Genomic DNA, 111,247 nt, shown 5'->3' with positions numbered 1-111,247 from the left:
AGACAAAACAGCACAGCAAGCAGGACACCCAATGATAGGCCCCCAATGGACCCTATTAAAGGGGTACTCTGCTGGAAAAAAAATTATTTAAAATCAACTGGTGCCAGAAAGTTAAACAGATTTGTAAATTATAAAAGAAAGATTTATAACCAATCCTTCAAGGATTTTACCCTGAAAAAGGTACACAATGAAAATCAAATCAATATTATAGGAATGCTTCAATTAATTGTTTTTATTAAACATTTATAAAACAGTATAATAAAAATTATATAATCCTGGCACATATATATAATAAAAAGGAGAAAATCCACTGGGCCCTAGTGGTATTGATTACCATAAAACTTTTAGACTCTGGCAGCCATATAGTATATGATAGAAATTGCTAAATATTCCAGACTGGAAAGAAATGTAACAGTTAACATAAGGCTGGGCGGTATGACCAAATGTGGGTATCACGGTATTTTTTTTAAACTTTTGGCGGTTCCACGGTATATAACGTTATTTCCTAGCCACCCCCCCCCCCATATTATCAGCCCACATCCCCATCGGGGTAAATACTCACATATCACCCGCATGCGCTGCCCTCCTCGTCCTGTTTGTTGCGTCCCCCAGCGCTGGCACTCTATACTGTGCGGTATCCCTATGTCCGGGCTGCAAAAGGTAATCAAAATAAACTTTGACGCACCTACGTCAGCCTTACGCTGGGGACGGGAACATAGGTCAGCCTATCACCAGCTGCAGTGATGTTCCGCCTTTGCCGGCGATAGGCTGAGCGCACTAAGAAGCCGGCTTCTTACATGACAGTGGGCTCAGCCTATCACTGGCCGAGGAGGAACATCGCTGCAGCCGGTGATAGGCTGACGGCTGGCCGACGTTCACGTCCCCAGGAAACAAGTGAGGCCGGTACCGGACCAACGGGAGGTGAGTTAAAGTTTATTTTGTTTATTTTTTGCAGCCCGGGCATAGGGATAACGCACAGTATAGAGCAGTGGTCTCCAACCTGCGGACCTCCAGATGTTGCAAAACTACAACTCCCAGCATGCCCGGACAGCCAACGGCTGTGGTATGGGTTAAAATTCATATCGTGCAGCACAAAAATGTCGGTATTCGGTTTGAACCGGTATACCGCCCAGCCCTAATTTAGCGCAAATTTGTGTTAAAGGGGTACTCTACTGCCCCAGTGTTCGGAACACTTTGTTCCAAACGCTTGGAGCAGGCAGCAGGGGTCATGACGTCACAGCCACGCCCCTTGTTAAGTCACATCCCCTCAATGCAAGTCTATGGGAGGGGGCGTGGCGGTCGCCACGCCCCCTCCCATAGACTTGCATTGAGGGGGCGTGACATTATGTCACAAGGGGCGTGGTCATGACGTCACGACTCCCTCCACCCGCACCCTTTGAATAGGGGATAAGATGTCTGGGAGCGGAGTACCCCTTTAAAGTAAGAATGGCCACATCTGTAGTTGTTGGTGTGAATGCAGACAAGCAGCGATATCTGGCTACAACTCAACATCGGTAACATTCCTGCCAATGGAAAAGAAATCACATTTTGTTTTTAGCTTTATCACTTCCCAAATTAAAATGAAATATTTGCACATTACCATATAATAAAGCCTCCAAGTGAACAACTTTACTAATGATTAATATGTGTAATACCGCGCCATTTCGACATCTGTTATCAGTGTTTCTCTAGCAAAGTTAGCATATTGCAGCTTAATGTGGTGCAATGTAACCAGTTATGTGACATCTACTGGGCCCTGCCCCCCCCCCCCCCCCCCCCCCCCTCCTCCCACTTTAAATGTGACTTGAGCACTAGAGTATTCAATCTGATTATATAATATCTGGGCATTCTGTAATAAAATGACTTCATAGACATTCTGTAATACATTCTATAATACATTCTGTCACATCCACACGTATCATTTTATTATAGTCGTCCAGGGGGCTGATGGGGCCCTATAATCCCTAGTCCTGTCTTCTTCCCTGCTCTGTTGGCACTCCTGGTACTACAGGTGGCATTGTGTCTAAGCAATATCATTACATTTACTTTCAATTAAAAACAGTGGAGAGTCCCCCATCCACTTAGCTTTAGGCAAAAATAAGCTATAGTGTTTGTGCATCCGATTTGGTGGAAGAATATCAAAGCCGCCTGATGCCGTATCCCGTTAAAGGGGTACTCCGCTGGAAAAAATTTTTTTTTTTAAATCAGCTGGTGCCAGAAAGTTAAACGGATTCGTAAATTAATGCTTGCAGAAAGAAACAGCGTTGGGCGCTGCCAGCCGTACAGCCTAGAAATCGCTCTTGGTGAAACAGGTATGTACATATGTCGCTGCTGGTGGGGTGCTCAGCCGGGACAGAGGCAAACATCAGACGTGCAGGAGAATTGTAGAAAATAAGCGGCACTCACCAAGTCCAAGCTAGCGACAACTTCTTGATTTCTTAAAGTGCAGTTAGGACATACAGGTGTACTGGTTCCAGCCGTATCGTGCTTCCGCACTTCGTCAGACCATTTGATTTGTATATTACCTCTATTAAAAAAATCTTAACCCTTCCAGGACTTATCAGCTGCTCTATGCTCCACAGGATGTTATTTTCTTCTTGAATTTCCTTTCTGTCTGACCACAGTGCTCTCTGCTGACACCTCTGTCCATTTTAAGAACTGTCCAGAGTAGGAGCAAATCCCCATAGCAAACCTCTCCTGCTCTGGACAGTTCCTAAAATAGACAGAAGTGTAAGCAGAGAGCACTGTGGTCAGACAGAAAGGAAATTCAAAAAGAAAAGAACTTCCTCTGGAAAATACAGCAGCTGATAAGTACTGGAAGGATTAAGATTTTTTAATAGAAGTAATTTACAAATCCATTAAACTTTCTGACACCAGTTGATTTAAAAAAATAAAATAATAATAATAATAATGTTTTCCAGTGGAGTACCCCTTTTAATCCAATGGGCCGAGAGAGGCCACGTCATAGAAGGGGAGCGGGAGCATCCTTAAGGTGTTAAAGGAGGTGAGTGCTGCAGAATCTGTGTGCACTATATAAATGAAGAGTTATTAAAGCGGTACTCCGGTGGAAAACAATTTTTTTTTTAAGTGTCAGAAAGTTTAACAGATTTATAAATTACTTATATATAAAAATCTTAATCCTTCCAGTAGTTAGCTGCTGTACGCTCCACAGGAAGTTGTCTTACCACAGTGCTCTCTGCTGACACCCCATAGGAAACCTCTCCTGCTCTGGACAGTTTGTGACATTGACAGAGGCGTCAGCAGAGAGCACTGTGGTCAGACTGGAAAGAACTACATAACTTCCTCTGTAGCATACAGCAGCTGATAAGTACTGGAAGGATTAAGGTTTTTTTTAATAGAAGTAATTTACAAATCTGGCACCAGTTGATTTAACAAAAAAAACAAAAATAATTCCACCGAAGTACCCCTTTAAGAAAACTACCTAGAATAGGTGGCAAGCTTTCTTCCTTCTGGAGTTCTTCCCAGTGGGGTCTTGCACGTCCAGATGCCACCCAAGGAAATCCGAACATTTGCTGCTCCTGGTACTTAAAATATTTGCACATAAGAAATTATGTCAAGGCTTAGCTACATGCGTCCACTTTTATTAGAAAATATAACACTTGCTATACATACATTTTATTTTACTATTTCTTTGGAGTTTTTATAAAAAATGCTAAACATTTAAAATCTTATGGTCATTTAAAAAAAACATTTTTGTTTAACTTTTAATTTTTTAATTTTAATTTTTTTTTTATATGAAGTGGAAAAGTTGTAGAAAAGGACAGAGGAGCACTAACTACACCAAAACCTTCTGCCACATAAAAGTGCCTCCTTTTTATGATAAAAAAAAAAAACATTTTTATCATGAATTTCCTTTATATGCCTTTAGAAAATCACTGGAGGAAGGTGTCAAGAGAATATTGAGGTCTTTGGCCTAGCAAGCAACTAGATTCCAGTTGTTACTATTTAAAGGGGTACTCTACCCCCAGACATCTTATAACCTAGCCAAAAGGATAGGGGATAAGATGTCTGATCGCCGGGGTCCTGCTGCTAGGGACCCCCGCGATCTTACTGCTGCACCCGGCGTTCGTTTAGAGCGTCGCGTGTAGCGCCGGAGGCTCATGACGTCACAGTCACGCCTCGCTCGTGACATCACGGCCATGCCCCCTCAATGCAAGTCTATGGGAGGGGGCGTCACGCCCCCCTCCCATAGACTTGCATTGAGGGGCCGTGACGTCAGGAGCCTCCGTCCCGTATCGCCAGTCATCCGGCACGGATCACAGTTTGCTCCATGCACCGGATATCTGGGGTGCCGCAACCAAGACTCCCGCCGCTGGGATAGGGGATAAACATGTTTAGGGGTGGAGTACCCCTTTAAGTGCAGACTAGTGCAGCATCAAACTAGTAGGTTAATGGCAACAATAAAACTTCTCTGCCCAGTGCCCAAAGGCAAAAAGATGAACAGCAGGTGTAAAAGCAGCTAAAACACAACTGTAGGATCACACCTGCCGTATTTTGCTGCGTATTTTCTGCAGCTGACTTTGCTACTCATTGACTTCAATGGGTAGAAAAATACGCAGCAGCAAAGGGCATGTGTGACCCTACCTGTATAGTATAATCACCCTGAAAGAATACCATATGGAATCTTGTAAGTGAATGTATACATTTTTATGGCTTTTTGTATTTCCATAAGTGCGCACCACATCTTCAGTCCCCAGCACTCCTTTATCTTCTCATTGGTCCGGTGTTGAATTTGCAGTTTAAGGTCACTTACTGTCGTTCTTATTCACAGAGCGAATACAGAAGATCAATCTCAGCTGTATAGTCTTCAAAATCAGGGCTAGGGGGGAAAAAAAAGGAGACGGATATTTAATATACGCTATTCATTGGTGTAGTGTTAAAGTATTCCGTAACACTGTACAGAGATAGTCATCACTAACATCAGGCCCTATTACCATTGTAGCCTCCAGTGTAAATTCGAAATTAAAAAGGCGTACTCCGGTGCTCCAGCGTTCTTAACATTTTGTCCAGAATGCTCCGAGCTGGAGGCCGTGATTGTGACATAATGGCCACGCCCCTCATGATGTCACGCCACTACTCCCCCTCCATTCATGTCTATGGGAGGGGGCGTGTCGGTCGACACGCCCCCTCCCATAGCCATGAATGGAGGGTGTGTGGCATGACGTCACGAGGGGCGTGGCTGTGAGTTCACGACCAATGACGCAGGTGCTGTGGGAGATCGCGGGATAGAGGATAAGATGTCTAGCAGCGGAGTACCCCTTTAACCCAGTGATGAGGAAGGTGGTGGTATAAGTCCACACCTGCACATAAACAAAAAGGGATATACAAACTCCATGGCGATGACGCCCTTGGTCAGAATGTAACCCAGGACCCCAACGCTGCAAGTCAACAGTAAACTCTTTAAAGGGTTTCTCCGCTACCCAGTGTCCGGAACATTGAGTTCCGAACACTATATGCAAGCTTCCGTGTACACGTCCGCCCCCAACAGGTGAGGTCACGTCCCACAAGTCGTCGCGTCCCCTTCTCATAGACTTTCATTGAGGGGGCAGGCTGTGACGTCACGAGGAGGCGGCCGTGAACACGGAAGTCCGCATACAGCGTTCAGAACTCAATGTTCCAGATGCTGGGAAGCGGAATAACCCTTTAAATGCCATACAAAAAATCCTGTAAAATGCCAAGGATGTGTTGGAATGTGGCTCTGTGATGAAAATATAAGTGGGCTGTGTGATATCCCTGACATGATACTGTGATTTGTCCTCTGATTCACACGGTGCCCCTGCGCTCTGACATCTGTGCAGACTTCCCGTCTTCTCCCACACAATAAAATCCACAGGGGACTGCACACGACACCATCCCATCTATTACTACAGAAAACAATGTTTATCTTCATGTAACTGCCTGTAAGTCCCCACACACCTTCATGGTGCTCTCCGGAAACAATAGCCCTTCAGGCATTTCTGCTGCCAGCCAGCACCTTGCTGGGTCACTGGGAAAGTTTTCTTGCTTGGCTTTTTAAATCCCCAGTCATGTTCTGAGGGTTCTTAAAAGGGGCATAAACATTGGCTTGAAGGAAAAGCTACCTACAAAAGGTGGCACCAGAGAGCAGCTTTGCATATCAGTCTTTCTTATCTTTGTGTAAAGCACCCTCTAAATCAGTGTTTCCCAAACAGGGTGCTAAATGGACAGAGATGTCTGCAGAGAGCACTGTGCTCGTGATGTCAGCAGAGAGCTCTGTGTTCCAAAAAGAAAATAATTTCCTCTGTAGTATTCAGCAGCTAATAAGTCCTGGAAGGATTAAGATTTTTTAATAGAAGTACAGTGATCCCTCAACTTACAATGGCCTCAACATACAATAGTTTCAACATACAATGGTCTTTTCTGGACCATTGCAACTTGAAACCAGACTCAACATACAATGTACAGACAGTCCAGATCTGTGAAACGTGTCAATGGCCGGAAGAACTGACTAATCAGAATCGGCATTTTACTGGTAAAACCCCTGTATTACTGAAGTGTATGCACTGACTGGTGTCTGGTAGCGCCCCCTACAGTACAGGGAGGTATTACATGTACACTTTACCTGTACCAGGGTTAGCTGCTCCTTTGGACACCAGGTGAGGGCGACTTCATTTTACTTTTTTAGGACATTGCATGTACTGTACAGGACCCCAAAGAAGCTCCTGTCCTCTACATAGACCAGTGTTTCCCAAGCAGGGTGCCCCCAGCGGTTGCAAAACTACAACTCCCAGCATGCCCAGACAGCCAAAGGCTGTCCGGGCATGCTGGGAGTTGTAGTTTTGCAACCGCTGGAGGCTCCCTGCTTGGGAAACACTGACATAGACAGTGATTACAGCTTCCAGCAGATCTTTCTTACTTTTCTATATAAGGACTTGCTTTATCTATATTAGCAATCTACTTTTTTTTTTTTCTTTAATCCTCACTTTTTCCTATTTCTGGATGACATTTTGGTGCCTTTAGAACCAATTACCAGGTTTCCACAGAGTTCTGGTCTCAACATACAATGGTTTCAACATACAATGGTTGTCCCAGCACCAATTAATATTGTAACTTGAGGGACCACTGTAATTTACAAATCTGCAGAGAAATAGTTTAAACAGTAGCCAACCCCTCAAAGTTAGCATCAGTTACCTGATACAAAGATGTAAAATGATAATAATAAAAAACTGGATCGTGCTTCAATTATAATATGAAAATGTAAATTTATTACACAATTTAAAATATATATTTTTTATCAGTATATCCTCAAAGCACAGGGCCCTTGTGCCGAGGGAATTAAAATATAAAAATAAGATAAAATAACAATATCAACAATCACCGATAACTTGCATAGAAAAATGTGACAATTTGATGTCACTTTTGATGGTCCGGCCTCCGGTAATCCGGAAAATGAGCTCAAGTCCTATAAATGATGTAGATCCCAAGGTAATATAGGTAGGTAAGATATATTATAATTACCAGTCTGCAATAAAACCTGATATTGGGTCACCTGGAGTTATATTGTGAGGTCCGCACTTTTGAGATGGTACCAGACGCTGGCATGCGTCTTAGCGGCGGTCCGCCTGCCACAGACCAGTTGAAAAGATAGCCGCTTTCAGAAGTTGTTCGCTGTAGGTGGTAACTCAGCAGAATGACGGGTGCGGGCCTCTGGAAAACTCAGTTGTAGGTGACGTCACAGGCGCTTGGCAGCGCTGCCTGGGAGATGGTCTCGGGAGCAATATGCTGGTTGGCAGAACTGGATCGGAGGTCACCGGTGGATAGTCAGGTATCGGTGGTATAAAATAAACCTAGACGCGTTTCAGGGCTCTCATATGTTTTAAACACGGCCCTTTCCTCAGTAGGCTTGTATATCTTATCCAGTTCTGCCAACCAGCATATTGCTCCCGAGACCATCTCCCAGGCAGCGCTGCCAAGCGCCTGTGACGTCACCTACAACTGAGTTTTCCAGAGGCCCGCACCAGTCATTCTGCTGAGTTACCACGTACAGCGAACAACTTCTGAAAGCGGCTATCTTTTCAACTGGTCTGTGGCAGGCGGACCGCCGCTAAGACGCATGCCAGCGTCTGGTACCATCTCAAAAGTGCGGACCTCACAACATAACTCCAGGTGACCCAATATCAGGTTTTATTGCAGACTGGTAATTATAATACATCTTACCTACCTATATTACTTTGGAATCTACATCATTTATAGGACTTGAGCTCATTTTCCGGATTACCGGAGGCCGGACCATCAAAAGTTACATTAAATTGTCACATTTTTCTATGCAAGCTATCGGTGATTGTTGATATTGTTATTTTATCTTATTTTTATATTTTAATTCCCTCGGCACAAGGGCCCTGTGCTTTGAGGATCTACTCATAAAAAATATATATTTTTAATTGTGTAATAAATTTACATTTTCATATTATAATTGAAGCACGATCCAGTTTTTATTATTATCATTTCTCATCTTTGTATCAGGTAACTGATGCTAACTTTGAGGGGTTGGCTACTGTTTAAACTATTTCTCTGCTACTTTCTAACACCAGGTGTAGGTGTACAGCCCCCTTACCTCGGTTAGCTAATTGTGAGCTGCACATTCCCAATTTCTTTTTTACCTGATTTACAAATCTGTTTAACTTTCAAAAAAGTTTTCCACTTTAATTAAAGCATGTCAAACAGACCAAGTACAACACATGTATAGAGTACAAAGACAAGTATAAAGTAGAAATAAATGCAAATGTTTGACAGAAAAAAGCCACAAGTAGCATAAAAGAGATAACCAGAGCCATCCACCAGCTGCACTTACCCCAACGTACGTTTCGCGTGATTGCGTGGCCGACCCACACAGTGTTCAGAACTAAAGGTTCCAAACGCTGGCCAGTGGAGTACCCCTTTAAGAACCACCAGTATAAACACCCTGTCGCACAGGGAAAAATTATAAGGAGAATTCACAGACTAAAGAGACACTATGCCTTGGCGAACCCCAGGGACCATTCGGAGTTTCTCAGAACCAAGTTTGAGAAACCACAGCTACATAAAAGCTGATTTTCAATAGTTACACTCATGTAAAAAAAAAAAGAAACAAGCAACTGAGAAAAAGCATTATGTAGCAGCAGCCTACAAGCAAGTTATCTTCAGAGGCGTTCTTATTGTTTACTGCACAGGCAGTGAAGGGGTTAACCGCTAGCATTTCATCGCCATAACAACCTGATACTTAACATGTTGTGCTTTTAATTATTATTAGAATCATCCCGCTCATTTGCATGCGCCCCCTCCCCTGATATCTCTGCTAATGACTATACAGCATCATCTCAGACTGGATTTACTTGTAAGGAGATTAGTAGTTCAGCTTCCTGCTGGGACCGAAGATCAAACCTGGAGCTGAAATTACAGGCTGTGGATCTATATATATATATACCCGCACCAGTCCACTTCTTCACCCAGGTTCAGGCTTCATGTTTAGAAAGGTCTCTTCTACATGAAACGCTAATGAAGGAGGCAGCCGCGTGTCAGATGACGGAAGTGGTTTATTAGACAGATGACACGATGTGGATTTTGTAGGATCTCATCTATAAACGCTTTTGTTGGAGAGATTAGATTCTTCCAGTAATCGGGTTTAAAGGAAATTTGTCATCAGTAACACCCACACTAACCTTTTACACAGGCTTGTAGTGCGGGTGACACTGACCAAAGCGATACTTGCCACATCTCGATCTGTCTCTGCGTTCTGCCGTTAGGGTAGGGTTACACATAGCACATCAGCCACGTATTTGACGTTGCGGATGCGCGGATGACCGTCCCTAGAGTGAGCCCCCTGCTGTGCCTGTCTGTGTGTCCTGAATGCATGTGCAGTTTACTCGCAGACATCGCGGTCGCTTACCCTGCTCCTGAGCTAGGCCCAGAGCGGCCACCATGTCAGAGTAAACTGTGCATGCGCGGGGCTTGCAGATCCCTGTGTGTTTGCTCATAGCAGCGGATTGCTGCAAGAGAAGAAACGTACAACACACTGGTACAGCAGGGGGCTCACTCTAGGGATGGTAATCGGCGCATCCACAGCGTGAAATACCCTGCGGATGCGTTACGCGTGACCCTACCCTTATTACAATTTTTTTGCTGAGCTACACTTGCTTCCTAAGGCATGATAACGTCACTGCTGCTGGGTTGGGGCTCCGCCTGACTCATCAATATTCATATTCCCCCCTCCCTGCTCGCTCTCTATGACACAGCAATGCATGCACCGATGTCCGGTGCCGCTGTGTCAGAGAGGGAGAGCGAGCAGGGAGGGGCGGGAATATGAATATTGATGAGCTGGGCGGAGCGACAACCCAGCAGCAGTGATGTCACCGTGTCTGGCGCCGTTTTGTCAGAGGCAGCGAGCAGGGGGGGGGGGGAAATAAATATTGAATAAGCTGGGCAAAGTGCAGACCTGGCAGTGGTGACAGATTGGGACGAAGTGAGTATCGTTTGGATTGGTGTCAGCTGCACAACAAGCCTGTATAACAGGTTAAAGCGGGTGATATTGATGACAAACTTTCTTTAAAAGAAATAATGAAAACCGTTCACTATTAAAAGGCAGGATAAAATTATAAATAAAAAAAATGGACAGACTGGGTTAACAAACGTAACAAAGCAATACTCACCTCACCAAACCCCCACTACAGCCATTTTGTCAACACCACAATTTCTACCAATCTCTACTTGATGACCCTCATCTTGACACACAGGAAGTGCCCACTCAGGCAATTACTGGCCATAGTGGAGACCCGCTTCTGCCTGTGATTGGCTAAGCTGGTAGTCAAAATGGCAGTGGCAGGGGATTTTTTTTTTCTCTTGGAAACCCAATATGCCCCCCTTCTTAATCCTTCTGGACAATCCCTTTAAGATTTCTGAAAGTGTAGCTCTAAAATCTCACATACTATGCAGATTCCACCAAAAATGTCAAACAAAATTCCTCAGCATGTAGCGCTATTTTCTCTAGGAAATTCAGGACACTTACAAAGAGACGTATCCAGCCTGGTGTGGAATGAAATGGTAGATTTATTGCAGTCTAGATAAAATCACACAGCTTTCCCCCCCCCCCCCCCAAACATATTTCCGGCATAACAGAACACCCTTAATCAGGGGGGATTATCATGATTAAGGGCGTGCAGTGATGCTGGAAACATGTTGGGGGAAGCTGTCTTTAAGTAAACCAGTGTGATTTTATCTAGACTGCAAAAAAGCTACCATTTCACACCTGACTGGAAACATCTCTTTGCACTATTGGTGAGCCAGGGCCAGAATCTGTCTGTGCGGAGGTGGGAAGTTGGAGCTTAGGCCTTGTTCACACAACAGAATTTCCAAGCGTAATCTTGCAGAAAGATTCCGCTCTGAAATTCTGTTGCAGTGGAGCTTCATTGTTTATAATGGGATTCTGATGCACCAAGCACACCACGAAGATATCACATTTCTGAGCAGTCCTCCTATTTGTGTAATACTAGCCCATGTTTTCCAGGCGGACATGCCGCAAAACAAATTTTGTTTGTTAAAATAAAGGACACAATGACGGGAACCCAACAGACCCTATTAAAGCCAATAGAGCCCACTGGGCTGTTAGTGTCTGCCACATGGAGGATCTCGCACTGCTGTTCTACATGTTCATTCTTTTACCACCATCAATTTGGAGGATAGGAGGTTCCCCGACCTCCATTCTAAAATCCAAGAGATCCAAAAAGAAGAGCGAACCAGTTCCACGTAACCCACATTCCACTCAATCAAAAGAACCAAAGAGTATGTTGTGTACTTTGTGTTAAAGGAAAACAATGGACTCCATCATCCAGGTGGATTTATGCTATGATCTTATCGTTTATAGTGTGTATATATAGACTGCTCCCAGTGCCAAGAACTGTGTGTCTTCTGGCTGCAGCTTAAGTGCTGGTGGAGGAAAACACATTGCATAATAATTTCAAGAAGGAATAACAATAAACAATCATATTAAAAGAGTAACACCGCTGAAGAAGTTCTATGGGATTTATACAATCCAACTGTTTCAGGAATAGAAGTAAAAATGCTGAATGAAGATCTCAGGAACTAAGGGATATACAGTGATCCCTCAACTTACAATGGCCTCAACATACAATAGTTTCAGCATACAATTGTCTTTTCTGGACCATTGTAACTGGAAACTATACACAACATACAATGTACAGACAGTCCAGATCTGTGAAATGTGTCAATGGCTGAAAGATCCGACCAATCAGAATGGGCATTCACTGGTAACACCTCTGTATTACTGAAGTGTATGCACTGACTGGTGTCTGGTAGCGCCCCCTACAGTACAGGGAGGTATTACATGTTTTGTACTACTCTTTACCTGTATTACTGAAGTGTATGCACTGACTGATGTCTGGTAGCACCCCCTACAGTACAGGGATGTATTACATGTTCTGTACTACTCTTTACCTGTATTACTGAAGTGTATGCACTGACTGGCTGTCTGGTAGCGCCCCCTACAGTACAGGGAGGTATTACATGTTCTGTACTACTCTTTACCTGTATTACTGAAGTGCATGCACTGACTGGCAGTCTGGTAGCTCCCCCTACAGTACAGGGAGGTATAACATGTTCTGTACTGTTCTTTACCTGTACCAGGGTTAGCTGCTCCTTTGGACACCAGGTGAGGGCGACTCCATGTTACTTTTTTAGGACACTGTGTGTACTGTACAGGACCCTGAAGAAGCTCCTGTCCTCTACATAGACAGTGATTACAGCTCCCAGCAGATCTTTCTTACTTTTATATATAAGCACTTGCTTTATCTATATTAGTTATCTACTTATTTTTCTATAATCCTCACTTTTTCCTATTTTTGGATGACATTTTGGGGACTCCAAAACCAATTACCAGGTTTCCATAGAGTTTTGGTCTCAACATACAATGGTCTTAACATACAATGGTCCTCCTGGAATCTATTCATATTGTAACTTGAGGGATCACTGTATGTGACCATATGAAAAGTCTATAAACATAACAAACATAACTTGTCCACGTGTGCAGCAGGGCCCCAGACATGTGTAACCGCACAAATCTGCCTCCATATAACTTGGTGTCTGAATCTCAGCCTAGAGATTGCATTGAGACAGACAGTAAGGCTATATATTTTTTTTAGAAGGTTTATCTTATTCCATTACTTAAGCAGATCAAAACAATGTGTAAGTGAAAGAGTAAGTGGGATATTCTAGTCAGATGGCACAAACCTGGCCGGCGTCTCAAGGATCATGGGAATGTCATTGAACCGTGGCTCATTCATCACCATTCTGAATCCTTCTACTCCAATGTGTCCTCTGCCAATATTTTCATGACGGTCTAGATGACAGCCCACAGCACCTGGGATTTTATACAAAGTGTATAGAAGAAGAGATCAGAATTTTTGCAATATTTGTAAATTTTTGTAATAATAATTTACGAATGCAATGTAACTTGTATTTCTCTACCCGCACCCTTTGAAAAAAAAATTGGTGGATTATCAGGAGGATTTGCTACGAATTTCTGATGAGTGGATGTCCAACCATTGACACTCCTATCATTCCCTAAAACCAAGAGGCAATAACTCTAGAACAGGCTAGAGCAACTGATGTAACACGCCAGGGTACCAGGAAGAAGGTCAGGCCCGGGCCTGCTACCTGACACTGCCGCTTAGCCTATAACCAGCCGAGGAGGGACACTGCTGCGGTTGGCGATTAGCTGAGAGCAGTGTCACATGTTGGGCCCCATAACCAGGGCTGGATAATCCCTTTAATCCCTTAAGGACAAAGTCAGATTCATTTTTGCTTTTCGTTTTTTCCTCCTCGCCTTCTTAAATTCATAACTCTTATTTTTCTATTCACAGACCCATACGAGGGCTTGTTTTTTGTGTGACCAATTTTATTATGTAATGACACCTTTCATTCTACCATAAAAAAGTACAGCTCAACCAAAAAACATTATTTTGTGGAGAAAAAAAAAGTGCAATTTGGCAACTTTTGGTGTTTTTTTTTTTTTTTTACATAGTGCGGTACAAATGACATGGTTTCTTTATTATGTGGGTCAGTTTAATTAACACGGTTGTGGATCGTTATAACGATGTCCACCACCAGTAATGAAAAACCTTTCCAGCAAACCAAGTATCAGAAAATAAAGAGAAGTGATTAAAAAGTATCTTTTAACATAATAACTAAAATCCACCATTATCATGTGAAAATACCATATATACTCGAGTATTAGCCGTTCCGAATATAAGCTGAGGCCCCTAATTTCACCCCAGAAACCCTATTGACTCGAGTATACCCCCCCGGTCATCATCCCGACTCCTACTATCATTATCCAGACCCCCCCCCCCCCCTCATCCCTCCTGTCATCATACAGACCCCCCTCATCCCCCCATCATACAGATCCCCCTTGCCCCCCATATCATTATCCAGATCCCCCTCATACCCCCCGTCATCATCCAGACCCCCCTCTCTTGTTATCTACTCACCTCCCCAGTTGCAGCTCTGTCGGTCCTTCCCTAGCAGCCAGCCAATGTCGCTGCAGGGACCGTCCTTCTTATAGTGGGTAGGGTGAGCCGGTTCGGGCCATCCATCTTGATCGAGAGGCCCTCTTCTCCGCTGCGGGCTGGCCCCGGACTAGTGACGCTGCATTGACGCCACTGCGTAGGGACGCCCCTGACGTCTGCTGCGCACAGACGTCCCTGCACGGCGGCGTCAATGCAGCGTCACTAGTCCAGGGCCGGCCCGGAGCGGAGAAGAGGGCCTCTCGGTGAGGATGGACGGCCCAGACTGGCTCACCCTCCCCACTTGAAGTCACCCATCCCCTCGCACCCCCACCAGTATGCCTGCGATTTTATTTTTTTCCATCACTCGAGTATAAGCCGAGGGGGACGTTTTCGGCACGAAAAATGGTGCTGAAAAACTCGGCTTATACTCGAGTATATATACACGGTACCCATTTTCTCCCTGCCAAAATATATTAAATGTTTTTATCAGTCGGGGTCTGAGTGCTCTGACCCTGACTAATCACCATGATAGACTAGGAGAAGTGCTTAGCACATTCCCTCCCGACTCTATGTCATGTGACCTGGACAGTCTGGCAATGACAGGTCTCAGTCACAGATCGGGGGAGAGGAGCACACTGCCGCATGCCTTGACACTTGACATGTCAAAAGTATTTTATTTTTTATTTTTTTTATAGGTACACTTTAAATGGGCACTGTCAGAATCAATAACTATTTATATGTTTTACATTTTGGCAAAACATTAACTTTTCTAAAATACTTCATAAAAGATTGTATCTCATTTTTTATAGAAGTCATGGCTTATAAAAAACACCACTAGGGGTCCCCATACCATCCAGAACATAACCCTGTCCTGCTGCAGAACCATCTTTGTCCTAGCTGAAGCACAGGCTGGGACAAAGTCCAGGAAGTGAAGGCGTGACTAGCACTCCTCTGTGCTCACTCCTGTCCTATCAGACTGCCCAATGAAAACAGAGAGGAGTGGGTTACAGAGCAGTGATTGGCTGAAGAGGTGAGGGCCGGCTTAGTTCTTGCCTCGGACATGCCTCTTCGTGAGCAGTGGATGTCAGAATGAGTGAGCAGCAGAACAGAGGGATTTCTGAGAAGCTAGAGGGATTTTTCAAGAAAATTAAGTATTGCTCACAGAAAAAGATTGCAGTATCACATGTTTTGCTATACACATGTTTATCCCTTTGTGTTTATTGGAACAAAACCAAAAAAGGGAGGGAAAAAAGCAAATTGGCCATAATGTCACACCAAACTCCAAAAACGGGCTGAACAGAATTATTGGCACCCTTAACTTAATATTTGGTTGCCCACCATTTGGAAAAAATAACTGAAATCAGTTGCTTCCTATAACCATCAATAAGCTTCTTACACCTCTCAGCCGGAATGTTAGACCACTCTTCCTTTGCAAACTGCTCCAGGTCTCTCTTATTGGAAGGCGCCTTTTCCCAACAGCAATTTTAAGATCTCTCCACAGGTGTTCAATGGGATTTAGATCTGGACTCATTGCTGCCACTTCAGAACTCTCCAGTGCTTTGTTGCCATCCATTTCTGGGTGCTTTTTGACGTATGTTTGGGGTCATTGTCCTGCTGGAAGACCCAAGATCTCGGACACAAACCCAGCTTTCTGACACTGGGCTGTACAGTGCGACCCAAAATCCGTTGGTTATCCTCAGATTTCATGATGCCTTGCACACATTCAAGGCACCCAGTGCCAGAGGCAGCAAAACAACCCCAAAACATCATTGACCCTCCACCATATTTCACTGTAGGTACTGTGTTCTTTTCTTTGTAGGCCTCATTCCATTTTCGGTAAACAGTAGAATGATGTGCTTTACCAAAAAGCTCTATCTTGGTCTCATATCTCTAAAAGACATTTTCAAAGAAGGATTTTGGCTTACTCAAGTTCATTTTGGCAAAATGTAGTCTTGCTTTTTTATGTCTCTGTGTCAGCAGTGGGGTCCTCCTGGGTCTCCTGCCATAGCGTTTTAATTTAAATGTTGACGGATAGTTTGCGCTGACACTGATGCTCCCTGAGCCTGCAGGACAACTTGAATATCTTTGGAACTTGTTTGGGGCTGCTTATCCACCATGCGGACTATCCTGTGTTGACACCTTTCATAAATTTTTCTCTTCCGTCCACGTCCAGGGAGATTAGCTACAGTGCCATGGGTTGCAAACTTCTTGATAATGTTGCACACTGTGGACAAAGGCAAATCTAGATCTCTGGAGATGGACTTGTAACCTTGAGATTGTTGATATTTTTCCACAATTTTGGTTCTAAAGTCCTCAGACAGTTCTCTTCTCCTCTTTCTGTTGTCCATGCTTAGTGTGGCACACACAGACACCCGATGCAAAGACTAAGTGAACTTCTCTCCTTTTTATCTGCTTTCAGGTGTGATTTTTATATTGCCCCCACCTGTTACTTGCCCCCGGTGAGTTTAAAGGAGCATCATATGCTTGAAGCAATCTTATTTTTCCACAATTTTGAAAGGGTGCCAATAATTTTGTCCAGACCATTTTTGGAGTTTGGTGTGACATTATGTCCAATTTACTTTTTCCTCCCTTTTTTGGTTTAGTTCCAATAAACAAAAAGATGAATAAACATGTGTATAGCAAAACATGTGTTACTGCAATCCTTTTCTGTGAGAAATACTTCATTTTCTAGAAAAATTTCAGGGGTGCCAACATTTACGGCCATGACTGTATATATAAGCACAATTTGACAAGTCATATGACAAGTACACCTTAAATAAAAGGCCTGAACTTCTCTGCACTTATCAGATGCTGGATTTCTTTCCACCGTCTACATAATTTTGGAGTTTTTAGATGACCACAGCTTTTTTTCCCCTTTTGCTTTTTTTTCTGGCGGTTTTTACTTTTTCTACATTTTTTTGTGTGAAAACAGTATGCTTTTCAGTGATCATGGACTCTAACATTTATTAACATGAACTCACTTTAAGCGTGCGTTCCCACCTGGCGTATGCAAAGCGTATTTCACGCAGCGCAAAATTTGCGGCAGCGACGTGAAATACGCTGCGTATTCCTCGCTCACTATATACACAGGGCTTTTCGGTGGCTGTCCTATGCGTGTAGTGAGTTTTGGAGGCGGAGCCGCGCTTCACAGTCACGCTGACACACGGCGCCGCCTCCAAGGATATGTTTACACTACAGAGTGTGAACGGAATCGCCGCTCGCTGAATTCAGCGAGTGGAGATTTAGGGTACGTTCACACGCTCAGATTTTCAGCGTATTTTACGTTGCAGATCCGCTGGTGAACGCCCGCTCTATGCTGGCTTTACATGTGCCTGCTCGTAGCGGCAATACGCCGCTACCAGCAGGCACACTGCGATGTGCGAGTCCCAGTATACTCGCACATCGCGGGAGCTCTCTGCCTAGCTCAGAGCAGGGAGAGCGGCCACGATGTGCGAGTACACCGCGCACATCGCTGCAATGTGTCTGCCCGTAGTGGCGTATTACCGCTACCAGCAGGCACATGTAAAGCCAGCACAGAGCTGGGCCTTCACGCGTGTGAACGTACCCTCAGACTGGCAGCCGGCGGCGGCGGTAGGACCGCGTGACTGTGCAGTGCTCACGGACTTCCGCGCAAAGAATGAACATGTTCTTTCTTTGTGCGGAACAATTTCAGCGGCGGAACTGTCCGCCGCTGAAATTCCGCAGTGTGAACGGGTCTCACGGAAGACCCATTCACACTGATGGTAATGTTCACTGTGCGGACTTTTGCTCGCGGAATTCCGCGGGGATTCCAGAGTGTGAACATACCCTTAAAAGGGGTATTTTTTATATATCAACTGGCTCCGGAAAGTTAAACAGATTTGTAAATTACTTCTATTTAAAAATCTTAATCCTTCCAATAGTTATTAGCTTCTGAAGTTGAGTTGCTGTTTTCTGTCTAACTGCTTTCTGATGACTCACGTCCCAGGAGCTGTGCAGCTCCTATGGGGATATTTTCCCATCATGCACAGCTCCCGGGACGTGACATCATCATTGAGCAGTTAGACAGAAAACTTCAGAAGCTAATAACTATTGGAAGGATTAAGATTTTTTAATAGAAGTAATTTACAAATCTGTTTAACTTTCCGGAGCCAGTTGATAGATAAAAAAAAGTTTTTGCCTGGAATACCCCTTTAAACTCACTACACACATAGGGCTGCCGCCGAAAAGCCCTGTGTGTATAGTGAGCGAGGAATACGCAGCGTATTTCCCGCTGCTGCCACATATTTTCCGCAGCGTGCAATACGCCACGCATACGTCAGGTGGGAACGCACCCAAAAAACTCTTTAAGACTCAAGATACAGCTGCTTTTCTATTTGCAAATCAATAGATAAACACGCGTATCCTGAAACTGTATTGGAACAGGATTTGAACAATAGCCGATCCTTAAGTAAACCTGTTCCGTAGTTAAGTAAAAGGATTTCATCTACCTGCCCGGTCACAGCAACCTACAGGACTGTGCTAAAGTTTTAGACAGGTGTCGAAAAATGCTGCAAAGTAAGTCGCCTCCTATTAGGGCTCTAAAAACTTTTATATAAAATCTATCTTCAGGGTAGAGAAGAGCAAGGGGTTCTGGTGATGATATGGACCCCACAGAGCCCAGATCTTAACATCATCTAGTATGTCTGGGATTAAAGGGGTATTCCAGAAAAAAAAACTTTTTCTTATCTCAACTGGCTCCAGAAAGATAAACAGATTTGTAAATTACTTCTATTAAAAAATCTTAATCCTTTCAATAATTATCAGCTGCTAAAGTTGAGTTGTTGTTGTTCTCTGTCTGGCAACAGTGCTCTCTGCTGACATCTCTGCTTGTCTCAGGAACTGCACAGAGTAGAAGAGGTTTGCTATGGGGATTTGCTTCTAAACTGGGCGGTTCCCGAGACACATGTCATCAGAGAGCACTTAGAAAAGAACAACTTAACTTCATTGGCTCATAAGTACTGAAAGGATTAAGATTTTTTCAACAGAAGTAATTTACAAATCTTTCTGGAGCCAGCTGATATATATATAAAAAAAAGTTTTTTCCTAGATAACCCCTTTAAATGGAGGATTTGAGCAAAACTGCGGGGGGAGATTTAGCAAAACCTGTCCAGAGGTAAAGTTGTCCAGTTGCCCATAGCAACCAATCAGATCACTTCTTTCCTTATTCAGAGGCCTTTTCAAAAGTGAAAGAAGCGATCTGATTGGTTGCTATGGGCAACTCAGCAACTTTACCTCTGTATAGGTTTTGATAAATCTCCCCCTACATCCACAGAACATGTGTAGTTAGTTCTCCAAAATGTCTGGAAAGAACCTTCTTGCAGAGTTCCTTTAAAAACTGTGTGCAAATACCTAGACCAGTGTCTTCCAACCAGGGTGCCTGCAGCTGTAGCAAAACTACAACTCCCAGCATGCCCGGACAGCCGTTGGCTGTCCGGGCATGCTGGGAGTTGTAGTTTTGCAACAACTGGAGACCCCCTGGTTGGGAGACACTGACCTAGAAGAGTTGATTCTGTCACTCCAAATATTAATTTGATAGTAGATTTCTATTCTACACTATTAAAAAACCTAAATTCCCCGATCTCGGACCACGCCAATATTCGTGATCAGAGTGACATCATCATAAGATGCTAAGATAACTAACTAACACAGCTCTATGGGAAAGGCGTTTGGCAAACTTCAGCTCTCCCATAGAGATACCGTATATGGAGGGGGCATGGCGCGCCACTTCGGAAGAGAGCCAAGGCTTTTTATACAGGAGATCACGGGGGCCCCAGCTCTCGCCACCCACCCCCCGCGCAATCTAAAACTTATCTCATAACTGGTGGTTTTTGTCTATGATACTTATTTAAACTTGGAGAGGACTGCGCAAAAGTTTTAGGCAGGTGTGAGAAAAAAGCCGCAAAGTATGAATGTTTTTTTTTTTTTTTTTTTAAATAGAAATGTTTATAGGTTTTTAATAGAAAAAAATAAAAAATCACCCAGACAATTCCTCCTGATCTACTAAATAATAAATCTAAAATGTAGCCTTTATTTACCGTATTTGTCGGGGTATACCACGCACCAGCCTATAACGCGCACCCTCATTTTACCAAGGATAATTGGGTAAAAAAAAAAGTTTTTTACCCAAATATCCTTGGTAAAATGAGAGTGCGTGTGTGTGTGCAAGCGTATACCCCGATACACCCCCAGGAAAGGCAGGGGGAGAGAGGTCGTCGTTGCCGGCTTCTCTCCCCCTGCCTTTCCTGGGGTCTAGAGCCCTGCTGTCGCCGCTTCTCTCCCGCTGGCTATCGGTGCCGCTGCCCGTTCTCTCCCCCTGGCTATCAGTGCCGCTGCCCCATTGCCGGCGCCGATAGCCAGGGGGACAGAAGTGGACAGAATCCCCTGCGTCGTTGCTATGCGCTGCGAGACTCAATGACGTCACTCGTCATTGCGCCGTGCAGTGCATAGCAACGACGCAGGGGATGCACACCGGAGTCCTGAAGCAGCGCGGACCCGACCCCGGCAACAGGTAATTATACAACCGGGGATGGGGGAGGCAACGGGGCAGCGGTGCCGGCAATAGGTGCCGCTGCCCCTTCTCTCCCCCTGTCTGTCGGCGCTGCTGCCCCATTGCCGGCGCCGCTTCTCTCCCCCTGGCTATCGGCGCCGGCAATGGGGCAGCGGCACTGATAGCCAGTAGGAGAGAACAGGCAGCGGCACCGGGGCTCCAAATTGACAAAAAAACTAAATAAATCGTGCTCAAAAGTGTGTTAAAAAACGACACGCAATACTGGTGAATTTGGAGCCCCGGGGTATACATCCACTATACTATTCTAGGTCTTACTGCCTTTGCATTTATTATTTTTCTCCCTCACTTAGTGAGAATAGGGAACGGCACCGTGGTTGGGGCCACCCTGTTAAGGAGGTGGGTTCCTCAAAAGGCAGGGACAGAGGAGTGGGTAATCTTAGCGGCTAGTGGGCACTTCTCCCATTTCTAGCATTTAATATCAGCACTCTATTGTGCCACAACCTCAGTGCTATACATCATATTCTAACATTTGGTTGTTCCCCACAGTCATTTTGCTATCTACCATAAAATACTCTGTCCATCCCTGAAATTCTGCAATTATTGGATTCTCCCTCACCTTGGTTGAGGCCACCCTGTTTTAGATTTATTATTTAGTGCATCAGGAGGAAATGTCTCCAATTTTTTTTTTCTATTAAAAAAACCTATAAATATTTCTATTTAAAAAAAAATAATTCATATTTTGTGGCTTTTTTCTCACACCTGCCTAAAACTTTTGCGCAGTCCTCTCCAAGTTTAAAGAAGTATCATAGACAAAAATGTATCCTCTATCCGCAGGTTAGGAGATAAGTTTTAGATCGTGGGGGCCCTGAGAGCTTGGGCCCCCGTGATCTCCTGTATAAAAAGCCTTGGCTCTCTTCCAAAGTGGCGCGCCAGGCCCCCTCCATATATCTCTATGGGAGAGCCGAAGTTTGCCAAACGGCTCTCCCATAGAGCTATATGGAGGGGGCGTGGCATGGGGGTCGCGACGCTCCGCTGTGGGAGAGAGACGGGGCTCCATACAGGAGATCGCAGAGGGCCCCAGCACTTGGACATCACGCAATCTAAAGCTTATCCCCTATCCTGCGGATAGGGGATATGTTTTTGTTCAGGATACTTCTCCTTTAAACACAACCAAATTCACTTTCAACGGTGATGCAGGTAATGCGTTCCTGATCTTAGGCCGTGTGACGTACAAGCAATTTTTCGAAAGCTTTTCTTTTCTCGAATGCTGTGTTTTTTAAACCACAACAAAAAAAAAGCATTGTGTGAACCCCAGCCTAGCAAGAATTACAAATCAAGAAAAATAATTGGGAGAAAGTAAAAGGGGCATTCCAGGGTGGCCAAAAAATTATACATTGCTCGGGCTGTGGAGAAACAGAAAAAAAAGCCATACTTACCTATCCTTGGTCCCCCATCAGCTCCTGTTCAGCTCTAGCCCCCCCCCCCCCCCCCCCCCCACCCGCCAGGTAAGTCAAGCCCATGTCCTCTTTATCTATTGGCTGTCAGTCAAACGGGGTAGTAGGATGCAAGTGGGCAGGACTTACCTGGGCTCTTGCTGTGCTAGGGGAAGGCCCCCATGGGATCTTACTATGCAAAAGGAAGCCCCCCTGGGCTCTTGCTGTGCTGGGGAACAACCATTGGCTGTCCGGGCTTGCTGGGAGTTGTAGTTTTGAAACCTCTGGAGGTCCGCAGGTTGAAGACCACTGTATCAGACATTGACAAGCGGCGATGATGAAGGGGGGGGGGGGGGCTGATGACATGTGGTGATGATGAAGGGGGGGTGTGGGATGATGACAAGGGGATGATGAAGGGGGGGTGTGGGATGATAACGAGGGTGATGATGACAGGTGGTGATGATGATGAGGGTGTTAATGACGGGGGTCTGGATGATGACAGGGGGGATGATGTATTTCCCACCCTAGGCTTATACTCGAGTCAATAACTTTTCCTGGGATTTTGGGGTAAAATTAGGGGCCTCAGCTTATATTCGGGTCGGCTTATACTCGAGTATATACGGTCAGTGCTCTCTGATGACACGTGTCTCGGGAACCGCCCAGTTTAGAAGCAAATACCCATAGCAAACCTCTTCTACTCTGTGCAGTTCCCGAGACAAGCAGAGATGTCAGCAGAGAGCACTGTTGCCAGACAGAAAACAACAACTCAACTTTGGCAGCTGATAATTATTGAAAGGATTGAGATTTTTTAATAGAAGTAATTTACAAATCTGTTTAACTTTCTGGAGCCAGTTGATATAAAAAAAAAAGTTTTTTCCTGGAATACCCCTTTAAGCTTAATTTAATAGCAAAAAGGCTTATATCTCAGTGTTGGAAAGGACTATGGAGACAGAAAAGGTATGCTGGAATCACAATGACTAGTCCTATCTAGTCATGTTCTTATTTACACCCGTTTTCCTGCGGACAGGTCCGCTTTGATATATAGGGGTATGACCGCTGGGTATCCTATTGATCAACTGAAGGATGAGGCCACAGTGCTCACTGCCTAGTACTACAGATCACACTGTGCTTAAATGAACAATGAAGGTGTCACAGCACTCCAACATGTACCATCTTCACCTCTGCAGACTGATACGGTTCCTAAGAATAGACCTTAGCTTCTTTAAAGGGGTATTCCAGGCCAAAACTTTTTTTTATATATCAACTGGCTCCAGAAAGTTAAACAGATTTGTAAATTACTTCTATTAAAAAATCTTACTCCTTCCAATAGTTATTAGCTTCTGAAGTTGAATTGTTGTTTTCTGTCTAACTGCTTTCTGATGACTCACGTCCCGGGAGCTGTGCAGTTCCTATGGGGATATTCTCCCATCATGCACAGCTCCCGGGATGTGACATCATCATTGAGCAGTTAGACAGAAAACTTCAGAAGCTAATAACTATTGGAAGGATTAAGATTTTTTAATAGAAGTAATTTACAAATCTGTTTAACTTTCCGGAGCCAGTTGATAGATAAAAAAAAGTTTTTGCCTGGAATACCCCTTTAAACTCACTACACACATAGGGCTGCCGCCGAAAAGCCCTGTGTGTATAGTGAGCGAGGAATACGCAGCGTATTTCCCGCTGCTGCCACATATTTTCCGCAGCGTGCAATACGAAAAAATTTTGTAAAATGCTATTTTATACAGATTGGTTAAGAAAAAAAATCTGTTTATTTTTTGGCATTTTTTATTCATTTTTTATTTCAGTCGTTTTTTTCTTTACCCAAAATTGGAGGTAAATAAAAGGATGCGCAGATTAACCGCCATTGAAATCATGGATGATTTGTCCACTCGTGTGCACTAAGGCTAGGTTCACACTGCAGAATTTCTGGGCAGAATTTGTTCCGGAGATTGAGCCAGCGGCGCTAGGACCAAGCAGACTGCATTGCTGCCCCCATAGACGGCAATGCATTTCTGGGTGGATCTGCTCAGAAATGCATTGCCATCTATGGGGATGGCAATGTAGTCTGCGCGGTCCTAGTGCCGCCGGCTCGATCTCTGGCAGAAATTCTGCCCAGAAATTCCACAATGTGAACCTAGCCTAACAGTTTTTTCACTGAAAACAATGAAGTACGTTACTATAAGAAAACCTGATGATTTTTAACCTTTTTTTTTTTTTTTTTTTACAGTGTATTGTGTGTGAACATGGCCTGAGAGTAAATTCACACAGGATGGAAAAGCTGCAGATTTTACCTGTGGATTTGTACAGGTAAGAATCCACACTATATTTCAGTAGAAGGAAAGTAGATGAGATTTTACATATTGTATCCTGACATTTTCGGCATTTCTCGGCACTTCTAAATCTTTATCATGTCAATAATGTTGCAGTTTTATCCTGGATTTTCACAGCAGTTTTACCCCTTTAAAAGTAACGGAGGTGAAATCCACTGCAAAATACATGTTCTGTGCAAGAAATTTTTTGAACCTTGTAGACTTATCCATACAGGGAATTTCTAATAATGTTAGGCACCTGTACATAACAGTTAAAACAGTGTTTCCCAACCAGGGTGCCTCCAGCTGTTGCAAAACTACAACTCCCAGTATGCCCGGACAGCCTTCGGCTGTCCGGGCATACTGGGAGCTGTAGTTTTGCAACAGCTGGAGGCACCCTGGTTGGGAAACACTGAGTTAAAAGGAGACTACAGGTTGGATCTTCATTTTGGCAACTGTGTTCAGTGCGGTACTGAGGATTACAGTAGATAAACCCAAAGTACAGTGATAGCACTCCCCCTACTGGTCACTGCTATGGGCACAGTGAGCAACGTGACAATTATAGGCAGGTAGTGTTAATTGAGTTTTGCAATGAACTAATAATAAAGACAATTTCTTATATCGATGTCATGAAGCGTTTAAAGAGAACGCAGAACATATGGTATTTGGTATTTTATAAAGCTTTCGATATGGGCTTTAGAAAATGAAAAACATGCTGTCTACTGTGTGATGGAAAGAGACACAGGGGGAGATTTATCATTGCTTTTAGAGCATTTTTTTGTCTATGTTTTGGCGCAGTTCAGGCGCAAGCAGCATATTTAGAGACTTTTATGCGTCTTTTGATATAGACAGTTTCACTCTTTTTGCCTGCCCGTAGAACTTTTTCTTTTTGACCGTGCAGTAGTCACGTATTTATCATTTGCGACTTTTGTCAAAAGTCGCTATTTTGTGCGCAAAGGTACTTTTTTAGTAGGCGTGAGAATCCTTTCTACCTTCTGCAATTCAACCTTTAAAGGAGTACTCCGGCGCGCACTTTTTTACTTTTATCCCGTCCGGGCTGCAAAATAAAAGAAAATGGCTCCGCCTCAGCCAGTGATAGGCTGAAGCTCCGTGTGACGTTCCGGGCTAACAGGAAGTAAGAAGAATACAGCCCGGGGACCTAACACCTGTACCGGAGCTCCGGGGGCTCGTTGGCAGGTAAGAGAAAGTGTGCTTTTTTTTTTTTATTTTGCAGCCCGGACGGAATAAAAGGAAAAAAGTGCGCGCCGGAGTACTCCTTTAACCTCTTGTGGATGACAGCGTCCCACTCCCATTCTATAGATGCAATACAAATTTTCTCCAAACAGGCAGAGATCAGATAAAATACAGTATTTCTTTATTCCCACAATGCAACGCGTTTCGCAGAAGTTCCGCTTCATGCCTGATGAAGCGGAACTTCCGCGAAATGCGTTGCATTGTGGGAATAAAGAAAAGCTGCATTTTATCTGCTCTCCAGCGCCTTCATGATCTCTGCCTGTTTGGAGGAAATTTGTATTGCATCTGTGGTTATATGAAGTGGAGCGGCTGATGAGACCTTATTTCTAAACACACTCTCTTCCATGGTTGTACTTGGGATGGAGTACAACCGCATCTGGTAAGCGCTAATTCACATTGAGCGTTACCATATTGTATCTGGGTATCACACAAGGGAGCGCATCCTTTTGTCTTCTTTTTCTTCTTTACCCCCCTTCTATGACACGCGCTCAGGAGCTGAGCCCGGGTCATAGCTGGGTGGTCCTGGCAGCTATCTGCCACCAGGACCCATCTCTAATGCCAGACATCACCGATCACGGTGATGCCCAGCTTTAACCCCTTAGACACCACAATCAAGTTTGATTGTAGCATTTAAAATGCAAGTAAAAATGTCTCGGTAGCTCTGTGAAAGTAAGTAAAAACACCTAACCTGCCAAATTCAGGAAAGTGTCTACTTCCCTCCCTCCCAAGTGTATGTGGTAGAGCTTTTCCCACCACAGCAGAGCTGCGCAAAATTCATCATCCTGCTGCACCATCTTGATAAATAAGATGCACGCTAGTCAAACCCACCACCCAAATAAACGTGGGAAAATAGCTCTACCGTAGACATTCTTTGATAAATCTGGGCCACTGACCTTTGGAATCGTTCAGGTGGACGGCTCTGATGTACGAGAGTCCCACAATCTTACTAAACTCATCTAACATACGTTTGAGACCGGTCTCTTCTGACAAATCGTGACCTGAAACCAAAAGTTCAGAGAGAAAGCACCAACATGTCACCATGTGTAACAGATATGGAAGAGGAGAGAGACAGGATATACGGGACATAGAACTCACCAGCAGCAAAGGCGTGACACGTGTCTAGGCACACGCCAATACGAGACTTATCCTTGATGTGGTCAATAATACCCTGCAGCTCCTCAAAGCGACCTCCAACCGTGCTGCCCTGACAGCTCATATTCTCCAACACTGGCAGAGGACAGAATAATAAAAGGTTAATGGCACAAGATGATACAGAATGGACTAGAAGAGGAGAAAACCAGATAAATTATACATATACTTTATACCGACCTCTGAAGGTGTCCTGTGGGTCCCTGCACAATGATGTTAGCTGCAGACCTGTAATATTGTGTACGTCCTTGTTCATACTGCGCATTTTATGATGTATTTTGGTGTATAAGATTATAAGATGCAAAAAGTGCATGCCAAAACTGAAGTGTAAAACCACCCCAATATGTACCCCACTGATCTCAATGGAAAACATGGCCCTTATTCCAGTGGCACATACATGCAGCAAATATAAACGTTGGGGGACATTTACTTATCAGAAAAATACACACACACTATTATTGATGCAAATATTCTTCCCTCTTTATATTAAATTCATAGCAATACAAGAATCCGATACATTATAATCCCCCAAGTGAGTCATTCAGTCCGCATGATGCCGTCTGGAGACATTTACATAACCATGCTATGGGTGCGGTGCCTCAAAAGTCACAGATTCTGCTCAAACGTTTTAATTTTTGAGCAAAAATGTGTGAATGTTGAGGCTTTTGAGCCAAGAGGGAGGGATGGAGACAGAGAGGGGGCAGAAAGGGGGCGCAGCTTCTAATGGAGGGGGGTAGGAAGGGGGCGCAGCTTCTAATGGAGGGGGCAGAAAGGGGGCGCAGCTTCTAATGGAGGGCGCAGAAAGGGGGCGCAGCTTCTAATGGAGGGGGTAGAAAGGGGGCGCAGCTTCTAATGGAGGGGGTAGAAAGGGGGCGCAGCTTCTAATGGAGGGCGCAGAAAGGGGGCACAGCTTCTAATGGAGGGGGTAGGAAGGGGGCGCAGCTTCTAATGGAGGGGGCAGAAAGGGGGCACAGCTTCTAATGGAGGGGGTAGGAAGGGGGCGCAGCTTCTAATGGAGGGGGCAGAAAGGGGGCGCAGCTTCTAATGGAGGGGGTAGAAAGGGGGCGCAGCTTCTAATGGAGGGGGTAGAAAGGGGGCACAGCTTCTAATGGAGGGCGCAGAAAGGGGGCACAGCTTCTAATGGAGGGGGTAGGAAGGGGGCGCAGCTTCTAATGGAGGCGGCAGAAAGGGGGCACAGCTTCTAATGGAGGGGGTAGGAAGGGGGCACAGCTTCTAATGGAGGGGGTAGGAAGGGTGCAGCTTCTAATGGAGGGAGCAGAAAGGGGGCACAGCTTCTAATGGAAGCGGCAGAAAGGGGGCACAGCTTCTAATGGAGGGGGTAGGAAGGGGGCGCAGCTTCTAATGGAGGGGGCAAAAAGGGAGCGCAGCTTCTAATGGAGGGGGCAGAAAGGGGGCACAGCTTCTAATGGAGGGGGCAGAAAGGGGGGAGCAGCTTCTAATGGAGGGGGTAGCAAGGGGGCACAGCTTCTAATGGTGGGGGTAGGAAGGGGGCACAGCTTCTAATGGTGGGGGTAGGAAGGGGGCACAGCTTCTAATGGAGGGGGAAGAAAGGGCGCAGCTTCTAATAGAGGGGGTAGGAAGGGGGCGCAGCTTCTAATGGAGGGGGAAGGAAGGGGCGCAGCTTCTAATGGAGGGGGAAGGAAGGGGGCACAGCTTCTATTGGAGGGGGTAGGAAGGGGGCACAGCTGCTATTGGAGGGGGTAGGAAGGGGCGCAGCTTCTTATGGCGGGAACAGGAGGGGCACGCAGCTTTGAGTGGAGGGGGGCGCAGCTTTGCAGGAGGGGGATGCGCCCTTCTCACATGGGAACTTTAGAGCCAATTTGCGACACCAAAAGACACAGAAATCTACACCAGCTCAGAGCTGCGGTACATTTCTAAGCTGGCCACAACGGAAGCCACAAAGCCACTATTTATGTGTGTCATATGAAAATGCAGCATAGTGAATCTCCCCCATTTTCCTGCTGAGGTCTATACAATGTTTAGGTAGTGGTATGCTGTAAATCATATCTCTGAATAGAACAGAAACTCGGGCTTATTTGGCTGCCGCATCGCCACGCACAGAAAAAAGAAAAGAAAAATAGAAAAAATTTACAATTAGAAAAGAAAATGGTATAAAAAAAAACTAATTAAAGGTCTATTCACATGTACAGTATCCTGCGCACATTTGATGCTGCAGATTTGAAGCTGTGTTCAGTTTTTAATTACCATTAAACTCTACAGCACAAAATCTGCAGCATCAAATATGGACAAGATATTGTGGTGTGAATACACCCTTAGAGTAGGGTCACTTATCCCGTATTTTGCTGCATATTTTCCTACTCATTGAAGTCAATGGGTAGCAAAATCATTTGCAGAAAATGTGAAGCAAAACAAGGCACGCGTAACCCTACCCTTAGACTATGTTCAGACGACCGAATTTAACTGAAAAATGTAATGCCCATTATGTTCATTATGATTCTGTCCTATTTACACAGCGGAATTTCTGCTGCAAAATGTCCTCATTCCACAAAATTTAAATACCTGTCTCTAAATTTTGCCAAATTGCGGGCGGAATCCCATTGAACTCAATGGGGCTTTGAATTTTGGCAGGATTCTGTGTTTTGAGCACACATTAATTCTGCTGCCATTCGGCGGCAAGCTTTGCGGAATGGAATTTGAGTGGAATGGCAGAATTTCGGTCATGTAAACATGGCCTTAGGGTAAATTCACACGTGGCAGATTTGTTGTAAAAATTTCTGCATCGGTCCTATTTATGTAAAATATCCCCATACAGGTGAATGGAACTAACTTTTAGTCACATGAATTTCTGCAACAAATCAGCTGCATGTGAACTCATCCTTAATAGGTAAAGCAAAATATAGACAGGCCACTGGGTCATTCCCTTTATGGGCTTGGTGTTGCGGAGGCAGTGGTCACCACCCGGTGCTACGCCAGTGTCAGGTTAGGGACCCTCTCTGACTAGGTGGCCTTGACGTGCCGAGTGGGCTTGTACTTTTTGATCAAAATGCATAGTAACAAACTGTTAGTTTTTGAAATTATGCTGAGCAGCAAGTAGATCAAATTACAAATGGTGGATTTGCGGCTGTGTTTCTCTTTTTGTTTTACAAAATATAGATAAATTGGGGGAGATTTATCAAAACCTGACCATAGGAAGAGTTGCTGAGTTTCCCATAGCAACCAGATTTCTTGTTTCATTTTCCTGAGACCTTTTCAAAAATGAAAGAAGCGACTTTTCCTTCTTCGGATAGAGTATAAGTTATAGATTGCGGGGGTCCTCCGGATAGGGGATAAGTTATAGATTGCGGGGGGGTCCTTCGGATAGAGTATAAGTTATAGATTGCGGGGGGGGTCCTTCGGATAGGGGATAAGTTATAGATTGCGGGGGGTCCTCCGGATAGGGGATAAGTTATAGATTGTGGGGGTCCTTCGGATAGGGGATAAGTTATAGATTGCGGGGGGGTCCTCCGGATAGGGGATAAGTTATAGATTGCGGGGGGGTCCTTCGGATAGGGGATAAGATAGATTGTGGGGGTCCTTCGGATAGGGGATAAGTTATAGATTGTGGGGGTCCTTCGGATAGGGGATAAGTTATAGATTGCGGGGGGTCCTCCGGATAGGGGATAAGTTATAGATTGCGGGGGGTCCTTCGGATAGAGTATAAGTTATAGATTGCGGGGGGTTCTTCGGATAGGGGATAAGTTATAGATTGCGGGGGGTTCTTCAGATAGGGGATAAGTTATAGATTGCGGGGGGTTCCTTCATATAGGGGATAAGTTATAGATTGCGGGGGGTCCTTCGAATAGGGGATAAGTTATAGACTGTGGGGGTCCTTCGGATAGGGGATAAGTTATAGATTGTGGGGGTCCTTCGGATAGGGGATAAGTTATAGATTGCGGGGGGTCCTTCGGATAAGGGATAAGTTATAGATTGTGGGGGTCCTCCGGATAGGGGATAAGTTATAGATTGTGGGGGTCCTTCGGATAGGGGATAAGTTATAGATTGCGGGGGGGTCCTTCGGATAGGGGATAAGTTATAGATTGCGGGGGGGTCCTCCGGATAGGGGATAAGTTATAGATTGAGGGGGGGTCCTTCGGATAGGGGATAAGTTATAGATTGTGGGGGGTCCTTCGGATAGGGGATAAGTTATAGATTGTGGGGGTCCTTCGGATAGGGGATAAGTTATAGATTGCGGGGGGTCCTCCGGATAGGGGATAAGTTATAGATTGCGGGGGGTCCTTCAGATAGAGTATAAGTTATAGATTGCAGGGGGGTCCTTCGGATAGAGTATAAGTTATAGATTGCGGGGGGTTCTTCGGATAGGGGATAAGTTATAGATTGCGGGGGGTTCTTCAGATAGGGGATAAGTTATAGATTGCGGGGGGTTCCTTCATATAGGGGATAAGTTATAGATTGCGGGGGGTCCTTCGAATAGGGGATAAGTTATAGACTGTGGGGGTCCTTCGGATAGGGGATAAGTTATAGATTGTGGGGGTCCTTCGGATAGGGGATAAGTTATAGATTGCGGGGGGTCCTTCGGATAAGGGATAAGTTATAGATTGTGGGGGTCCTCCGGATAGGGGATAAGTTATAGATTGTGGGGGTCCTTCGGATAGGGGATAAGTTATAGATTGCGGGGGGGTCCTTCGGATAGGGGATAAGTTATAGATTGCGGGGGGGTCCTCCGGATAGGGGATAAGTTATAGATTGAGGGGGGGTCCTTCGGATAGGGGATAAGTTATAGATTGTGGGGGTCCTTCGGATAGGGGATAAGTTATAGATTGTGGGGGTCCTTCGGATAGGGGATAAGTTATAGATTGCGGGGGGTCCTCCGGATAGGGGATAAGTTATAGATTGCGGGGGGTCCTTCGGATAGAGTATAAGTTATAGATTGCGGGGGGTTCTTCGGATAGGGGATAAGTTATAGATTGCGGGGGGTTCTTCAGATAGGGGATAAGTTATAGATTGCGGGGGGGTCCTTCATATAGGGGATAAGTTATAGATTGCGGGGGGTCCTTCGAATAGGGGATAAGTTATAGACTGTGGGGGTCCTTCGGATAGGGGATAAGTTATAGATTGCGGGGGGTCCTTCGGATAGGGGATAAGTTATAGATTGCGGGGGGTCCTCCGGATAAGTTATAGATTGCAGGGGGGTCCTTCGGATAGGGAATAAGTTATAGATTGCGGGGGTCCTTTGGATAAGGGATAAGTTATAGATTGCAGGGGGGTCCTTCGGATGGGGATAAGTTATAGATTGCGGGGGGTCCTTCGGATAGGGGATAAGTTATAGATTGCGGGGGGGGTCCTTCGGATAGAGTATAAGTTATAGATTGCGGGGGGTCCTTCGGATAGAGTATAAGTTATAGATTGCGGGGGGTTCTTCGGATAGGGGATAAGTTATAGATTGCGGGGGGTTCTTCAGATAGGGGATAAGTTATAGATTGCGGGGGGGTCCTTCATATAGGGGATAAGTTATAGATTGCGGGGGGTCCTTCGAATAGGGGATAAGTTATAGACTGTGGGGGTCCTTCGGATAGGGGATAAGTTATAGATTGTGGGGGTCCTTCGGATAGGGGATAAGTTATAGATTGCGGGGGGTCCTTCGGATAAGGGATAAGTTATAGATTGCGGGGGGTCCTTCGGATAGGGGATAAGTTATAGATTGTGGGGGTCCTTCGGATGGGGATAAGTTATAGATTGCGGGGGGGTCCTTTGGATTGGGGATAAGTTATAGATTGCGGGGGGTTCTTCGGATTGGGGATAAGTTATAGATTGCGGGGGGGGGGTCCTTCGGATGGGGATAAGTTATAGACTGTGGGAGGTCCTTTGGATGGGGATAAGTTATAGATTGCGGGGGGTCTTTTGGATAGGGATTAATGATAGATTGCGGGGGGGTCCTTTGAATAAGGGATAAGTTATGTTGCGCTACAGTTCTCCTCTAACTCTTTTATAAATATAAAGATTGAATGCCTTTCCTTAAATATATATTACTAGCTCTAAGGACCGTTCCAGGAATGTCTTCTGTCATGATGAAAGCTTTGTAGATTAGCTTGTTTTTCTCTTATGATTTTAGGAATCTATTTTCTTACCCACTGTAACTCCTGGCACTTGTGAATGGGCATAATTTATCCCATCAGCAATGAGTTTCAGGCACTTGCTGACTGGCATTTCACCCACATGGGATCCCGGATGGATGTTGTATAATGTGAGGCCAAGCTTCTTGCACCGGATTAATTCTTCTACCAGCATAGCGCGGCTCTTCTCAAACACATCTTTAAACAAAAAAATAAAAAATAAGAATGTAGCATGCATCAACAAGGAATATAGATAGATATATATATCTAACCATAGTAATGTTAGGTATTACCTGGCTTAGGTGAGCCCAGGTTCATAAGATAGGGGCTGTGTGGCAGTATATAACGGGACTCGAAGCCCAACTCATCACACGTTCTCCGGAACATCTCAGCAGCCTCATCTTCTAGGGGTTTGCTGATCCAGGATCTCTGCGACCTCAGAAACAGACCAAATGCTCTGGCTCCAATACGTTTGGCCTCCAGTGGGGCGTTCCACAGTCCCCCTGTGTTCATGTAAAATAACAAACCTTACACATGATGTAATCTGAACGGTCACTTACTCCATGAACGCACGGACTTTCACATACCTTGAATGGAGAGGTGCGCTCCTACATACTTGTGAGAGCTCAATCTGAGGTGCCGAGGTTTGGTTACAGTCTCAGAGGTTTTAGGCTTCTTCGCCACTCTTTTATTCCTCTCAGATTTAAGATTTTTAGGCTTATCTAAATAAGGGAAACATTTGCCAAAAGTTCACAGCTGCCCTCAAAGACAAATCACTAGACCAACATGATTTTTAGGGTTTATCAGAGGATTTTCCCAGGAGTGGGCCAGAGAGGTCAAATACTCATAGCTGTCCCTCTAAGAGGGGTCTCCGGTTTGGACTACTTACAAAAAAATAATAATAATAATAGAAGCAGATACAAAAAAAAAAAAAAAAAAATTTTTAGCTGCTGAATACAGAGGAAACTTCTCTTTTTGGAACACAGAGCTCTTGGTTGACATCACGAGCACAGTGCTCGCTGCTGACATCTCTGTCCATTTTAAGAACTGTCCAGAGTAGGAGAAAATCCCCATAGCAAACATATGCTGCTCTGAACAGTTCCTAAAATGGACAGAGATGTCAGCAGAGAGCACTGTGTTCCAAATAGAAAAGAATTTCCTCTGTAGTATTCAGCAGCTAATAAGTACTGGAAGGATTAATATTTTTTAATAGAAGTAATTTACAAATCAAAAGTTTTCCACCGGAGTAACAGTCCTGCCTGTTATTATTGGGTGCACAGATTCCTTTACAGAGCTGTGAATAATACCTTACTACTATATTTATATTGATTAACTAGACATAAAACACACATTAAAAAAATATTCCAATCTTTTACCATATTTTCTTTTTTGCCTTTTTACTTTGTCACCATCATGGACTTGTTTCTTCTGCTTTTTGGCACCAATGGCCCCGTCTTCCTCCTCCATATTCTGGGGTGGAGCTAAATACAATGAAATGATCTACATCAGCGGGGGTAAAGGCAGGCTAATGTCACACCACGTCATTCGGAGCCATCCATCACCTGACATCCATTGCTGAGAAGTGATAATTCCTCATTTTGCATACAACCTTGCTTCTATGTAGGTATTATACATTAGTGTCTTCATAAGTATGTTTAGGCATTTTGAAGCAGTGCCCCCTTACTTCTTTTAGGAATCCCGTGATTCCCTTTTTCCCTTGTCTGTGTACACTCTCATTATATTGTATGTGTATTTTATATTGGCCTCTTATGGCCATTGCTTTTTCACATGAATCAATAAAGAAGTGTTTTATGCTTTGTTTATTTCTTTATTATCCTCGTTGCATGCTTTTCTTATTGGATTAACCCTGAAATCCTTAAAGGGGTACTCAGGTGGCATCAACTGGTGGCAGAAAGTCAAACAGATTTGTAAATTACTTCTATTAAAAATCTTTATCCTTCCAGTACTTATTAGCAGCTGTATGCTACAGAGGAAATTCTCTGCTTTTTGAATTTTTTTTGGTCTCGTCCACAGTGCCACAGTGCTCTTTGCTGACACCTCTGTCCATGTCAGGAACTGTCCAGAGTAGCCTAGGTTTGCCATGAGGATTTTCTCCTGCTATGGACAGCTCCTGACACGGACAGAGGTGTCAGCAGAGAGCACTGTGGACAAGACAAAAAAAGAGATTCAAAAAGAAAAGAATTTCCTCTGTACCATACAGCTGTTAAAAAGTACTGGAAGGATATAGATAAAGATTTTTTTTATAGAAGCAAATTTACAAATCTGTTTAACTTTCTGGCACCAGTTGACTTAAATGGGCACTGTCATGAACTTTTTTTTTAATATGTTGTAGTACTGATGTACTACAACATATTGTCACGATGCCGGCTGGCAGGTAGTGGATCCTCTGTGCCAGAGAGGGATGGCGAGGACCGCGCTAGTGGACCGGTTCTAAGCCACTACAGGTTTTCACCAGAGCCCGCCGCAAAGCGGGATGGTCTTGCTGCGGCGGTAGTGACCAGGTCGTATCCACTAGCAACGGCTCACCTCTCTGACTGCTGAAGATAGGCGAGGTACAAGGGAGTAGGCAGAAGCAAAGTCGGACGTAGCAGAAGGTCGGGGGCAGGCGGCAAGATTCGTAGTCAGGGGAGATAGCAGAAGTTCTGGTACACAGGCTTAAAACACACAAAACGCTTTCACTAGGCACAAGGGCAACAAGATCCGGCAAGGGAGTGCAAGGGAGGAGACTAGATATAGCCAGGGAACAGGTGGGAGCCAATTAAGCTAATTGGGCCAGGCACCAATCATTGGTGCACTGGCCCTTTAAGTCTCAGGGAGCTGGCGCGCGCGCGCCCTAGAGAGCGGAGCCGCGCGCGCCAGCACATGACAGCAGGAGACGGGAACGGGTAAGTGACCTGGGATGCGATTCGCGAGCGGGCGCGTCCCGCTGTGCGAATCGCATCCCCAACGGCCATGACAGGGCAGCGCTCCCGGTCAGCGGGACCGACCGGGGCGCTGCGGAGAGAGAGACGCCGTACGCGCTCCGGGGAGGAGCGGGGACCCGGAGCGCTAGGCGTAACAGTACCCCCCCCCTTAGGTCTCCCCTTCTCTTTGTCTGGTAACTGCCTCCCCTGGGATGAGGACACCGGAAAAGGATGGAGGGATTCCTCAACAGCAGGCGGAACAGCAGGAGTAGGGATGGGGAGGGAGGGCAGAGGGCGAGACTTGGCACGGGGCAGTGTGACACCAGGACGAGGGCCATGAGGGGACACAGAGGTTTGCCTGATGGGACTGGGAGGGGGGGAGAGGCATTTCTTGTGACAGGCAGAGTCCTTAATGACCTTAGGGGGACCGGATACAGGAGGAACCACAGGGTCACGGCAGGGAGTACTGGGGACCGGTTGAAGGCAGTCCTTGGAACAAGAGGGACCCCAACTCTTGATCTCCCCAGTGGACCAATCCAGGGTTGGGGAATGGTGTTGAAGCCAGGGTAGTCCAAGGAGAACTTCAGAAGTGCAATTAGGAAGGACAAAAAATACAATTTCCTCGTGATGAGGTCCGATGCACATTAGGAGGGGCTCCGTGCGATAACGCACGGTGCAGTCCAATCTGGCTCCGTTGACCGCGGAAATGTGGAGTGGCTTGACAAGACGGGTCACCGGAATGCGGAATTTATTCACTAGGGACTCCCGAATAAAATTCCCAGAAGCTCCAGAGTCCAGGCAGGCCACGGCTGAGAGGGGAGAGCTGGCTGACGTAGAAATCCGAACAGGCACCGTGAGACGTGGAGAAGTCGACTTAGCATCAAGAGACGCCACACCCACGAGAGCTGGGTGCGAGCGTGCGTTTCCCAGACGTGGAGGACGGATTGGGCACTCCACCAAAAAATGTTCAGTACTGGCACAGTACAGACAAAGATTCTCTTCCTTACGGCGATTCCTCTCTTCCAGGGTCAGGCGAGACCGATCCACTTGCATGGCCTCCTCGGCGGGAGGCCTAGGCGCAGATTGCAGTGGAGACTGTGGGAGAGGTGTCCAGAGATCTAAGTCTTTTTCCTGGCGGAGCTCTTGATGCCTCTCAGAAAAACGCATGTCAATGCGAGTGGCTAGATGAATGAGTTCATGCAGGTTAGCAGGAGTCTCTCGTGCGGCCAGAACATCTTTAATGTTGCTGGATAGGCCTTTTTTAAAGGTCGCGCAGAGAGCCTCATTATTCCAGGAAAGTTCAGAAGCAAGGGTACGGAATTGTATGGCGTACTCGCCAACGGAGGAATTACCCTGGACCAGGTTCAGCAGGGCAGTCTCAGCAGAAGAGGCTCGGGCAGGTTCCTCAAAGACACTTCGAATTTCCGAGAAGAAGGAGTGTACAGAGGCGGTGACGGGGTCATTGCGGTCCCAGAGCAGTGTGGCCCATGACAGGGCTTTTCCAGAGAGAAGGCTGACTACGAAAGCCACCTTAGACCTTTCAGTGGGAAACTGGTCCGACATCATCTCCAAGTGCAGGGAACATTGCGAAAGAAAGCCACGGCAAAACTTAGAGTCCCCATTAAATTTGTCCGGCAAGGACAGGCGGAGGCTAGGAGTGGCCACTCGCTGCGGAGGGGGTGCAGGAGCTGGCGGAGGAGATGATTGCTGCTGAAGTTGCGACTGAAGTTGGCGCACAATGGTGGACATTTCCGACAGCTGGTGGGATAGATGGGCGATCTGTCGGGATTGCTGGGCGATCACCGTGGTGATATCCGAGATATAAGGCAGAGGGACCTCAGCGGGATCCATGGCCGGATCTACTGTCACGATGCCGGCTGGCAGGTAGTGGATCCTCTGTGCCAGAGAGGGATGGCGAGGACCGCGCTAGTGGATCGGTTCTAAGTCACTACTGGTTTTCACCAGAGCCCGCCGCAAAGCGGGATGGTCTTGCTGCGGCGGTAGTGACCAGGTCGTATCCACTAGCAACGGCTCACCTCTCTGGCTGCTGAAGATAGGCGAGGTACAAGGGAGTAGGCAGAAGCAAAGTCGGACGTAGCAGAAGGTCGGGGGCAGGCGGCAAGATTCGTAGTCAGGGGAGATAGCAGAAGTTCTGGTACACAGGCTTAAAACACACAAAACGCTTTCACTAGGCACAAGGGCAACAAGATCCGGCAAGGGAGTGCAAGGGAGGAGACTAGATATAGCCAGGGAACAGGTGGGAGCCAATTAAGCTAATTGGGCCAGGCACCAATCATTGGTGCACTGGCCCTTTAAGTCTCAGGGAGCTGGCGCGCGCGCGCCCTAGAGAGCGGAGCCGCGCGCGCCAGCACATGACAGCAGGAGACGGGAACGGGTAAGTGACCTGGGATGCGATTCGCGAGCGGGCGCGTCCCGCTGTGCGAATCGCATCCCCAACGGCCATGACAGGGCAGCGCTCCCGGTCAGCGGGACCGACCGGGGCGCTGCGGAGAGAGAGACGCCGTACGCGCTCCGGGGAGGAGCGGGGACCCGGAGCGCTAGGCGTAACACATATTTCTAATATACTTTATTTTTTTTGTAATTAAAACACTTTATTTTAATGTTGAAATTCGGCCACTAGGGGTCTCCCTCCTAGTGGCCGGCTGCAGCCTGCTGTGACGTCACAGATGAATTCGGACCAATCCCGGCCGGGCATCGGTCCGAATTCAGTCAGGCTGCGCTCTCTCCCTGCCTGTCTGACAGGCGGGAGCAAGCACTATGAACTATGAGGATGCGCGCAGGCTCGCACGCCGGCCCCACGGCTCCTGGTGTGTGGTAGAATTTCACCCTCCACTTTAGTCTTTTGCGGGTGGGGGGGGAGGGTTATGGGGCGGGTGTGCGTGGCAGGGTTCGGGGGAGTGGGATGTGCGACAGGGTGCCTCCAGTTGTTTCCTCACTACAACTCCCAGCATGCCCTGAAAGCCAATAGATGTCAGGGCAAGCTGGGAGTTGTACTGGTGAAACAGCTGGAGGCACCCTGAATAGATGAACTAAGGGCGAACTAAGGTGCCTGCTGGGGAAGTCTGCCTGTTAAGAGAGCACACTACCAGGCAGACAAAAAGGCATTTTTAATATAGTAAAAAAAAATTAAAGGCAGGGAGGGGGTTAGGGATAGATGGGCAATAGGCAGGGACAGAAAAAAAAAATTTGTAAAAATGTTTGCCACCGGAGTTCCCTTTTTAAAGCACAGCAAAAATAAAAACATATTGTTAATAGTAACCCCTTTGGCCAATATCCTTTGTCTGGCTGTAAGTATAAGCTGCTGCGACATTTTATTGCCCGACGACTACTGTAAAACTTAACGTTGTCATAAACAAAACATGACTGGAGCCTGTGGCCACTGGTGTTTGACAGCAACACTTCCATTGATCCACCAGCAGATCTACTGCTTTGTCATCTCCACCTGCTCAGATATGAATTCAATGTCACCATTACCAGCCCTGTGTTGGCACTGCATCTTGCCAGGCTGTGATCTGGAGTCCTTGGCTAACACTCACCTTTGTCAGGTCCTATATCTGCAGGTGTGGATTCAGTATGGGATTTGCTTGCAGTTTCTCTTTTCTTCACTTTCCGCTTCTTGTCAGGCTCAGATTTTTCATTGTCATCTGAGCCAGGGTTTTCTGAGCAACAATAATAAAAAGAAAATATTTTTTATATCTTTATTTTACAAATCAATAAACTAGTAGGTTGTTACCGTATACTATTCCACTTAAAGGGATAGTCTGGTGGAAAACAATTTTTTTTCTAATCAACTGGTTCCAGAAAAGAAAAAGAAAAAAGATTTGTAAATTACTTCTATTTAACAATCTTAATCCTTCCAGTACTTATCAGCTGCTGTATGTTTCAGAGGAAGTTGTGTAGTTCTTTCCAGACTGATCACAGTGCTCTGTGCTGACACCTCTGTCCATGTCAGGAACTGTCCAGGGTACAAACAAATCACCATAACAAACCTATCCTACTCTGGACAGTATCTAACATAACTACCTCTGTAGTATACAGCATCTGATAAGTACTGGAAGGATTAAGATTTTTATATAGAAGTAATTTACAAATCTGTTTAACTTTCTGGCACCAGTTGATCAGAGTATCCCTTTAACCCCTTGAGGACCAGGCCATTTTTCTTTTTTTTTTTTGCACTTTAGTTTTTATCTCCTCCCCTTCTAAAATCATAACACTTTCAATTTTCCACCTACAGACCTATATAAGGGCTTGTTTTTTTGCACCACCAATTTTACTTTGTAATGACATCAATTATTTCACCATAAAATCTATGGTGAAACCCAAAAAAAAATTAATAATAATTTGTGGGGCAAAATTGAAAGAAAAAATACCATTTTGTAACTTTTGGGTGCTTTCAATTCCACGCAGAGCACTTTTGGGTAAAAAGGTATTTATTATGTAGCTCTATCCGATTAAAATGATACCCAACTTATATAGGTTTGATTTTGTTTTACTTCTTAAAAAAATTAGCATGCTTAAAATTGTCCTATTCTGACCCCTATAACTTATTTATTTTTCCATATACAGGGATGTATGAGGGCTAATTTTTTTGTGCCGTGATCTGTAGTTTTTATCGGTACAATTTTTGCTTTGATGGGACTTTTTGATCACTTTTTATACATCTTCTTAAGATATACAAAGTGACCAAAAATACGCAATTTTGGACTTTATCTTATTTTTTTTACAGATACACCGCTGACCGTGCGGTTAAAGTAACATTACATTTTTAACCGCGCGGTCAATGGACATTTACGCACGTGGCAATACAACATATGTTTATTTTTGTTTACAGATTTTTTTTGGGGGGGGGGGCAAAAGATGGGTAATTCAAACTTTTATTATGGAAGGGGTTAATTCACATTTATTAACTTTTTTTTTTTTACTTTTTTTACAATATTTTTTGTCCCCATAGGGGACTATTACATGCAATCCTTGGATTGCATACACTGTTCAATGCTATGCCATAGCATAGCATTGATCAGTGTTATCGGTGCTCTTCTGCTCCAGCCTGCCATGGCTGACTGGAGCTTCAGACCAACGATTAGACGGCAAGGAGGTAGGTAAGGGCCTTCCTGTCGTCCTCCCAGCTGATCGGGACACCGCGGTGGTCCCAATCAACTCTGCTGAGCTGCCGGTCTAAGGGGTTATTGCCAGGCATCACTGTGATCGTTGATGTCCAATATTAGACATGGGTTCGGTTATCCGACCCGTGTCATAGAAGGGGAGCGGGAAAAAGGGTGTACAGTTACGCCCTTGGTCCTCAAGAGGTCAAATATTACTCATACATAGAAACAAAAAAGTATCCAGATACAAATGTAACACTATGAACTAGGGGGGAAATTCATCAAAACGTGCAAAGGAAACATTGCCCAGTTGCCTATGGCAACCAATCAGATTTCTTCTTTCATTTTGCAGAGGCCTTGTTAAAAATGAAAGACAAAATCTGATTGGTTGCCATAGGCAACTGGGCAACTTTTTCTCTGCACAGGTTTTGTTAACTCTCCCCCTACATTGTATTTGCACTGATGCTGCTTTGTTGCACATTCCAGCATGTTAGAGATGGGTAATGAGCCCCCCCCCTTTCTCATCGGCAAACAGAGGGAGGAGAGCACTTCAGGCAAAAACGGTGTAGAAATAAAAGGTGCTTTATTCAACCATCAAATAACATGCAACGTTACAATCTCTACATGAGGCCTCTCTCAATTCTCAATGCTTCAGAAAGACCTAACGGAGAGGTTGAAATGTTGCGGCTTTTATTTGATGGGTAAAAAAAGCCCCTTTATTTCTACACCATTTTGCCTGAAGTGCTGTCCTCCTGTTTGTTGGGTAATATTGACCTTGGTCTGGTCTGAGGATGGAGCACCGACAGACTAAAAGTCATAGTGCCCCATTCTCATCCTTCTGTTTGAACCCCTTTTTTCCTGAGTGCTGGTATAGGTGTAGTACAACTGGATGGGGTCTTACAGGAACAACGGGGACACAAGATTCTAATGCTGTTGATAGCAGGGGGTTCTAGTGCCGAGCCCCCCCCCAGACATCCCATAACTGTGTATACTTGACTGTCATCAGAATGTTCCTATAGATGATTACATGAAGCGTTCTCATACCATCTTTCTTCCCTCGCCTTGTTATTTTCTTGCCAAGTCTGACATTTTTCTTGGGCTCTTGAGCAGCGGATCCTCCTTCTTCTTCATGTCCCCCCATACTTATGTCAGCTGTAAAGATCGAGATTATTTATGTGACAGATGGGAAAACAAGGCTTACACATTGTTAGAGGACCTGTGGTCAGCATTATATATATGTGGTAGGCCTCAGGGGTAGGGGTAGTACAGTCAGGGATTTGAATGGTATATCAGGGGTTAATGTTAACCCTATAGTTCATGACGCCAGGCTGAGGGCTAGTATGCTGAGATGACTCTCCGGCCTATCGCCGACCTTCCCAGTAACGATAGGTGCATAAGCATTAAGACTGAAGGTCCACAAGGTAGTTGAATTTGAACTTGCATAAACTTTACTTAACGGCTTGCGGTATATGCCACAAAGTAGCAACAGTCTCAATCAAACAGTCTCTCTATACTTCAATGACTGACAGATGTTGCGGACCTTGACTTTAGATAATAGTTTCTGAATTCAGGGTATATTGCGAAGATCCGTCCGGATTTAGGGGATAGATAAGGTCCGGTGGTCTTGCAGAGTGTTTAGGGATTGATACACTCACAATTTGGAATAGAACAGCCGTCGCCGCAAGGCTAAGACTCACTGATGACAGCAGCGCAGATCCTTTCTCGTCAACAGCCAGGAACCAAGAGAGAGATTAAAGGGGTACTCTGGTGCTTACACATCTTATCCCCTATCCGATAAGATGCCTGATCTCGGGAGTCCCGCAGCTGGGGACCCCTGGGATCTTGCACGCGGCACCCGTTTGTAATCAGTGCCCGGAGCATGTTCGCTCCGGGTCTGATTACGCTCGACCACACGGCCGGCGGCGTGTGACATCACGCCCCCACCCCCGTGTGACGTCACGCTCCGCCCCTCAATGCAAGCCTACGGGAGGGGGCATGATAGGCATCTTATCCCCTATCCTTTGGATAGGGGATAAGATGTGTAAGCACCGGAGTACCACTTTAATGGCCGCCGTGCCCTTATATGGGCAGGGGCGAGTCCGTTTTGATTGGTCCAGCCATCTGTCACTCACCGTCACAAAGGAAATGAGTGCATCACGTCACAAGGACCTCCAAAAGTCCTCAAGCAGAAATACCATAGAGTTTACCTGATCACGTGATCAGCAGGTCCTGCTACGCTTCTCACAGGTAATTAACTATTTATGTACATTTTATACAGTTAAACTTCCACAAATAAGGAGCATATGAATAGAGCAATGACTATAGGGGTGAGAGGTGACTAGGGGTGGACTATACAAAAGGACCCCGACGTCCTAGGGACTCTGGCTATGGGGACCTATAAACAGGTACTGTATAGGATGCGGTACCAGGACACCACATTGTTATATATATATATATATCACAACAGCGATAATAATTAAATATCTACCGTATATACTCTAGTAGAAGCCGACCTAAATATAAGCCGAGGCCCCTAATTTCACCCCAAAAACCCAGGAAAAAGTTATTGACTCAACTATAAGCCTAGGGTGGGAAATACATCATCCCCCATGTCATCATCACCCCCCGTCATCTTCCCCCTCCTTCATCATCACCGCCTGTCAATCCTGTCATCAGTGGTCTTCAACCTGCGGACCTCCAGATGTTGCAAAACTACAACTCCCAGCATGCCCGGACAGCCGATGGCTGTCCGGGCATGCTAGGAGTTGTAGTTTTGCAACATCTGGAGGTACGCAGTTTGAAGACCACTGAGAAGGGATTGACAGGCGGAGAGTTCACTCGAGTATAAGCCGAGAGGGGGCGTTTTCAGCACGAAAAATTGTGCTAAAAAACTCGGCTTATACTCGAGTATATATGGTACCTTCACAATCCCCTGATGCAGTCATTCTGATGCTCACTGGGACCCTGCTCTATCTCAACACACAGGAAATGGCTGAAAACACTTGCTCAGCCAACCACTGGCTGCAGACTGGAATTTCCTTTCAGCCAAGACAGGACCGGGAAGTTTAAAAAAACTTTTTAACCTGTGATGTACACAGCCACTTTTGTAAGCGTGGCCTACGCTAGTGTAGATTTAAAGGACAAGTATCACGAACAAAAATGTATACTCTATCAGAAGTCTGAGCGCTGAGCCCCCCCCCTGTGGTCTGCTGTTTGGAGCCCCAGGTTTCCAGCACAGGAGCGCGTCACGACCCCCACCTGAAGCAGAGGCCGCCACGCCCCCTCCATATAGCTCTATGGGAGAGCCGAAGATTACCGAACTTAGTGGAGGGGGCGTGGCGGCCTCCACTTTGTGCAGGGGGGGTCGTAACGCGCTCCTGTGCTGGAGGCCTGGAGCTCCAAACAGCAGACTGCGAGGGGCCCCAGCGCTCGGAACCCCGCTTCAGATAGGGTTTTGATTGTAATACTTGTCCTTTGAGACAAAGTGAAGGCTTTTTGACAAGCTGCACATAATAAATCATAATAAATCATGATCACTGCAAAAAGTTAACCAACCTCTGGCATATCTGCAAAAAGACAAAAATTAAAAAAAACAGGATAAGGATAGGTTTACTCTACGATCGCGCCCCCGTCACTCGTATACCTCTGCATCTCGCTAAATACAGGATGCTGCCGTATACTGGTAATGGTAGCTGGGACCCCATTGGCTTCTATGATCAAACTAAATCACCTAGTGACTTGTTTGGGACACGGGGGGATGAGGTGGAACTGCGTGGGATCAAGGGAGAGAATTAAGTAAAACGGGGGGGGGGACAAGGTGGAGAATTAAAGGACAACTTCAGCGTTATATAACATGATATAAGTGTTTAATCGTGGGGGGTACCTGGGACCCCCTGCAATCTCCTCAGTGAGAGCGCTAATGTGCGTAGCGTCGACCTAGAGGTCGACGGTTACGCCCCCTCCCCATACAGTTCTATGGGAGAGGCACGAACGCGATCAAACACTTATCCCCCTATACTGCAGATAGGGGAGAAGTTGTTTTCAGCCGCAGATGGCCTTTAAATGGGGAAAATAAAGTGACACTGGGGTAACAAGGAGGAAAATTAAGTGGCGTAGGGGGAAGAATGAAGTGACGGGGGGGGGGACAAGAAGGGGAATGAAGTGGCACAGAGGTTATTGAGGGGGTGATAAAATGGCACAGTGCTTAGCAGCCACATTTGTAATGGCGATACTGGTATCACATGGTTTCTAACTTGTGGACCTCCTGGGAGTTGTAGTTTTGAAACAGCTAAAAGGCGCACAGTTTGGAGACCAGTATACAGTATACGTTTTTTGCAGCAGCCGACCGTATAGGAAAACATAAACCGCTGTGCTTTCTAATACATCAGAAGTACGATGCCACATACCACCCAACAGCAAACGGGCGCCCCTTGTCTCTATCAAACCTATGGCCACATCTGGCACAATGGTCTGTGTGAACACAGCCATAAATGGAATAGTCTCATAAAATGACTGCGTTTCGCTACAATATACCATCACATCACTGCGGTCTGAACTCCATTAATTATAAAGCAATACTATACGCAGTATTTCCCAACCGGCGTGCCTCCAGCTGTTGTAAAACTACAACTCCCAGCATGGCCGGACAGCCGAAGGCTGTCCGGCCATGCTGGGAGTTGTAGTTTTACAACAGCTGGAGGCACGCCGGTTGGGAAACACTGTCCTACAGATACGCCATCACTTAAAAGATGGAAACATTTCCTTAATGCATTTATTTAGAAACACATTTCATTTCCAATTTTTTTCCAGAAAGGTTTTCTGCATTAAATGTATCGCTAAAAATGGACAACAAAAAACTGTTCAGTAAATGACATTTCTCGTCTGTCTCCAGTACAGAAGGGGTTAACGGGGCGGCTGCGCGTCCTCCCAGCTCAACGCCTGCAACGGCCGAATCACGTGACCGTCCACTGAGGCTCCGGACAGTAGAGGCCGCTGTGCGCTGTCTGTTGTGTCCCCGCCCCCGCCGCTGAATAAAAATCAAGCAGGCTTCTTAAAAATGGCCGTCCTCACAGCTGTGCTAGATAGGGTGGGAAAAGACGCTGAAACGAGGTTTTATTTGATTGATTTACGTGCTTTGGTAAATCCCCTCAAAGATTAAAGCAGTGTTTATGTTTAGTTAACAGTTTCACAATTCATAGCTTGCGATTGTTTACCTCGTATTAACCCTTTACGGGTTGTAAAGTTGTCTGCAAACAGAGGGTCAATAGTATGGAGTCTGATTCACTGGGCGTATGGCGACACCTAGTGGTCATTGCTGCACATACTGATTGTTTTTCCAAACAAGTGTGTTTTCAGCGGTTCCAAAACTACCACTCCCAGCATGCCCAGGATTAACCTTATAAAAGATAATTTAAAGTGAGAATTATATATTTGTTCTCAACACATGGACATTAATATCACAATTTGTGCAAAGCTTATAGCGGACTATTAACGTTTGCTGCATCCCATGGTGATATTTACAGATGTTGTTTTACATGATGTTATAGTGTGACATTGTTTGGACTTGAAACTTTATAAAAATGAATGTTAGACTGACAGCTAAAGGCTGTCTGGGCATGCTGGGGCTTGTAGTTTTGCAACAACCGGAGGCAAATCAGATTAGAAACACAATGCTAAACTTAAAGGGGTTATCCAGGAAAAAACTTTATATATATCAACTAACTCCAGAAAGTTAAACAGATTTGTAAATTACTTCTATTAAAAAATCTTAATCCTTTCAGTACTTATGAGCTGATGAAGTTGAGTTGTTCTTTTCTGTCTAAGGGTGCGTTCATGATATGTTTTACGCCTGGCGGCCGCCGCCGTAGTTGCTTCGGCGCTAGGGCTGTGGGGCACTGAGCCGTCACCATTGACGGCTATGCAGTGCTCGCGGAATCCGCACAAAGAATGAACATGTTCTTTCTTCACGCGGAACAATTTCAGCGACGAAACTGTCCGTCGCGGAAATTCCGCAGTGTGAACGGGTCTCGCGGAGACCCATTCACACTAATGTTAAGTTCACACTGCGGAATTCCGCTCGCGGAGTTCCGTTTGTGGAATTCCAAAAGAATACCGTAGTGTGAACATGGCCTAAGTGCTCTCTGATGACACGTGTCTCGGGAACCGCCCAGTTTAGAAGCAAATCCCCATAGCAAACCTCTTCTACTCTGTGCAGTTCCCGAGACAAGCAGAGATGTCAGCAGAGAGCACTGTTACCAGACAGAAAACAACAACTCGACTTGAGCAGCTCATAATTATTGAAAGGATTAAGCTTTTTTAATAGAAGTCATTTACAAATCTGTTTAACTTTCTGGCACCAGTTGATTTAAAAAAAATAAAATAAAAATTCCACGGGAGTACCCCTTTAAGTAGAAGACAGGAGCTTCTTTAGGGTCCTATACAGTACAAATGGAGCCACCTTTACTTGGTGTCCAAAGGAGCAGCTAACCCTGGCACAGGTAAGGAGTAGTACAGAACTTGTAGTTCCTCCCTGTACTGTAGGGGGCGCTACCAGACAGCCAGTCAGTGCTTGCACCTCAGGTGATTTACCAGTAAAATGCCCTTTCTGATTGGTCAGTTCCTCCAGTTGTGACATGTTTTGCAGATCTGGACTGTCCGTAGCATTGTATGTTGAGTCTGGTTTCAAGTTACAATGGTCCAGAAAAAAAACATTGTATGTTGAAACTATTGTATGTTAAGGCCATTGTAAGTTGAGGAATCACTGTATTCAAATACCCGGACACAAAAAAAGATGCTGTATAGCTCTCATATCCCTATATACTAAAAAAAATAATAAAAAATTTTTTTAAAAAAAACTGTGTAATGTGCATGCTGCCAGATTTGCCAATTTCAGGCAGACCTTTATCTCATGTGTACAGTGGTCCCTCAACATATGATGGTAATCGGTTCCAAATGGACCATCGTTTGTTGAAACCATCGCATGTTGAGGGATCTGTCCAATGTAAAGTATAGGACAGTGGTCTACAACCTGCGGACCTCCAGATGTTGCAAAACTACAACACCCAGCATGCCCGGACAGCCGTTGGCTGTCCGGGCATGCTGGGTGTTGTAGTTTTGCAACATCTGGAGGTCCGCAGGTTGTAGACCACAGTTAGAGGAAGTTGTACTCACCTGTCCCCGCCGCTCCGGACCGTCACTGCTCGTCACCACTACCCTGGATGTCGCCTTCCATCGCTGTCGCCGCGTCCCCAAGGTGTCCCCGACGCTCCGGCAAGGCCTCTGCTTCCCCGGCATCCTCGCTCTCCGTCGCCGCCATCACATTGCTACGCACGCAGCTCCTATTGGATGACGGGACGGCGTGCGCAGCGACGGGATGACGACGATGGAGAGCGCTGACGATGCAGGGGATCCCGCAGAGGACGCGCCGGAGCCCCGAGGACAGGTAAGTGATCGTCAGCGGACCACACGGGGCACCGTAAACGGCTATCCGGTGGCAGCTGAAGCAGTCTGCGCTGCCGGATAGCCGTTTATGCGATGGCCCCGACATACAAAAGCATCGAATGTTGATGCTGCCTCTGAGAGGCCATCGCATGTTGAAATGATCGTATGTCGAGGGGTCACTGTATAGGTTTCCAGGCAAATGTAACACTTGAATTAAACGTGTTGCTACATTTATTTATTTATATATTATTTGTTTTTTTAATACACTTTTGGAAATGTTTTTTGTTTGTTTTTCACTTACCAGAAAATTATAAATATTCAATAAATTTTCATAGTTCCCACTGCTGGCCAGCAGAGGGGGCTAATGTGAGATGGCAAGAAATATGGAGGAAAGCAACTAGTAACATGACAGCTGCAAATATGGCCTGGCCCCTCTTTCTGCTGGTAAAGGACCCCCACTGATCTTCAGAATGGGGACAAAATTGTCCCCAGAATGAATGAAGTGCAGCACATGTGCACGGCCAGTACTCAGTTTATTCTGAATGGGGCTGCTGAGCATTCCCAAGTGTTCGAATATTGTTCAGCAGCCCCATAGAAAATGAACAGAGTGCCGGCGCCTCATTAATGTTGTCCCTATTCTCTGGATCAGTGGGGGGTCCTATCAGTCAGACACCAGCCAGCAGTTTGTTATGCCTTATCCTGTGGCTAGGGGATAACTTCTTCAGACAGGAACGCCCTTTTAGGTTATGGTCACACGTGTCGTATTTGATGCTGTGTATTTTTATTTTTCTACCTATTGAAGTCAATGAGTAGGAAAATGTGCAGCAGCAAAATGCGACACGTGTGACCCTTCCCTTAGGGTCTATTCACACATCCTGTATCCTGCACATATTTCGTACGTATGATTTGAAGCTATGTCCAGTCATTTAGTTTACACTGAAATCTGCTGCATATAATCTGCAGCTTCAAATGCAAGAAATATAAGCAGGATACTGTACGTGGGAATACACCCTTAAGATGGTCCTGGAAGATTAGTACACTGCTCAAAAATATAAAGGGAACACTTAAACAATACAATGTAACTCCAAGTCAATGACACTTCTGTGAAATCCCACTGTCCACTCAGGAAGAAACACTGATTGACAATCCATTTCACATGCTGTTGTGCAAATGGAACAGACAACAGGTGGAAATTATAGGCAATTAGCAAGACACACCCAATAAAGGAGTGGTTCTGCAGGTGGTGACCACAGACCACTTCTCAGTTCCTATGCTTCCTGGCTGATGTTTTGTTCACTTTTGAATGCTGGCAGTGCTTTCACTCTATTGGTTGTATGAGACGGAGTCTACAACCCAAGTAGCTCAGGTAGTGCAGCTCATCCAGGATGGCACATCAACGCGAGCTGTGGCAAGAAGGTTTGCTGTGTCTGTCAGCGTAGTGTCCAGAGCATGGAGGCGCTACCAGGAGACAGGCCGGTACATCAGGAGACGTGGAGGAGGTCGTAGGAGGGCAACAACCCAGCAGTAGGACCGCTACCTCTGTCTTTGTGCAAGGAGGAGCACTGCCAGAGCCCAGCAAAATGACCTCCAGCAGGCCACAAATGTGCATGTGTCCACTCAAACGGTCAGAAACAGACCCCATGAGGGTGGAATGAGGGCCCGATGTCCACAGGTGGGGGTTGTGCTTACAGCCCAACACCATGCAGGACGTTTGACATTTGCCAGAGAACACCAAGATTGGCAAATTTGCCACTGATGCCCTGTGCTCTTCACAGATGAAAGCAGGTTCACACTGAGCACATGTGACAGACGTAACAGAATCTGGAGACGCCGAGGAGAATGTTCTGCTGCCTGCACCATCCTCCAGCATGACCAGTTTGGCAGTGGGTCAGTAATGGTGTGGGGTGGTATTTCTTTGGGGGACCACACAGCTCTCCATGTGCTTGCCAGAGGTAGCCTGACTGCCATTAGGTACCAAGATGAGATCTTCAGACCCCTTGTGAGACCATATGCTGGTACGCTTGGCCCTGGGTTCCTCCTAATGCAAGACAATGCTAGACCTCATATGGCTGGAGAGTGTCAGCAGTTCCTGCAGGAGAAAGGTATTGATGTAATGGACTGGCCCGCCCGTTCCCCAGACCTGAATCCGATTGAGCACATCTGGGACATAATGTCTCACTCCATCCACCAACGCCACGTTGTACCACAGACAGGACAGTGTAGTTACCTGGCCGACATAGGCATAGGTTACTTTGACTGGGCTGACATAGGGGTTAAGAGGCCCGAGCGAGGGAGAACATAGTGTTAATGTGAACACCTTTCCCTTTTTACTTAGGATGGTGGGTGATTCTGGGGGGGGCCAGGTTAGGGGGAGAGTTAGGCCCCCTTACACTTGCATACGCCCCTGTTTAGATTATACCTCTCTATTTCCCCTGCTCACACCAGTCTGGCTTACCGGGAGCTCCACACCCACCCGCCCCTCATTTGTACGTTTTTTCTCATGGGTACCTTCATTTTTCTTTTCTGGTCTGTTGTATATTTTTTCCTTTCATTTTTGGCGACCTGTAACCCCCCGTTTTATATAAAAATAATAATATTTAGTAGTGCAGATGCTTGATTTCATGCACGAACCTTTCCTGCATTTAGTTTTTTCTGCCCCTGTGGGGTTGCTTTCACGGTTTATGTCTATTGTATGTGTCTTCAGGTTCCCGCTCTTTCTTGAAGTCACAGCGGGTGGTGAAGAAAGAGAATAACAGAGATCGGGAGGCTGAAGGCGGAGTTACCCGCTGGCAGTGCGGGCAGCCGGTATAGCGCTTCAGCCATTGTTTACAATTACTGTTGACCGCTATGCCGTTTTGTTTACAGTTTATTTCTAAATTTATAATTAAACGCTGTGAACGACTTACTCAGTCCAGCAAAAGGTTTATTGCTGTTTGCCTCAATTATTTATAGTATTAAATGAGGGGCTGGTCAGGTGTGGGAGCTTAAAGGGGTACTCTGCTGCTCAACATTTGGAACAGACTGTTCTGAACGCTGGAGCCCGGAGCTCGTGACATAATAGCCACGCCCCCTCATGACGTCACACGCCACCCCCTCAATACAAGTCTATGAGAGGGGGCGTGACGAGCTCCCGGCGCCAGCTCCAGCGTGTGGAACAGTTTGTTCCAAACACTGAACAGTGGAGTACCCCTTTAACGGTGAGGTGGTTCATGTTCGGCACAGTCTCCTGTTACTAAGAGGTTCCTTTTCTGGAGCTGAAGATAGCAGGAGTCCAGAAGGTATCACATCTATTACATCTGGGAACCTTGGTTAAGTGCGCAATTGGCAATTGCTTTAATACCGGGGCAAAATGGCGATGTGAATGAGGTGTAAATGTGGTGTGCCTGGGTTGGGTTGAGAGATATTTATTGCTTTATATACTTCTGTTCTCATACTCTGCATAATTTGTTTGTTTGTTTTTTTGCCCCTAAGGCTAAGTTCACACAGCAGAATTTCTGCACAGAATTCTGCATGAAAATTCTACAGAAATTAAAGGGATTATCCAGGAAAAAAAACTTTTTTTCATATATCAACTGGCTCCAGAAAGTTAAACAGATTTGTAAATTACTTCTATTAAAAAAATCTTAATCCTTTCAGTACTTATGAGCTGATGGAGTTTAGTTGTTCTTTTCTGTCTAAGTGCTCTCTGATGACACGTGTTTCGGGAACCGCCCAGAGTAGAAGCAAATCCCCATAGCAAACCTCTTCTACTCTGTGCCGTTCCCGAGACAAGCAGAAATGTCAGCAGAGAGCACTGTTGCCAGACAGAAAACAACAACTCAACTTCAGCAGCTGATAATTATTGAAAGGATTAATATTTTTTAATAGAAGAAATTTACAAATCTGTTTAACTTTCTGGAGCCAGTTGAGATATATATATATATATATATATATATATATATATAAAAGTTTTTCCTGGAATACCCCTTTAATTCCCTATTCACTTCAATGAAATTCTGCTGTGTGAATGGGACATCTGAATCCCATTGAAGTGTATCGGCTATAAATTCATGCAGAATTTTCATGTACAAATCGTATGATTGTCTTTAGTTCACAGTTACAATGGGTGAGAGGGGAGTCGGAGGGGGAGTAATTACAATGTATGTCAAGGAACAGAAGACTGATGCCAAATGGAGATCCAGGGTCAGACAGACCGCAGGAGATAAGTGAACTGAGGTAGACAAAAGCGTAAAGAGGGCATAGTAAGCAAAGTGATATGCAGTGCTAAGAACATTCAATCTTATAGAGAGGCAGCTGCACACATAGGGAGAAGACCCGGGAGACTGCACGAATCCATAACGCTCTACAAATAGGATCTATGGAAAAGTACGCACTTTTCATCTGCTTAATGCCACTTGGACTCTTGTGGTGTCCGGTCGGCTCAGACAATACCGTGGAAACCAAGCGCGTGGATGAGACCCAAGCAGAGGCTGAAATGGGCACTCTGAGGCGGAGAACGTCCTCTGGCACACGACCATACACCCTCTCCAGATCGCCACTGGATTACCACTATTCTCCAAAACCCAAGCACTTGAAAGTCCCCCGTCTTCTCCGAATACTAGGATCCTCCTTTGATCCATTCTGGATGTCGGTGGAGAAACCTGCAGAAAATGACACTGCCAGTCCCATATCCGCATTCAGCCAAGATCTCTTTGATGGTGCCAGTCGCTACCGCAAGAAGCTGACCCAGGAGGCCCAAAACATTGATTTTTCTTTACTGAAACTGCCGGCAGAGCTCTCTGTGAACAGCAGCCGTGTGGCGCTCAATGAACTCCGCCGGTGGTTGGTGCAGCGGGCTAGCTGTCAGCTTACGTCCACTTGGGTGGATCTGGGACCGGTTTTTTGGCCACGATGGGTGAGGCACACAGACTGTGATGACAGTAATACCGCCTGCTCCTGGCCACCAGGGATGGAGTGCCGTCAGGCGCAACTTACTCACATTAAGATATTGGCATGGCACTGTTGGATGCAGGATGCTGGCAAAGGCTGGGCATCACAGAACTGCATGTGGAGACAAGTGCCGTACCCGGTGGTGGCTGCCTGTAAGTGTACCTGTCGGTAATAATGCATTACTCTACCTACTGAGATGACTTGTTCTAGAGCAGATCACTCAAAGTAAAGCTGGAAAGAAAGTTTTATGGAAGATCTCTAGTCATTTTTTCTGACTGTAGAGTTATTTATGGGTACTGCATGGCAGTGAAAGGATTAAACATAGACACTACAGCTATGTTTTCCAACCAGGGTGCCTCCAGCTGTTGCACAACTACAGCCTTCGGCTGTCCGGACATGCTGGGAGTTGTAGTTTTGCAACAGCCGGAGACACCCTGGTTAGGAAATACTGCGCTACAGTACATAAGGCTGTCGGGGCATGCTGAGAGTTGTAGTTTTGCAACAGCTGGAGGCACCCTGGTTGGGAAATACTGCGCTACAGTACAGAAGGCTGTCCGGGCATGCTGGGAGTTGTAGTTTTGCAACAGCTGGAGGCACCCTGGTTGGGAAATACTGTGCTACAGTACAGAAGGCTGTCCGGGCATGCTGGGAGTTGTAGTTTTGCAACAGCTAGAGGAACTCTGGTTGGGAAATACTGCGCTACAGTACAGAAGGCTGTCCGGGCATGCTGGGAGTTGTAGTTTTAGAACAGTTGGAGGCACCCTGGTTGGGAAATACTGCACTACAGTACAGAAGGCTGTCGGGGCATGCTGAGAGTTGTAGTTTTGCAACAGTTGGAGGCACTCTGGTTGGGAAATACTGCGCTACAGTACAGAAGGCTGTCCGGGCATGCTGGGAGTTGTAGTTTTGCAACAGCTGGAGACACGCTGGTTGGGAAATACTGCGCTACAGTACAGAAGGCTGTCCGGGCATGCTGGGAGTTGTAGTTTTGCAACAGCTGGAGGCACTCTGGTTGGGAAATACAGCGCTACAGTACAGAAGGCTGTCCGGGCATGCAGGGAGTTGTAGTTTTGCAACAGCTGGAGGCACTCTGGTTGGGAAATACTGCGCTACAGTACAGAAGGCTGGTCGGGCATGCTGGGAGTTGTAGTTTTGCAACAGTTGGAGGCACTCTGGTTGGGAAATACTGCGCTACAGTACAGAAGGCTGTCCGGGCATGCTGGTAGTTGTAGTTTTGCAACAGTTGGAGGCACCCTGGTTGGGAAATACTGAGCTAGAGTACAGAAGGCTGTCCGGGCATGCTGGGAGTTGTAGTTTTGCAACAGCTAGAGGAACACTGGTTGGGAAACACTGCTTTATGGGGTTTAGAGGACCTTTTATTTCAGTGTTTCCCAACCAGTGTTCCTCTAGCTGTTGCAAAACTACAACTCCCAGCATGCCCGGACAGCCGTTGGCTGTCCGGGCATGCTGGGAGTTGTAGTTTTGCCACAGCTGGAGGCACCCTGGTTGGGAAATACTGCGCTACAGTACAGAAGGCTGTCCAGGCATGTCGGGAGTTGTAGTTTTGCAACAGCTGGAGGCACCCTGGTTGGGAAATACTGCGCTACAGTACAGAAGGCTGTCCGGGCATGCTGGGAGTTGTAGTTTTGCAACAGCTGGAGGCACCCTGGTTGGGAAATATTGCACTACAGTAGGACATTGGTGTTATCTATTAGACGACAACTTGTCTGGAATAAGAGTGAAGGTCACAGGGTAATCCAAACATAACGGCAGTAAACAGGGTACAGGCACCCAGCACATGTATTGTATGCATTCAAATGGTAATCCAGGAATAGAAAAACAGTGCTATTCCCCCCCCCCCCCCCCCCCCCCCCGCCATAAACAGCGCCACACCTGTCCGCAGGTTATGTGTAGTATTACAACTATGCTCCATTCATTTAAAAGGGGTACTCCAGTGGGAAAGAAAAATACTTTTTAAATCAACTGATGCCAGAAAGTTAAAAAGATTTGTAAGTTACTTCTATTAAAAAAATATTAATCCTTTCTGTACTTATCAGCTGCTGTATGCTCCACAGGAAGTTCTTTTCTTTTTTAATTTCCTTTCTGTCTGACCACAGTGCTCTCTGCTGACACCTCTGTCCAAGTCAGGAACTGTCCAGAGCAGGATAGGTTTTTTATGGGGATTTGCACCTACTCTGGACAGTTACTAAAATGGACAGAGGTGTCAACAGAGAGCACTGTGGTCAGACAGAAAGGAAATTCAAAAAGAAAAGAACTTCCCGTGGAACATACAGCAGCTGATAAGTACTGGAAGGATTAAGATTTTTTAATAGAAGTCATTTACAAATCTGTTTAACTTTCTGTCACCAGTTGATTTAAAAAAAAATGTATGTTTTCCAGTGGAGTACCCCTTTAAATGGAAATTAGTTGCAAAGCCTACACAACTTGAGGGCAGGTGTGGTGCTATTTTTGGAAGAAATCAGCTCTGTTTTTCTAATCCTTCTTTTGGGCCACGTTAACACAGTGGAATTTCCGAGAGGAATTCTGCGTGCATATTTTGCTTGGGATTCCACTCCATGGGTCGGATGCTGAGCGCCCGGTCCACAGAGTGTAAGGAGATGAGGAGTGATGTACAGCATCACTACTCACCTCCCCCGGCCGTATAGTATACAGGGTGGCATAGTGTACCCGTGTATACTATACAGAAGCTGGGAGTCCTGTCACCAGACTGACAGGACTCCCTGCTCCTATAGCCCCTTTGGACAGTATACAGTATATACAGCTATCTATATAGCTGTATATAGTGTATACAGAAGCCGACGTCCACTTACCTCCCTCGCTCCTGTCCTGGCCAGGTCCATGTAGCTCTGTCCCCAGTGATGATGTCATTAGGGGCGGAGCTGCAGACGGGAGCCAGGCTGGTTAAGGGAGTGGGGCTCTGTTCACATTATACAAAACGGACAATGTGAACAGACCCTTCTAGCAGTGTCTTCCCAGACAGGGAGACTCCAGCTGTTGCTAAACTACAACTCCCAGCATGCCCAGACAGCCAAAGGCTGTCTGGGCATGCTGGGAGTTGTACTTTTGCAACAATTGTAGGCTCTCTATTTGGGAAGACATTGCATTATGGGCCTCTCCCCAGCGGAGAGCCCCAAAAATGTCCTAACTAATTTACTGTGTTTCTTTTCTCTTCTCGTTTCAGATCTGTGTATGCAGAGGATTACGGTGGATTCAGAAGACTACTGCGGATGAACTGGATTTTTTTCCCTTTTATTAAAATGGTTAACGAGGGCTGTGGGGGAGTGTTTTTTAAAATAAAATAATTTTTCCAATGTGTTTTTTTTTTATAGAATTTTCAGGCTTAGTAGTGGAAGATGTCTAATAGACGGAATCCATTACTAAGCCGGGGCTTAGAGTTAGCCCCAAAAATAGCTAGCGCTAACCCCCAATTATTACCCCAGTACCCACCTCCACAGGGGTGCTGGGAAGAGCTAGTACCAACAGGCCCGGAGTGTCAAAAATGGCGCTCCTGGGCCTAGGTGGTAACAGGCTGGCATTATTTAGGCTGGGGAGGGCCAGTAACAACGGTCCTCGCCCACCCTGGTAACATCAGGCTGTTGCTGTTTGGTTAGTATCTGGCTGAAAATAAAAAGACGGGGAACCCTATGCATTTTTTTTTAAATAAATAAATTTACAAAAAAAAATGCATAGGGTTCCCGTCTTTTTATTCTCAGCCAGATACCAACCAAGCAGCAACAGCCTGACGTTACTAGGGTGGGCGAGGACCATTGTGTACTGGCCCTCCCCAGCCTAAATAATGCCAGCCTGTTACCCCCTAAGCCCAGGAGCACAATTTTTGACGCTCCGGGCCTGTTGGTACAGGCTCTTCCCGTCACCCCTGTGGCGGTGGGTACCGGGGTAATAATTGGGGGTTAGCGCTAGCTGTTTTTGGGGCTAACGCTAAGCCCCGGCTTAGTAATGGATTCCGTCAATAAGACCGGCTTCCACTACTAAGCCTGAAAATTCAATTTAAAAAAAAAACACGTCACATTGGAAAAATTAACCATTTTAATAAAAGGAAACCATTTTAATAAAAGGAAAAAAAAATCCAGTTAATCCGCAGTAGTCTTCCGAATCCGCCGTTATCCTCTGCATACATGGATCTGAAATGAGAAGAAAAAAAAATATATTGGTGAGTACATTTTTGGCACTGTCCGCTGGGGAGCGCGCCCATATTGCAATGTCTTTCCAAACAGGCAGCCTCCAATTGTTGCAAAGCTACAACTTTCAGCATGCCCAGACAGCCTTTGGCTGTCTGGGCATGCTGGGAGTTGTAGTTTAGCAACAGCTGGAGTCTCCCTATCTGGGAAGACTGCCAGAAGGGTCTGTTCACATTATATAAAACGTACAATGTGTACAGATCCTCATACTTACCAGCCTGGCTCCCGTCTGTAGCTCTGCCCCCTAATGATGTAATCACTAGGGGGCGGAGCTACATGGACCCAGCCGGGACTGGAGGGAAGTAAGCAGACTTCGTCTTCTGTATAGCTGTATATAGTGTATACGGCCCAAAGGGTTAACCTACACTATCCAACAGTGTAAGTTAACTCTTTCCTTGCTGGGCTGGTGCATAGCATTCAGCTCAGCAAGGGGTTAAGTGAGCCAGCAATGTGTATACTGTATATACATTGCAGGCTCACTGTCATAGGCATGCGTACGGGGTGTGCCGGGTGTACCTGGGCACAGCCTAATCAAGCCTCAAACTTGAGGCTCTATCACCTCCGTGCTGCAGCCCTGCTGGCTGCTCAGTGGCAGATCTGTGGGGGGGGCGGGCGGATCCGTCACTGAGCAGCCCGCAGGGGGCCCCGTCACATTCGGAAAATACCTGTGTCCCAAAAGACCTTTTCGGGACACAAGGATGTCCAGGTTACCTTTATGCTGTCCAGGTTACCTTTATGCAGCCCCACGTTAACTTTAAAAATGCAGGGGCCGCCGGGAGGCGCCCATAGGAACGGAGGAGCGGAGCATTGAGGAGGAGGACGCACATGGTAAGTTACCGGCCCATCATCTTCAGTGCTCTGACCACCGGAGGAGCGGTGGATGGAGCACTGAAGTGGGGCAGCACACAGGCATACAGCCTTCAGCCATACACTGTATATGCCTGAAGGCTGTATGTCTGTGGGGGAGCTATACTGCACCTAATGTGGGAGAACTATACTGCACACCTAATGTGGGGGAACTATACTGCACCTAATGTGGGGGAACTATACTGCACACCTAATGTAGGGGTACTATACTGCACACCTAATGTGGGGGTACTATACTGCACACGTAATGTGGGGGTACTATACTGCACACGTAATGTGGGGGAACTATACTGAACCTAATGTGGGGGTACTATACTGCACACCTAATGTGGGGGAACTATACTGCACACCTAATATGGGGGTACTATACTGCACACGTAATGTGGGGGAACTATACTGCACCTAATGTGGGGGAACTATACTGCACACCTAATGTGGGGGAACTATACTGCACACCTAATGTGGGGGAACTATACTGCACCTAATGTGGGGGTACTATACTGCACACGTAATGTGGGGGAACTATACTGCACCTAATGTGGGGGAACTATACTGCACACCTAATGTGGGGGAACTATACTGCACACCTAATGTGGGGGAACTATACTGCACACCTAATGTGGGGGGTACTATACTGCACACCTAATGTGGGGGTACTATACTGCACACCTAATGTACGGGGAACTATACTGCACACGTAATGTGGGGGAACTGTACTGCACACCTAATGTGGGGGAACTATACTGCACACGTAATGTGGGGGAACTCTACTGCACACCTAATGTACGGGGAACTGTACTGCACACGTAATGTGGGGGAACTATACTGCACACCTAATGTGGGGGAACTATACTGCACACCTAATGTACGGGGAACTATACTGCACACGTAATGTGGGGGAACTGTACTGCACACCTAATGTGGGGGAACTATACTGCACACCTAATGTGGGGGTACTATACTGCACATCTAATGTACGGGGTACTATACTGCACACGTAATGTGGGGGACCTATAAAAAAAGAAAGAGAACAAAAATTTTTGCTGTGTTCTTACTTTATGTATTTTGTTCTGCAAAAATGCTGTGTTTTTTTTAGTGGTGTTTTCCTTCACTTTCAGGGGGCATTTATTATCGCTGCGGCTGGCGTAATGTGCAAAATGTGCAAGACTTTTGCGCAAGCATTCACTTCTATTTTTCTGATGCAAATAATATTGACACATATCTGTAGCCGAAAATCCACAACAAGCCCATTTCCTGCAGGTATCCTTCATTTTCATGTTACCTTTTGGGTTCACATGTGGTATTTTAGAGCTCAATATGGTAGGTACGTCGCGCAAAACGGAGAATTGAAAAACATTCCAATGCACACCTGTTGTTTTCAATGGGAATCTGCACTATAGTTTACATTGTGAATTACAGCATATTGCTCAGGAAAGCATTGGCCGCCGATTAACCCCATTAAATGAATCTGCATCCATGACAACTAATATAATAAGTGACTGAAATCTATGACTGCTCTTAGAATGTCTGATCCGTATTACACAGCGTATCTTTTCCTTTTGTGTTTTTTAACCTTCTGTTGTCCAATTTTACTTTTTTTTCATGTCCTGGCCAGCAATAGAACAATCTGCATTTCTGAAAAAAATTCTCAGTCTGACCTCCCAGATATGGAACAGATAAGGATAAAATAGACTCACGTGATATCACTGAAATGAGCCAAACTACACGTGACAGATCTCCTTGATTATACAGTGAAGTGTCCAATACAAAAATGGTGACTCCTTAGCCCCCGTCTAATTAGTGCCCTCTACTTAGTAATGGTGCCCCCTTAGTGTCTGTAGTGCTGCCCCTTTTGTAACCCACAGTCTTTAGTGTTGCCCCTGACTTCAAAGCTGTGCATTTTTTAGCATTCCTCAAATATTTTTTTTTTTACCTAACTATGATGTATTAGAGCCCTGCATTGGGATTGATTGGGATCCCACAGATGTGGGCGATAATAATTTTGTTGTGGGTGGAAGCTGGTGGTCACAGAACATACAGCGGGTCCTGCAAAATCCTGCGCAGTACTGCAAACCTCTGAAATGCCACAGGGGGCTGATACAATGGCACAAGGGGTAATATCTCCAAAAGCTGTGACAAAATGTTTGCGGGAGGGGGCATGATTGGACACACATATTGTGGGAGCGGGCGGGAATAGTCATAAATTCAGAAGAAACGGGATTAAGAGAACAGTCCCACGCCAGGCAGATGTGATGCTGTCATATCAATGCACCGGACAGAACCTAAGAACGTGTTGTTACAATGAATGATGGACTTTAATTAGGCTTAAAGGGGTACTCCACCCCTAGACATCTTATCCCCTATCCAAAGGATAGGGGATAAGATGTCTGATCGCGGGGGTCCCGCCGCTGGGGACCCCCGCAATTTAGCATAAGGCACCCACCTGTTTCTGCTCCGGAAGCGCTGGAGGGTCTGGGTCCCGTCATGCCCCCTCCCATAGACTTGCATTGAGTGGGCGGGGCGTGATGTCACACGGGGGCAGAGTTGTGATGTCACAAACTTCCGTTCCCGTGGTCGGGACCCAGACCCTCCAGCGCTTCCGGAGCAGAAACAGGTGGGTGCCGCATGCTATATTGCGGGGGTCCCCAGCGGCGGGACCCCCCCGATCAGACATATTATCCCCTATCCTTTGGATAGGGGATAAGATGTCTAGGGGTGGAGTACCCCTTTAAGGGTATGTTCACAAGGACAGGATGTGAATGCGGGGGGTCCAGCCGTGCCCCCTCCCATAGACATGAATGGAGGGGACATGGCATGACGTTACAACCACAGCTGCCCAAAGCCGTTGGAGATCGCAGGGGTCCCAGCGGCCGGACCCCCATGATCAGACATCTTATCCCCTATCCTTTAAATAAGGAATAAGATATCTAAGGGCAAAGTTCCCGTTTAAAGAGTTTTAGGCTAGGTTCAGACTACAGAATTTCCGCCGGAATTTTCGCTTTGAAATTTCCGGCAGAAATTCCGCTTACTATAATGCATAGTGTAGTGAATGGTTTTCCGTTCACAAATTCACACTTCGGAATTTGTGAAGCGGAAAATCCGGATGAAAAATCTGCTAGAAAATTTCCGCCTGAAGAAAGGGGTTGCTCTATAGGAGACTGCAGTGTCCGCGCGGTCCTAGCGCCGACTAATTCAGTCAGCGCAGGCGGAACTCAGAATCTCCGGGCGGAAATTTTCTGCCCAGAGATTCCGTAGTCTAAACCTAGCCTTACAGGGCCAGAAGGAATTGGCTCTGTTCACTGCATAGTGGCCATGTCTGGTACTGCAGATAAGCTCCTGTTCACTGACACCCGGCCGCAGCAGCCATGTTGTATAGCTGATCGTCGGGAGGGGTTGGTTGTTAGTACCCCACTAATCATTTATTGCCATTAAGCCTTCAATAATTGCTGCCATGAAAACCCCTTTAATATTTATGCTGGCAAATGTATTTTCAAGAATAATAGTTTCTGTTTAAAAGTGATCAGTCATTGAGTACTACAGTATATTGTTCTAACTATGTAACATGATAGTCAAGTGTGCAAGATGTTTCAATACAGTAAAGGAGGAGAGCATATTTAAAAGAAGAAAAATTACCACAAGAGGACATAGTTTTATATTAGAGGGGCAAAGGTTTAAAAGTGATATCAGGAAGTATTACTTTCCTGAGAGAGTAGTGGATGCATGGAATAGTCTTCCTGCAGAAGTGGTCGCTGCAAATACAGTGAAGGAGTTTAAGCATGTATGGGATAGGCATAAGGCTATCCTTCATATAAGATAGAGATAAGCATAAGGCTATCCTTCATATAAGATAGAGAAAGGTATAAGGCTATCCTTCATATAAGATAGAGATAGGCATAAGGCTATCCTTCATATAAGATAGGGATAGGTATAAGGCTATCCTTCATATAAGATAGAGAAAGGTATAAGGCTATCCTTCATATAAGATAGAGAAAGGTATAAGGCTATCCTTCATATAAGATAGAGAAAGGTATAAGGCTATCCTTCATATAAGATAGAGAAAGGTATAAGGCTATCCTTCATATAAGATAGAGAAAGGTATAAGGCTATCCTTCATATAAGATAGAGAAAGGTATAAGGCTATCCTTCATATAAGATAGAGAAAGGTATAAGGCTATCCTTCATATAAGATAGAGAAAGGTATAAGGCTATCCTTTATATAAGATGGGGCAAGGGACTATTCAGAGTATTCAGGATATTAGGCAGACCAGATGGGCCAAATGGTTCTTATCTGCCGACACATTCTATGTTTCTATGTCACACATACATTTGTCATCTATGCTTTGCTTAAAGGGGTATTCCAGGAAAAAAAAAAATTATATCAACTGGCTCCAGAAAGTTAAACAGATTTGTACATCACTTCTATTAAAAAAAAATCTTAATCCTTCCAATAATTATCAGCTGCTGAAGCTGAGTTGTTCTTTTCTGTCTGGCAACAGTGCTCTCTGCTTACATCTTTGCTTGTCTCGGGAACTGCACAGAGTAGAAGAGGTTTGCTTCTAGTCTGGACAGTTCCCGAGACAGGTGTCATCAGAGAGCGCTTAGACAGAAAATTGTTTCGCAAGGATAGAATGAACAGAAAAGGTGGTGGAGTCTGTCTGTATGTAAGAAGTGGTATGAAAGTCAGTGTGAACGATGCCATAGGGTGTGATGATTCTGAGGATGTGGAATCATTGTGGGTAGAATTACAAAAGGAGGGAAATACTGAAAAATAATACTTGGTGTAATCTACAGACCCCCTAATATCACTGAAGAGATAGAAGGTCGGCTGTATAAACAAATAGAGAGGGCCGCCCGGGCAGGTACAGTGGTAATAATGGGAGATTTTAACTATCCAGATATAGATTGGGGTCCGGGGTTGGCTAAAACTACAAAGGGGAGAAAATTCCAAAATTTATTGCAGGATAATTTTATGGGCCAGTTTGTGGAGGACCCAACAAGAAGTGATGCCTTGTTGGATCTGATCATTTCCAACAACGCAGAGCTGGTTGGTAATGTAACTGTGCGGGAAAACCTTGGGAATAGCGACCACAATATAGTTACTTTTGACTTAAAATGTAGAAAACAAAGACAGGCGGGGAAGGCAAAAACATATAACTTTAAAAAGGCAAATTTCCCTGGGCTGAGGGCTGCACTACAGGACATAGACTGGGGGGAGGTGTTCTCAAATACTGATACAGAAGGTAAATGGGACATCTTTAAATCAACTCTAAATAACTATACAGCTAAATATATACCAAAGGGGAACAAATATAAACGATTAAAACTAAATCCTACATGGCTGACACATGATGTTAAAAGAGCAATAAACAACAAAAAAATTGCCTTCAAAAATTACAAATCTGATGGGTCAGCTATAACATTTAAACAGTACAAGGAGCTTAATAAAATCTGTAAAAATGTAATAAAAACAGCAAAAATTCAAAATGAGAGACAGGTGGCCAAAGAAAGCAAAACTAATCCTAAATATTTTTTTAGACATATAAATGCAAAAAAATCAAGGACAGAGCATGTAGGACCCCTTAATAATGATAATGGGGAGGTTGTCACAGGCGATCAAGAGAAGGCGGAGCTACTGAATGGGTTCTTTAGTTCTGTATACACTATGGAAGAAGGAGCTGACATTGGCCAGGTCAGTGCTGGTAACACATCATGTAATGTACTGAACTGGCTTAATGTAGAGATGGTACAAGGTAAGTTAAGTGATATAAATGTAAGCAAATCTCCAGGGCCGGATGGACTACACCCAAGAGTTCTTAGAGAGGTAAGTTCAGTAATATCTGTACCCCTGTTCATGATATTTAGAGATTCTATGGTGTCTGGTATTGTGCCAAGGGACTGGCGCAAGGCGAATGTGGTGCCAATCTTCAAAAAGGGCTCTAGGTCTTCCCCAGGAAACTATAGACCGGTAAGTTTAACGTGCATTGTGGGTAAATTGTTTGAAGGACTTATAAGGGATTACATACAGGAATACATAGGGGATAATTGTATTATAAGTGATAGCCAGCATGGGTTTACTAAGGATAGAAGTTGTCAAACCAATCTAATTTGCTTTTATGAAGAGGTGAGTAGAAGCCTTGACAGAGGAATGGCTGTGGATATAGAGGGGGGCTGTGTATATAGAGGGGGGGCTGTGTATATAGTGTTTCTGGATTTTGCTAAAGCGTTTGATACTGTCCCTCATAGACGTCTGACAGGCAAGTTAAGGTCTTTGGGTTTGGAAATTTTAGTTTGTAACTGGATTGAACACTGGCTCATGGATCGTACCCAGAGAGTGGTGGTCAATGATTCGTACTCTGATTGGTCCCCGGTTATTAGTGGTGTACCCCAAGGTTCTGTACTGGGCCCGCTGTTGTTTAATTTATTTATTAATGATATAGAGGATGGTATTAACAGCTCTGTTTCTATCTTTGCAGATGACACCAAGCTTTGTAGCACAGTACAGTCTATAGAGGATGTGCATAAGTTACAAGATGACTTGGATAGACTAAGTGTCTGGGCATCCACTTGGCAAATGAGGTTCAATGTGGATAAATGTAAAGTTATGCATCTGGGTACTAATAACCTGCATGCATCGTATGTCTTAGGGGGGATTAAACTGGCAGAGTCACTGGTAGAGAAGGATCTGGGTGTACTTGTAGATCACAGACTACAGAATAGCATGCAATGTCAGGCTGCTGCTTCCAAAGCCGGCAGGATCTTGTCATGTATCAAAAGAGGCATGGACTCAAGGGACAGGGACATAATACTCCCCCTTTATAAAGCATTGGTACGGCCTTACCTGGAATATGCTGTTCAGTTTTGGGCACCTGTCCATAAAAGGGACACTGCGGAGTTGGAAAGGGTGCAGAGACGCGCGACTAAACTAATATGGGGAATGGAACATCTTAGCTATGAGGAGCGATTAAAGGAGTTACAATTGTTTAGTCTTGAGAAGAGACGTTTAAGGGGGGATATGATAAACGTATATAAGTATATAAATGGCCCATACAAAAAATATGGAGAAAAACTGTTCCAGGTTAACCCCCCCCCCCCCAAAGGACGAGGGGGCACTCCCTCCGTCTGGAGAAGAAAAAGTTTAGTCTCAAGGGGCGGCACGCCTTCTTTACCATGAGAACTGTGAACTTATGGAACAGTTTACCTCAGGAACTGGTCACAGCAGGAACAATTAACAGCTTTAAAACAGGATTAGATACATTCCTGGAACAAAATAACATTAATGCTTATGAAGAAATATAAAATCTCATCCCTTCCCCAATATCGCGCCACACCCCTACCCCTTAATTCCCTGGTTGAACTTGATGGACATATGTCCTTTTTCGACCGTACTAACTATGTAACTATGTAACTATGTAACTATGAAAAGAACAACTCAACTTCAGCAGCTCATAAGTACTGAAAGGATTAAGATTTTTTTTTTATAGAAGTAAATTTCAAATCTGTTTATCTTTCTGGAGCCAGTTGATATATATAAAAAAAAAATATGTTTTTTTTCTGGATAACCCCTTTAAGAAACTGTTCTTGCAAAAATAAATATGTAACTTTTTTACAATCTGTGACAATGGCAGTTGCAATCCGAGCATAGGGCCTGAAAGGGAATCAAGTTACTATAAGTGGGAAGCCTTTAAGGCTGAATTTGTGCAAAGGGGCGTGAATCCCCCCCCCCGCACCTCTAGGCGGAGCCATGATGGGGGCACGACTATAAAACGCCCCTCCACCATGCAGGCGGGGCGTACGAGTCATTTTTCGGAAGGTGTGGGTGTGTGCAGGGGGCGGAGTGGTTCCAGTACAGTAAGCCCGGGTTATCCCAGTTTCATAGCAGTCACCCACCTTCTAATGTTCCCCTCGCCCGTGCACCGCCACGCTCCCGGTGTCCGCCGGGGAACCTCGCCCCGTCATTCACTCCCTCACGCGGCATCCATTCCCTGGCAGCAGCGGCGGCAGCGTTCACAGCCGCCCCGTACGCTGCCTCGTGCCTCCCGGTAGGCGTCCGCGGTGGTGCAGCGGCCTGATCGGCTTTCCACGGCCGGTGCGGCACGGCGGTGCCACGTGGGAGGCCGTTCACTCCTGCGACGTGTTCCGGCATCTTGTTGCAACGCGGTGGGGTCACGTGGTGCGTGCAGGGTGGTTCAGAGCAGCGCACCCTGCTGGCGAAGTTCGGAACTGGCCAGACGGGCTGTCGCTAGTCAGCGTGCAGGATACGGCCAGTGGCCTCGCTAGTGTGTGGCCTGTCTGTGCCCTGCTTGGGTGTGCTTTGGGGGATGGGCTGCTCCTTGGTATGCTGAGGTGGCCCCCCCCCCCAGAGGATACCCTCCCATATTTCTGATGTAGACCACCAAGTGAAACCCACACTGGTTGTCCTGTGGCACCTTGAATTCACTGCAGAATATTCTTCACATGCGCATGCATGATTTACAGAGTCCGTGCCTCAGCATTTGTCTCATAGCTCTCACAGCATGCATAACGTTGGAGTCATGTATAACATTCATACAGTGCAGTCATTTATAGTATTCGTACCGTGCAGTCATTTATAGCATTCATACCGTGCAGTCATTTATAGCATTCATACCGTGCAGTCATTTATAGCATCATACCGTGCAGTCATTTATAGCATTCATACCGTACAGTCATTTATAGCATTCATACCGTGCGGTCATTTATAGCATTCATACCGTGCAGTCATTTATAGCATTCATACAGTGCAGTCATTTATAGCATTCATACCGTACAGTCATTTATAAATTTCATACCGTGCAGTCATTTGTAGCATTCGTACCGTACAGTCGCTCATAGCATTCATACTGTGCAGTCACTTATAGCATTTATACCATACAGTCGCTCATAGCGTTCATACCGTGCAGTCATTTAAAACATTCATACCGTGCTGTCATTTATAGCATTCATACAGTGCAGTCATTTATAGCATTCATACCGTACAGTCATTTATAAATTTCATACCGTGCTGTCATTGATAGCATTCATACCGTGCAGTCATTTGTAGCATTCGTACCGTACAGTCGCTCATAGCATTCATACTGTGCAGTCACTTATAGCATTTATACCATACAGTCGCTCATAGCGTTCATACCGTGCAGTCACTCATAGCATCTATACCGTGCAGTCACTCATAGCATCTATACCGTGCAGTTACTCATTGCGTTCATAACGTGCAGTCACTCTTAGCTTCCATTCCGTGCAGTCCCTCATAGCCTCAATTCTGTACAGTTACTCATAGTGTTCATACTGTGCAGTTACTAATAGCAGCCATACCGTGCAGTCACTCATAGCGTCCATACCATGCAGTCACTCATAGCGTTCATACTGTGCAGTTACTAATAGCATTCATACCGTACAGTCACTCGTAGCTTTCATAACGTATAATCACCTACAGCCGTGATTCCGTGCAGTCACCCATAGCTGTCATATCGGGCAGTCATAGCGCCCATACCGTCCAGTCTCTTAGCATTCGTGCGGCATATTGCTTATATGCTTCCTACGCTCACATCGGTAACATGAGTACGGTATTCACTCACAGCATCACTGCTCTTACGACATAGCAGTTCTACACCGCACGTAGGTTAAAACGCATACACGATCACGGCGTCTCACGCTGCGTGGGGGCGCTCGCGGCATATGCTCTGCATGCGCGGGCTACATGCGCCCTTAGGGAGACATGCGGAGCGTGCGGTCAGTGTTTGGCGCGGGGTGTGCGCCCATGGTGTCACATACTGTGAGTACAGTCAGGGTCATGTACAGCTCATACGCCCGCAGTGTCAGGCTTTGGGTAACAGTCAGTGTTGTACACAGTGTATACATTCTCACTGCCGTGCAGTGGGTACAATTTACAGTGTCGTGTAGTTAGTGTTGTTCACAGTACATACGCTCATAGCGTCACATACAGTAGGTACAGTCAGTGTCGTATATAATACTTACGCTCGTAATGTCACGTACAGTGGGTAAGTTGCAGCGTTGCATACAGTACATATGCTTAGTGTTCATGTTAGGGGTACAGTTCAGTGCTGTGTACGGCACATGCGCTCATGGTGTTATGTGCAGTGGGTACAGTTAGAGTACAGTATGCAGTACATATGCTTACAGTGGCATATGCAGTAGGTACAGTTACAGTGTAGTATGTAATACATACGCTCATACTTCATACGCAGTAGATACAGTAACTGTTGTACACAGTACGCACGATCATAGTGTCACATGCAGCAGGCATGGCCAGTGTTGGATACAGTACATGCGCTCTTAGGGTCACATGCAGTAGGTACAGTTACAGCACGGCATGCAGTACACACGCTCACAGTGCCATATGCAGGAGGTATGGTCACATTGTTGTATAACAGTACATACGCTCACAGTGTCATATACCAGCAGGTACGGTCAGTGTTGTGTATAGTGCACGCGCTCATTGCGTCACATACAGCAAGTACAGTCACAGGGTTGAATGCTCATACCACCAGCACCGCTTATGTGCTCGTCGTTGTCGTGTTGCACTCACGTGTGCCTTCCATCTCATACGTGCGGCTATACGGAACGTTCCCTCATGGTTGTTGATATGTCTAGCTTCATTCTGTGTTATCGTACACATGCTCATAGCTCATACAGGTCATACACGCATAGCTTCACACGGTGTACACTACACATAAACTCATAGCGTCATACTGTTCAGATGTTCATTGCTTGTACGGTACAGTAACAAGCAGTTACTCTGCACATATGTCTGGCCATTACACTTCATAAGTTGTGTTTTCACGGAACATACGTTTGTAGCATTCTATGGTACATACGCTTGTAATATTGGTTATCACGTGGGTTTCCCGGTACATAGCAAATGCTGTATATTGTTTTACACTAACATACTTATAGAATTTAAGCACATGTTACAGCATTCTCCAGTCACTGGGTATAGGCTCGCAGCACGCATGTTGTATTTTCACTAAGTTAAGTTGATGTTGGGCATGATCATGGTTGCTATAATGCTTGTCCTTAGTGTACTGTATGGTAGAAATCAGTGTCATGTTGTTACATTCCATTACTCGCGTACTCTGCTACAAGTCGGGCATATACGAGACAGATTCTCATCATGTTCATCCACATAGTGTTGTCACAAGCTCACTACCATAAGTAACATACTATGCACACATTAGTTTCACCATGCTTATTTTGCTCTGCACTACAGTTGATGTACCGGCTATTGGTTTCCGTAGCTGACAGGATTCACGTACATCACCATAGTAACTGCACGTAGTCACAGTTTAAGCGTCCGTATCTCGTCACACACTCACTAGTTACCTTTCCTCTTGTCCAAGGGAATGCATAAGTCTTTGTCGCTGGAATATTCTTATGCATAACATCATGTCCTAAAAATAACTACGTCACGACACATAGGTGGTTGTACCAGTCATACCTGCCACGTCTGCGGCAGGAGGCACTGCTTATTAGTTGTTACAGACACGTCTTTAGAGCTACTACCTCACGATCCATAGGTGGCTATGTATTCCAGTCATGCCTGCCACACCCGCAGGGGGTGCACTGCATAGTTGTTACTGACTCATATTCAAAGCAACTACGTCATGACACATAGGTAGGGGTATACCCGTTAGGCCAGCCACGTCCGCAGGGGGGTGCACTGCATAGTTGTTGCTGACAAGTCTTCAGAGCAACTACATCTCAACACATAGGTAGTTGTATACCCGTCATGCCTGCCACGCCTGCAGGGGGATGCACTGTTTATTTGTTGCTGACACGCCTTCAGAGCAACTACATCTTGACACATAGGTAGTTGTGTACCCATCATGCCTGCCACGCCTGCAGGGGGATGCACTGCATAGTTGTTACTGACTCGTCTTCAGAGCAACTACATCATGACACATAGGTAGTTGTATACCCATCATGCCTGCCACGTCTGCAGGGGGATGCACTGCATAGTAGTTTCTGACACATCTTCAGAGCAACTACATCACGACACATAGGTAGTTGTAGACCCATCATGCCTGCCACGTCTGCAGGGGGATGCACTACTGGGTTGTTGTTACTGACACATCTTCAGAGCAACGACACCATCATACTTAGGGGTTCCACATCGTCGTCTCCTGCCACACCTGCAAGGGATTTAAAGCATAGTAAATGTTTCCCTTACACAAGTCATAAAGTTTATAAATTTCACGACGCACAAGTGGTCATTGTCTCGAACCAACCGATCTCGTCCACGCTTGTCAGCGTCACGCAAACATCCGTCACGTCCACAGACACTAGGGTTACTCAAGACCTGTCACACCTACAGGTACGAGGTTTGAATCAGGTTTGTCTCGTCAGGCAAAACGTCTACGCAAAGACCTTTCACATCTACAGGCACCAGGGCGCTTAAATGCCTGGCAAAATCTACCGAGGGTCTGTCACATAGGTTGTGCGTCACCAACTAACAGTGAATTTTTGCAACTTATTTAGCAGGGAGTGGAGGACACGTCATGCCTGACAAGCTTTATTGGTTTCCCCTTTCTGCAATGGCACAGTAGGTATGTCGACATGCACAAATCAGCTAGTAAGTAGTCAGGTCCCGTTTCCAGTGTCGGGCCGCTCGTAGTAGGCATGAATACCATGGCTTCGCTACATCAAGCACTGCCTCTTGTGTTTGCTAGTCAGCAGGCATAACTCTTGTTTCTCTAGTTCAATTAGTACAGTTAGGGGAGATAGATATGACTAGTGTGTGGCCTTGGTCATCATGGTTAGGAACAATGTTATTAATTCTACTTATTGATTTTTTGCCCTCTATAGGTGTGCCCTCATACGCGGTTTTGGGCACAACTCAACCGCTTCGTTAGTCTTTCTCTTTTTATAGGTGTACAGGGTTGCATGTAAAGTACAGTCTCAAGTATGAAAGAACTTCATCCACCTGGTAAGTCAATGTATGGCTGTGTATAATCTGTATTCAAATGTTGCAACCACGAGCACGAATGTAAGCCCTGTGCACAAATGTAGTTTACTCATCCAGCACCAAACCCTCCCACGTCTCATGGCTGTGATAATATCTCCACTATGTCTCTTCAGCGACTTTTATATAAACAAATGTTCCCTTCAAAATACTCTCAAATGGATTATCCTAAGTGGGGAACCCGTGTGTCACTGCGCTAATCCCTGCAGTGAGAGCGTACAGCTGACTAAAAGGTAAAACACATGGCAGATTTTAAGAAATTTAAATCTTAGAAATTTTTATAACAAAATCTACAGCATGTGAATCCACCCTAAAAACTGTAGACTAGACAGGCAGCTCATGTACAATGAGTAAGAGATCACACCCTGCATTATGTATAGGACTTGAACATGTTTAGACCCATTAAATACAAAAGCTGAAGAAAATAATAGACACAAGCACTGCAGAATATACCATATTTTTCGCCCTATAGGACGCTCCGGCATATAAGACGCACCCAATTTTAAATGAGGAAAATCTAGAATACAATGTAAAGTAAAGGTCACAGTGATCTTCAACCAGCGGACCTCCAGATGTTGCAAAACTACAACTCCCGGCATGCCCGGACAGCCGTTGGCTGTCCGGGCATGCCAGGAGTTGTAGTTTTGCAACATCTGGAGGTCCGCAGGTTGGAGACCACCAGTATAGGAGGTAATACTCACGTGTCCCCGCCGCTCCGGACCAGTCACCGCTCGTCACCGCTGCCCTGGATGTCACCCTCCATCGCTGTTGCCGTGTCCCCGTTGCTCCGGAACGTCTCTGCTGCCCGGTATCCTCGCTCTCCGTCGCCGTCATCAAGTCGCTACGCACGCCGCACCTATAGGATGACGGGGCGGCGTGCGCGACGACGTGATGACGACAAAGGAGAGCGCCGGCCATGAAGGGGATCCCGGCACGGAGCAGACACCGAGGAGGCAGGTAGGTCCCTCCCGATGCAGCCGGGTTAGTGTCACTTTCCCTTCAGACGCGGCGGTCAGCTTTGATCGCCGCGTCTGAAGGGTTAATACAGGGCATCACCACGATCGGTGATGTCCTGTATTAGCCGCGGGTCCAGGCCGTTGATGGCCGTAGGGACCGCCACGATAGGTGTGTATTCGCCGTATAAGACGCATCCAACTTTTCCCCCACAGTTTTGGGGAAGAAAAAGTGCGTCTTATACTGCGAAAAATACAAGTACATAAAATCCTGTACATAATAGAACAGAGCTGCTTTTATTGAGGACAGAATGATATGAGTTATAGTTCAAGTCATCTCCATCTCACACTGCTAGAAATAAGCTGGAGTCGCAGGTATTCTACTGTATTTATCAATGTTTTTTAGATGAATATTTGCATGAAACTCTGCATTCTATTCTATTTACAGTCACAAACAAATGGATCTTTTTACTCATAGGGGGAGATTTATCAAAACCCGTCCAGAGGAAAAGTTGCTGAGTTGCCCATAGCAACCAATCCGATCACTTCTTTCATTTTTCAGAGGACTTTTCAAAAGTGAAAGAAGCGATCTGATTGGTTGCCATGGGCAACTCAGCAACTTTTCCTCTGGACAGGTTTTGAGAAATCTCCCCCACAGTCCCCAAATAGTATTTCAAGTTTTTTCTTTGAGTTTTGTTCTTCCGTGCTGCAGAGAATAGTTACTTAAAATTCCCGCTGGCCGGTCAGGTCCTCTTCTCTTAGGACACCACGCCAAGCTTCCGGCCCACCTCTGTAAAGGCCTGCACACAGCGGTCAATGTCCTCATCACTGTGAGCTGCAGAAATCTGGACCCGAATGCGAGCTTTGCCTTTAGGGACTACTGGGAAGCTAAATCCGATGACATAGATGCCTAAGAGGAAATAAAATTAGAATTAAATTGTATAGTCATGGCTCCTTTATTTTTACTGATGTTTCTGCAAAACCCAGGAGTGAAGTATTAAAATATGTTCACTCGGCAGAATGTCCACTAGGAAAGATTTCTGGGTGGATATTCCACAGACAGTAGGCGCCGGAAGAACATGCTGGCGCTAGGACTGCTTGGAAATGCGCCGTCTCCATAAATGCATATCCGGACAGATTCTGCAGAAACAATTGACATGTCAATTCTTTTTGCGGAGGCCGGAATTGGAATATCCGAATGTTTCCGCCACCAGAAATTCCTCTGTGCGGACAGTGCAGAAGAATCCAATTAGAAAAAATGAGACTCTGCTGCAAAGGAATTTCCGAGCTGAATTTTTCTCCCAAATTCCGTTGTGAACAAGGCCTTATTAGGCAATGTTTTCACTCTGCTTAGGTACTGTATTTAGTATATACACCAGAAGATGCTCCAGAAGCAGGGTCATATTATCCATAAGCCTGTCTAGGCTGGATTCTGTCCAGAAATATACCTTTGACATGTTTAAAGGGGTTATCCAGGAATAGACAGCTAATTTCTTTAGCAGGTTGGGTGTGGTAATACAACTTGGCTCCATTCACTTCAATGGAACTGAGCTGCAGAACCACACTCAACCTGGAGACAGACAGGGAGCATTAAAAAAAAAAAAAAAGAAATTAGCTCTGTTTATCTATTCCTGAATAACCCCTTTAAAGATTATCTTTAGCAAATATATCCTTATTTTATGTTGATATAGCTTGACCACAGCTATATCAAAGAGCATAAAATAAAACTGTATAAAATTAAAGGGGTATTCTGGGTTTATACATCTTGTCCCCTATCCAAAGGCCGTCACACCCCCTCCGGCAGATATGAATGGAGGGGGCGTGGTGTGATGTCACTATTGGGCGTGACCGTGATGTCACATCCCCATCTCAAAAGCAGTGCACGGCACAGAATGCTGGGGGCTGCACAGAGATCGCGAGGGTTCCCAGCGGCAGGACCCCTTCGATCATACCATATCCTTTGGATAGGGGATAAGATGTATAAACCTGGAATACCCCTTTAAAGAATTTTGTATGCACAGCTATATTAATAATAATCAATGGCCTTCACCCAAATGTATGTGAAGACATACGGGCCAGAGGGCAATGGGAATAAATAAATAACCACCTGTAAGGCAAGGTTACTTTGTGCATCTACTGTAAATCCCTTTGTGGTCCAAAGTGGAGCAGAATAGTTTTCCTTTTCTTCCCTTTAGGACCAATCTTTACTTTCAGCAGAAGAGCTAAGTTACAAATTGTAGAATGAACATGAAGCACAGACACTGGATCTATACCCGGCTATGTTCCCACAACTGAATGTCCACCTGGAAAATTTCCACAGACAGCTGGAGCCAAAAGAACATTCCAGCGCTAGGACGGCTTTGAAAAGCGTCCTCTCCATAGAGGGCAATGTATTTCCTAGACGATTATGCAGAAAGAATCAACATATCAATTCTTTCTGCAGAGGCTGGAATAAAAATTTCCACAGCAGACTTTTTGCCGCAGAAATTCTGCCATGTGCACAGTGCAGCAGAAACCATTAAAAACAATGGGACTCTGCTGCAACAGAATTTTCGAGCTGAATTTTTCTGCCGGATTTCACTTGGAAATTCTCACGTGTATGGGGCCTTATACATCTTTGCCCTCCTGGATCCTCTTTTAAATGGGAACAGTCAGATCCCAAAACTTTTTTTATGTTGTTACTGATGAAAATTAAAAGACCTTTTGTAATATGGTTGTTTAAAATTATTTTAAATCTATCTATATAAAACTCAATGTGTGTATGTGTTTATGTTCCAGCATCACATCCAAATGGCTAAAGATATTAACATGAAACTTGGCACATGTTACTTATATGTCAACAACAAACATATGATAGGTAATTTAACCCTTACTCACCCCCATTTGCCAGGGTCGGGGTTTTTGTTTAAGGTCCCATACAAGTCAATGGGAAATATATGTTACTGCATAACTTCCAAACGGCTGGAGATATTTCGATAATACTTGGTCACATGTTACTTATATGTCCACTTACAATATAGGATAGTTAATTTAACCCTCAACTATCCCCATTTGTGAGGGTCAGGGTTTTTGTTTAAAGTCCCATGCAAATCAATGGGAAATGTATGTTCCCACATAACTTCTGTACGGCTGGAGATATTTCAATACCTGGTACACATATTACAGGTCGTGGTAGGAAGACGGGATAGGAGGACGGGATAGGAGGACGGGATAGGAGGACGGGATAGGAGGACGGGATAGGAGGACGGGATAGGAGGACGAGATAGGAGGACGAGATAGGAGGACGAGATAGGAGGACGGGATATGGAGTTAGGATATGACAACAATATATGAGGACGGGTTATGAAGTCAAAAGCTTCCTATTGATTTTCCTCCACAACAAGGATTAGGAAGGAAAAACCGGGCAACGCCGGGTACTCTAGTATTTAATAAAGAAAAAACGGATCCTAAAAATCCCACCACTAGGGGTCCCCATACCTACTGGGACACTAACCAGTTCTGCAGCAGCATTAGGCTTGTCCATGAGTCATGGACAAGAGATGACTCAAGGGCAAGGCTGCATGAGCAGACAGACCAATCACCTCTCACCATCAAAGGGGGATGTCCCACCAAGGGAGGGACACCCCCCTTCCCCTGAGAGGTAATGAGCTAATAAAAAGAGGGATTTTTATAATAAATATCGATGATAGAGGCATAAAAGTTTTTTGTTTTTTTTGGGGACCTGACAGGTACGCTTTAAATATGGCAAAAAAATCCCCATCTGCTCGCCAGGTGGGAGCCTAACTAAAAGTTTGAGGGATCTAAGCCTTACCTGTCTTCACACCCCACCCATGCTCACCTCTTTCTAGCATCTCATCGGCCATTGTTGCAGCAAGTCTGGCATCTCCGAGCATCACAGGACAGATTGGATGATCCTTCCCAGAAATGGTGAAGCCTGCAGCTGCCATCTTGTTACGAAACCTAAAAAGGAGAACTCATTTGTTACCGACACCTTTAGGGTGCGTTCCCACAGGGCGTATACGCAGCGTATTTGACACTGCGCAAAATGTATGGCAGCAGCGGGAAATACGCTGCGTATCCCTTGCTCACTATACACACAGGGCTTTCCGGCGACAGCCCTATGTGTGCAGTGAGTTTTGGAGGCGGAGCCGCGCGTCACAGATACGCCGGCACACGGCCCCGCCTCCAAAACTCACTACACACATAGGGCTGTCGCCGGAAAGCCCTGTGTGTATAGTGAGCGAGGGATACGCAGCGTATTTCCCGCTGCTGCCATACATTTTGCGCAGCGTCAAATACGCTGCGTATACGCCCTGTGGGAACGCACCCTTAGAATGTAGTAAAGAGCTCACTAAAGGTGTAAATCATAGCCCAAATCGGATGACACGCCTAGGTCACTTGGCATCCGTATAGCGGAGGTACTGGGAATTGAGATTATACACAACCGATAGACGTTATAATGTAAGAATTATAGTCGTTACTCCAGGACCCAGTTCTCACCGTGCAGTTTTTGCAGACATAGATTGTGCGATTTCATTGCTTTCCATCAAGAGGTCCAATGCTTTGGAGGCGCTGCCAACCACAGGTGGAGGAAGAGTATTTGAGAATAGGTAAGGTCGGGAGCGTTGTCTTAGCAAATCGATTAAAGGCTTTGGGCCTGTTGTATAACCACCTAGAAAGATAAACTTATAGGTTTTAAGAGACTAAACCAGTTTTTTCTAAACAGTGGGTCTCCTGCTGTTGCAAAACTACAACTCCCAGCATGCCCGGACAGCCAAAGGCGGAAAAAAAAATGCAAAAAACTTTTCAAGTCCCTTTAAGACGTCTTAAGACTTCCTAAAGGGGCGAGATGAAGGCTTATATGACACATGACTCGTCTATCTATAGCAGTGTTTCCCAACCAGTGTGCCTCCAGCTGTTTCAAAACTACAACTCCCAGCATGTTTTTGCAACAGCTGGAGACGTACTGGTTGGAAAATTCTGGGCTAGATAAACAAACTCAGTGGTATGTACATGTGAAGTCATATGTTTACATACACCATAACCGCACCTTTCACAATTTCTGATGATTAATCGTAGTACTGTGGTGTCCCAGCACCAATGGCTGTCCTGTGGATTCGGACCGCTTTGGGCAACTTTGCAGCACAAAGGGGTTGGGTAGAGATGAGCGAACTTACAGTAAATTCGATTCGTCACGAACTTCTCTGCTCGGCTTTTGATGACTTATCCTGCGTAAATTAGTTCAGCTTTAAGGTGCTCCGGTGGGGTGGAAAAGGTGGATACAGTCCTAGGAAAGAGTCTTCTAGGACTGTATCCACCTTTTCCAGCCCACCGGAGCACCTGAAAGCTGAACTCATTTATGCAGGAAAAAGTCAGCAACTGCCGAGCAGAGAAGTTTGTGACGAATCGAATTTACTGTAAGTTCGCTCATCTCTAGGGTTGGGCCCACCAAAGGATTTATTGTTATCCCAATTATTATTGGAAAGTAAGATATTTTTTCTAATTAATTCTATTGTTATTTGTATACATGTTATTTCTGTGTTACTGTCCCCTTAAAGGGGTACTCCGCTGCTCAGCGCTTGGAACAAACAGCTGTCACGCCCCCTCCCATAGACTTGCATTGAGGGGTGGGGTGTGACGTCATGAGGGGGAGGGGCTATGACGTCACAAGCTCCCGACGCCGGCTCCAGCGTTAGGAACAGTTTGTTCCAAACGCTGAGCAGCGGAGTACCTCTTTGAGAGAGAGAGTAGTGAACTTTGAGAGAGAGAGTAGTACCTCTTTGAGAGAGAGAGTAGTGACACTGTCTGCCAATGGGAACCTCTAAAGTCTCCCCTATATAATGTAGTTGGGGGAGGAGTTACCCCCAGTTTAGTCTAAGTTTAGTTGCTGCTAAGCCACAGTTTGGTTCAGGTGAGCTGTGCCGTGTGCTCCGAGGGAAGGCCTAGCTCAAATCTACTTCTGGTCATTCTTCAAGGATCTCCCGTATGGTGGAAGTTCATGCCCCGGCAGAGAAGGCTTCAATACCTTGACTGAACCGTACCTCCCAGGATTCATCTACCTGTCTTACAAGTCTGTATTAATCCATTTGGTGAAAGTACCACAAGTCTCAGCAAGGCAACAGGGCTCCCAATGGGTTACACAGCACTCTCTCACCCAAAACCAACTGTCCGTGTAATACCATCTGCACCCGGCTCAGTAAAGACAGTTATCCGAAACCTGACTTCGGTATGTTCATTTCCTCCCCATGTCTGGCCCAGGAGATGCTGTCTCCAACCTCGGACTGTGTATAGGATAACGGTGCCCTGGTGTCACGAAGTGATAACACCCCGTGGCTACCACAGTACGTATTTCTTCTAGTCAAAATCACTACTGTGGTGCCTATCAGGAGGATGGTTGGAGTAGTCAGTCTGGAGCAGCTAAAGGTAGTAGTCCACCTCAGGCAAAGTTTGGTCTCTGGCCTCTGTTAGTTATGCTAACCCTGTGTATCCCCAATAGGCCCGTGCAACTTTAGTAAATGGGGGTCTGCACAATTGTAGAAAGTCCTTGACCCAGGGGTTCTCTTGGATGAGGTGTCTGGGGGGGGGGGGGTTATCCAAGGTGTGTCATCTGTTGGGTTGTATATGGCACCATCCTTGGTTGTATATGGCACCATTCTTTCTGATGCAAAAAACATATACTGTACAGCAGCGGTCACCAAACTGTGGGCCTCCACTTGTTGTAGAACTACAACTCCCAGTTGGCTGTCCGGGTGACAGCTGAAGACCACTGATGTAGGTGTTCACTTTTTTATGTTACACAGGAATATGTAACACAGGAAAATATGCAGCTGACAAATGATTAGGCTATGCTTACAAGGCGGAATATCTGCCCAGATAATTTCTGCGGAGGCTGAAATCGGAATTTCGCTAGGTGCACGGTGCAGCAGAATCCCATTGAAAAGAATGGGACTTTGCTGCAATGGAATTTCCAAGCTGAATTTTTCCTTCAGATTCCGCTAGAAAATTCCGCATTGTGAACATAGCAGAAAAAATATGATCAGCTGACGAATAAGCATTTTTGTTCATCAACTGATCGCTGGCCCAGGTAAATAATCAGTTAATTTGGCCAATAGGTTGACCAGTGTAAAAAGACTTAAAGGGGTACTCCGGTGGAAAACATTTTTTTTTTTAAATCAACTGGTGCCAGAAAGTTAAAACAGATTTGTAAATTACTTCTATTAAACAATTTTAAAGGGGAATTTCAGGGAAAAAACTTTTTTTTTCTGTTATATCAACTGCCTCCAGAAAGTTAAACAGATTTGTAAATTACTTAAAAAAATCTTAATCCTTTCAATAATTTTCAGCTGCTGAAGTTGAGTTGTTCTTATCTGTCTGGCAACAGTGCTCTCTGCTGACATCTCTGCTTGTCTTGGGAACTGCACAGAGTAGAAGAGGTTTGCTATGGGGATTTGCTTCTAAACTGGGTGGTTCCCGAGACACGTGTCATCAGATAGCACTTAGACAGAAAAGAACAACTCAACTTCAGCAGGTCATAAGTACTGAAAGGATTAAGATTTTTTAATAGAAGTAATTTACCAATCTGTTTCACTTCCTGAAGCCAGTTGATGTATGAAAAAAAGTTTTTTCCTGGATAACCCCTTTAACCCCTTAAGGACAGACCCATTTTTTACCTCAATGACCAGGCTTTTTTTTTTTTTTTTTTAAACTTGACATGTGTCTCTTTAAATAATAACTTTAGAATGCTTTTTCTGAGCGGAGAGATTCTGAGATTTTTTTCGTGACATATTGTACTTTATATAAGTGGTGCATTTTTGTTGACACATGCAGCATTTTTTGTGAAAAAAGTCAAAATATTGTGAAAAACTGGAAAATTTCTGGCATTTAAAAAAAATGTTTTAATGGCGTTCACTGTGCGGTAAAAGTGATGTTATATTTATTCTGTGGGTCAGCACAATTATGGCGATACCCATTTTATATAGCTTTATATGTCCTTTTTCCTTTTCTGAGCAAAATTATTTTTCTGACATTCATTTTCCAACAGCCGTAACTTTTTTATTTTTTGGCCGACGCCATTGAGTGAGGGCTTATTTTTTGCAGGATGAGCTGTATTTTTTATTGGTATCATTTTTGTGCTATGTGTTACCTTTTGATCTTTTTATTCCGCTATTTGTCCCAAAATTGGTGAATTTTGCGCTTTTTTTGATGATTTTTTTACGGCGTTCACCGTGCAGGATAATTTACATTATAGTTTTATAGTACACGTTATTACAGACGTGGCAATACCTATTATGTATATGATTTGTGTTTTTGATCCTTTTTGGTAATAATACAGGGCTTTTATTGGGAAAGGGGCATTTTTTTAATTTTATTTTTACACTTCATACTTTTATTGAAGAACTTTTTATTAAATTTTTTACACTTTTTACAGGTTATACTATGCTACAATACATTTGTACTGCAGCACAGTATAACCTGATGAGCTGCAGACACTACAGCCTGTGCGATCCAACCTCTGGCTGGATCTCACAGGCTTCCATAGCAGGAAGACAGGAGGTCATCATCTGACCTCCTGCTGCCATAGCAACCAACCGTTCGAGAACAGGGGGAGAGCGCTCCCCTTGTTAACACCATAGATGCCGTGATCAGGATTGATCACGGCATCTAGGGGGTTAATGTTGCCGGGACCGGCGCGATCACGGCTCCGGCAGCTGCGGCGGGACTCCGGCTGTGATTAACAGCCGGGTCCCATCGCCGATCTCCTGCGCTGCCCGCGGCAGTGCCGGAGATCGCTATGATGTGTGCATACGTCCAAAGGTGCGAACGTGTCGGATGCTTGGACGTATGCATACGTCATATAGCGGGAAGGGGTTAATCCTTCCAGTATTTATTAGCTGCTGAATACTACAGAGGAAATTATTTTCTTTTTGGAACACAGAGCTCTCTGCTGACATCACGAGCACAGTGCTCTCTGCTGACACCTCTGTCCATTTTAAGAACTGTCCAGAGTAGGAGAAAATCCCCATAGCAAACATATGCTGCTCTGAACAGTTCCTAAAATGGACAGAGGTGTCAGCAGAGAGCACTGTGCTCGTGATGTCAGCAGAGAGCTCTATGTTCCAAAAAGAAAACCATTTCCTCTGTAGTATTCAGCAGCTAATAAGTTCTGGAAGGATTAAGATTTTTTTATAGAAGCAATTTACAAATCTGTTTAACTTTCTGGCACCAGTTGGTTAAAAAAAAAAGTTTTCCACCGGAGTACCCCTTTAAGCACAGTTCAGACGTTTAGTTTATGAGCAGATCAACAAGAAGTATCAGTTTTGCATTTTTTAAGAACTAACCACGGGAAATGTGAATGTGGTTTGACAATAGTGACATTGGTTTTAGTTTCTGAGCAGATTCCGCCAAAAGAATGATGAATGAAAGAAAACATGATTATTCTTTTGGTGGGCACTGGGATAGGAATTTCCACGGTGGAAATATCTGCCACAGAAATTCCACCATGTTCCCAATGCAGCAGAATCAATGGAACTCTGATGCAACAGAATTTCCAAACTGAATTTTTCTGCCGGAAATTCCATCGTGTGAACATGGCCTGAAGGAACAGGAACGATGTTAGAAGCATGAAAGGTGAATACCGACCTGCAGCTCCGCCTAGTGCTTTCCCAAGTGTGGAATTTACAATGGTCACCTGGTCCATGACCCCTAGCAGCTCATCTGTGCCCCTGTCAATGAGAAAGGATGGGAGAATTAGATTCATATCAATCTCTCTACAAATCAATATTCTGCACCAAATTATATCACATGTATTAAAGAGCAGCAAAGCTTAATTGCAATGTTTTTTTCCACCCCTTTTAATACCAATTTATGACAAGATTTTAGACAATGGTTAAAGGGGTATTCCGGGTAAAAACATTTTAACCCCTATCCAAAGGATAGGGGATGAGATGTCTGATCGCGGGGGGGGGGGGGGGGGGGCTGCTGCTAAGACTCCGCGCGATCTCCCTGCATAGAATGCGGGTGCTGAATCTTCAGTTTCTGAAACCTCCGGACGTCATGCCCTCTCCCATAGACATGAATAGAGGGGGCGTGGCATGACGTCACGTCCCCAGTCCCGGAAACCCGGAGGTTTCAGAAACTGGAGATTCAGCACCCGCATAGAATGAATGAAGCGTGTGCATTTACCAGTAAACGACACACGCTCCTCACTAAGAGAGTCAGGGCCCCGTTCCGGAGATCGCAGTGGGTCCCAGCGATCAACTACTTATCCCATATCCTGTGGATAGGAGAAGTTAATTGTGGCTGGAGTTCTCCTTTAGGGTGCGTTCACACGCTATTACTAGCAGCGGGTTGCCCGCTGCGGGAATCCCGCTGTGAGTTACACTACCATTGATTTAAATTGGTCAACAGACAGTCCACAATAGTGTCAGATTTGCGGACTGTCCGCGGACCTATTCAAATGAACGGTAGCGTAACTCACAGTGAGTTTCCCGCAGCAGGAAACCCATTACTAGCGTGTGAATGCACCCTTAGGCTTTTGCAGCTACAAAGCAGGGCAGAAACCTGACAATACAAAACCACATTAACGGTCTATTCACACGTACAGTGTTCTACAGATTTGATGCTGCAGATTTCAATGTAAACTAAATGACTGAACACAGTTTCTAATCCTGCGCATCAAATCTGCGCAGAATACTGGACGTGTGAATAGACCCTAAGGGTACGCTCACACATACAGGATCCTGTGCAGATTTGATGCGCAGGATTTGTAACTGCAGATTAGAAGCTGCGCTCAGTCATTTAATTTACATTGAAATCTGAAGCAGAAAATCCTGTGCATCAAATGCCAAGTGCTTTAATATGAACACCTAAAATGTGACCCTTAATTGTTGCCTGGAGATACGACAAGGCTCCGTTCACATTTGAGGCCTAGTTTTTTTTTTTTTTTACGTACGACAGTTACATAGATTCAGAGAAAAAATAAAATAAGAAACACTCACATGTGACCATATTACAGAAACTACCCCCCCCTAAGGAATGTGTGTAGGGGTGAAGTGGACATTTTGACTGCATCTGTGTTTCCTAAATGTATTTTCCAGGAATGAAATGCTTCATCATTCTGGGAACACCCAACATGTGACCCTAAATTGTTGCCTGGAAATATGACGGTGCAGTGAAGGTTATTATCCACATCCCTAATGGTCTAGGGCAGTGAATGGGTTAATATCTATGTTTGATGAATGTCGGCATCACTGGTAAAATGGGGGCAGTGAAGGGGTAAATGTCAGCATAGCTGTGGGTCTAGGACTGTGAGGGGGTTGATTTAAAGATCCCTGGTGGTCTAGGGCAGAGTAGGGGTGAAAGTCTGTATACCTGACAGTTCAGAACAGTGAGAGAGTTTAGTGCTTGATAAATGTCGGCATCACTGGTGAATTAGGGCAGCGAAGGGGTTAATGTCTGCATAGCTCAAAGTCTACGGCCATGAGGGGGTTAACGTAAGGATCCTTGATGGTTTAGGGCAGTGAAGGGATTAAAGGGGTTATCCAGGGAAAAACTTTTTTTTTTTTTATATCAACTGGCTCCAGAAAGTTAAACAGATTTGTAACTAACTTCTATTAAAAAAATCGTAATCCTTTCGCTACTTATGGGCTGCTGAAGTTGAGTTGTTCTTTTCTGTCTGGCCATAGTGCTCTCTGCTGACATCTCTGCTGGTCTCGGGAACTGCACAGAGTAGAAGAGGTTTGCTATGGGGATTTGCTTGTAAACTGGGTGGTTCCCGAGACACGTGTCATCAAAGCGCACTTAGAAAAGAACAACTCAACTTCATCAGCTTATAAGTAGCGAAAGGATTAAGATTTTTTAATAGAAGTCATTTACAAATCTGTCTGGAGCCAGTTGATATACTTTCTGTAGCCAGTTGATATATAAAAAAAAAAGGTTTTTCCTGGATAACCCCTTTTAATGTCAAAATACCTGGTGGTCCAGGAGAGGGGGGGTTAATTACAATATGAATAGTGGTCTAGGACATTGAAGGTGTCAACTTTGAGTGGAAGGCCGTGAAAGGGTTAATGGTGCAACCAGGGTGCCACCAGCTGTTGTAAAACTACAACTCCCAGCATGCCCGGAAAGCCTTTAGCTGTCTGGGAATGCTAGAACTTGTCGTTTTTGCAACAGCTAAAAGGCACAGTGGTTGGGAAACACTGCTTTAAAGGTAATATAGTGTTTTCCAAACATTGTGCCTCCAGCTGATGCAAAACTACAACTCCCACTATGCCCGGACAGCCTTTGGCTGTCCGGGCATGCTGGGAGTTATAGTTCTGCAACAGCTGGGGGTCCACTGTGCAGTTATAGAAAAACAGAGCTAATTACTTCCAAAAACAGCACCACACCTGTCTGCAGGTCGTGTGTGGTATTGCATTTACTTAAAGGGGTTATCCAGGAAAAAACTATTTTTTAATGAAAGGATTAAAAATTTTTAATGGAAGTAATTTACAAATCTGTTTAACTTTCTGGAGCCGGTTGATATAAAAAAAAAAAAAAAAAAAAGGATTTTCCTGGAATACCCCTTAAATGTAACAGAGCTTCAATACCACACAACTTGCAGACAAATGTGGTGAGGTTTTTGGGTTGTTGTTTTTCTGGTTCTGGTTTTTTACATTTACACCATTAAACCATTAAAGTAAATGGTAGTGTAACTTGGAGAGGATTTCCTGCGGCGAGTTACACTCGTGTGAACGCACCCCAATGCAGGATAGCCCCTTTAGATCTATTCACACATACAGTATCCTGCGCATATTTGATGCTGCAGATTTTATGCTGCAGAGTTCAATGTAAACTACAAGACAGGACTGATCAGACTAGAAATCATCTCACCCAACACCCAATAGACCCTACATGATCAATTGTATTTTCTTATTTAATCAGTATAAGTTCCCTTACCGTCCATTTGGTCCCATAAAACCAGTGGCATGACATTCATCTATAAACACCAGGGCATGGTACTGCTTGGCAAGGTCACAAATCTCCCGAAGAGGGGCAATATCGCCGTCCATAGAGAACACTCCATCTGTCACTATGAGACGCAGTCGATGTTTCTGGAGGACATAAACAAGAATAAACTAAATCTAGAATACGCAAAGCAGTAGTAGATCAGAAACGTAAGTGACAATTCAATTATGTGCGGCCTTTACTTTACATTTTTCCCTTATTTGTATTTGTTCTATAGAATATTAAAGGCGGTTTATTATGCAGTATGGCGGCATTATTAGGTAACACAGCTGTAGCGCAGAACATGCTGCATATGGAGCGGGATGTAATGCGGTCAGCACGCTGTGGGGAAAGATAATATTACTGACCCTGAAAAGCTGAGCTCCCCAGCAATAACTCAGCCCTTCAGTGCACATGAGAGGCGCCATAACTCTTTATTGATTACATGCCTGCGAATTAATAAACCGCTCAGGCTGCGCTTTCTATTGCAGGAGGGGGGGGGGGACTTTGTTTTTCTGACTATACATGTAGTATTTAGTCAGCATAGGCAGCACCACCTTACACTGTGATTTTCAACTATTTGTGCTGTATTTAAAGTGTTTATGGTTATTTTTATGGATAATTTTTATGTTCACACGGTGTTAAAAAAAAACTAATTTGGGTGCATCTTTAATTTTTAAATATATATATATATATATATATATATATATTTTACACACATTGTTGCAGCTGGAAGTTTTTTGATAAATATAGCAAAAAATGTGCATAAAAAATATGTCCATATTGTGAACATAGTGAAATGGCGGAAGCAAAATACTCACCCTGTTCTGTGCACAAATGTCTATAAGGCTGAGTTTCTATCTTTTTTTTCTGACCTGATGAAAATGGCACAAAAAACTGCCCTGTCTATGTGCACCCCCAAGATGCAGTTATGTGGCTTTTTTTTTTACTTCTTTTTTTTTAAATAGTGGATTTTACTCGTGTTTTATTTTATTTTATTTATTTTATTTTTTATGCACGACTAGTCATGTGATTCTTTCATCATATGACTCAGGGATTTCTATTAAAGAAATGGGGGGAAAAAGCCAATGCTAAACCTACATGCCTGTTAAGTTATGCGCTCCGGCCGCACACGCTGGCCGTGAGCGCATGGTCCCGTTACCTGCACTGCCGACAGGGCTGGGACTCCCATGCGAGCCCCAGTCCGTCACTCATCGGGGGTTTCTCCTGCCCCCGCCTCTGCTCCGACGCACATGTCCCCTAGGGCGCGCGCGCCGGAGCTTTAAGTTTTAAAGGGCCAGTGCGCGCATCAGTGTGATTCACCTGATAAATTCCTCCACCCTCCTCACTTCACTGCCGGATCTTTGTTGCCTTGAGCCTGAGAGAAAGCATTCCTGTATTTGCCTTGCTGTGTGTCTGATCCTTTGCTCCGTGACCTGACCTTGCTCCTTGCTGCCTGCCTACTGACCATTTGCTACGTTCCTGACTACGCTACTGTGCCACCTGCCCTGACCTTCTGCTATCCTGACTACGAGCTGCCTTATCCCTCCTGTGCCTCGCATCTCCTCAGCTGCCTGTGTGGTCGAGCCGTGCCAGGGGTAGCGACCTGGGTGCCGCCTGCCGCAGCAAGTCCATCCCGCTTTGCGGCGGGCTCTGATGAAAACCAGCGGCACCTTAGACTCCGCTCCCTGACACGGTCCGAATCATCTGCCACACAGGTCCAGAGGATCCACATCCACCAGGGTTCCTGTCTTCTGAAACGTGAGTGTTACAATGCCATGGCATGTTTTTTTTTGGGGGGGCAGGGGTTGCAAAAAACATTTTAGCATCTAAAATGGCATGAAACTCAAAGCCCATGCCATTCTTATGAACTAAACTTGTATCTCTGCAGAACCCTGAAGGTATGGCTAAATAGAACGCAAAGCTGACCATAGAAATTATATCTTGGCCAAATACCAATCTCCCCATACAAATGCACACTCATCCCAGTTTATTTACCCAAAAACTATGGCAAAAATTATCTCCTATCCACAGGATAGGGGATAAGTTTTAGATCGCGGGGATCTGACTGCTGGGGCCCCTTGCGATCTCCAGGAAGGGACCCCGGCACTCTCAGTGAGGAGCGCTTGTCGTCAACCGGTAGAGAGCACATGCTCCATTATTTTCTATGGGCGTCTTTTTGGTGTCCCCGTTGATCGTGGGGGGCACCATCGGTCAGACCCCTCGCGATCAGCTACTTATCCCCTATCCTCTCAATAGAGGATAAGTTAATTTTCGCCGGAGATCTCCTTTATGGATTTAGTAGCTAACATTCAACATGCTTGATACTTCTGTTACCAGGAGAGTTGGGAGGCTGCTAAATACAGTAGATGGCTGGCAGATCCTACTGCAGGGTTTCCTAACCAGTCAAAGGCTGTCCGGGCATGCTGGGAGTTGCAAACACTGTCCTACTGAAACTGCCAGGTTAATCCAACACTCTTTAACCTGGCAGTTTAGCTCCAGTGAAAATGGTCAATTTCAATCATATTTAGGGTTCTCTAGGTGAAATTTAACAATGATTTTAGACGGTCATCATCTGGAAAGAGGTCAGACAAAATTCTTCATCCAATAGTTGAGTAAATTATAATATATATAATTTCCCCCCCCAAGAAAGATCTTTTATTTAGGGATGATCTCCCCTTAAAAAGACCCTGACCAAAATGTTCACCGACAGATTGTTTATCAAGCGCCTGTATTGATCATGTATGGCCAGTTAGAACGACTTTACCAGTTAATATGAATTAAAACGTGTACGAACTGATCGATCATGAAACAATTGTTCAGCCATCAATCTACTTCTATCTTTTGTGTACGGTCATCTGTAGGTTTAGTATGAGGCCAAGAGACAAGGTGCCTGTGTTGCCGAATTTAATTGCATATAGTAATGCTGACTCCCCCCACTTCCAGTTTTCTTTTACAAGAACCTGATGTTAATACAGATAGGGATCACGTAGTTTTAGGTAAAAAAAAAAAAAAAAAAAAAAAAAATGTAAAAAAAAAAAGAACCAGTACAAATTGTCTATTACCATAACATTAGGAAGAGGATTTTTTTTTTTAAATCAACTGGTGCCAGAAAGTGAAACAGATTTGTAAATTACTTCTATTTAAAAAAATCTTTATCTTTCCAGTACTTATCAGCTGCTGTATACTAGAGAGGAAGTTGTATAGTTCTTTTCAGTCTGACCTCAGTGCTCTCTGCTGCCACCCCTGTCCATGTCAGGAACTGTCCAGAGAGCACTGTGGTCAGACTGGAAAAAAAAATACACAACTTACTCTGGAGCATACAGCAGCTGATAGGTACTGGAAGGATTAAGATTTTTAAATAGAAGTCAGTTACAAATCTGTTTACATTTTTTGGCACCAGTTGATTTAAAAAAAAATTTCACCAAAGTACCCCTTACCCCAGAAGTAAAAAAAAATTAAAAATTCAAATCAACTGGTGCCAGAAAGTTATACAGATGTGTAAATTACTTCTATTTAAAATCTGCAATCCTTTCATTACTTATCAGCTGCTGTATGGTCCAGAGGAAGTTTTGTAGTTCTTTCCAGTCTGACCACAGTGCTCTTTGCAGAAGCAATTCCCCATAGCAAACCTTTCCTGCTTTGGACAGTTCCTGCCATGGACAGGGTGGCAGCAGAGAGCACTGATGTCAGACTGGAAAGAACTACACATCTTCCTCTGGAGCATACAGCAGCTGAGTACTGGAAGGATTAAGATTTTTAAATAGAAGTCATTTACAAATCTGTATAACTTTCTGGCACCAGTTGATTCAAAAACATTTTGTTTCCTCCAGAGTACCCCTTAAAGGGTCTTTACTAGGGATCTTCAAGTTCCCAGAGGCCTTCGAAAGCGACTAAGGTCAACTAACCTTTATAATATATTATGTGTATACTGTATAGCAGTATACTGTGAACTAGGGCTGGGCGGTATGACCAAATATGTGTATCACGGTATTTTTTTTAACTTACGGCGGTTCCACGGTATATAACGGTATTTTCACCCCCCCAATCATGTGACCGGCCAGCACTGTTCTGCTCCCCCCAATTAATGATCAGTCCAGCTGGGTACTACTCACATATGTCAACCACTGCCCTCCTCCTCTTTGTTGGGGGACGCCAGGCGATGGAACTCACTGTACGCCAGTGGTCTCCAACCTGCGGACCTCCAGTTGTTGCAAAACTACAACTCCCAGTATGCCCGGACAGCCAATTTTGATAATTTTGGTAATTTTGATTGGTCCGAATATCTGTCACTCACCGTCACAAAGCATGGTGGGTGCAATACGTCAAAGGGACCTCCAAAGGTCCTTAAGCAAAAACCATAGAGTTTACCTGACCACGTGACCTGCAGGTCCTGTTACGCTCCGGACAGGTAATTAACTAGTTATATACATTAGTACTATTATATTTACATAAATCCTGAATAAACTATTAGTTTAATGATGAGAGGTGACAAGGGCAGACCAGACAAAAAGGACCCGACGTCCTAGGGACTCTGGCTATGGGGACCTATATACACAGGTACCGGATAGGATGCAGTACCGGGACACCACACTTGTGATACAGAACTTATTACTCGTCCACGATAATCACCACACTTTAGCCAAAGCTATAGATTACTCAGGTGGCCAGAAAACACTCTAGGGTTTCCTTATTTTACCTGGGCTTCTTTCAGTTTGGTCTCTAGGTCATTTAAGTCCATGTGTTTATAGCGGTACTTGTTGGCCTTGCAAAGGCGGATGCCATCAATGATGGAGGCATGGTTCAGTTCGTCCGATAACACTGCGTCTTCAGGGGTCAGCATGGCCTAACAAAGAAGGAGAAAAATAAAACACATGAAAGAAAGCGATCAGCTGGAACAAGTAGAAATAGTATAACCTAGGACAGCTTATAGCCTTGTTTCACTTCAGAAATGGCAAGGAACTACAAAAAACGGAAAACTGACCAGTCAGCAGGTTTCCAGGGCTACCTATATTATCTCCTTAGTCATTTCCAGTGCTAAGGCTGCATTCACATCTCGTTTTTACACTACGGGTGCCGGATCCGGCTGGGGGAGGAGCAAACCGGGCTCTCCCGTACTCCAGCCGGACCAGCGCTGAACTCCATTCACTTTAATGAGCCGACTGGAGTCAATCGGTGACTCCGGTCGGCTCATTTTTGACCCGTATCCAGTTTTGTGACTGGACCTAAAAATGTATTAAACAACGGTTTTAGGTCCAGTCACAAAACTGAATAAGGGTCAACAATGAGCCGACTGGAGTCACAGTTTGACTCCGGTCGGCTCATTAAAGTGAATGGAGTTCAGTGCTGGTCCAGCTGGGGTACGGGAGAGCCCGATTTGCCCCTCCCCCAGCCGGATCCGGCACCCGTAGTGTAAAAACAAGATGTGAATGCAGCCTAAGATATAAGCCTTTTTTATAGTATACAAATGAAGCTCAAAAGTCCCCAGCACAGCAAGATCCCAGGTAAGTCCTACCCATGTCTTTATTACCGCCCACTGGCCCACATGATTCTGCCTACCCTGTTTGACTGTTCAATAGATAAAGAGGACATGGGCCCCCATAATGTGTATAGGGGTCCTTAGGACACCTTCACACACAGTGAGTGTCATGATGAGTTATTTTAAAGGAAATATGCAGCCATAACAACTTATCCCCTATCCGCAGGATAGGGGTTAAGTGTTTGGCTGCGGGGGGACTGAACGCTATGAACCCCCGCAATCTCCTGCACGGGGCCCCAGCTCTGCCATGCAGGAGGCATGCCGGCCGCAGTATGACACAGTGGCCGGCACGCCTCTTCCATGTAGTTCTATGGGAGAGGTGGAGAGTCAGCGTATGGGGAGGGGACGTACCGTCAACCTCAATGTGGTCGACGCTACACACATTAGCCGCTCTCACAGAGGCCAGTTTGGGAGATCGCAGTGGTCCCAGCGGTCAGACCCCCCGCGATCAAACATTTATCCCATGTCCCGTGGATAGGGGATAAGTTGTTATGGCTGCAGTTGTCCTTTAAGGTTGTATTTTATTTTATTTGTATAAGTTTTTTTACTAACTGTACAGACTAGCCCTTCCTTTACAGTGAAACAAAGGTATGTCACAACATACTGGCCTGGTATATACCGAAAGGAGAGTTTATTGGTATACACCGGGTACATATGTAGCCTGAGCTTTCCAAGTTCTCATGCCGAATGTAATTAAAAACAAAATGTGAACAGAACCCCATCTGAGAGACTAATTCTGTACGGTTTTTTTGACAGTTAAAGGGGTATTCCAGTATTTTTTTTTATTTGACTATGCTACAGGGGCTGTAAAGTTAATGTAGTTCATACTATAGTGTCTGCACCTGTGTGTGACGGTTTTCTCACAATTCTTCTGTAATTTTCACCTCACTATTAATTTTTACCAGCATACAAAATGACTGCTGTCTCGGATTTTTCCCAGCTTGCAATGCGGTCGAGACCTGACTCACTAGTCAGCTGATGACAGGGAGCCTGTCTGCTTCAATGGGTGGAGGGATCAATCTGCAACTAATGCAACAGCTGTAGGCACCCTGATTGAAAACCAAAGGTCTTTTGTTTCAATGGGTGGGGTGGCTGATGTGTGGGAGAGAGGGATTTGTAGTAAAAAAAAAAAAAAAATTAAGTCAAACAGGGAATAAAAGTTCACAAAAAGCTAGCCACAGTGTTATGGTAATCTCATGACATAGCCATTTAGCCCCAAGACAAGCGCAGATCCTTCCTAAGCATGTCCGTTACTGTCTGCCAGGTACATACTAAACTCACCTTATGGTGGAGAACCCCTTTAACATAACAGTTCATAATCTGAATTTAACCAGAGATCTTAAAATGGTAAAGAATTGAATTACAAAGCTTTTATTTTATCATTTACTATGTCGATAAGTACATTTTCATACTGTAGCTCTTTCATGTAAGACAAAAGTAAGCCCCACGTGGACACGGACAGTATATAAAGTGAACAAATGCAGTCTAGAAAGAAATGAAAACCATTAACCCACCTCGAATAGGCCGGCATTGGCATCAAAACAACTGATGTACAAAATGGCATCTTCTCTTTGGTGGAACCGTGCAATCTTCTCCTCAAGAGTTTTGTGTATATTCTGGGGAATAAAGTGGTATATACAACATAAATAGAGGGATTTTTATTGTAGAAGAAATTACTTTTTCTTGCAAAGATGATGCTGTACAGCCTTAAAAGTGTTTTGCCATCATGGACACTTACTCCCCATCCATAGAGGAAAGGGGGGAGGGGTGAAAGTCTCTATAATGGGACTCCATAACCTCCCACTGAAGAGAGCAGCAGTGCGCTAAACCCCACTACACCTAAAGTGAACTTGTCTTTATTGCACTCACCTGAGTACCACAAATAAATCGCACTGAGCTTAACCCAGCCCCATACTCTTCCAGTGCCTCATGTCCGGCACGAATGACCTCCGGGTGGCTGGATAGACCAAGGTAGTTATTGGCACAAAAGTTCAAGATGCCTGGAAAAAAATAAAAATGATGAAGAAATTTTGTTATAAATCAGTGTAACAATACGTTTATTGGGTTACTATAGTATATACACACTGGAGTCAGGGGTTCATCTGGTTTAGACCATTTCCTTCCCTAGAACACTTCTTGCTCATTATGAGTACTTCACCAGTCCTGCTTTACACAACCACTGACTTTCCTATGAATTTGCTGATGCCCAAATTTTTCTCTTCTTGACTTGCACAATCCGCCCCTGGCTAATCTCTGCTCAGAAATCACACAGTTGTCTGGCACTTTCATGTATTACTACAATGGGGCTCCTGACTAGACTAGACTTTATGTGACATTCTATTAAATGCATTTAACAATCCTCCTGTATTCCAAGGGGATATTCACATCTAATTTTTAGTCTCTATTTAGTGTATACCCCGACTATGCTGCATATATATTAAAAAGAGGCTTTGATGGATGTTTGTCATCCATAGATTATTATGGAATCCATTTAAAGGGGTATGCTGCTGCCCCAGCATTCGGAACATTTTGTTCCAAACGCTTGTAGCTGGCGGCGGGGGTGGTGACGTCACGGACATGCCCCTGGTGACGTCATGCCTCGTCCCCTCAATGCAAGTCTATGGGAGGAGGCGTGAATTATGGGAGAAGGCGTGAATTCCTCTTGAATTACTCGTGTGAACGGGCCCTTACTGTGGACTATAAGCTGAAATGAAAGAAAAAGAAAACGGCATTAGATCAACTATTAGATGAAAAAGCCAATGTTCACATGGCTGAATTTTTGCTGAATGTCCAACCATAAAATTACAGTTTAGAATTCAGGATTAGCGGGGAGAAGGGTCCCAGAACACTATGATTTACTCTGAAATACTCAAGTGTTTAAAAACCAGTCAGTACCCTGCTAAATAGTGATAGGGGGCTGTTCCCGAGGCTGCTCCCTGTCCTACTGGCCCTGAGATCAGCTGCCAACAACCACCTCAATGACTATAATACAGGTTCTGGTGGCTCTAGGATTTCTCTGAAATGCTTGAGCGTTTCAGAGCAAATCGTAATGTTCAAAGACCGCCCTCTGTTCACCTCTTTAATGCTGCCCACGGTTGGGGCTGTATAAATAAGGTGACAGGTTCCCCTTAAAGGGGTACTCCGCCCCTAGACATCTCATCCCCTATTGAAAGGATAGGGGATATGATGTCTGATCACGGGGGTCCCACAGCTGGGACCCCCACGATCTCTGTACAGCACCCGACTTTTGTTTAGAACGCTGGGTGCGGGCAGCGGGGGTTGTGACATCACGGACACGTCCCTGGTGATGTCACGCCTCGCCCCTTCAATGCAAGTCTATGGGAGTTGAGGGGGAGAGGCGTGACATCAGCAGGGATGTGTCCGTGATGTCACGACCCCCCGCAGCCAGCTACAAAATGTTCCGAATGCTGGGGCAGCAGAGTATACCTTTAAATGGATTCCATAATAATCTATAGGTGACAAATGTCCATCAAAGCCTCTTTTGTGATATATATGCAGCATAGTCAGGGTATACACTAAATATAGACTAAAAATTTGATGTGAATATCCCCTTAGAAATACAGTATCATAGTTAAATGCATTTAATAGAATGTTGCATAAAGTTTAGCACAGGAGCCCAATTGTAGTAACATAGTAACATAGTTCATGAGGTTGAAAAAAGACCAGAGTCCATCAAGTTCAACCTATATCCCTAATAAGTCCCTACTGAGTTGATCCAGAGGAAGAAAAATAATCCTCATACTAGAGGTAAAAATTCCTTCCCGACTCCAAATATGGCATCAGAATAAATCCCTGGATCAACGTTCTGTCCCTATAGATCTAGAATCCATAACCAGTGATGTTCTTACTCTCCAAGAATGCATCCAGACCCCTTTTGAACTCTTTTACAGAGTTCACCATGACCACCTCCTCTGGGAGAGAATTCCACAGTCTCACTGCTCTTACAGTAAAGAATCCCCATCTGTGCTGGTGTAGGAACCTTCTTTCCTCTACACGTAGAGGATGCCCCCTTGTTATAGATACAGTCCTGGGTATACATAGATCATGGGAGAGATCTCTGTACGGTCCCCTGATATATTTATACATAGTTAATAGGTCTCCCCTAAGCCTTCTTTTTTCTAAACTAAATAACCCTAATTCTGATAATCTTTCTGGGTACTGTAGTCCTCCCATTCCCCGTATTACTCTGGTTGCCCGTCTTTGAACCCTCTCCAGCTCCACTATATCTTTCTTGTACACTGATGCCCAGTACTGTACACAGTATTTCATGTGTGGTCTGACCAGTGATTTGTACAGCGGTAGAATTATGTCCTTGTCGTGGGCATCTATGCCCCTATTGATGCACCCCATGATTTTATTAGCCTTGGCAGCAGCTGCCCGACACTGGTCTTTACTGTTAACCAAGACTCCTAAGTCCTTTTCCACGTCAGTTGTCCCAAGTGTTCTCCCATTTAATACATAACCCCAGCCCTGATTTTTCCTCCCCATGTGCATTACCTTGCATTTATCAGTGTTGAACCTCATCTGCCACTTCCCAGCCCAAACCTCCAACCTATCCAGATCCATTTGTAACAGTGCACTGTCCTCTATAGTGTTTACCGCTTTACAGAGTTTAGTATCACCTGCAAAGATTGTTACTTTACTATTCAACCCCTCTACAAGGTCATTAATAAATATATTAAACAGAATAGGACCCAAGACAGACCCCTGTGGTACCCCACTAGTAACAGTCACCCAATCAGAATAAGTACCATTAATAACCACCCTCTGTTTACTATCACTGAGCCAGTTACTTACCCACTTACACACATTCTTCCCCAGCCCCATCCTTCTCATTTTATGCACCAACCTTTTATGAGGCACCGTATCAAATGCTTTGGAAAAATCCAGCAATTGCCCCTGGTCCAGTCTGGAGCTCACCTCCTCATAAAAGCTGATCAGGTTAGTTTGACAGGACCGGTCCCTCATAAAGCCATGCTGATATGGGGGTCATATGTTTATTTTTATTAAGATACTCCAAAATAGCATCTCTTACAAAACCCTCAAACAATTTACATACAACGGAGGTTAAACTAACAGGCCTATAATTCCCTTGGTCACCTTTTGTTCCCTTTTTAAATATTGGTACCACATTTGCTATGCGCCAGTCCTGGGGAACAGTCCCTGTTACTATAGAGTCCCGGAAAATTAAAAATAGGGGTCTGTCTATAACATTACTTAATTCCTTTAGAACACGGGGGTGAATGCCATCTGGACCTGGTGATTTGTCTGTTTTGATTTTTTGTAGGCGGCACTGTACTTCTTCCTGGGTTAGACAGGTGACCTGTACTAGGGAGTTTACCTTATCTCGCTGTATTTCACCTGGCATTTCATTTTCCTCGGTGAACACAGTGGAGAATAATTTGTTTAATATATTTGCTTTTTCCTGATCCCTGTTTATAATTTCTTCATCATTTTTTAAGGGGCCAACACTTTCATTTTTTACCTTTTTGCTATTTATATAGTAAAAGAACATTTTGGGGTTAGTTTTACTCTCTTTGGCAATGAGTCTTTCTGTCTCGTGGTACAGGTAATATTTCAGAAAATATTACCTTGGAGGTCCTTGCCTTAAGCTTGCGGCCTAAGTCCCTGAAATCATTTTTTAGGACACGCCATCTACCTCTTACTTTGTCATTGGTGCCAATATGTACCATGACTGCTGGGTCTTCTCCAGCCCCACCCGCGATGTGCCGAACTCGAGCGCCCGGAAGACAACACACTGTTCTGCGATCCCGGTCTTTGTGACAGATCGCCCTGTCTGTCCCCCTAATAATTGAGTCCCCCACTACCAGTACCTGTCTGGCCTGCCCTGCACTCCTCCCTCCCTCCCTCCTTACTGGAGCAGACACCCCCCTGGCGGTCAGAGGCAGAGTCCTGCTTCAGTACCGCTAGCTCTGAAATGGCATCCCCCTCATCTGCCAACAGGGCAAACTTGTTGGGGTGTGCCAGTTCAGGACTAGCCTCCCTGACACTTTTCCTTCTACCCAGTTTTCTAACTGTAACCCAGCTAACTGCCTGACTGTCCTGAACCTCTGGCCCACTATCCTCCCCCACCTCTATTCCCCAGAGAGCACTTGCTCAGTGAGCAGGGGACTCCTCTGCATGTTGTCAGTGCTTCTCAATGTTGCCAGACGCTCCTCTAGATGCAGGATCTGGGCTTCCAGACGAACAACTCACACACATCTGGCACAACAATATGCACCCTCAAACTGCTGTTCAAGGATTGCATACATTGAACAGGATGTACATCGGACAACATTTTCCAACATGGAGGCCATCTAGTTATGGGGATTTAGTAGACCTTCTCGAGTTAAAGTCTCTACAGTGTAAGCAAAGTAACACTCACAGCGATCTCAAACTCCTGCTTTCAAACTCTCAGATTTCGAACTCTCTTTCAGTTTCACTCTTACAGAGCCCACTCAAAACAGAAAGTGCCAGACAACTGTGTGATTTGTGAGCAGAGCTTAGCCAGGGGCGGATTGTGAAAGTCAAGAAGAGAAAAATTGGGGCATCAGCAAATTCATAGGAAAGTCAGTGGTTGTGTAAAGCAGGACTGGTGAAGTACTCCTAATGAGTAAGAAGTGTTCTAGGGAAGGAAACAGTCTAAACCAGATGAACCCCTGACTCCAGTGTGTATTAGACTGATGCTGTGGAGTAGAATCGAGAGAATCTACAGTAAGGGCGCATTTACACTACAGAAATGAAAGGCTGAATCAGCAAGAAATGTCCGCAAGGAGAGGAATGCCGCACGGTTTCCACCTTGCATATCACTCCCATTGACTTTTCCTGTAGGTTTTTCTCTGTTGTGTTCACACAGCGGAAGTTCTGCAATGGAACATACGACAAGTATTTGAATTTTGACGGCACACTGACCATCCGAAATCTGCTAGTATAAGCCAAATAAGTCAACAGGACTTCAATTCATTATAAGTTCTGCTCCATTTACCATGAAGCAGAAAAGGCGCAAATCTGTATACTCCACAGCAAGTTGTGTAGTTTTTTTTCTGTCTGACCACAGTGCTCTCTGCTGACACCTCTGTCTGTGTCAGGAACTGTCCAGAGTAGGAGCAAATCCCCATAGCAAACCTCTCCTGCTCTGCACAGTTCCTGACACAGACAGAGGTGTCAGCAGAGAGCACTGTGGTCAGACTGAAAAAAAAACTACTCAACTTCCTGTGGAGCATACAGCAGCTGATAAGTACCGGAAATATTAAGATTTTTTTTAATAGAAGTAATTTACAAATCTGTTTAACTTTCTGGCACCATGTGATTTGAAAAAAATTGTTCCCCACTGAAGTACGCCATTAACCCCTTAAGGACGCAGGACGTAAATGTACGTCCTGGTGAGGTGGTACTTAACGCACCAGGACGTACATTTACGTCCTGTGCATAACCGCGGGCATCGGAGCGATGCCCGTGTCATGCGCGGCTGATCCCGGCTGCTGATCGCAGCCAGGGACCCGCCGGCAATGGCCGATGCCCGCGATCTCGCGGGCGTCCGCCATTACCCCCTGTCTCCTATGTCCACCCTCCTGTCATCCATGTCCCCCCCATCCAACCCATGTTCACCCTCCATTGTCCACCCCTCTGACCACATCCTTGTCACCCATGTCCACCCCCTATTCACCCCCTATGCCCGTCACCCATGTCCACTCTTCTACACCCATCTGTCACCCTTGTACACCTCCCTACACCCCACTGTACACTCCTCTACCACCCCTCTGTCACCAATGTACACCCATCTATCACCCATTTTCACTCCTTTACACCCCTGTCACCCATGTACACCCATCTGTCACCCATGTACACTCCTCTACACCCCTCTGTCACCCATGTACACTCCTCTACACCCCTCTGTCACCCATGTACACTCCTCTACACCCCTCTGTCACCCATGTACACTCCTCTACACCCCTCTGTCACCCATGTACACCCCTCTACACCCCTCTGTCACCCATGTACACTCCTCTACACCCCTCTGTCACCCATGTACACTCCTCTACACCCCTCTGTCACCCATGTACACTCCTCTACACCCCTCTGTCACCCATGTACACTCCTCTACACCCCTCTGTCACCCATGTACACTCCTCTATACCCCTCTGTCACCCATGTACACTCCTCTACACCCATCTGTCACCCATGTAAAAAAAAGTGCGGCGCCTAATAGGTTTGTTTTGCAGGTTTAACGGTGAAGAATTGTGTGTGGAAGAAATCGGGATGATGGCCCGGACCAAATGGAGAAGAGAAGGAAACGAAGCAAATTAGAGAAGACGTCATTTGTGAGTTGCTATATAAAGCAGCACTTTAAACTACATACCCACTGATAAATCCATATAGTGCATTGCGTTTTTTACCGTTTTTTCCTTCTTTTTTTTTTTTTTTTTGCTCGTCAACCTCGTTAGGGGTGCCCTGCGGAAAAAAAAAATTTCCGAGGTGTGCCCCCACCCGAAAAAGGTTGTGAAACACTGGCTTAGAGCAAAGCTTTATCACATGTAACAATGCATGAAAATAGCGCCATGTGGGCACCTAGCCTTTCGGTAAACTACATACAAGTGTGAACAAATCCAGTTTCAATAAAGTGTTTTGTGAAAAACCTCAGATGGCAGTGGAAAAGGTGGAAAATGTAACAACAAAAGAGCCAATGGTTTCTAGATTTTCATAATAGAACAAAAGCACAACCAGGTGGGTGAAGGGTATATTCACATGCAGCAGATTTATTGCAAGAAATTTCTTCTACCGAAAATCTTTTTTATATATACTTTCTTACGCTCCTCACTAGCAGCGAGTTACGCTATCATTCACTTGTACAGGTCCGCGGATAGTGCACAATAGTGGCAGAGATTTCCAGCATACCCATCGAAATGAATGGTAGGGTAACCTTTAGCTGCATGACAGACACCCACTGCTAGTTGCAGGTGTAAGAACGTACCCTATACATGATAGGATTGGGGTTGCTGGCAGTCGCCTCTGAGCGCCCCATGCCAGACCTGCCTTCCCGTCTATGGAGGGATCAGAGTTGGAGCCATGAGACATCTATTTCTACGGGGAGTGCAGGAGTCTTTTTTCCTCCTACAGTTGTATATTGCCTTAAAGGGGTACTCTGCCCCAAGACATCTTATCCCTTATCGGCTTCGGCACCCCAGTCATCCGGTGCACTTAGCAAACTTCACTTCCTGACGAATGACTGGCAATGTGGGAACGGAGGCTCATGATGTCACGGCCACACCTCCTCAATGCAAGTCTATGGGAGGGGGCGTGGCGGCCATCACGTCCCCTCCCATACACTTGCATTGAGGGGGAGAGCGCCTGACGCTGTAAACGAACACAGGGTGCAGCAGGGGGATCACGGGGGCCCAGCAGAAGGATCAGACATCTTATCCCTTATCCAAAGGATAGGGGATAAGATGTCTAGGGACGGAGTACCCCTTTAAAGTTGTATCATTGGGATTTATCCTAGCACCTCCGAGAGTCTCATCAGTCTGGTAGCACGCATAACTGACCTGTGTCTCACCAGCTGCGGTTCACTGGATCGAAGGTGGCAGTGCCGCTCCGTTTCTAAGTTTGGTTGTAGGAATGGGGTTGTGTCTGCAACATGTGCAGGGACCTCTGAAAAGCCCATTCAGGTTTACCGAACTGGGGTAGACAGTTCTGCAATAAATCTGCCATGTGTGAATATACAGTAAGGGCTCCTTTAAAAATAAAAAATGAATGAACTAAACCATTCACCCCAGTGGAAATTTAGGATTTAGTTACATGTACAGGATCTGTGGCAGCTTTTAATGTAAATAAATGTCTGAACACAGCATCAAATCTGCAACAGATCCTGTACATGTGAATGTGCCCTTAGGGACGGAATGTGTGCCCGGAGAGCGACTTATTCAGTTGTGCCAGGACCGCTTCGACACCACCGATGGCAACGCACATCCAAGTGGATTCTGCCAATTTGAAATTCAGAATTTGAAATTCTGCAAAAGAATGTTCCTCCTTGGGAAATTCTGCCGTGTGCACAGTGCAGCAGAAATTCGGTTGTGTGAATGCTCCCTTAGGGTACGTTCACATGTACATGATATGCTGCAGACCCATTATTGTCAGTGCATAGCAGCTTTTCTGCAGCGGATTATGTACATGTGAACGTACCCTTAGGCTCTGTTCACACCTCAGAATTCCACTTAAAAATTACGTTCAGACATTCCGGTGCAGCAGAACCCCATTACTATCAATGGGATTCTGCTGCACAGTCCATGTGACTGAAACTTCAGTGGCATAAATTCCTCTGCTGAAATTCCGCCACCAAAAGAATGATCTTGATTATTCATTTGGCAGAATACAGTGATGTCTATGGAGACAGAAATGTCCGCATGATCCTAGCTCAACTGTTTCAGTCAGCGCAGACCGCTTTTGGAATCTCCAGCGGGAGATTCCGCAGTATGAAACCTGCTTTAAAGTGAGTGCACACTATGGAATCGATCCCTTAGCAGAATTTCTGGTGCTAGGACCGTGCGGACATCGCCGCTTCCCATAGCCGACAATGCATTTCGATTTGTACTCCGCCAAAAGAGTGAAAATGAGCTTTCTGCTGCTGAAATTCTGTAGGGTACATTGTGTAGTGGAATCCCATTAATAGCAATACGGCACTGGAATTTCTCTGCTTGGAAATTCCATAATGTTCATGGACCCTTAGGCCATGTTCACATGGCGGAATGTCCACACAGAAATCCACAGGAGTATTCCTCATGGACATTCCGCTGCAGCAGGGTCCCATGATTCAATGAGATTCTGCTGAACTGTGCACACTGCGGAATTTCCGCGGCAGAAGTTTCTGCTGTGGAAGTCTCTATTTTGGCATGCCCAGAGAGAATAGACTCATCTATTCTTTCTGCGGATTCTGCTCAGAAATGCATTAGCCTCTATGAGACGGCGCTTCTCCGAGCGGTCCTAGCACCCGCTGGATCATCCAAATATGTGGAGTGGCCGCTCGTGTCTTCCGGGCAGACATTCCGCACATTTACGGCCATGAGAACCCGGCTTTAGCCTATGTTCTGGCAACACTAGGACCATTTGGAAATGCCCTGTCTCCATAGATGGCAATGCACTTCAGAACGGAGTCTACAGAAACATTAAAGGGGTATTCCAGTAAAAAAAAAAAATAAATAATGTTTCATGTCAACTGGCTCTAGAAAGTTAAACAGATTTGTAAATGACTTCTATTAAAAAATCTTAATCTTTCCAATACTTTTCTGCTGCTGAAGTTGAGTTGTTCTTTTCTGTCTGACAACAGTGCTCTCTGCTGACACGTCTGCGTAAGGCCAAAGGCTGTCCGGGCATGCTGGGAGTTGTAGTTTTGCAACAGCTGAAGGAACCTTGGTTGGGAAACACTGAAATAGACAGTGATTTACAGCTCCCAGCAGATCTTTCTTACTTTTATAAATAATATTTGCTTTATCTATATTAGTTATCTACTTATTTATCTTTAATCCTCACTTTTTCCTATTTTTGGATGACATTTTGGTGGCTTCAGAACCAATTGCCAGGTTTCCATAGAGTTATGGTCTCAACATACAATGGTTTCAACATACAATGGTCGTCCTGGAACCGATTAATATTGTAACTTGAGGGACCACTGTACAATGTCACTTAGGCTGCATTAACATCTCGTTTTTGCAATACGGTTCCCGTATCCGGTTTCAGTGAAAAAACCGTATGGAACCGTATTGCAAACCGTATGTATAGACATTTCATAGAAAACCGTATGCCAACCGTAGCATCCGGTTGTGTACGTTTTGCATCATTTACGGTTTTATCCGTTACCCCAACCCCCCCCCCCCCCCCCCCCCCGTCTCCAAAACCGTTTTATGTCCCGGGTAAAAAAAAAACGAACACGACCCGTATAGTTTTTTTTAATTTTTTTTTTAAATGGTGGTCTATGGGAACCGTACTGAACCGTATGTGCGTACGGTTCCATCCGGTTTGTACAATACGGTTTTGCAGTTTGCACATGCGCAGTGCACGCCGAAAGTTCTTCCCACAAATAGAACAAGAAGAACTTTATTTAATTAAGGACAAACATAAAACCGTATTTTTTTTTACTTATTAAACCGTATGCAACCGGACATCCGTTTTCAAACTGTATACGGTTTAAAACCGTAGAGAGGTCTATACGGTTGTACAGGGCTGTATACGGTTCGGTCCGGTTTTCAGACATACGTTTTTTTTTTTTTTTTTACAATACGGGAACCATATTGCAAAAACGAGATGTGAATGCATCCTAATTCCTAAAATTTTTAGGCGATATTCTCCCACAGCGGATTCTTTTGCAGAAGTTTACGCCACTTAATATCGGCTCTATTGTTGCGAACAGGACTGAACGCTTCGCTGGCTACCGCGTGGATTTCTGCAACGTCCATTCGGAGGAACGGGACAGCCGGAGAGATTTTTGCAACAAAATCTGCCATGTGTGCAACTACCTTTATAGCACTGTTTCCAAGCAGTGTGCCTCCAGCTGTTGCAAAACTACAACTCTCAGCATGCCCGGACAGCCGAAGGCTGTCCGGGCATGCTGAGAGTTGTAGTTTTGCAACAGCTGGAGGCACACCGCTTGGGAAACACTGCCTTATAGGAATAGGATACATTTTTAAGGATACGACATAGTCGTAGATGTGCGTTGGCAAGAGTGGTGCCCATACCTGTGTTCTTCCCGTCTACTGTGATGTGGGGTCCCTGTTTCGAGGTGATGATCCTTTCGCCCTTCCAGGTGCCTGCTTCCTTTATATTTTCAATCTCCTTGTTCAAAATACCCCGGAGGTGGGCAAGGGTTGACTGTGCACGTCCTGACCGGAGGGGCAACCTGGACACCCAAGTCCTCCACATCATAGCAGCTGCACCACCACCTTCATGAGAAGACTATATGACACACCATGTGGACAGAGAGGGGTGTGCATAGCCCCAGCCAATCAGCAACCAGAACACCCAGGGCCAACGCCTACTTCTGCTTTCCTGTGACAGAGCTTCCTATTTAACCCCTGAATCACCCAGCACAGATCCTCCTTCATGAGGTTATTCTGTACCGCGACCATCCCTGTTTTCTATAGAAGAACAAATCAGCTTCAATAATCGTATATATTGTCAGCGAGGAGAAGACGAACCCGCCTGATCTTCTAGAACATAGTTTAACCCACAGTGTGCCGAGCAGTGCACTAAATAAAGTATAGGAAATATAGCAGTAGTGCAATTTAACAACTTAAAGGGGTATTCCAGGCAAAAACTTTTATATATATATATATATATATATATATATATGTTAACTGGCTCTGGAAAGTTAAACAGATTTGTAAATTACTTCTATTAAAAAATCTTAATCCTTCCAATAGTTATTAGCTTCTGAAGTTTTCTGTCTAACTGCTCAATGATGATGTCACGTCCCGGGAGCTGTGCATGATGGGAGAATATCCCCATAGGAACTGCACAGCTCCTGGGACGTGAGTCATCAGAGAGCAGTTAGACAGAAATCAGCAACTCAACTTCAGAAGCTAATAACTATTGGAAGGATTAAGATTTTTTAATAGAAGTAATTTACAAATCTGTTTAACTTTCTGGAGCCAGTTGATATATAAAAAAGTTTTTGCCTGGAATACCCCTTTAACCCCTTAAGGACCCAGCCATTTTATACCTTAGGACCCGGCCATTTTTTGCACATCTGACCACTGTCACTTTAAACATTAATAACTCTGGAATGCTTTTAGTTATCATTCTGATTCCAAGATTGTTTTTTCGTGACATATTCTTCTTTAACATAGTGGTAAAAATTTTTGGTAACTTGCATCCTTTCTTGGTGAAAAATCCCCAAATTTGATGAAAAATTTGAAAATTTTGCATTTTTCTAACTTTGAAGCTCTCTGCTTGTAAGGAAAATGGATATTCCAAATAATTTTTTTTTATTCACATTTCCAATATGTCTACTTTATGTTTGCATCATAAAATTGACAAGTTTTTACTTTTGGAAGACACCAGAGGGCTTCAAAGTTCAGCAGCAATTTTCCAATTTTTCACAAAATTTCCAAAATCACAATTTTTCAGGGACCAGTTCAGGTTTGAAGTGGATTTGAAGGGTCTTCATATTAGAAATACCCCATAAAAGACCCCATTATAAAAACTGCACCCCCCAAAGTATTCAAAATGACATTCAGTCAGCATTTTAACCCTTTAGGTGTTTCACAGGAATAGCAGCAAAGTGAAGGAGAAAATTCACAATCTTCATTTTTTACACTTGCATGTTCTTGTAGACCCAATTTTTGCATTTTTACAAGGGGTAAAAGGAGAAAATGTATACTTATATTTGTAGCCCAATTTCTCTCGAGTAAGCACATACCTCATATGTCTATGTAAAGTGTTCGGCGGGCGCAGTAGAGGGCTCAGAAGGGAAGGAGCGACAAGGGGATTTTGGAGAGTACGTTTTTCTGAAATGGTTTTTGGGGGGCATGTTACATTTAGGAAGCCCCTATGGTGCCAGAACAGCTAAAAACCCCCACATGGCATACCATTTTGGAAACTAGACCCCTTGAGGAATGAAACAAGGAATAAAGTGAGCCTTAATACCCCACAGGTGTTTCACGACTTTTGCATATGTAAAAAAATGTAAAAAAAATTTCAATAAAATGTGTGTTTCCCCCCAAATTTCACATTTTTGTAAGGGTTAATAGCAGAAAATACCACCCAAAATTTGTAACCCCATCTCTTCTGAGTATGGAGGCACCCCATAAGTTGACCTGAAGTGCACTACGGCGAACTACAATGCTCAGAAGAGAAGGAGTCATATTTGGCTTTTTGAGAGCAAATTTTGCTCGGGGGTGTCACGATGCCGGCTGGCAGGAGGTGGATCCTCTGTGCCAGAGAGGGATGGCGAGGACCGTGCTAGTGGACCGGTTCTAAGACACTACTGGTTTTCACCAGAGCCCGCCGCAAAGCGGGATGGTCTTGCTGCGGCGGTAGTGACCAGGTCGTATCCACTAGCAACGGCACCTCTCTGGCTGCTGAAGATAGGCGAGGTACAAGGGAGTAGGCAGAAGCAAAGTCGGACGTAGCAGAAGGTCGGGGGCAGGCGGCAAGGTTCGTAGTCAGGGGAGATAGCAATAGTTCTGGTACACAGGGTATAAACACACAAAGAACGCTTTCACTGGCACTAAGGCAACAAGATCCGGCAAGGGAGTGCAAGGGAGGAGACTAGATATAAGCAGGGAACAGGTGGGAACCAATTAAGCTAATTGGGCCAGGCACCAATCATTGGTGCACTGGCCCTTTAAGTCTCAGGGAGCTGGCGCGCGCGCGCCCTAGAGAGCGGAGCCGCGCGCGCCAGCACATGACCGCAGGAGACGGGAACGGGTAAGTGACCTGGGATGCGACTCGCAAGCGGGCGCGTCCCGCTGTGCGAATCGCATCCCCAACGGCCATGGCAGAGCAGCGCTCCCGGTCAGCGCTGACCGGGGAGCTGCAGGGAGAAGGACGCCGTGAGCGCTCCGGGGAGGAGCGGGGACCCGGAGCGCTAGGCGTAACAGTACCCCCCCCCTTAGGTCTCCCCTTCTCTTTATCGGGTAACTGCCTCCCCTGGGATGAGGACACCGGGAAAGGACGGAGGGATTCCTCAACGGCAGGCAGAACCGCAGGAGTAGGAATGGGGAGAGAGGGCAGAGGGCGGGACCAGGCACGGGGCAGTGTGACACCAGGACGAGGGCCATGAGGGGACACAGAAGCTTGCCTGATGGAACTGGGAGGGGGGGAGGGGCATTTCCTGTGGCAGGCAGAGTCCTTAATGACCTTAGGGGGACCAGATACAGGAGGAACCACAGAGTTACGGCAAGGGTTACTGGGAACCGGTTTTAGACAGTTCTTGGAACAAGAGGACCCCCAACTCTTGATCTCCCCAGTGGACCAATCCAGGGTTGGGGAATGAAGTTGAAGCCAGGGAAGTCCAAGGAGAATTTCCGAGGTGCAATTGGGGAGGACCAAAAGTTCAATCCTCTCGTGGTGAGATCCGATGCTCATAAGAAGGGGCTCCGTGCGGAAACGTATGGTACAGTCCACCCTGGCTCCGTTGACCGCGGAAATGTGGAGTGGCTTGACAAGACGGGTCACCGGAATCCGGAATTTATTCACAAAGGAGTCCCGAATAAAATTCCCAGAAGCTCCAGAGTCCAGGCAGGCCACGGCTGAGAGGGGAGAGCTGGCTGAAGTGGAAATCCGAACAGGTACCGTGAGACGTGGAGAAGCCGACTTGGCATCAAGAGACGCCACACCCACGAGAGCTGAGTGCGAGCGTGCGTTTCCCAGACGTGGAGGACGGATTGGGCAATCCACCAGAAAATGTTCAGTACTGGCACAGTACAAACAAAGATTCTCTTCCTTACGGCGATTCCTCTCTTCCAGGGTCAGGCGAGACCGATCCACTTGCATGGCCTCCTCGGCGGGAGGCCTAGGCGCAGATTGCAGTGGAGACTGTGGGAGAGGTGTCCAGAGATCTAAGTCCTTTTCCTGGCGGAGCTCTTGATGCCTCTCAGAAAAACGCATGTCAATGCGAGTGGCTAGATGAATGAGTTCATGCAGGTTAGCAGGAGTCTCTCGTGCGGCCAGAACATCCTTAATGTTGCTGGATAGGCCTTTTTTAAAGGTCGCGCAGAGAGCCTCATTATTCCAGGATAGTTCAGAAGCAAGAGTACGGAATTGTATGGCGTACTCGCCAACGGAGGAATTACCCTGGACCAGGTTCAGCAGGGCAGTCTCAGCAGAAGAGGCTCGGGCAGGTTCCTCAAAGACACTTCGAATTTCCGAGAAGAAGGAGTGTACAGAGGCAGTGACAGGGTCATCGCGGTCCCAGAGCGGTGTGGCCCATGACAGGGCTTTTCCAGACAGAAGGCTGACTACGAAAGCCACCTTAGACCTTTCAGTAGGAAACTGATCCGACATCATCTCCAGATGCAGGGAACATTGGGAAAGGAAGCCACGGCAAAACTTAGAGTCCCCATTAAATTTGTCCGGCAAAGACAGGCGGAGGCTAGGAGTGGCCACTCGCTGCGGAAGAGGTGCAGGAGCTGGCGGAGGAGATGGTTGCTGCTGCTGTAGCTGAGACTGAATCTGCTGTAGCTGCGACTGGAGTTGCTGAGTCATGGTGGTCAAGTACGACAGCTGGTGATCTTGTTGGGCAATCTGTCGGGCTTGCTGGGCGACCAGTGTGGGGAGGTCGGCGACAACAGGCAGAGGAACTTCAGCGGGATCCATGGCCGGATCTACTGTCACGATGCCGGCTGGCAGGAGGTGGATCCTCTGTGCCAGAGAGGGATGGCGAGGACCGTGCTAGTGGACCGGTTCTAAGACACTACTGGTTTTCACCAGAGCCCGCCGCAAAGCGGGATGGTCTTGCTGCGGCGGTAGTGACCAGGTCGTATCCACTAGCAACGGCACCTCTCTGGCTGCTGAAGATAGGCGAGGTACAAGGGAGTAGGCAGAAGCAAAGTCGGACGTAGCAGAAGGTCGGGGGCAGGCGGCAAGGTTCGTAGTCAGGGGAGATAGCAATAGTTCTGGTACACAGGGTATAAACACACAAAGAACGCTTTCACTGGCACTAAGGCAACAAGATCCGGCAAGGGAGTGCAAGGGAGGAGACTAGATATAAGCAGGGAACAGGTGGGAACCAATTAAGCTAATTGGGCCAGGCACCAATCATTGGTGCACTGGCCCTTTAAGTCTCAGGGAGCTGGCGCGCGCGCGCCCTAGAGAGCGGAGCCGCGCGCGCCAGCACATGACCGCAGGAGACGGGAACGGGTAAGTGACCTGGGATGCGACTCGCAAGCGGGCGCGTCCCGCTGTGCGAATCGCATCCCCAACGGCCATGGCAGAGCAGCGCTCCCGGTCAGCGCTGACCGGGGAGCTGCAGGGAGAAGGACGCCGTGAGCGCTCCGGGGAGGAGCGGGGACCCGGAGCGCTAGGCGTAACAGGGGGCATGTCGCATTTAGGAAGCCCCTATGGTGCCAGGACAGCAAAAAATACCCACATGCCATACCATTTTGGAAACTAGACCCCTTGAGGAATGTAACAAGGAATAAAGTGAGCCTTAATACCCCACAGGGGTTTCACGACTTTTGCATACGTAAAAAAAAAAAATTTTCACTAAAATGTGTGTTTCCCCCCCATATTTCACATTTTTGCAAGGGTGAATAGCAGAAAATACCCCCAAAATTTGTAACCCCATCTCTTCTGAGTATGGAGGTACCCCATAAGTTGACCTGAAGCGCACTACAGGCGAACTACAATGCTCAGAAGAGAAGGAGTCATATTTGGCTTTTTGAGAGCAAATTTTGCTCGGGGGGCATGTCGCATTTAGGAAGCCCCTATGGTGCCAGAACAGCAAAATAACCCCCACATGGCATACCATTTTGGAAACTACACCCCTTGAGGAACGTAACAAGGGGTACAGTGAGCATTTACCCCCCACTGGTGTCTGTCAGATCTTTGGAACAGTGGGCTGTACAAAATTTTTAATTTGCACAGCCCACTGTTCCAAAGATCTGTCAGACACCAGTGGGGTGTAAATTCTCACTGCACTCCTCATAACATTCCGTGAGGGGTGTAGTTTCCGAAATGGGGTCACATGTGGGTTTTTTTTTTTTTGCGTTTGTCAAAACCGCTGTAACAATCAGCCACCCCTGTGCAAATCACCTCAAATGTACATGGCACACTCTCCCTTCTGGGCCTTGTTGTGCGCCCCCAGAGCACTTTGCGCCCACATATGGGGTATCTCCGTAATCGGGAGAAATTGCATTACAAATTTTGGGGGGCATTTTTCCCTTTTACCTCTTGTCAAAATGAAAAGTATAGGGCAACACCAGCATGTTAGTGTAAAAAATTTATTTTTTTACACTAACATGCTGGTGTAGACCCCAACTTCACCTTTTCATAAGGGGTGAAAGGAGAAAAAGCCCCCCAAAATTTGTAAAGCAATTTCTCCCGAGTACGGCGATACCCCATATGTGGGCCTATACTGTTGCCTTGAAATACGACAGGGCTCCAAAGTGAGAGCGCCATGTGCATTTGAGGCCTGAATTAGGGATTTGCATAGGGGTGGACATAGGGGTATTCTACGTCAGTGATTCCCAAACAGGGTGCCTCCAGCTGTTGCAAAACTCCCAGCATGCTTGGACAGTCAACAGCTGTCCGGCAATACTGGGAGTTGTTGTTTTACAACAGCTGGAGGCTCCATTTTGAAAACAGTGGCGTACCAGACGTTTTTCATTTTTATTGGGGAGGGGAGGGGGGCTGTGTAGGGGTAGGTGTACATGTAGTGTTTTTTACTTTTTTTTATTTTGTGTTAGTGTAGTGTAGTGTTTTTAGGTTACAGTCACATGGGCGGGGGATTACAGCGAGTTTCCCGCTGCGAGTTTGAGCTGCCGCGCAAAATTTGCTGCATCGCAAACTTGCAGCCTGATACTCACTGTAAGCCCCCTGCCCATGTGAATGTACCCTGTACCCTACATGGCCCCCCTCGGCGTTTGCACTGGATGCCTGCTGAAGGATTTCAGCAGGGATCCGCTTCCGATCTCCGCCAGGGGGAGCGGCAGAGACCAGGAAAATACCATGACGTATGCATACGTCATGGGTCCTTAAGGGGTTAAGGACACAGACAAGTTTTTTTTTTTTTAAACTACATTTTATTAACCAGGTATACAAACAAGTACATAAAACGACAGACAAATACATACAGCAATTTTATACCGTGCAGCAAAACAATACACAAATAACACAAAAGCGATGGCGGTTCATACACAGCAAGTAAAGTGTACTAGACCTGAAGGACTCGACACAGAATTGGGCAAGATTGAGTCTCTAAGGGTATGTCCAAATCTCCGTGCGGACATTCCGAAGGAGGAG

General features: G+C 45.4%; 3 protein-coding genes across 3 annotated transcripts; 1 reads left to right on the top strand and 2 right to left on the bottom strand.

Annotated features, from left to right (window-relative positions):
- Positions 1-4,026: 4,026 nt before the first annotated feature.
- LOC130275687 (probable endonuclease 4) lies at positions 4,027-46,579 on the bottom strand. Its single transcript, XM_056523927.1, has 11 exons — positions 46,561-46,579; positions 42,392-42,499; positions 39,782-39,904; positions 34,677-34,781; positions 33,888-34,022; positions 33,594-33,803; positions 33,316-33,498; positions 27,155-27,286; positions 26,953-27,057; positions 13,258-13,387; positions 4,027-4,840 (listed from the first exon to the last, which is right to left on the bottom strand). Exons 2-11 carry the CDS (start codon positions 42,486-42,488, stop codon positions 4,783-4,785), a joined length of 1,278 nt encoding a protein of 425 aa, XP_056379902.1. The 5' UTR covers positions 42,489-42,499; positions 46,561-46,579; the 3' UTR covers positions 4,027-4,782.
- A 6,384-nt stretch (positions 46,580-52,963) lies between these two features.
- LOC130277539 (noggin-2-like) lies at positions 52,964-53,888 on the top strand. Its single transcript, XM_056528218.1, has one exon. It carries the CDS (start codon positions 53,145-53,147, stop codon positions 53,886-53,888), a length of 744 nt encoding a protein of 247 aa, XP_056384193.1. The 5' UTR covers positions 52,964-53,144.
- Positions 53,889-73,026: 19,138 nt separating this feature from the next.
- On the bottom strand, positions 73,027-104,262 carry GCAT (glycine C-acetyltransferase). Its single transcript, XM_056528217.1, has 9 exons — positions 104,020-104,262; positions 93,143-93,273; positions 92,788-92,889; positions 90,434-90,580; positions 85,687-85,841; positions 82,390-82,472; positions 77,251-77,422; positions 76,589-76,710; positions 73,027-73,660 (listed from the first exon to the last, which is right to left on the bottom strand). The coding sequence occupies exons 1-9, from the start codon at positions 104,204-104,206 to the stop codon at positions 73,509-73,511; spliced, it is 1,251 nt and encodes a 416-aa protein (XP_056384192.1). The 5' UTR covers positions 104,207-104,262; the 3' UTR covers positions 73,027-73,508.
- Positions 104,263-111,247: the final 6,985 nt, after the last annotated feature.

Source organism: Hyla sarda, chromosome 6 (genome assembly GCF_029499605.1).
Source record: "Hyla sarda isolate aHylSar1 chromosome 6, aHylSar1.hap1, whole genome shotgun sequence".
Lineage (NCBI taxonomy): Eukaryota > Metazoa > Chordata > Amphibia > Anura > Hylidae > Hyla > Hyla sarda.
Note: the sequence above shows the minus strand (reverse complement) of the source record. Positions and strands in the feature narration are given on the sequence as shown.

Bases quoted from the DNA above. Each gene is read 5' to 3' on its own strand.
- LOC130277539 (XM_056528218.1), top strand. From the start codon at position 53,145: ATGGAAAAGTACGCACTTTTCATCTGCTTAATGCCACTTGGACTCTTG.
- LOC130275687 (XM_056523927.1), bottom strand. From the start codon at position 42,488: ATGGGGGGACATGAAGAAGAAGGAGGATCCGCTGCTCAAGAGCCCAAG. The intron at 33,499-33,593 runs GTAATACCTAAC...TTTTGTTTAAAG, and splicing joins CCTGGGCTCACCTAAGCCAG to ATGTGTTTGAGAAGAGCCGC. The intron at 4,841-13,257 runs GTTTGTGCCATC...TTTCCCCCCTAG, and splicing joins ATCCTTGAGACGCCGGCCAG to CCCTGATTTTGAAGACTATA.
- GCAT (XM_056528217.1), bottom strand. From the start codon at position 104,206: ATGATGTGGAGGACTTGGGTGTCCAGGTTGCCCCTCCGGTCAGGACGT. The intron at 92,890-93,142 runs GTGAGTGCAATA...TTTATTCCCCAG, and splicing joins GATTTATTTGTGGTACTCAG to AATATACACAAAACTCTTGA. The intron at 90,581-92,787 runs GTGGGTTAATGG...CTTCTTTGTTAG, and splicing joins CCAATGCCGGCCTATTCGAG to GCCATGCTGACCCCTGAAGA.